At 37.4% G+C, this 111,594-nt stretch overlaps 1 protein-coding gene across 1 annotated transcript; it reads left to right on the forward strand.

The window, feature by feature from the left end:
- Positions 1 to 17,994: 17,994 nt before the first annotated feature.
- SMAD1 (SMAD family member 1) lies at positions 17,995 to 90,044 on the forward strand. The gene is made up of 7 exons (XM_063107762.1): positions 17,995 to 18,240; positions 49,181 to 49,760; positions 73,584 to 73,841; positions 76,255 to 76,371; positions 79,592 to 79,813; positions 85,484 to 85,740; positions 88,868 to 90,044. Exons 2-7 carry the CDS (start codon positions 49,361 to 49,363, stop codon positions 89,009 to 89,011), a joined length of 1,398 nt encoding a protein of 465 aa, XP_062963832.1. The 5' UTR covers positions 17,995 to 18,240; positions 49,181 to 49,360; the 3' UTR covers positions 89,012 to 90,044.
- The last annotated feature ends 21,550 nt before the right edge of the window (positions 90,045 to 111,594 follow it).

The raw sequence follows: 111,594 nt of genomic DNA on the forward strand, positions 1-111,594 counted from the left end.
AAATTCCACAAACTTCCAAAAAGCAAAACTTGAATTTGCCATGCACCGAGTACTACATTGAATCCACACAAGCAAAGTGATATGTAGGCATTTATTAGGTATTATAAGTAATCTAGAGATGATTTAATTGTCCCTACCAAGGGACAATTGTAATTTGAAACTTTCAATAATAGTGTCAGTGGGCTACTGTGGACACCAGGTTTTAGGAGTTAAAGAATGATACAGATGGGAATGAATAGGCGGCATCAGGACAAAAAGCACTTCACATTAAAGTGCTTAAGAGTGTGTGTGCTCTGGAGCCATAACGCTTGCGTATGAGGCCTGGCTTCACCTCTTGTTGTGTAGTCTTGGGCAAATGACTTAACCTTTAATGGGGCTAACTATAGTACTTGCCACATAATGTTTCATAAGAATTAACTGCGATGCTACATGTAAAGCATTTAAGGTGTCTAGCATATGGCAGGTACTCAATAAATATTAGCTGTTATATTACTATACTATAAGCTATATTTATATTTATTATATTATAAAGTATAAATGTAGTAACCTTGGGCCTCTAATAATTCAATTAATATTTACAGAACACAATGCCTGCACATGTATCAGGGATAAAATAAATGAGATATTATCCTTTTCTTAAAAGCTGATTGGCAAACAAAACATTAAAAGATATATAATGATACAAGTCAGTGTATATGCCACGTTCCAAATATGCGATCCAGAACAAAGAGTTCTGGAGAATGAAGATTAGGAAAATCACTGAGGATGGGAGCAATTAGGAAATTGCAGACATACGATATGAATGGACCTTGGAGAACAGGTCAGGAGAAGAAAAGGAATCCTGGGGGTGGGGGGGAGATGTGATGAGTAGGGACTAGAACCAAAAAAGTGCATGGTCTAGACGCAATGTGGTACGTTGCATTGGATACTGGGATAGCAAAAAGACATTAGTCAGAAAACTGATGTTTAGTTAATAGTAATATACTGATGTTGTTTTCTTAATTTTGACAAATGTGCCATGATCATATAAGATGTTAACATTAGGCGAAACTACGTGAGGAGTATATAGGAACTATCTGTACCATCTTTGCAGCTTTTTTGTAAATCTAAAAATTATTCCAAATTAAAGTTTATCTTTAAAAACGTTCATGGTGAGTTCACAAAATAGTAAGTAAACAAATATAGCTGAATGTCAGAATTTGGTTAGAAAAATAGTGGTAAATTAAGATGGACAAGTGGGTAAGGCCTACATTGTGGAAGACTTTGAAAGCCTGGCCAAAGATTTTGGATCTAATTTTGTAGTTTACATAGTATCGTTGAAACTAAGAGAGCGATGAGGTATTGGAAGGAGAAAGCAGTGGAGCAGAGTCTTTATATGGGTCTCGAATGTCATCATCATTGGTTTGTATTTGTTAAACACCATACTCCCTAAAAAGCAACACGAACAACACACTAACATAGTCCTTGTAATATTTTCCTCAGTTATTAAAATGCTAATGCTCAGTGAAACTACCAGATGATAGAGGGAGAAGCAAACAGTCTAACTCTCCCCCCGTGAACAACCAAGCCCTGAAAAATGATTACTCGGCCTCACTCAATAGCCATAGTCCTAGAAGCAGAACTTTATGAAAGGTAGTGTTGTAATGAGCTTCCACCTGTAAAAGAAAGAACAATGAAGTAGTATCCCTCAAGGGACTGTAAAGACCCTCCAAGTTACAAAAATGTAAGGCAAACAGACAATGCCTGCCTGTGAGAGTTTGTGTGTAGGTGTAGGTTTAGGTGTGTCTGTATGTGTGGAAGATGGGCATGTGCTTGTTGCTTAGCAATATCTGCCCTTCCCCTTTGCATGCAACAGGGAGATTCCCTTTTGGGATGTGCTAAGGTGGTCCAATGGCAGGAAAAGACACTAAGGCAGACCAAATGAGGCTTTATGGGGAAGGCTTGTTCGAGCATGACAGGATGCTGGAGTTGGGTTCTTTTCTAACTTTGGCCCACCTGGCACAGTTCTAAGCATTGGGGGAAAATTACAGAGCATATGAATGTGATCTAAAATAGATGTGGCCTCAGTTCTGGGACAGAACACTGCAGGAATGATGGGAAGATAAGAGCTGAATCAATCGGAGTATCACAGTGACCATAAATGAATGTCCTGGTATCAGAATGTGCAGTGCCCATCTTTAATCACATGTGGCAGAGACCCAAGGCAAGGCATTAGTGGATTGGTCATACTTCCCAGTTTTCTCTCTCTTCCAGGCTTTTTGTAATAGGACTGGTCTTTGAACTGTGTAAGCCCCTGGTGTTCTTACCCAAGTAGAGTCGTTGGGGGAGGCCTTGGGAAATAAGTGGACTTCCTGTCACTAAGGGTGGGTGGGTGCTCAAGCATAAATTGAATAAATAAAAGGAGGTGATCGTGTTTGTATTCCAAGCTACTAAAGTGGATCATTCCAGAATACACTATTGATGTGAATTTCCACAAACTGAGTCATTTCCCTTATGGTCTTTCTTAAAATTTCTTAAATGTATTCCCACAACACCTACAATTCAGTGCACTGTTTATCAGAAGCAGAGCACACAGCCTATGAGAAAAATGGACCCAGAGGATGAAATGAGAGTCTTGCAAAGAGGAAATCTGCATGAGTTAGATTGGTTCTTTATGCTACTTCTTCCTGACACACTAGCATGCCACCTATTTGAAGCCATCTCACAGGATATTTGAAAGCAAGAGTTCTGAGTTGCTTATTGACCTATACCAGGGTTTAGTAGATGCTCAGTAAATATCTACTGAACAACCAGATGAATCTAGTGAGGTAATGGACATGAGAGTATCCAAATAGTACTAGATAGGATTAAAGATTGATGATGGTTAATCTCTATCCATTGAAAACACTACAAGGGAGGAAGAAGTTTTGTGGGAGAAGATTGGAAAGAAGGAACACATTAATACAAATACACTGAAGAGAAAGATTATGTGACGGGGCACTTCAAACTAAGTCCCTTTAAGCTAAATTGAGCCAAAGAACATTTCCTTGCTGATGAATATCCCTACTTAGAGGAAATAGACAACTTCAAAGAAGTGGAAGTAAATCTCAATTTTTCTGGGCTTGATGCAAGATATTCTTACACATTAAAGATGACTGACAAAGGATATGACACCTTAAGACTTATTCCAGATTGCATATTTTTCTCCTTTTGTGGATTAGCTGGTGTTGAGTAATGCATGTCTAAGAAGTATTAGAGAATGTGGGAAGAAAAAGCTTTTGCTGTTCTCTCTATAAGTTTAGGGGTCACACCATCAGGGAGGCTTGAAGTCTAACTAATACTGTGATGTCTAGACCAAGAAGAAATGGGTAGCTCTCCAAGTAAAGAAGGTGGTAAGATATATCTTATCCAAGGATTCTTATGGCTGACCATGCATGGTTTGATTTCCCCAAAGAGTAACCAAAAGGGTCAGGGTAGCCTCTACTTGCAGGGAAAGAGGAATATTTTATATTTGATTTTTAAAAATTGTTGCACTGTCAGAAAACTATGGTCACAGGTTTTCTGGGACTTTGTACCACATTTTCCCCCTTATTTTAACGTTGAGAACAATCTAATAAATCAACTGTATTTTGCTACTTATAGTGTGGAAAGAGTTTTCAAAAGATAGAATTTTGAAAAGGGTCTCTCTGGACTAAAATATTTATACCTAATTCAGAAAAAAATCAGAGACTTTCTGCAAAATCAGGAATTTTAAAGCATAGGAGTTTGAAAGACTGAAAGAGCTACAGATCCTAGAAATCTTGTGTGGAAAAACAAGCACATTTAGAAAATTTACTTATGCAGGAATGGGTTCCCACTACTGTGAAAGTAGAGGTAAAACTTAGCAGGTAATAATATTTTATAATTTATGGGTGTTTCTTTGTTAGTGAAAGGACCATTTAGGTGTCTGAAAAGTGATTTTGCCAAAGAAATAGGCTACTAGTGAAATTGTTTTACACAATTAGCATAACTGACATTAAGAAAATACAGACAGGTAGAATAAAGTCAACTAACTTACAACATGTATTTAGAATACATTTTTGGTTTTATATGTAATACATAAATAATATATTAAGCACTTTACAACATAGATCGAGTCCCAATCATTTGAATTTATTAGAATTTAAATTGACATCAGGAAATTTAATTCATTTACAAATATTTATTGAGCACTTCCGTACTGCCCTCAAACATCTTACAATCTAGTGAGTAGATGACACACACGAAGATAATTCATAAGAATAGGTAAAACTGAGCTCTTACCAAGAGCCAGCACTATACCAATTGCACTATATGTAATTCTCATAAGCTTATGATATAGGAACTATTTATCCATTTTATAGACGAAGAAGTAAAGAATATTAGTTTCTTTTCTTAATTCTAATCTGGCAGCAGAGCCCTTGAAACATTCCTCTGCTTCTATGTGCTAATAAGCACACACTTGGTGTACAAACACACACACATGTTATTATAAAAATGCCAAAGAAGGGCTTTTGACTGGGGTGGAAATAACAATGAGGTAAGTCTTCCTAGAGGAAGTCAGGCCAGAAGTGAGCCCTGAAAGATGAGCAGGCACTAAGTTGATGGTTGAGATGAGACAGGTAGGAGCCACATTGTACACAGGGTCCTGTGTACCTTTCCATGAAACTTGGGCTTTTTCCTGTGTTCAGGGAGAATCTACTAAAAGTTTTTAAGCTGGAAAATAATATTGTCATTTTAGATTGCTCTGATGATTTTTTAGAGCAGTGAATATCAAACGTTAACACATGCTTTGGACTCACTTTGAGGGCTTTTAAAACTTATTTCTGGGCCCCACTCCCTGAGTTTCTCACTCAGTAATTCTGGGATGGGGTCTGAGAATTTGCATTTCTAGCCAGTTTCAGATGCTGCTACTGCTGCTGCTACAGGGACCACATTTTGATAACCACTGTTATGGGGAATGTATCTGAAGGGGGTAAGACTAGAGACCAGTTAGGAGACTATATCAGTAATTTAGGAGAGAGAAAAGGAACATCTAAAATAAAATCTAGATCTAGAATATAAACTGTATGTGAGCAGGAATTTTGTCTGTTTTTTACTTAATTCTATATTTCCAGCACCTAGATTAGTGCCTAGCATGTAGTAGATGGTCAGTAAACAATCACTGAATTAATAAATGAATAAAAAGAAGGAAGGAATAGATTCAAGAGTACTCAGGAGATAAAATTGATACTATCCAATTATGTGGTAGGTAAGATAGAAGACACATCAAGACTGACTTTTGGGTATCTAGCTTAGATGACTATCAGTTATACCTAGATTAGTGGCAGATACTATGAGAAAAATGGCAGGTTTCGGCTGTAGATAAGTTTTGGATATGTTGAGTGTGAAGGTTGTGTGAGATTTCCAATAGAATGAAATCATTAGACAGTGGATATGAGAATCTACAGTTCAGAGAGTAACAGCTCCGGGCCAGAGGTACCAGCTTGGAACCCACTGGCAAATACATAAGTTAGAGCCATGAGATTGCTGAGAGATGCTGAGAGGTAGCTCAAGGGGAGTAGGTAGACTGAGTAGAGCAGTGAGCTAAGAATGAAACACCAAATTTTGTGGGACAATCAAAGGAGGAGCACATGAAAGAGGAAGAGAAGAAATGGTCAGAGGTAGGAGAGAACTGGAGAAGTGTAGTGTCTTGGGAGCCCATGGTTGTTATTTGGTTGTTTTACCTTTTATTACATAAAATTCCAAACATAAAAAAGAGTAGAAAGAATAGTACAATAATTTCCTGTAAAGCTGCCAACTGTGACCGGCTCATGGCCAATCTTATTTTACTTATATCCTCCACACCCCTCTCCTGCCAACTAAATTGTACTATTTTTAAAACAAATAGTAGACATCATATTGTTTCATTAGTGATTATTTCAGCACACCTCTCTAAAAGATAAGAGCTCTTTTGGAAAAAAATCATGAAAATATCATTATCACAACGAAGAAAATTAACAGTTTCATAATATCATCAAAATTACAGTCAATGTTCAAATTTTTCCAGTTGTCTCATAATTTTTTTGGCTTTACAATTTTCTTTTTGGTTGAAGCAGGATCCAAATAAGGTTCATACAATGCAGTAAGTAAGACCTCTCTGAGGTCTCTTAACTTATAGGTTCCCCCCTCCCATGTACTTTTTTTCTTGGCTATTTATTTATTGGAGAAACTGGGTACTGTAGAATTTCCCACATTCTGAATTTCGCTGGTTGCATCCTTATTGTGCCATTTAACATGTTTTTCTTTCTACTATATTTCCTGTGTATTGATAATTTAGGTCTAGAGACTTGACCAATTTAGGTTCCATTTTTGGCAAAAATACTTCATAGGAGGTATTGTGCACTTACTGTTATTTATTTTTTTTGTGACGAGCAGACACTGATGATCATTAGCTAGAGCTATTATTTCATTAGAAATTGTAATATAGTACTATTCTGATTCTATCATTTCTTTTCATTTATTCCTTTTTTATTTAATAATTGTAATACTTACAAAGAGAAACTTTCCCTCATCAACTACTTGATTAGCCTAAAATATAGCTATACAAAAAAGGCAGAATAAATACTTCATCTTTTTTTATTTACCAGTTTTCAATATAATAAGTTGGTTCTCTAGCATCTTCCAAATGTGACCAATGAGGGATGTTTCCAAACTATTATTATAAAGTCATTAATTAAGAGTATATTTGATGTGTTTCCATTCATTGCAGTTATTATTACTGTTGATGCGCAAAATTTTCCATGTGGGGCCTACAGGAGCTGCTTTAAGGTGGTTCAAGTTTTTCTGAAATAACCCCTGTAGCATTTGGCAGCTTTCTTGCTTTCTTGTATGATAAGGTGATCCATGGTCATCTTATACATTTCTTGCTCCAGATCTAGAATCAATTATTGCTCCAAAAATTCAGGTTTATTTTAATAGAGAATGGTATTTAGAGCCCACAATCTGGGTGTGGGAGGTGCTCATTGCTATTGTATTGGTAATTGTTTCTAGGACTTTTCCCTTGAAAGAGCCTGAGAATATGTATTTTTGGACAAAGTATATCATAAGTTTATACTGATATTCTCAATTCAAAATTAAAATTAAAGCATTTTTAGTTAAATTATTTGAATTCATATTTGTATTGTTTGTCTCATGCTGAAAATCCTGGTTTGTAACAATGTTAAAATAACTACTTTTTGCTATATGTTTTTAGAATAATTTCAAATTAAAAATGTCAAATATTATTAATAACAACTTGACTACTAAGTTTTTTTTTTAAGTTATTTTTGTCCTTAGATAATATTCCACTAAAGATTTACAGTTATATTACTGGATTTTTAAAATCATTTGAAATGATTCCTCTTTGTGTCACAGGCTTGATTCACAGTTAGGCTGATTTGTTTCATCTTTATTTTAGTTTTTATTGATTCTTCTTTAAAACTACTTTTGCTTTATAATTAGGTAAAATATATCCATGGTTCAAAGTCAAATCCACAAAACATGGTATATTCAAAGAAATCTAGCTTCCATCATGTTTTCTCGACCTTATTCTCTTCCCCCCCAATGTAACATTTTTTAAAAATTTAGTGTATCCTTCCATTATTATTTTGTTATAAGCAAACATGTATGCATTCTTCCACCTTTTAAAAATAAATGATAAATGATAATATACTATACGTATTTTTCCCCACCTTACGTTTTTCGCTTACCAATATATTCTGGTGATTACTTCCTGTAGCATATACAAAAAAGTCCTAATTCTTTATTACAGCTCTAAAGTACACCATTGTGTTAATTCGACTAGTCTTTTAGGAATGGATAGTTGGGTGTTTCAAGTCCTTGTAAAATTACAAAGTTAAAATTTTTGAGATTGGAAGAATGACTAGCAGTGTTTTGGGAGCCATCACACAGAATAAAAACAGAAAAATATTCATTGGCTTTTGGCAATGTAAAGGTCAATAAAATTTTAACTGGGGATAAATTGTATATTTACAACCTACCCAACAGTACGCAGTGGCCCTGGCATAGCAAAAATAGTTTCAATGACATGGTCTAAATGGAAGTTGGATTATGATGGGTTATAGGGTGAATGTGACTTATGAAAATGAAGACAGCCAGAGTTATAACTATTTTCAGGAAGTGTGGGTGAGAAGAATAAAAGAGAGTGAATATAACTAGAGAAATATTTAGGAACAAGAGGGGTTTTATTTTTGTGGCTCTGTTTTGTGTGTTTATGAATGTTTGTGCGTGTATACTTTTAGAATGTACATTAGAGCATGTTTATTGTTTGCAGGAAGGAGCCAGTAGAGAGAAAGAGTTAAGAGTACGGGAAAAGAAAAGATGTTGCTGGTGGAGAAATTCTGCAATTCTTCATTTTTGAAGAGAAGACTCCTGAGGCTGTTGAAAGCACGGTAGGAAAATATAAATGTGCGACAAGCATCTTTAAGGAAATCTTTTTTTCCTAAAATTTATAGAAAATCAAGGGCACCATGAAAAGGCAACCAACTTTCACTTGCCTAAGCCTAGTCCTCTTGAAGCCCATAGTAAAAGAAGCGTTTATCCTTACTGCCCATCTCTGTCACTAGCCCCTAGTCCAAGCTGCCATCTTCTCTTGTGACCATCACAGTAGCCTCCTAACTGGCCTACCTGCTTTCACTTTAGATACTCCTACAGTTCCCACTTTTCTGCTGTGAAGCCTGGAAAATATAATCCCAATCCTGTCTTTCCCTTGCTTTCAACCATTCAGTGATTTCCTATTGCACTTACAATAAAATCCAAAGTCCTGTGAGGGTTACAAATGTGATCTGTCACTTGTTCAGCTTCCTTCTCATTGTCTACATCTTAGCTCACAGGTCTTCTCAGAGAAAACTTCCCAGGCTGCCCTATCTAAAACAGAACTCTGCCCACCACTGTGATCTGTTGTACTACCCTGTTTTATTGTGCTCACAGCTTAAACTATCACACCTTAACTTCTCTTATGTTCCTCTGTTCATTGTCTCCCCAACTAAAATAGAATTGCCAACCTAAAGTAAAAGCTCCTTGTTCTCTGCAGTCGTTCCAGTGCTTACAACTGTGTCCAGCACACAATAGGAACTCAACAAACATTTGCTGACTGAATTAGTATTGTTCTTGCACTTTTACCAGGAGATTCTGCCATTTACCAGGACCTTCCCATATTTTTACCTATTATTTTCTCTCCTGTAGTTTTACACAAAGCATTCCAATTTTTTTTTTTTTTTTTTTGACTGGTAAGGGGATCGCAACCCTCAGCACGGTGTTGTCTGCACCACGCTCAGCCAGCGAGCGCACTGGCCATCCCTACTTAGGATCTGAACCCGCAGCCTCGGCGCTGTCAGCACCGCACTCTCCCGAGTGAGCCACAGGGCCGGCCCCAAGGCATTCCAATTTAACAGCCATGACTTTTGGGGTCAATACAATTGCAGCAAATTTGGAAAGGACAAAATTTGAGTTTGAGCTCCTTAAAAACAAAATGCAAACCTTAGAGAGTTTTATTTAGGCAAATTGGAGCATCCCTGGGTTAACTGGGAAAAAACCTGATTACCTTTTCTCAAATGTAAAAGTGCAAGCTTAGCCTTTCTTCTGAAAGATGAGATAACTTAAGGTATATGCTGATGCAGAGTGGAAGAATTTCTTAGGAAACCACTTGGCCCTTTTTGATCCACAGTTGCACAAGCAAATTGTAGCCTGTGGCTGTTCCATACGCTAGTGCCTGAGACTTTCTAATTTGGAGTTAAAATACTAGCAAGCCAATTTGGTCACAGATCTAATGCCAAATCGTCCAATTTACTTTATAGATAATAAAGATCATATTTTGACTTCCATCTCTCTGACTTCTAATTTTGGTTCTTATTTGGCTCCATACTTAGGAGAGGAAACAGGTTTTTATTTATTGACCGTCCTCCATAAACCCTCAACAGACAGTGCTCGAATATTTTTAATTCAGTTCCATACCCAGACCTTTTAGATTGATCACTCTTGATCATTGTTTTATTTTCAAATAAGATTCTTCATCATCACTGCTCCAGTTGCATATCATTAATTAAAGTAGGTCATACAAAGCAAGATTTTAAAAGAAACATTTAAGGTACATGTTGCAAGTCTAACAGATACAAGAATTTGTTTCCAGTGCTCATTTCTAAATATCCTAAGTAATATGTTGGAGGCAAAACCCCTTACTTAAGGGGTTCATGTTCACAAGCCATTGAGGCTTACTTCTGTTTCTAGCTCAGCTCCTAAAATTCTTCTCATTGCTTCCTTTTAAACCAAAGGGAAGGCAGTCTTTGTCTCAGTGCTATGTTTTTAAGCACCTACTTGTACTCAAAAGAAAAGAGTAAAAGACCTATCAAGGAAGTCTTCTTGAAGTAAAAAACCATTGACTCTTCCCAACAACCAGGAGGAGACAACATTCCACTTTACTCTTTTTTTAAGAAATAAATTTTGGAAGTATTTTTTATATCTCAGTAAAATTCTACCTTAACTTAGAAAAGTTGATTGTCTTAGCAACAGCTTGGTATCACGATTGCCTCAAATATAAAACTGAAAGGCTTATTTCTGAACATGTCTGAGTTTTATCAGAACAGAATATCTTTAAATAAAATCTTTTAAATGTCTCAAACAGAAATTTACAATAGTTTTACAACATTCCTAACTTACTACCAAAGAAGAAATTTTACATTTTCTAGAAAAAGAAAAAAATCCTATATAAATGGATACTACTAAAATCTTTATGGAATAAAGAGATGGGGATTATTAATACATCAAGTACTTCAAAAAATTACTTGCCTAAGTGTTAATAAGTCTCAACCATAATAGTCAGAAAGAACTGATGAATGTAATACAACAAAATGAAAAGCCTTCTGTAGCAGGGACTCCTAGTTACCCTATCCAATAATCAGTGGCGTGCTGGTAACTGTTTAACAACTGGCTCTTCAAAAAAGGGGACAGGGACTTAATTTGTGACAGTTTGTCAGTTTTTGTGATGTGAATACTCCCACCACGGCCAATTTCAGGCTACCAATGTATTTAACAGCGAGCTTTCAAAAACTTGAAAATTTAACCATCAGCTTTCACAAGCCAGTACAAGCCATTCGGAGCACACAACTGCGTTCATCTTTCACCTTCTTCCTCACTTCCTCATTTTCTTACAATGACAATTTACACAGATTAAAACAAAAAACAACATTTCTAAGCCATCCTTTCAAATAGGAGAGGCCATATGAGAGTTCTCACAATAAGATGTAGACTGATGTTGCAGTAGTGGTGACAACTTGTCAGAGGTGGTGGTGGCAAATGGTGTTTTCCTTAAAGGGACTTCATACTCAGTTTACCCCTTTTGTCCTTACTCTTGTCTTTTTCCCCGTCTGGAATGCAGACACAGTGACTGGAGCTAGAGTAGCTATTTTATAATCAAAGTGAGGGAGAGGCAACAGGAATTGCAGAGACCTTGGCCCTAACACCTTTGCGTTGTCTCACCACTCCCGAAATCCCTATTTCTGGTCTTCTTTTTACAAGAGATGAAATAAACTCCTATCTTGCTTAAGCCACTGTTGTTTAGGTTTCGTGTTAAATGCAGCCAAAGCCAGTCCTTCAGAATGGGAAAACTTGCCGATGGATTCAGGCCTAGTGAAGAGAAATTGCTACTGGAAGCAAAACTGTTGAAGAATTTTTTCTGGAAATCATGTTATTATTAAAACTTTTAAAAACTGACAAATCCACTAATTATTCTGTTGCGGTTGTCTGCCTAAAGTACTCAAACTGGAGGCAGAAATTGCATTCTCAGCATAGCACTATGGACATTCAGTGAAAAGAACATTGTCTACATTTACTGAACACACACAATATGCCAGGTACTATGTTAAGTACTTTAAAGACATCGGCATATTTGCTGTGTGACCTTGGGCAAGTCACTTAACATGTCAGTGCTTGAATTTCCTCATCTATAAAATGGAAATAACATAGTATTTATCTCATAGGAGATATATCTCTTGTTTTAAAGGATAAAATAGTTAATAACATATGTAAGGTGCTCAAAACAATGGCTGGCAAACAGTAAACACAAGTGTTAACTATTAGCATCCTCATTATTTTTACCCCTCACAAACCCTATTCGGTAGGTATTGATATATCCACAGATGAGGATGATAGCATCTACCTCACAGGGAGGTTCTGAGACTATAAGGAGATGATGTTAAACTCTCTCAGGTGTTTAGCATTGTGCTGGGTAAATACTCAGTTAACTCTAGCCATTATGAGTTTGATATATAAATAGCACTTGAATGAGGCTGTTCTGGTGAGATTGGTGCCAAAATATTGCATCTGTAAAGAGAAAGAACTAGCTTTCTGTGGGATAGAAAGCCAGTTATTATTCATTCATCTATAATGTATTTAATGGGGCCTTGCAACATATAATTAATGGGTCAAACTGTAAGTGATATGAGATGCACAATAGATACAAACCAAGTGCAGAGGGCACCATAAGAGGAAGGGGAGCAGAGAAGATCTTTGGGATGAGGCTTTGGGATAGAGAAGAGATAACTCTAGATCAGGAGAACTGGAGTTCGACCTGATCCTACTATTTCTTAGTTTTTGACTTTGGACAAATTACTTAATTTTTCTAGACCTCGTTTTTCTCATTTGTTAAAATGAGAATTTTGAACTCAACAAGCCCATCTATCCCAACTTTTAAAATTATTTTTCTTTATCTGTTTGTTTAATATTTAGGAGATGATGTTGGACTTTAAAGAGTAGGCAGATTTTTAAAATTGGAGATGTCAGGATCATGTACCAAATATCAACAAAGGACATAATATTTAAGGGCTTTGGGGAAATAAAGCAAATTTGCCTGCATTTGTATAAGAGTCTGAAGGAGATGAGAGAGAACGAAGGAGACCAGCAAGAAATATGGGTCAGGGTCATACTTTGAGGGACTTTGGGTCCCAGGCCTTGGAGTTAAAAGTTTATTGAGAGACACTGCTAAACCATTAAGCTTTTCCAAGCAGGAGAATGACATGATCAAACCACTCCCTTAGGATGAATGTCAGCAATTAGAATGACAGACATGAGGGCACCCGAGACATGGAGGGGAGTTGGGGAACCACCCCAGAGGTCTACGCATTAGATCACAGTGATGGGGGGTATGGAAAAGGAAGGACATGAGAGATTTTGAAGATGGACATGGGTATCTTCTGGAAGGAATGAACTGAAGGAAACTTCTCCCTCTGTGATTTAACTGCTGGGGGCAGTAAATGAGACAGTTCAGTAGGTTAGCTCAGGACCATGCCTGGCACAAACTGAACATTTGTTAGGAGAATTGAGGAGCAACTTTTGAGCAACAGATATAGTAGTAATAACAGTTGAATTAATAGAGGTCAGATATGCAAAGAGAAAGCTGTCCGTATATTACATGTCATGACTTCAGTAGCGTCAATATTCACTGTGAGGTTTAGGGGAATAAGAACACGGAAATTCTCTGTGGCAGGAAAATGGATGAGGAAATCATCCTCAAAGGCCTGTGTCTAGATGCCACCAATACTTCCTGACCGCCTTGGAGTGGCGCTACAGAATAATTCTGGCGGAGACTACAGAATGCCCCACAAATTTCAGAAACTGTAGAAATCAATATAAAATTCTACTGTCACCCTAATATTTACCATAAAATTTCCACATGGAACTTGTAGTGTACAGACTGTTATGAAACTCTTGGAAAAAAGGCTTAGAACTTTTTTCAAATCCCTAGAATTTATACTTAGATCTAAAATTCAGACTTGTATGATAGTGAGGGCAATCATGAGAATAATTACTGTGAAGTATGCCCTTCTTTAAAGAAAAATACCAATTGGTACTTGACCACAGCAGTTATAATAGAGATTTATTCCTTCAGCAAATATTTGAGGGTCTACTATGACAGGTCTGTGCAAATTTTGGGCTTGCAGTGGGGAAAAAAAGTAGTTACAGCTCCCACCCGCATGTTACTTATAAGGCCGGTGCGGTCCTACTGGATATTCAGTAACATGCCTAAATATGTTTATAACTATAAACAGCCGTAAATTCTTTGGAGGCAAGGGTGTGATGAGAGAGTAAAAGATTTCAACAACAAAAATCATAATTTACACCTTTTTCCCTCAATAGTAATCATTGAAACATTCCTTTTTAATATGAAGTCCACACCAGTGGTCCTCGGTGGGCCCATTCCAGGGAAACTGATTCTCTTAAATTCATTGAGGGAGCTGATACACAAATAATTACATTTATTCTATTGAGTAGAACTACCTCTTAAAATAGGTTTTTGGGTTCATGTTTTGCATATATAAAATTTGCAGCCAATTTTAAGAGCTCACTTTATTGTAAATTAGTAGCTTTTTTTTTCAGTGATTAAATAGAATAATTAACTTGCTTTTACTTCCTTGATATCTCCTTTTCTCTGAGGATCTTGTCCTCCTCCTACCTCAGCCATCTACTTCCTCTGGTCACACCCCTAGATCTTGGCATTACCCAAAACTCTCCCAGCTTCATAATTCCAATTTCAAGAATCCCATTCTCAGACTGTTCCCCAGCTTTTGGGAGAGGCTTCCAGCTGCAGCAATTTGTGGATTTTCAATCCATTGATCCTATCGTCTTTCCAAAATCTCACACTCCTGTGTATCCCTACCTCGCTCCTTATCACAGTCCCTTCACATCTGCTGCTCTCTAACACTCTTTCCATCACACCCACCTGCGAAATCCCCACCCTTGTTAAATCTAGCTCTATCCCTTTAGGCTGACTGAGGATGAAGAAAATTCCACAGCCATGCTGACTGGTCTTGCTTTAAATTCCTAACCACCAACCTGAAATGGGCACTTAATAGTGCTGCCTGGCAATCCTACCATATTTCTGTAATTCATTCATTCTCAAACTCTCTCAAAGATGACTATTTTATATTGCTCCTTCCTCTTGTAATCTGCAGTGTGTCTTCCATCCTGCCATTCTCAAGAAGCTGGGTCCTTGTCTACTTCACTGAGATGAGAGCAGTGAGACAAGACTGACCCTGTGTTCCCACCTCTAGAGCCACCAGCCTGTGTACATCTGGGCCACCATACCCTGCCTTCCCTCGTCGCTAGCCTCTCCTTACTTCCACTTCTTTGATGCCCCTGGCTCTTTTGTTAATGGGTGAAGTAGACTCAGCTTCTAGGTCTTTGCATTTGTTCTTTCCTTTGCTTGGTAGGTTGGCAACTCATTCCTCAGAGTGCATGCCACATTTCTCCTCTTCCTTCAGGACTTCTTGTCCATGAGGTTTTCCCTGCCCCTATTGAAACAGCAACCTCCCCCATTCCCAAACCCCCTCTCCTGCTTTTCCCATCACTTGTACCACCACCTAACATATTTGTGTATTTATGATCAGTCTCCCTCAATGAGGGTATGTATCTTTATCAGTTTTGTTTGCCACTGTATCCCCTGCAACTAGAACAGTGCTTCATTCATTCAACAGGGTTTAATGAGCTCCTATTAGTTGCTGGCACTGCTTTAGGCACTGAGACTATAACAATAAACACAATGGATGAAAAATCCTGCTAGATGGGCTAAGAACAGCAGTTAGGTAGTCATAAGCGAAACATCCACAGCCAAACAGAGAAAGAGGATATAAAATGTGTGTGTGTGAGGGTTTGGGGAGGGTGAAATTATAGATGGTGACCATGGTAGGCCTCACTGAGATGGGGACATGTGAATGAAGACTTGAGGGAGATGAAGGAGTGAGTCCTGTGGACATCTGCGGGATGGGCTTTCCAAGGAGGGAACAGCTAGTGCACAGATACTGAGGTAGGAGTGTACCCAGATTATTCCAGAAGAGTGAAGAGGTGAGGGTGACTTGAGGACGTCAGCAAGAGGGAGAGTAAGAGACCAGGTCAGAGTAGTAAAGGAGGGTGGGGGGGAAAGATCTGTAGGGTCTTATACACATTGTGAGGACTTTTATTCTGAGTGAAATGGGAGCCAAGGAAGGATTTTTAAAATTTTAGTATAATGATATTAATACATATGCATACTCAGGTGTTTACATCTGTCCCAATAATGTCCTTTAATAAAGAATATTCAAATTTTATTACCATTTGAAGAAATAACTTGCAAAAAGGGCAAAATCAAATTTCATAGCACGCTACTTGGACTGCGCTGAGAAGGGCTATCTATGGGTTTAGAAAAATTAGCAGCTTTATAATGTCTTTTCTAGCTCTCCCTCCCACCCCCCATTCAATCAAGGATCTCACACTGCATTTTGTTGTCAAGACTTTTTTTTAAAAAGACGGCTTTATTGAGATAAAATTCACAACCCATATAATTCACCCATTTAAAGTATACAATTGGCTTTTAGTATATCCACAGGGCTGTGACAACCCATCACCGGAAACTAATTTTAGAACAGTTTCATTACCCCATAATCTTTAGTTATCACCCTCCAAGCTCCTCATTCCCCCAACCTTAGGCAACCACCATCTACTTTCTGTCTCTACAGGTTTGCATACTCTGGACATTTCATATAAATGGAAGCATACAACATGTGGTCTTTTGTGTTTACCTTCTTTCATTCAGCATAATGCTTTCAAGGTTTATCCATGTGGCATGTATCAGTACTTCAATCCTTTTTATGGCTTAATAGTGTTTTCTTGTATGGCTATACCTCATTCTATTTATCAAAGGAGGGTTTTGAGCAGGGGAGTGACCTGATCTGAGTGGCATTTAACAGGGCTCACTCAGGCGGTTGTTCCAAAGAGCAGAGAATGATCAACTATGTCAAATGCTACTTTTAGGGAAAACAGGATGAGGTCCAAGAATTGACCAATAAGTGCTCAAATAGTTTAACAAAGAAAAGAATTTAATTAGCAGAAATATTCTGATATGTAATTTATAAGTGGCATTTTATGAGTTTTATGGGATTTGTTGAATTTACTTTGAATAATTAAACATGGAATGTAGATATAATAAATAATTAATAAGAATTAAAAATGGAATGCCAGACATGTAAATGTACAGAAACAATTTTAGTGAACCATTCATTTATGTTAGTCTTTGATATTTTCTTTATATAGCTGGTAAAGATTCTTTTAGTTCATGTGAAATTTATTCCTCAGAATAATTATTCTTCTCTAAACATAACTCAGCATTATAGTAATTACCCAAGATTTCGTGCCAGCTTCCAGGGAGTTGGCCTAGAGAAAAGCTGACTCTTACAAGATGATAGTTCCAATGTCTATACAGATCAGGTAGGTAAGAACTAGGTTTGTTTTATGTTTGGGGGGTTGGTGTTATCTAAAAGATTGTAGAAATTGGACCAAAAACTTGAAGTTCTAAAGAGATATTTCCTTACGGTACGTGTCATTATTTGGTGCAACACGGTTATTTACTCGAATCACTGGATCTCAAATTGGCACAAAACGCCTGTCTTTACTCAGGGTTTGGTATAAGTGCATGTAATAGTTAACTAGGCTATCCAGTTCTGGATACCTGCAATTTCTGGAGCCTGCAAAAATCATTGGGGAGTGAATTAGGGGCAATGAAAACCAGACATAAAAAGGTGAGTCTCGGAAGATGCTTGTCAAAAATGCACTCGTTTACAGGACGTTTATAGGACGATTCGGTGGGTGCAGAGGACGTGTTACTGAACGTGTCAGAAGATAAACACGGAACATCGAACTTCGCTTGCAGATAATGCACCAGGTCCTCTCCATTGGGACTAAAGAAGGCAAGGCTGGGCAAACCAGGACGCCGCCGCGTTGTTTTTTCCTCCTCGGAATAAACGGGGCGTGGGGCTGAGGGCGGGGGGAGGTGTCTCGGGCCGCTCCCCGCGCGGTCCTCAGGCCGGGCTGTGCTGCGCTCGCGCCGGCCGGGCCGGAATTTGGAGAGGATCCCTGGTCGCGCGGCGGCCGCGGCGGCGGCGCGCGGGTGCGCGTGTGAGCGGGCGGGCGGGCGGGCGAGTGCGCCGGGTATTGGCAGCCGAGGAGTGGAGGCTGGGCAGCTCCGACTCCCTGACGCCAGCGAGACCAGATCAATCCAGGCTCCGGGAGCGGACGGGCGGGCGGAGGAAGGAGAGGCCGAGCGGCTCAGCGCGGGCCGAAGCGCGGGGAGGGACCCTGCGAGAGGAGCGGGCGCAGCTCCCGGCCGGCCGGACCGAGGCCGCGGGACCCCGGTCGCCCGGCCACTCGTGCGCCCGCGCGGACGGGCGCGCCGCCAACCCGGTAAAACGAAACAGACCCGAACCCAACTTTCCCTCTGCTGTGTCCGCGCCCTCCCCCCGGCGCCCTGAACGTTCCAGCGCCGCCGCCGCGGTCGTGCGGGGCCGGCGGCCTGGAGGGGGCTCTTTCCCGCGTGAGGCGGACCGTCCCCCACCCCACCCCCCACCACCATGATGGCGCCTCCCGGCCGCTGTGAGGAGCGAACCTGCCACCTCGTCTTTCCCTCGCGCCGAGCGGACCCGGCTGGACTTGGCCGGTGCTCCCCTCGCGTCTTTGTTGGGTGTGTGGTGGGGAAGCCGCGTTCTTCCGCCCCCGAGCCTCGCCCCTGGGCCTGCCCGTAGCGGGACTAACCCGGCAGCCCTGTCCCTCCGCCGCTCCCCGTTTCTCTTTCCTTCTCTGCACTCAGGCCGAGGCTGCTGGCCCGCGGGCCCATTGTGTCCCGCGCTGGCCGGGGCGACCCTTGCGGGGGTTTGAGGACGGCCGCAGGCGCTGCCCTTGACGAGCCCGACGGAGCGGGTCTCGCAGGAGGGGCACACCCGGTGTCCTGGACCCCTCCGTGTCCCACAAGGGTTCCTCTTTCTGCCCCAACGAGCCTCTTTGGGGTCGAGGTCAAGGAAAGTTCGCACCGAGATTCCCTCTAATTTATTCACTGGTTTGGCGGCGGCGCGTTTTGGTGTTTTTTGTTTGTTTCTCTTCCGCCTACACCCCCTGCGTCTCCGAGTGTCGCCTCATTCCTTTCCCTTTACCGGATTCGATTGCCTCAGTGCTGGTGGATTCGTGAGTTCGCGGTGGAACAACTGTCCTTTTACTCTGCGCCCTGTCTTTGTTGGCGTTTCTCGGGGTGGTTTCTGTGGAAGGTGGTGGGGTGGTGGTGGGTGTGAGAGAGAGACGTGGGCTTGTTTTTCGAGTCGCTGCATATATATGCAGGCTTAAAGGGAGAGTGCTTCCTTGTTAGACTTCGGGAAGGGAGGAGGAACAGATGCCTGCCAGATCTCACAACTACAGTAGCTGCGGCTTTTGTTTATTTTGAGGCGCATGCGATTTTTAAATACACTGTGCAAGATAACCAGTAACGGCGCTTTCCTTCTGAAAATTGAGGCCCGACTCAGAACCGTCTCCAGAGGAAGCATCGCTTTCGTGAGTGCTGTGACATTCGGCCTTTTTCTTTCCCCTCCTGTTCTCCTCTTTCCATTGTATCTGAAGTTTCAAAGTATGTGAAATGATCTCTTATGTCTTCCTGCTGCTGAAACTCTCAGCGGCTCATTCAGAGAACACCCTTATTTCAGGACATCTCTCTCTAATCTCCTGTCGTGGATAACACGCACACACACCTTAGTAACACAATAGGAACACTGATCCCTGTCCATGTTCATTTTTCATCTTGTTTAGAATGACCGCTTTAAATTGTATTGGAGGTAGGTGAAGTGTATTGGAGCTACTATTTTTTAAAAAGTGAGGCAGAAGCAACGTTCACTACCCCAGCAGTTTCAATTGGTGTACATATTTTTGCATCAGTTACTCTGATGTAGGTGCTAGGCCTAAATATGCTGGACCGATTAAAGTGTTTGTCGTCCTCCCCACTCCCTCTTTCCCATTTGCAGTCATTTGATATTTCTGTGCAGGTAGTGTACCATTTCTGTAATACTGCAATTCTTAGGAATCTGTAACTAGGGTCGTGAGGTGATTTTCTGGAGGTGAGTGGTGCCAGAGCTTCTAGAGTATCCAAGCAGGATCTGGTTTCTTCTGAGGGTAGAGATTTGTCCTTGGTTTAGTTTTGACCCCTACAACCATAGGTATGTAACCAGACATATTTTTCCTTTTGCGGTAGTTATCCTTAAGTTTTATACCCTTGAAGAACTGATGACCTTTGCATTTTAAAGAAATGACAGTTTTTAGGCAATTAAAAATGTTAACCTCTTACATCTCTCAGAATTTAAATAACTTTTTTCCTCCTAAGTTTATTAAAGCATTAAGAGGAAGCCTCATTTTCCCATCTACATTTATTAGTTAAAAACTAAATTTCAGTTTATAATTTTGATTTCTAGCAATTCTGGGTTAGAGATAAAATTTAATAACCTGGTAGATTGGAAGAAGAATAAATTTGAGTGTAATTAGACTAGCATATTTAAGCTGCAGTAGCCTACATATTCAAAGCCAAGTTGTGTGTGTATAAAAGATCTCATTTGTGTAGCCTTACAAGGCTAATGGAGGCATCATTGAAGCTTTATAAATAATGTAAGTTGTGTATAATGTAGAGTCTCCAGAGACAGCAGAGAAAGCATCATTACCAGCCTTTTCAACCTGCCTGAGATCTTAAATTGATTTACAGCACTGAACTGGTGCAAAATGATACATCAGAATGACATGGGGTCAGCCTGTAAAAGTCTATGATGTCAGCCTATTAGTTCAGTCATCATAATTAAACCATATTACAGGGGCAGCTAAACAGGAGCCTGGCGTTATACTTCAGATATGGGTGGTACATGAATTTTGTTTATAGTGGAAAGGCTGAGATGGCCAAGATCGCTAGTGTTTCTGAAAGAGGGGAAAGGCTAACAGAACCATGAACTTTGTGGGGGGTGGAGGGGGAGTTGACGATAAGTGCAGAGTTGTTCAGTCTGCATTGTATAGGTATCTTTCCATTTGATGGTAGAGAAACAGGTGCTTTGGGGGTGCTGTAAGGACCTTTGCAGCTCTCATCCATGTACTGAATCATGCTTCATGTGAGCTTGAATTTAACTTGGCCTTAGGGACCTTCTAAAATATCCTGAGGACCACACACTTCTTATCTCTGATCCTTTTATTAGCATGAGTTTGCACTGTATTGATATATCAGCTGACATGTTATTTCTTTAACTAGTCATAGTTATCAGGCCTCCACTGAAAACAAAGATATTTGAATGGAACTTATGAACAGTTCAAAGAAGATCCTAGTTTTTTGCTTAAATTTCTGACGATTTTTATTCAGTTTATGGATCATCTAGGGCTGTGCTGTCCAGTAAGGTAGCCATAGCCACATGCGGTTATTTAAGATAAAATTAAATAAAAATAAAAATTCATTTTCACAGCACTAGCCACATTTGAGGTGCTCAAAAGCCACCTGTGGCTAAGTGGCTACCGTATTGATAGTGTGTATATAGAATAGTTCTGTCATCACAGAAGGTTCTATTAGACAGTGCTGCCCCAGCACTCTTTTACTACCTTCCTCTCCTCACTTGTTACCTCTAGTAATGAGTTTGTGGGGTCAAAGAAAGATATATATCAACTAATTTTACTACTAGTTAGCTCTTCTTGTTAAATAAAAACAGTTTGAAAGTGACAGTTGAAGCTACTAGGTAAGATGCGGTTGACTTTTCTGTAGATCTTATTATTAGTGTCATGGGTCCTAATTTGATTTAGAGCATTGGATAGGAGAAATAATTGTAGCTGTTTTTTTCTGAGTTTTTACTATGTGCCAGGCATTATTTATAATACTCATAGCTCATTTAAGCCTTGAAACATACCTAAGTACTGTTACCAATTTTACAGGTGAAGTAACTAAGGCCAGACTGATTGAGTGTCTTGCTTTAGGGTTCATAACTACTGAGTGATTATGACTTACAATCTTAACTGGGATATGAATAAGGCAGTCTGACTCGAGAGTCTCATTCTTAACTATATTTTTTGGGTTTTTGTCTAGAATACCCAAATAGTCATTGTTGTGCTGTGCTTTACTGTGTCAGTATAGACATGACTTTGCTTTTGTTTTTTAGGCCTTTAGACAAATTTGTTCTCTATTGTGTTTTCCTGGGCTTTCTTCTTCTGTTGTCCTATTGTGTCTAAAAAAGGAAAAATAGTGTTAATAGTTATTTAAGCAGCACATAATTATTTGAAAAATAAATCTGACATAAAAGTAATGCATTTCAAGGCCAAATTAGTTTTATCTCTCCCTTATTTCTGCCACTTTTCTCTTGAGTTTTCTTATATAATCACAAGCCGATGGTACTGATGAGGAAAGTTCTAGCAGTTAAATTTATCTATCTTATCAAAATTAGTCTGTCTTTCCTGAACTGTTAAACACTGCACCTTGAGATAAGACTAGTTTATTGCAAATTCCTTAGGGTTTTTTTTTTTAAAGATTTACTTTTGTGTAATGTCTTATGGCTCAGTTCTTAACTTTTTTTTTTTGGTCAGTTCTTAACTGTTTAAGAATTTGATGAAACTGTGTATCCTCTGTTTTCCCCCTTACTCCGGTCCTCCTATCCAAAAATGTTCATATGCCCTGGTGAGTTTGTGTGTATACTCAAGTACCCAAATTGCATGGTTTTTCTTGTGAAGTACATCCATGGGACTGTCTTGCCAAGTGCTTTTATAAACACTAACATTTGTAATTTCCTTTATACAGAATAGAGATATTTAGTGTTAAAAGTTGCTTTAAAGATTTTCTAACCCAGTCGGTTCATATCAAGATGAGCAACCTGAGGCCCACAGAAAATAACTCACTTGTCTGAAGTTATCCATCTACTGTTCGGAAGAAGGAAAGCCAAGCACCTGGATCCCTCTTAGTGTTATTTAGTGTCCATTTGTTTGTGTTTTCCTACCATTCTATGTTCCTGAGGCTTTGGTCTCAGCATATCCAGTGTAATTTGGGGAGTGGAGGAAAGAAGAATTTTGGGGCATGATACTGATTTTTTATACTTAACCTTGAGCTATGTAGGAATCAAGTCTGACAACTGTAGAGAGATGTTTGTTTTCTACAGATTAAAATTGATTTTTTTTTCATTCTAGAGATGGAAAAGAAAAGCCCTATTCATAATCAGTGCTCCTTGTCAGAAAATGGGAGATCCAAGATTGTACAAAATGCAAATTAAATCAGGGAGTCCTGACATACAGAGAAAGACATGAGTCTCCTCTTTTGACTCTCAATGACAAATTACGTCTCTAACCAAAAGCTAAAGTTTGGGCTATTTACGGAAGGAACTAGGGGATAGTAGGGAGAGAGTTGGAAAGGTCTGAGGAGAAAACAAGATACTTTAAATATAAAAAGGTGAAGAAAATCAGGATTAAGAATAAAATAACTTTGAGGTTAATGAAATGTTATGGTACTTCTATGTGTGGTTTTACTTTTTGGTACTGAGATGGAAGGGCATGCTTTGATAACAAACAGGGGCATCTCCTCTTTGCCTCAAACTGAAATCTGTTGACCCTGTATATTCTTTTCTGCTGTTATCTGGTAGTACAGATATTCAGTCTAATCTGATGATCTATCATCTGATTTGCAGCAAAAATGCCTAAAGTATTTTTAACACATACTTTGTTATAGCTTTCTTTAAAAAGAAAAAAAGGCAAAACTAGAAAACTAAGTAGCATGAATGTAATTACTTAAAGTCTGAATTAAAATACTCATTTTGGTGTGCATTATTAAGATGCTGCTGGTTTTAAAGATGCACAGCTAGTCCGATAGGCAGAAAAGTAACATTTACAACTGTTGCTGGCTGACTTGCAGAAATGAGCAGGCCCTCTAGAACATTCATTTTCATAAGGGAAGCTATCTTTCAGTCAGGAAAAGCCAAAACTTTCTTAAACAGTTCAACTGCAGTGACTGCATCACAGTTTTAGGAAGGTATTGGGAACTGTAGTGTTTGAACAGTTTAGCATCTTTTTAATTTTTATTAATAAGCTAAAATCAGAACATAGAGAAGATACCCTCTTGAAAATAAAGTATCAAACCCTCTAAGGTTTAAAAAGTCCTTATGTGGTGATACTAGTCCTTACCTAGTGTTTGGAAAGGATCTTTATTCTCTATAAGAACCCAGGTCTATGGCGTGGTGAATTGGTTTCTTAACTAATTTTTTTCTAGACAACAAACCTAAGAAAGAACACTTGTATATGCACAACCATTATGCATCTATTTGCTTTTGAGCTCAGGGTGTAAATGAATATTCACCATGTCATATTTGGGAAGGGGAGGATAATGAGATTCATGAGGGTACTTTAAAAAGTTCATGGAAAAATAGAATTAAAAGGTAATACATACTTTTCCATGAACTTTTTGAAGAATCCTTGTATCTATTCATTTGAAAATATATTTTTTTAACATAATTTTTAATGTTTATTTTTAGTTCCCCCTTAATTTTAGGGTTGTTGTACTATAGATTTTTTTTTTCCTACAATCTTAGATTGTTAGGGTATAGTTACTGGAACCATTTGTTCATTTTCCTCCCCTTGTCTATCTTTTGTGGGTTTTTTTTGTGATGTGCTTATGAAAAGTGGAAGTATTTCAGACCTTTATAAGCTTTTCTCACACACACAGGAAAAGAAAAGGGGGAACTAATTATCTTTCAACTATTATAAATTAGACATTAAATTATTATTCACTTAGCTAAATGGAAAATCTTTTGTTCGACGCAAAAGAAAACTTATCTTTTTAGTGGAGGAGGGATATTAAATGCCCTTATTTGATAATTTTGGTGTAGTATTGTAATAAGTATGTGCTTCATTTATTCCATAACTTTAGTTCTAAGAGTCTCAATAATTAGTGAGAAGACAAACAAATGAAAAGTTAAATGCAACAACATTGTAAGAGTTGTTACAAGGTAGTATGAGTAGTTTATATATATAACTCACGTGAGGACCACAGTGATATGGAAGGACATGTGGGTTTGCATTGGTAGAAGGGAAAGAGACTTTCTAGGCAGAGCAGTGGCATAGGGAACTTGGGAGATAAGCATGAGTGTTGAGTATCTCTAGAACAGCACTGTCCAATAGAATTTCTGCAGTGATGGAAATGTTCTGTATCTGTGCTGCCTAGTGCAATAGCCATAGCCACAAGTGGTTATCCAGCACTTAAAATGTGACTAGGGCAACTGAGGAACTGCATTTTTTATTTGAATTAATTTATTTCAATCATCACATGTGGCTATCATATTAAACAGCACAGATTTAGAGGCGAGTGAGCAGCAATGCCTGACCTCAGTGGGTATTTCTGATGGAGACCAGTATGATGGGGTGGAGGACATGTTTAGAAAGGTTAAGTTGGAGTGAGAATCTGAGGACCTTAGAGTGCCAGAATAAGGAGCATTGGGAAGTTAGTATTTGAACATGCAGTTTGATTTGGAGAGGGTGATGGTAAATCTCTGTTACCACGAAGACCTGGTGATTATAAAGAGAGAAATGTCCCAGATTATCCTTGAGTTTCTGACCTCAGAGACTGGAAAATTAATAAAGCCATTACTTAAGAACAGGGAAGAACTGGTTGTAGAAGGAAGAAGGATTGTGCAGGTGGTGCGTTAGAACTGACATGTTGAATTTAAGGTGCGGTATCTAAGTAGAAGTATTCTGTAGGCTAGTTGGAGATATATAACTAAAGTTTAGGGAGAGCTTAGAACTTTACAAATAGACTTGGCAGTCATCTGCTGGGTATTCTAAGGGAACCGTGAGGAGAGAAACAGTCCTGGTGGGTTGAGTCTTCTATTGTAGGCACAATTAGGAATTAGTAGAAGGAAAGGCATATTTGAAGTAGACAAAAGAAGGAACTGGAAGAAAGGTGTGGAATCAGAGGAGTGGTGAAACAAGCATGCCATGGGAAGAGAGATTCCAGACATAGGTTTGGAGGAGGAAATGTATGATTCAGGGTGAGGGAGAAAAAGGTGGATAACCAAGTGAATGCAGTTGCAGAAAAAGATTAAGTTGTTAAGAAATGAGAAATAGATTCTTATCTTCTCTCAAGTGACTTGTTTTTGAAAATAGATGAAACCTCTTCATATTTGAAAGTTGAGGGAAAGAAGTTAATGGACAGAAAGCAGTCAAAGATGAAGGAGTTAGTGATCTGGAGTACAGGTGACAAAATATTGACAGTGGTAAGGGGGAAGAGTTGTCTACGAAAGAAACAGAATGGATCTGAGTTAGAGAGGGACACACATGGTGGAGCTCATGCCAGCTTGTGTTGTTTCCCAGCATTGTTGGAGGCAAGTCCCTTTATTGGGGTGGTGAGGTAGGGGAATCAGCAAATGTAAGGGAGGTTTAAGAATACTGGAGAAGTTTTGAAAGAAGCACTGTAGGTAGTCTGCTAGGGAATCTATGGAGAACAGTAGACTAGGTAACTGTTATTACATTCTAGTAGGACTTTGTGGCCTGATAGGCCTAGGAATAGCAAATGGGTTCAGAGATGAGGCTCTGGAGTCAGATTACCGGGGTTTAAGTCAAAGCCCCAACACTTATTTGCTTTATAATCTTGGAAAGCTACCATTAACTTTTGTACCTCCCTCATCTGAAAAATAGAGATAATAGTGTTAGCTTCAGGATTGCTACAAAGATGAAATGAGTTATACTTCCATATTTCATCTAATTAAGATGCTACTAATTGTAAGACATTATTTCATGTACTATTGAGGGGAAAAAAAACTGTCAAACATGACATACCGTTCATTGTAAGAATTCCTGGTTTCAGAGGTGTTAAAATGGGAGGGAAGGGTACAGCTATAGTAAGTGAAGTACAAGATACATAAAAGATTTAGCATAGGACCAGCACATAATAAGCATTCAGAAAATGTTAACTGTTTATAAAAATCAATGTTTTTTAGAGACTAGAATGTTAATGAGGGCAGTATTGAGTCCAGTCTAGATAAGGGAGTCACAGGTTATAAGTAATCTAATGACTAAATGAATTGAAAAGAATTAAGCAATGGGAATGCTGGTAATGAAATTGTGAAATATCAAGTTTGGGAATTTGTAGATAGAGCATTTCCTTGACAATTCTAGATAAAGGTTTTTAAGAACAGTGTAGTAGTTGAACTAAGAGAACAATCCCTTTAATGATTTAAAGAAGTTACTTAAATTGCCCAAAGCTTTTAAAAATAAGTTTTCTGAATTTATCTATGGCTTTTCTTATAGCATTCATTAGTGTTAAACAAAACCTTTTTTTTTTTTTCATTAAAGCAATACATGCTTAGGGCCAGCCCGTGGCTCACTTGGGAGAGTGGGGTGCTGACAACACCAAGTCAAGGGTTAAGATCCCCTTACCGATCATCTTTTTAAAAAAAGAAAAAAGCAATACGTGCTCAGTGCAGAAAGATTCTGACATGAATTCTTATCATTGTGTTAGAAGGAAAGGGGGAGATGGGTTTATGCCATTTCATGGGAGGGGGTATTAACAGCCAGCTACAGTGTGCCCTTCTAAATGTGCCTCCAAAAGCAGAAACCATAATGGAAAATTTTTATAGACTTGACAGCATTTATACGACCAAACCAACACAACCTGAAAGACAGATAACAGATTTGTAACAAGTTATTGTTCTTTGTAAGAAATTTTTTAAATCAATAGGAAACACCACCCCAATAGAAAAAAAAAAAAATGGTAAAGGATATGAACAAGCAATTTGGAACAAATGAAATACAAACTGCTAATAAACATAAAATGTTCTGCTGTGTCCTGGATTAGACTCTTCACTGGAATGAGGAATGCTGCCATCTTCTCCTTTACTTTATTGTGTTACTGTTTGTGGATCAGGAGGTATCAGTCTCGGAAGACGGCTTTTCTCGTTGAAAGAAAGGAAGCCAAAATTTCCTAGCTACCTAAGAGAATCTGTAGTACAAGATATATAAATATAAGCTGGAATTGTAAAAGCCAGGCCTTCTGCATTCTATTTCCTTGCTATTACCCTATTACCCTCCGTGACATGATTTTGGGCTAGGAGTCTCCTTATTAGAACGGGAGGTATTCCTAGCTTTTTAGGGGCTATCAGTTATATGCAGTTTCTCAATCAACTGGCATAATTGATGAACCTTAAAGACACCAGTGCTTCCTAGAGCATGTTGAAATAGATCTCTTTCTGTCCCACCTGAGTATTAGATTTTATAGTGGCATTTACTCATTCATGTGAGACACAGTGATGGTCTTGGAATATGGGTTTGATTATTGTAATGGACTAGTTTATGAGGTAGCAAAATAAAGTGAGAGAAGTTTCCGCATGTAGTAAAACTTCTTATAAAATTTTCTAAAAAAGAAAAAGTTTAGGCATCAGCATTTCATTTTCCAGATTTTCTCTTAAGTATAGTAGTTAGTGGTCATCGGTTTTAAAAGGCTTTTCATATGCTGTCTCTAAGGGAATAAGTCTGCTGGTTATTAGTAAGCTCCTTACCTAACTGAATTATATTCATTCTTACCTCAGCATTAAGTGGGTTCTTACCTAGCTACTAGACAGAATCAGAATTTGTTTGCATCTTGTGTCACCATTGTCTTTCTTTTAAATGATCTGTAAATATTTAAAAGTTGGGGGGAAAAGCCTTTTAAATCTCACCCACAGGATCACCACTTGGCCTGCCACCATCCCCTCCCCATCCTGAAGTCCTTTCTGAGTGGTGAGTGACTGGGAGTTGGGGCCCCGAAGTGGTAGGCATTGGTCAGACCTGTCATTCAAACTCGAAGCCAAGTTAGAGGCTTAGGGAGGATGAATGCCAGGAAAATTGTTCTTAATTTTATCAAATACAGTAGCTTTTCATGAAAGGGAATAACAATGATGCAGTGAATGTTGCTGTAGAAATGTTACAGCTGATTGTATATAGCTTGCTATCTCATCTATTATAGCTTCCTGTTTTGCTTTTTGCCCATTGCTGGCTTTGCAGTCCAGCATAATTAATAATTACCTCTTTATTTTCCTTGTGTTCATGTTCATGTGTGCAGGACTTCTGTTTAGTTAATTCAAGCTTGAGGGAATGTTTGGTTTTAAATGTTTTTCTATTAACTGTGGACAAAATTAACTTGATTATCCTTCAAGTGTATATATAGCATTTATTTGCATTTAAACACTGAAGAGTTTCATAAAATTGTGTGGGCTATGTTCTGTATTCCAGGAAAGCCTCCTTTAAAAAGGATGCATCCTCACTGTGGGGTTCTCCTTTTTATTAAGCCAATATTAACTAATTCAGCAAGTATTTCATGCATTCCTACTGTGTATCCAGCACTGGGCTGTGTTTTGGGAGAAATAGAGAAATGTGTAACAATGTCTTGAAGAAGCAATCTAATTGGCAAGAGGAGATTACAATAATATGGAAAGTTAAATAACAAACCATTGTTATTAATGTTACATAGTCTTAGTTTGAAGGTATTTCCGTCATAGTTCGGATAATCTTTCAAAATCAAGGGATTGGGCAAGAAGTCTGATGCAGCTGGTAGAGCTTTCAAATCCTGCCCACTTCTACCTTAGTTCATTCTATCAGCAAGCTTGTAAGTGTCCGTATTTATAGTTTTACTTACATTCATAGCGTATCTCTTAACAGCTTGGGATAAAGTTGGGATAAGGGATCATAAATGTAGGTCTTGCACTGAGGATTTTGTAACTTTGTGGAACAATACAAACCTGCTTGTCTAGTCTAGTGTCTGTTTGTAATACCTTTTATTACAGTTATCTTATTAACTCTTTAGACTGAGTTCCTTGAGGGTATGGACAGTGTCTTTATGATCTTTTTGTTAGCACAGTGATTCTCACTTTGTTTCCACACCAGGATCACATGAACAGCCACCACCACAAAAATGCTTGGGCCTGTCCTTAGGGGATCCTATTTAAGGGTTATGGTGGGGAGCTTTTAAAAAAGTACCAAGGGTTACAAGTAGATAGGAAGAATAGATTCTGGTGTTCTAGGCTGACTAGAGCTAACAGTATTATATTGTATATTTCTAAATAGATAGAAAAGAAGATATTGATTGTAATCACCACAAAGAAAAGATAAATGTTTTAAGTGGTGGATAGGCTATCTATCCTAAATGAATCATTATATAATATATGCATGTATTGAAACAACACACTGTATCCCACAAATAGGTACAGTTAAAAATAAATTTAAAATTTTTAAAAAGTACCAAGGGAAGTCTAATGTACAACAATATTAAGAACTGTTGGCCTGACACATAGTAGGTAATTTGATGAGTGAATTTTTTCATTTTGATGTTTTTAAAAACATGTCAGGAAATACAATACAGTGTAAGTTCATTGTGGGTATGAATCATGTCTTTTACACTTAGTGTCACTTGGCACTTTTAATGCCTCTGCTCAAACACACCATTTAAATTCTGAGGATTGACTGTTGTCTCCCCCTTTCTTTCTTTGAGGAGAAAAGAGGGGGTGTGTATGTTTGACATCTTTCCCTTTTCCCTTCTTGAAGGAATGAGCAATTCTTTCAGTCCTAGAGTCTACAAGTGGAGCTCAGAAAAGCTGTTGATGTCTTGTTGAATTATAGCTTATAATTTCTTATTCTTATTCTTAATTTTGTCATTGCTGCCCTGATAAAACTCTTGGTTTTTCCGTGTTCTAGGAAAGTGGGAAGAGATCAAGAAGAAAAGCAATAAGAAAAACAATAAATTGGAAAGGAAAGGGAAGGAGATGGAGGGATTAAGATAAAACCACAAGCTAATCCTTGCTTGTTGGTCCTTCTGCTTCATGCATCAGACAAAGGAGGAGGTTATTTAGGAGAAGCTGGGTGGTAGAGGGGTTGCCTTGGCAAGTTCCTTAACTTTTCAGTACCTCAGTTTTGTAATCTCTAAAATAGTATTTCCTTATAAGATTGTTTTAAGGATCTAGAGAGTTAATGAGTATAAAGTGCTCAGAACAGTGCTTGGTGATTTGTGGTGAGGATGTTGATGATAATGGCATGAGGGTGATTTTTGAGTCTTTCTGAACACTTGCTCTGTATTGAAAATTGATGGAGACTGTGGAAGAACTCTTACCCATAGAACCAACTGCATGACATTCTCTCTTTGAAACTGGTGGTGATGGTGATGAAAGTTTATTCAGTCCTCAAAATGGGATGTTTCACGGGTTCTTTAAAAGTCTGTCTCTTGCCTATATTCTGAATGCCAGGAGAAAGGGTAATTTATATGATAAAATGCTTGTCTTCTTAAGTTTTTATGATATAATAAAACCATTCACTTACAGATATAACCATCATTCACTTACACTGTCATTCACTTACAGATTTTCCACAGCAAGTTTTGAATCTTGAATAGGCATTTCTTTAGAATTTACTATGTTCTCAGGGTATAGAAGAGCTTTATTATTAGTCTAAGCAGAATGTATATACTTAAGTCTTTCCTGTTAAATTATAATACATTCCAGAAGCAATAATTATTATTATGGCTGTTTTGGATTATCCATTCCATTGTTCATACTCATTGATCTGACTGGTTGATAGTCAATTGAACCATTTGGGTTTCCATTGCAAGGTAAGTAACACAAAGCTCAAGATATGTGGGAGATGTAGTTGTAGCAAAGAAAATGGCACAGATTGTTAGCCACGCTTACTGCATGTAGTTTCCTCCTTGGATAAACAGCCTGAACATGTTGTCCTATAACTTTTAGCACAATCTACCTTATAATATGGTTCTCATCTTTCCCCCACATGCTTTAAAACTGTAGGGTTGGTGGTGGTGGGAACTGTATCATACTCATTTCCTTTCTACCACATCTTTAATGGGTGGAAAGGCCTTAAAGTATTTGTTCAATACTGAATTAATGAGGATTAAAGCTCTTTTAATAGTTGAACATGTAAAGGAGGAGGACATGGGTTCTGAATCCTTCTAAGAGTTTGGGTTTTTCCATTCTGATTGGTAAACAAGTCACCGTAGGGAAGTTAGTGGTTAGGACTGGACTGAACAGAGGAAGTAAAGATCTAGATTTACGGTACAGGTCTCACCTAATTCTGTAGGCGATACTTGCTTATATGTAAAGCACTTGTATTTCTCTAAAACCAGTGAAAAATTTTGCATTTGCTGCTTTTAGTTCTCAGGTGGAGGGAACGCTTACATTCTGGAAGAGGGCTACTGCATCAAGTGAGTGTTTGTAAATCCAGTCCAGTTTTTGGCAGATTGAAAACAGGATGTCATTGGTTGTCATGTGGAGGAGAGTTAAATCTGGCTGATCTCAGTGGTTATATAAACTTTGGTTTTCAGAAATTATTCTTCCAAATAACAGATTTATATTCTGGAAAAAGGACAGTACCAAATTGCCTTTGAAAATATTTGCATAATATAGAAGTTTTTGGTAAGAAATTCATGCATTGAAAAATTTAGTGGATATTTGAATTGTTAATGGAAAGGGCACTAGGAGACTAGAATGGGAAGGGAAATTACTTTTTTGTTATAATATGCCATTTTGTGAAATTGAATTTTTTGATCATGTAGCTGAATTGCTTAATAGAAGAGTACATTCCCATCTATATCATATTCACCAGGTATCAGGTTATATATTATAACCCTGTATACAGGAATGCATTTCTCTGAAAATTCCAATTCAGTGGTATTCCATTCTGTGCAGATATACTTTCACTTATTTTTTCCTTTATAAAAAGATAAATTTTGCCACCTCTTGGTTATATTGCTGTCTTCTGGAGCCAAGCAGAATAAATCTCTTACCTACTTTCAGTTTTTGTTTATTTTTGTTCGTGGGGTTTAAATTTGAAAATAGTAATTGATTAAAAGTAAAAGTGGTTGGCTCTCCTGTACTCCCCTGCTCCCAGCTCACTCCTAAAAGTAATCACTTGCTCAGTTTTGTTTAGTCAGCCGTTCGTGTTTGTGGGTTCCACTCTTGTGAATTTAAGCAGTCGCAGGTTGAAAATATTCAGAAAATGATTCTATCTGGACTGAACGTGTAAAGACTTTTTTCCTTGTTATTATTCCCTAAACAATACAGCAGAACTATTTACATAGCATTTACATTGTATTAGGTATTATATGTAATCTAGAGGTGATTTAAAGTATACAGGAGGATGTGCATAGGTTATATCAGGGACTTGAGCATCTGTGGATTTAGGTGTATCCCTGGGAGGTCCTGGAACCAACTCACCACAGATACTAAAAGATGAATGTATTTCTCTCCAGGCCTTTAAAAATGTACATGTATATATGTAGACAATTTTTGTTTGCATTTGTGTTTTTAAAAAGAGATCATACTATAGATATTTTTCTGCTACTTCTCTTAACTGAACAATTATGACATGTTTTTTCCCCCATAGTAGTACATGAAAGTTTGTGCTTTTTTTTTTTTTTTTAAGTTACATCATAGTCTAATGTACCTACTTTATTTATTCATTCCATTATTGTTACACATCTGGGTTATCTAGAACATGAGTATTCTTGAACATAGATATTTGTATATGCTTTTCTGTAGACACTGCTTCCGTTGTAGCTCTCTCAAGTTGTGGCTATTTTCTCTCATAACCCTCATACCTCTTCATTGCCATTTCCAGACTATTCTTCTACCATTCTTCTACCTCTGTAAAAACACCCCAGATTTGAATATCTACACTCACTACCCTTCCTTGTAACTCGTTTACTGCCCCACTGCTCATCGTTTACTTAGTTCCCACAAGATTTTAGCTCAGTTCTTGGACTACTTCTCCAATGACCTTGTCCTTGACCCCACTTCAAGTACTCGTCTCATAGTCCTCATAATATGGCATTTCATACTCCTGAAAAAATTTTCCAACTTTAAGGATAATTATTTTCTTTATTTATATAAGCAATAAAGTGTTATTTGTTCATGGCCGTACCTTCAGAATATATGCAGAATCTCACTACTTCTGCCAAGCTGGTCCAAATCTTTATCGTCTTGTACCTTAACAATTGCCATAGCTTCCTAACTGGCCTCCTTAGTACTCCCACTTCTATCCTTGCATTTTTTCAGTACGTCCTCAACCCAGCAAGCCGTAATAATCCTGTGAAATTGCAAGTTAGATGGTGGTTCTCCTCTGCCCACATCTCCCAGTGGTTCCCATCTCAATTTGGTGCACAAGCTACAAAGTCCCTTCAGGTATGCCCCACATGTCTGCCCCCCGCCATCACCTCTCTGGCCTTATCTCCTGTTACTCTCCCCTCACTTCTGCCATTCCAGCCACATTGGATTCCTTGCTGTTCCTTGAACATCTCGGGCACATTCTTGCCAAATGGCCTGTGCTTGCTCTTCTCTCTGCTTGGAATGTGCTTCCCCAGATATCCCTTTTTAGGGTGCTATTCAGATATCACGTTCTCAATGACTGTTTCCTTGACCACCAGAATGTAGGCACCCATGAAGCCATGGACTTTGAAAAACTGTTTTTGTCTCTTTTTCAGTAGTGTGTTCTCAGTGCTTAGAATAGTAGGTGTTTAGAATAGTAGGCACATAGTAGGTGTTTGTTGAATAAATTGAATGACTGTAAAGTTAGAACTTCATTACACAGACAAAAACTAGACAGTAAATTTTATTTTTTTATATTCAAAGTATTAAAATTAGCTTTATTTGTGAAACTGCTCTGTTCATAAAATACTTTGTTTTTTAGCACGTTATAATTTTCAAATCAGTCTTACATGTTCATATTTAATCTTTATAACAAACAAGTGGAGTAGTTGGTGGTATCAAAATTTTATGGAAAAGCAAACTGAGACTCAGAAGTTTTGTTCAGGGCCAGCCCTGTGGCTCACTTGGGAGAGTACGGCGCTGGTAGCGCCGAGGCCGCGGGTTCGGATCCTATATAGGGATGGCCAGTGTGCTCACTGGCTGAGCATGGTGCGGACCACACTGTGCCGAGGGTTGCAATCCCTGTACCGGTCCAAAAAAAAAAAAAGTTTTCTTCTAAGTGGAGAGGTGCAATTAAAACCTTTTCAAGTTAAGGACTCTTGTTTTCTAATTTAGAAACTGTTTTTAAGTGACAAAAAAAATTTTAGGAGTTTTCTTTGAAAGCCTGGAGAATGTGCCCTGATTGCTCATTCTGGATTTAGTCTGCCTTTTGTTTCCATTTTGAAACAAAACATAAAATAAATGGTTAACTTTAAAATTCCTGACAATGACAGATCAACAAGTTTTATTTCTCTCACCTGTGGAGGAAGTGGCCTCCACCCAGTTTTACTGAATTAGGAGGGAAGTGATTTTTTCAAGTGATAAAAAGAAATAAAATTCCATGCTCTTCCCAGAGGAGGAGTTCAACAATTGGGAGAGTGGCGTGAGACCATATGCTGGTTTGTAAAAGGATATAACTTGTAAAGATGTTTCCTTTGATGCCTGTGATGAATATGGATGTGTTTCCCTTCTAGAGGGTCCTGATTAAATTATGCAATTAAGAGCTGAACTGAAGGATCTAAATATAGGGAGAGGGTACAGCCTGTCCTGCTTTGTGTATGTCAGCTCACCCCTACAGATGTGCATGTTTGTTGTCATAAACAGCACCTGTGAGATCAGTAGGGGCAGAGAAATATGTTCCAAAAAATGAAGTACAGCAGGATTTTAAAAAGGCGGGGGAGGGGGGGTAGTATTTTCCTTCTGTAGTCATTCTGTTTTCATCTGTGAATTTGCTGTTTAAATTACTTATTTTTAAAAATTTGATTAATGAACTTTAGTATCAGTCAGTACTGGTTTAAAATGCAGGTCTACTACTTACTAGAATATGGTCTTGAGAAAGTTACTTAACCTCTGAGCCTAGAGTTAATTAGTAAAATTGAGATAATGATGAATGCCTTAAAGTATTGCTGTGAGGAGTCAATGCAATAGTATTTGTAGAAACAACCAGTATAGTGCTTACATAAAGTAGTAGCTCAATTAAACACTTTCTTTTATTTGTTAATGATGAATCATTCATAATTGGCCACTTATGGAAATTTACCACATTTAGCATTCTTTGCAATTTATAAAACTGCTGTTCTAGTATAACAGTGACTCAAAGAGGATAATTTTTTTCTAAGAGGCAACTACTATAGACATTTTCCTTGGGATTTTAAAATGCCTCTGGTCTTCAGTCTTTCCTGTGTTTGAGGAGCGAACTCTTGCAGGCCAAATGAATCTGTACAATGCTTGAGTTGACGTGAATACAGATGGACTTTATCAGGGTGAGGTAATGAGGACCTGGATATCTTGAAAAGCTACTATGTCCTGAAGGATATTTTTCCATTACTAGCTTGAATTTGAGAATGGGAATTCAGTGGGATTAAGGAATGTTGTACAACTTTTAGGGGAAATGGCAAGGAGAGGTATAAAAGCCAAGTTTGTTTGAAGTTGGTCACAGCAAGAAAACTTTTAAGTGTCATCAGTCTACTTAAACTAAACAAGTAATCATCTAATGAGACAAAACAGAACTGACACCTGCTTTTCTGTAGGGAAACTCTATGACTAAGAAAAATTATTGAGGTGCCCTGTAAGCTGCCTAGATGGGAAGATTTGTATATGCAGAGCAGAACCAGAAAAAGTTCTTCTCTTAAAAGAAGAATTTAAAGAGTTTTCTAATACAGTGAAGATATATTGAATAGCATACTTGGCACACCTAAATTTGTAAAATAGTTATATCCTTAGAGAGTCATGTAATTGTGACATCCATAAATTCCTTGCTTCCTTTTCATCAAGGGGATGCTACTTTTGAAATCATTTAGCTGAAATGTTTCAGCTTGCAGTGAACTTACAAGTGGTATGTAGTAAGCTGGAATTCAAAGTTTATTCCTTTTCTTTTTGATTCCTAAGATTCCCCGTCTGAGAGACCACATTGCAGCTCTTGCTAGCATATCACTTGTCACACCTGAGAGACTGCATGACTGTTAGTGCTTGTGCTTTAAAGGCAGTTGTTACCTGCATTATTGCATTACTATAAATAGGTTTTCAAGAGCTTCTTTCCCACCTCCACCCCCAACTTCTCCATATTTGGAAAATCAATCACTAGAAAAAAACTTTTTTTTAATGAAAAAATAGCATCCTAGCTATTCTGTATCATTTGGAAGGTTGGGATGTTTGGAAGTAACCAACAGAAGGCTGAATAGTAAGAGGCTCAGTAAGGTGAAATATGACTTCTGGGTGTTTGTGATAATAGAACTTTTCCTGTTGCTGTGAACTAAGACCTGCAGAGTTCTGTGATCTCCATGGATCTTCATATGGCTTTCTTTTATAGGATATTTTGTTTAAATACATTTTTTTTCTGAGGACTGAATTGAAGTAGAGTTCATTTTAGCCTAACTTTCTAGCAATGAAGTAACTCCTTCACAAAGTACGTTATTATCTATAAAAGAAATGGAGACGGGTTTTATCCATCTTCGTTTTTCTTTTTGTTCCAGGATTTTTAAAAATTATTATTTTGGTTAATGGTAAGTTTTATTTAGCTATCTTTGACCCATTTGAGATTGGGAATTGATGAAAGTTGAGGGGCTGCTGTTTTAAAACAGGAAAAAGGAATGCAAAGGCATCTCACCTGTTTCCTCCTACAATACAAATATCTCAAAACCAAATTAGTTCCTAACAGGAGTAACTGGGGGAAAGAAGCATTTGAGCAGATTATTTGTTGAAACCAAGTCACAAAGCATTACTACTTTAGGGTATTTTCTGAGATTGAAATAGCTAGATCCATCTCTGTTTTTATATTCATTGTAATGGCATTGAACTTGTGTAGCAAACTTTAAACTTGTCTTTTTCCTGTCTACCTTAAGAGTAGATAAAGATTTGTCATTTTCCTTAAGGAACTGCACAGTAATTTTTCATACTTTTTATTAGGAACTGTTTACTGTTGATACTACTTACAGTTACATTCTACCTGTTCCAGAGTACTGTCTCCACTTGTCTTCATGACTTATTTTTATGGGTACTATCCATTGGCTTGTTTCTCCATCTGGAAATGTGAGTGTATGCCAGTTTCTGCTTCAGCCTTCCTGCTGGGCCAGACTCATGTAGGTTGTCTGTTGTTCCACTTTTAAGTAATAGGTGTTTTAGCTTTATCAAAAGTTTGCAAGCTCCCAATTCTTCTGGACATCTAATTAATTCAATAACCTGATTTTATTTAGGCCTAATGATTTTGATTATTGATTTTCCTCTCATTTTGTGAATTCTCCATCTTACTCTTACCAACAAAGCTCATTGCAGTTCTTGACTTAATTATGGATTGCTCTTTATGTTTTAAAATATTTACTGGCATTAAATCTGAGATTTTTTTTTTTTTTTTGGCAGTCTTTGTCTTTTTAAGCATTTTTAACTCTAACCTGTAGTGTCTAGTCTTCTACAAGTCTATGGTTTTTGTGAATGTCAGGAATTTTTTAGGGTGTCTTTGTTTTAGCCTCCTTGAGAATCATGATCTGTTTTTACAGTTCTGCCTTTGTTATGAGTATATGGTTGACTTGATTATTTAAGTGAAAACAAGCAGGTTAAAAAACAGTAGTCCATTTTGGAGTAATGAAAGTAACATTACAGGTCCCCTGGCGTGTTCTCCTTTGACCTTTTTTGATGTTTAATTTAGCTAAGCATTTCAGAGGAGGCAGGAATTTGTCTCATCAGGACTTGAGTCCTATCATTGGATGTTAGGGTAGATGACACATACCTTTCCATAGAACTAATTAATACTGCTAGTGATAACTTTATACAGTGTCTCTCTGAGGTATTTTACATCTCCGTGGCATCTAGTGAGATATAGTGAAATGCTTTTATATATTAAAAATACTGAACTACAAAATTCATACAACTGGCTTGTGATCACTCTGAAGCCCCATTGTAGATCTGTTCTGGGAACTTATCTTACTTTTCTTGTGTATTCACAAGATCAATCCATCTGTATAAGAAGAAAGCTAGTGGTATAAGTCTGGAAATATGCACACAGTTGGTTTATTTCGTTACTTGGAAATACTTGTTTGCAAAATAAGTGAGTCCAACAAAATTTTTATAAAGTTGTCTTTTCTTAATAACTTATGAACAGTTTCAAACAGTTTCAGAGTTAATCAATACCCTGTGCTTTTAGTTCCTTAATTCTTTTGATCTTTATGCCATGATTTTTTATCATTAGTTAGGACAGAGTAGTGAACCAAAGACAAGAAGTGAAAATAAAAATGCATTGCTTGTTTCATTAACAGTAGACCATTTATCTTCTGTCAGTTGCCTTTTTTAATGTACTAAGAGTCTTTGATTTTTTTTTTTTTCCCACCCAGTCACTTTTTGGAACCTATGTATTATGTTTATTTTATTGAATAGTTCATTATTCCCTCAGTATTTAATGGGATCATTTATTTTGTCTAGTCCACTGAATTCCATGCCAGTGCAAGAATTGTAAATAAGCCTCTACTCTGAAGCTGATAAAGGGTGATTGGATCTTATTTGTCTCGTCCCCTCATCTTTTATTAATGGTACTTGGTTTTTTACACTTGGCAGCTTTTCCTCCTTTTTTTCTTTTTTTAAAATCGTATCTTCAGATACAAATTAGAATAATTTACTTTTAAAACTGTAGGGATCTGGGATCTGTAAGGTATTGAATGGCGGAGTATATTTTATTGATATTCACATAGTTGGATAATTACATGTTTCTTTACTAGATGAGGCCAAGATGAAGAAAAATGCCCATTGTTATACAGTTGGCTAATTAGGTTTCCTTTAAATATAAAGCAAGTTACACAGCAATTAAGAGTATTTTAAATTTTTTTCACTTTTTTCCTTTTAACATTAAGGAATACCACAAAAGTTACAAAACTAAATAGCCATGTCAGGAGGAGTATTGTGAGTGTATTTTCCTTATTTGGCTTGGGGCAGTACTGGTAGAAATCCTTTTCATGGGTGAGATTCCATAAGAAAAGTTTGTGAGTTTAGAATCCCATTTTAAACTACATGTTTATTACTTCCAAAACTAGATCATACCATAAGTCCAACGTGACTGCTAAGTAGAGTATGTGTGTGGCTTTGAGCTCATGAAGCAATTTTTGCTCTTTTGTAATTAGCAAATATTTGCAGAGAAAGTCTTTTTAAAAAAATTTGAAAGTTATAATGTTTTATTAAAGAATGTTTGAAAAGTTTAGAAAAGTAGGAGAGACAGACATTACTAATCTTCCAAACTTACCCATTGTTAATATTTTGGTATATTTACACAGTTGTCCATGCTAAATATACCATTTTATATTCTGCTTAAAGATTTTTCTAAGTTATTATGCAGTTTTTATAAACATAATTTTTTTTTTTTTAAAGGTGACTGGTAAGGGGATCTTAACCCTTGACTTGGTGTTGTCAGCACCACGCTCATGCAGTGAGCTAACTGGCTGTCCCTTATGCGGGATCCAAACCCGTGGCCTTGGTGTTATCAGCAAGACACTCTCCCAAGGGAGCCACAGGCCGGCCCCTATAAACATAATTTTTAAGGGCTATGTAATATTCCATTGAGTAGATGTATACAGTCTACTTAACGATTTTCCAATTGTTAGATGTTTCTCTTTTGTCTTTTCTATTATAAATAATACTGTGATGAAAATCTTTGTGCAAAATTTTTTTTCCCTTCCAGGTCACAGTATTTTCCTAGAGTAAATTTCTGAAGTGTAAGTTACTGGAACAAAGATCTTAGTATTTTTAAGGCTGTTGGGGGTTCTTTACTAGACAAATACTTCTTTTTCGTCCGTGTGAAATGTTTGTATTTGAACAAGAGGAAAGGAAATCTCTGTTTGCTGACTCATGTTTTTATTTTGCACTTTAAACAAATAAGGCTACTTGGCTTTTGACATAAACTAGAACAGGAAGTACAAAAAGGGGCAGAAAAAAAGTTGTCTTGCCAAGGCCATAATATCATGAAGTAATTGAGATCCTTATGTGAGGTAGGTTACTTGTTTGACTTGTATATAAAAAAAATGCTTAACTCAAGTAGGCAAAAATTAGTCATCAGTCTGCATTTTGTTTCATCTGTACATGTTTATATGTAAAGATTTGTGATCTTTTAATTTTTGTGAGTGACATCAGGACATTGACTTTTGCAGTGTTTGGAGGTGGTAGGTTTTTAAATTCTATTTTTTGCTCCCTGTAGGGAGAGGTCTTCCCGTATTGAGGATATAACCTTAGCTGTCTTTATAAAACAGATCTAATCACGTGGATACTCTGATTTAAAACCTTCCTTGTCCACAGGATAAGATGTATCACAGGCCCTTCACAATCTTGCCCCTGTCCCTCTTATCAGCCTGTATCATCTCCAGTCATATTAAACCCTAGTATTTTTATTATGTGTCTGTTAGAACTAGCAATTTAGAAAAGTAGTTTAAAAATTCAGGCTCTAGAGCCAGGCAAATTGGGTTCAAATCCTGGCTTTGCCACATAACAGCTATGTAAGTAACTTTGGACAAGACATTTAAATTTTCTATATTTTGCTTTTCTTACCTGTAAAATGAAGACAATGATAGTATTTTCAGAGGGTTTGTGGCTAAGATTAGTTAATAGATGTAAGGTGCTTAGAACAGTGTCTGTCATGTAATGAGCACTCAAATGTTAGCTCTATTGTTTTGCAAATGCTGTTCTTCCTTTAAGGCCTGTCCGATATTTCCTCTATGGAAAAACTTCCTGCAATCCCTGGAATTAATCTCTCCTTTTCAGCTTTTATATATTATTGTTTTTCTTAGTCCTATAGCTATAGCACAATACCATAGACCAGGGGACTTAAACAACAGAAACAGTCTGGAGGCTGGGAAATCCAAGATCAAGGCACAGGCAGAGTAGGTGTTTCGTAAGGGCCCACTTTTTCCTAGATGACCTCTTCTTACTGTAACCTCATGGTGTAAGGCAGGAGAAATCTCTCTGGGGTCTCTTTTGTAATCCCATTATAAAATTATGTCCTCAGGAACTTAATCACCTCTCAAAGGCCTCACCTCCTAATACCATCACCTTTGGGGTTAGGATTTCAACATATGAATTTTGTGGGGACACAAACATTCAGACCATAGCACTGTTTATACTTGTTTTATCACTTTTATCACTGTTTTATAGTTAGTAAATGGTGGGCAAATGCGCAATACATGAGTTTCCTCCTCTTCTTTACCTGTGCCCATGGTCTACCTTGGTATAATCACAGCATTCCTTCTGGCTGAGGCCCTGGATATGGCCTGGTAAGACAGCTCAGCACAGTCCTTTACAATTAGCATGCAGGTTAGTCCTTTGCTTTATGGGAGTTAGTTGTTTGCACACTGGCCCTTCCATGGGATTGTGAGCTCTCCTTTAGGATATTAGACATCTCTGCCTCTATGTCTTCTGTGACTAGCACAAGTGCCAGACACTTTGCAAGCACTCACTATAGCTTTGATGAATGAATGTCACTTTGAATAATTAAGACAAAGGTCTGAAATGGTGGTTCTTATAAACATCACCACTTCCCTCCCCGGCAACCCATTCACTTTATATTACAAACTCATTAGTGTTTGAAATAGCCAGTGGTTTTGATGTAAACTTACCAATTCTGTTTAAAAATCACTGGTTAAAATATTAAAAAGGACTTTTTGGAGAAGAAGAAAGACGTATAAAATAAGAAGAAATATATTCCCTCTGTGAATTGTTACTAGAGGCCCATTAAGAAGTTGTCTTTCTTGTTTTGTAAACCTTTAGTAAAAAAGTAAATTATCATATCAGTAGGTACACTCTGACCAAGTGTGACTTTAATAGTAGCATAGTTTTTTTTTCTCTTTTCTGCTAGGTGAAAATAATACCACCTTCAAAAGAACTAGTAAATGTGTGTGAAACTCTAAAAAAGAAAACAAGTCCCTGTAGCCTACTTAATAAAGTTGAAGTGCCACATTTGGCCTCCTAAGTTCTTCATGAGCTAAAAATTCGTTAAACATTCATTGAGAATCTGCTATGTGCTAGGTAATGTGCTGGGCTGCAAAGATAGGAAAATAGTAAGACATAGTCCCTCAAATGATTTTCCTGTAGTGAGGAAGACAGATAGATGTGTAGATTATTACAGTGTGGCTGTACACATTCACAATTTGCTGTGACAGCTGTTCATAATATTTTTAATTTCTGAGGATCAGTAATGATTTCCCCTGTTTTATTCCAGTTATTGGTAATTTGGGTCTTTTTTATTGATCAGTTTTGCTACGGGTTTATTCAATTCTATTAGTATTTTCAAAGAGCCAACTTTGATTTTATAGTATACTTTAAAAAATTTTTTTCTGTTGTCATTTCCTTCTACATTTTTTAGGTTTAATTTACTGTTCCATTTTTTTTTTTTTAACTTTTTTTGGTGGTACATACATGGAACATTAGTTTTCAGCTTTTTTCTTTTCTAATATATGCACTTAAGACTATAAATTTCCCTCTTAAGTATTGCTAAGTCATATCCTACAATTTTTACTTTGTCATATTTTTATAATCTTTCAGATAAAAATAGTTTCTATTCCCACTGTGATTTCTTTCTTGAAATAAATAATAAAAATAAATAAAGTGTGGTTATTTTTAATAACAATATTCTTGTTGACTTCTTAAACTAAAATCAAAGGATATATTCTATATGATTATACTGCTTTGCCACATGTTGAGATTTGCTTTGTGGCTCGTTATGTGGTAAATATTCCATGAGTATTTGAAAGTACTATGTGTTCTACAGTTGTTGGGTGCAGTGATCTATATACATGAATTGGACCAAGTTTTTAAACATGTTACTCTTTCATATCAATTTTTGTTTACCTGTTTTATCAGTTACTATGTTAATCTCTCACTAGGATTGTGGGTTTGTCTGTTTGTTATTTTAATTGTGCCAGTTTTTGCTTTATGTATTTGCGATTATTATTACTTGAAAATTTGAGATTGTGATATCTACGTGGTGGATCAGTTCTTTTAACATTTTGAAAGCCCTCCCTCCCCCGCTTTTTAAAATCTCTGGTAATGCTTCTTAAAGTCTATTTTATTTGAATGGATAGCTGTGCAGCTTTTTGGTAGAATATGCATCTTTTTCCATCTTTTTGCTTTCAGTTTTCCTGTGTCTTTATATTTAATGTGTCTCTTGTAAGTACAATATAGATAAGTGGTTTCCCCCCACCCCCACCTCCATCTTTTAGTTGTCATATTTTAGTCTGTTTATATTTAAGTAATTGCTGATACATTGGGGATTAGATTTAAATCTTATTTTCTGTTTGTCTCATCTATTATTTGCTCCCTTTTTCTCCTTATGTTCTTCAGGTTAATTAGATTTAAGAAATAATTTCATATTTTTTATCGCCTCTATTAGGTTGTTACAGTTCATTATGGCATGAATTCATGATTTATACCCATAATAAGTTAGTGCTTTATTACCATGGCCTGGATAGTATAAGGATCTTCGTTTACCCTTTTTTGCCTTTTTTTTTTTTTTTTGCTATTGTCATGCATTTTAATTCTACATATATTTTAAACACAAGACAGTCCTATTATTGTTTTATAAAATCAGTATCACCTGGACTTGCTAGACTTGCCCTTATTTACCCTTCAAACACTCTTCATTCTTTCCTGCAGTTCCTTTCTTCTCTCTGGAATCTTTTTCCTTCTCCCTACAGAATTCCTGTTATTATGTCTTCTAGTGCCAGTCTGCTGGAAGCCATTTCTGTCAGATTTTTCTTGTTGGAAAGCATCTTTGTTTCACAATTATTTTTGAATGATTTTTTCCCTCTAAATGTATAATTCTAAGTTACCAGCTATTTATTTACATTCTGCCTGCTAAAGATGTCATTTTATTGTCTTCTTGTTTCCATTGTTTCTGTTGAAGTGTCATTTGTCAACCTTATTGTACTTCTTTGAAAGTAATGTCTTTTTAAAGATTTTTATCTTAGGTTTTCAGCAATTTTACTGTGATATGACACATTTAAACTTGTAGGTTTCTTTGTATTTATCCTTCTTTGGACTTGTAGGGCTTCATGAATCTATAGCTGGATGTCTGTTGTCAGTTTTAGGAAAATTTGCAGCCTGAGTCTAAAAATATTGATTCTGTCAGTCTCTCATCTTCCTTTGGGTCTCCAGCTCCATAGTGCTAGTCCTTTTCACCATATCCATTATGTCTCTTCAGTTCTTTTCCTTCTTTTTCTTTTTTTCTCTCTCACTTTACTTCAGTCTGGATATTTTTTTTTAGTTATCTGTCTTTTAGCTCACTAATTCTTTATTCTACTGTAACTAATTTGCTGTTAAGGCCATCTACTTAAAGTCTTTATTAGTTCTCATCTTCTGTTTCCTTGATATATTAATTACTAATCATTAATATTTTAAAGTCTGTATCTGGTAACTCCATTATCTGGATCACCTATTTGGTCTGTTTCTAATCTGTTCTGTTCCTGTCTTTTGGTATGCCTGGTAATTTTGTGTTGATTACTATACATTGTGAGTGAACAGTTGTGGAGTCTGGGATGTTATCTTCCTCTACAGAGGATTTATTTTCCTTCTGGCAAGCTGTTAGAGAGCAATACTCATCACCATGATTCAGTCTTGGATTAAGATAAGGGTAAAGAAGAAGAGGAAGCCCATGTACTGTGCATTTGCACACCAATTTTTTTGCCCTTTTACTGGGGGATACCCCTTCAGGAGGCTCACCTGAAAGCCTAGAGGGCTCCTTCTTCTTGGCAGGCCCTCAGCTCTAGTTTTTTTGTTTTATTTTTTCTCCTCAGCACTGTGAGACTGCTGGAAACTCTGCTTAGCCTTTTAGTCTCTTAGTTGCCACTTTCTGCTTGGCTACTAGATCTCTTGCTGCTTATACCATAGGCATTGGCAAATGCCTTGAGAGGAAAAGCAGTGAAGAATGTTCAGCTCACTTCATTGCCTTTCCTGTCTCTCCATGATCTTGGCCCCTCAAGTCCTGAGTACCTTGGTTGCTCTTTGATGTCTTTAAAAAGCTGGGCTTTTGCTTATTTATTTGTTGGTTGGTTGGTTGGTTTGGGAGGAGGTTGGTATGATACATGGCTCCATCTTAGCCAGTGTTCGTGCAAAATTAACCTCTAACCTTTCCCACCTTTTGTGTTTTCATCTGATGAAGAGTAAATAGAAGGTTTAAATGACAAAATGTGACCAAAAAATTTGGTACAGTATGTGTTCATGTGCTTCATCCTTTCATGTCAGTGAAAAGCAAATATTTAGAAGCAGGTAATAAATGTCCTACCTTGTCTTATAGCCTATAGACACAGGCTTATTTATTGAAAAAATATTACCCTAATGTATTTTCTTATTCCCTGTTGTTTTCAGTTTCTGTTGATTGAGGTGTGTTTTGAAATATATTTTTAGAGGTTATAAATGATCTAAATATAAAACATTACAATATCTGTTAAGAACTTGGACATTTTTGCCCTAAGGTATCTGTTGCTTCTATCCCAGAACTTATATAAACAGTGACATACCACTTTTTAAACTGTCTCAGTTTATTCATCTATAAAATGACAGTGATGGTATTATCTAACTCAAAGGATTGTTAAAAGAATTAAATGCTGTGTATTAGTGTGCTTTGGCTGCCATAATAAAATACCATATACTGGGTGACTTAAACAACAGAAATTTATTTTCTCAGAGTTGTGGAGGCTGGAAAGTCCAAGGTCAGGGTTCTGGACAATTCAGTTTCTGGTGAGGGCTCTCTTCCTAGTTTGCAGATGGCTGCCTTCTTGCTGTGCCCTCACATAGCATTTCCTCAGTTTGTGCACGAGTGGAGATGGAGGTGGGGAAGAGAGCTTTCTCATCCTCTTATAAGACCACTAGTCCTTTCAGATTAGGGTCCCACTCTTATGTCCTCATTTAACTTTAATTACTTCCTTAGAGGCTCCATATCCAGATATAGTCATACTGCAGTCTAGGGCTTTAACATACTAAATTTAGGGGAACATAGTGTAGTCCATAGCATACTGTAATACATAAAGCACTTAAAATAGTACCTGGCACACAGTTATTACTTAATAAATTGTGGTTGTGTGGTTGTATTAGTCTCTGTGGCTTATGACAAAATACACAGAACTGGGTGTTTTATAAAGAAAACAAAATGTATTGCTTACAGTTTCTGAGGCTGGGAAGCCCAGAGCCCAAGGAACACATCTGGTGCTGGCAACAGTGACCCAAGGGTCTCACACTGCAAAATGGTGAAAGCAGAGAAAGCAAGATAGTTCCTCATGCACACTCCTTTTAAAGCCCTCAGAACCACACCCCTGACTGCCATTATTAATCCATTCACTATGGCATGGTCCTACAATCCAATCACCTCTTGAAGACCACACCTTTCAATTACCATAACAGGATTTCTGACTGTCTTAATACTGTCACAGTGGGAGTCAAGTTTTGGGGGGACAGTCAATCCCAGGCATTCCACCCCTGGCTCCCCAGCACTCATGTCTTTTTCACATACAATTACATTCATTCCATCCCCGAAGTCTTAATTTGTTTCAACTCAAAAGTCCAAAGTTCTAAGTCCCATCTGTGAATTTAAAACAAGTTATCTACTACCAAGGTACAATGATGGGACAAACGTAGGGTACATATTCCCATTCAAAATGGGAGAAATAGGCCAAAAGAAAGGGGTAAAAGGTCCCAAACAAGTCAAAACCCAGAAGGGCAGGCAATAAATCTCAAAGCTGGCGAATCATGTACCTTGACTCCATGTTCAATGTCCTCTGCATGCTGGTGTGGGGATTGGGTCCCCAAGTCCTCAGCATCTCCACTCCTATGGCTTTAATGATCTTAGGCCATGCTTCAGCTCTCACAAGGTGGCGTAGCATGCTGGTAGCTCCACAATTTTGGTGTATCCATGGCAGTCCTGCTCTCATGGCTCCACTAGGCATGGTGCTGATGAGGTTTGTCTGCTGCAACTCCAACCCCAACCCCACATTTCCTCTTGGCATTGCTCTAGCAAAGGCTCTATATGGTGAATCTGCCCCTGTGACAGATCTCTTCTTGGGCCCCCAGGCTTTTCCATACATCCTTTGAAATCGGGGTGGAGGTTCCCAAGCCTGCCCAACTCTGGCATTCTGTGAGCCTGCAAACTTAACACCACATGGACTCCACTGAGGCTTCTGGCTTGTATCTTTCAAAGCTGCAGGTCTAGCCAACTTAGCCAAGGCTGGAGCAGCAGGGGTGCAGGAAGCAGCATCTTGAGGTGTCCCTGGGCAGCAAGCCCATGGAGGGTTCCTCAGGCCTGTTTCCCAAGACCATTTTGCCTCCCTAGGCTGTTGGGCCTAAAATGGAAGGCTTTTGCAATGTCTTCAGGGCCTTTTTCCCCTTCTCTTGATAATCCCTTTCTTTTGTACTAATCTTCTTAGCATCACTGCATTTTTCTTGTGAAAGTGCTCTGCTTCTCTACCACATAGCCAGGCTTCAAATTTTCCAAATCTTTACACTCTGCTTCCCTTTTAAATTCTGGCTTTATGTCATACCTTTGCCACCATAACTCAGTATAGGCTATTACAAGTAGCCATGCAGCTTTCTGAACGGTTTGCTGCTTAGAAATTTCTTCTGCCAAATACTCTGGTTCACAACTCCTAAGTTCCAACTTCCACAAAGTCCAACGGCATAGATACAACGCAGCCACATTCCTTGCCAGTTCACAGCAAGGATGATCTTTGCCTCAGTTTGCAATAAACTCCTTATTTCTATCTGAGACCTCCTTAGAATGGTCTTTACGGTCCATATTTCTATCAGCACTCTGTTTACCACCATGTAATCAGTCTCTAAGACATTCCAGACTTTCCCTTATCTTTCTGTCATCTTCTGAGTCCTCCAAACTCCTCCAACCTTTGCCTAACACCCAGTTCCAAAGCCACTTCCACATTTTCAAGTTATTTGTTATAAGCAACACCCCACTTCTCTGGTCCCAGTTTTCTGTATTAGTCCATTTCTGTTGCTTATAACAAAATACATAGAACTGGGTAATTTGGAAGAAAATGAAATTTATTGCTTACAGTTTCTGAGGCTGGGAAGTCCAAAGTCCAGGGAACACATCCTGTGAATGCCTTCCTTGGTGGTGGCTTCAGCTACACAGCATATCACATCGCAAGGTAGCACAAACAGAACAGAGAGATAGCTCCTCATGTACGCTCCTTTTAAAGCCCTCAGAATCACACCCCTGACCACTATTTTTAATCCATTCACTGTGGCATGGTCCTCCAATCTAATCACCTCTTCAAGACCCACCTTTCAAGTATACATAACAGGATTTCCCACCCTCTTAACACTGTCACAGTGGGAGTCAAATTTTGAGGGAACACTCAGTCCAAGACAGTGGTAGAGTTAATTTTAAACATTTTTTTTCTTTTTTTACCCCCTAGGTGCTGAATTTAGATTACTTTTGGAAGCACTAGGAATGGTAATTTCTACTTTTCAGGACCTCAAACTAAGAAACTAGAGAATCCTATGTAAATAAATTGATCTCTCTCCTGCTGTCCTATTGCATTTGGAGACTCCTTTGTTTCACCATATCCAAGGAGTATATAACTAGTTCCGCCATTATGAATGTGACAAGTTTATTTTCCTTCACAAGTCCAGCTGTGAAGAGACTTCTTGGGTGGAAACAGGGTGATGAAGAAGAAAAATGGGCAGAGAAAGCAGTTGATGCATTGGTGAAAAAACTGAAGAAAAAGAAAGGTGCCATGGAGGAATTGGAAAAGGCCTTGAGCTGCCCGGGGCAACCAAGTAACTGTGTCACCATTCCCCGCTCTCTGGATGGCAGGCTGCAAGTTTCCCACCGTAAGGGACTGCCTCATGTCATTTACTGCCGTGTGTGGCGCTGGCCCGATCTTCAGAGTCACCATGAACTAAAACCACTGGAATGCTGTGAGTTTCCTTTTGGTTCCAAGCAGAAGGAGGTCTGCATCAATCCCTACCACTATAAGCGAGTAGAAAGCCCCGGTAAGTGCGTCATTTTATGTTGATGTGCTTTGTATGCCCCCTAGCAGATTCATGTTGTTTAGAACATCACAATAACCCCTTTCTGTGTTTTTAGTTGTAATTTTAAAATATTTGGGGAAATTTTGTGTTTGCGTGTGAGCCCTTGAGTATTGCATATATTATGACAGCTTAGACCTCTCTAGTTAATTTTATTTCTGAGAAGCAGGCTATGAAAATTGTCCTTCAGTACTAATACCTCTAATTTTTAATAAACGGTTTTCTTTCTAAATTTATTTTTTATGTTTCACATTGGTTCTGTGCAAATTCTTTAGACGAATTTAGCTGTGAATTGTGCTACAAGGGAAGAAAATTAGGAAAGGAAAGCACAGTGCTGCTCTCTACGTACTTGAGGAAAGTACCTCATGGGGGCAGTTGCCAGTGACTTGTCTTACTTCGTACTTAAGAACAGCACTTTTTATCATCTCTGATGGAGTTTTGCTCTTACATATTCTCTGTGGAGGATATGAAGTAATTATCTTCTGCTGTTGAATCATTTGACAGTATTACTTTATAAGATATTCCTGGTTTTTACATGTATGACCTTTTTGGGGAGTAAAGGATATATTTTAAAATTTGTGTACTTTTGCCCTCAAGTTGCATCCACATTCTAGACAGCTGGATCAGTTAGAAAGTGATTATATATTCAGGCAAGCATTTAAATATCTTATTGTCCGATTGAGTTCAATTTTGTTGGTGGATTGGCTGTTAATATCTAGTGGTTTACCCAAGAGTCCCCAAACGTTGTGCATTAGTATCGCATGGCTCCCTTCCCAGAAATTCTGATCCTGGGATAGCCTGGTAATCTGTGTTTTTAACAGGTTTTGCTGGTATAGCTATTGGATTGGTATTTGGGAACTACTGGGCTAGATCACATAATAATGTGGTTTTCAAATAAAAGGCATTCTATATTTTTGTGAAATATTTAAGACATACAAGGAGAGCTTAAATAATAGGGGAAAATGTAACAAATATCTTTGTATCCACTACCCAGTTTAAGAAATAAAATGTTACACATAAACTAAAACCCCTGTAATGCCCCTCTGGATTTCCCTTCAGTAACTACTATTCTGAATTTGATGTTTATCATTCTCATGCATGTTTTTATACTGTCATTACATATGTATGAATCCATAACAATATGTAACGTTATTTCGTATATTCTAAAATGTTATGATACTGGAGTTTCCTTCTACAACTTGCTATTTTCATTCAATGTTATGTTTTTGTGATTTCTAGATTATACACTTTAGGATCACCTTGTCAATTCTGTGAAAAAATCTTCTGGGGATTTATTTTAATTTCATTGATTTCATTTGGGGAGGATTGACATAGTTTTTATGCTCTTGAGCATAAAATTATTCAGTTTTCTCCATACAATTCTTGTACATCTTTTCTTAGATTTATTTCTAGATAGCTGGTTTTTATTGTATCTTTTTAAACATTACGTTTTTGTTATAGTTGCTCTTGTCTAGGAGTGCAATTGCTTTTTTTCCACCAACCATGTTGAATTCTCCTTATTAGTTTCAATATAGACATTCTTTATTGCTTGTTATATCAGGTGATGTAAAATTTTTTTTTTCTTTTAAAAAGCTCAACACAGAGATACATGGTCCCCTTTTAGCCAGAAATTGAAATGGAACTAAGAGTTTTGGAGAAAATACTTGTGCGTAAGTAATATGTACAAACAAGATTATCTAGGTGCATGATTTTTTGATCTCCAAAGTAACTTTGAGAGGTACATGAGGAAGATTTTAATCTGACTGCACAAGTGACAGAATAGGCCCCTACTAATTACGTGACCTGTGTGTCAGACAACTAGAAAGTAGAGGTGTTTTGACATGAAAGGTATTCTGAAGCCAAGATTCGCTGTTTAGAAAACACTATGGACATGTCTTTTCTTTCTCCCCTCCCCTCAACTCTGCACCAATCTTCTAGCACTTCATCTCCTACTGCAGTGGGACCTCCTGACTGGTCACCCCCTTCAGTCCATTCCTATACTACAGAAAGTGATGTTCTAAGATGCAGATATGATATTGTTCTCTTCCTGCTTCCTATTGCTTTTGGGAAATCTTGTACAGAGCTCTGTCTTGTATAGAGGTCCTTGCCTACCTTTCCAGTGTCCTTCCCTACTCTTCCTTGCTTTGTGCGCTTGACTTTATGGAAACACTCAGTGCACTTTTCCTCTACTTGTCTTTTCTCCTCCATCTTTGCCTAGCTCTAATTTATTCTCCAGGTCTAAGCTTAGTGGACGTCAGTTTCATCGGGAAGCCTTTTCTTTGATACCTCCTTTTCCACCCCCAAGGTAGGTTATATCTGTGTTGCCCATAGCAACCTGAATTTCTTCGTACTGTTCTTCTCGCTGATAATTATTGTTCTGTTGGCCTTCTCTGCAGTGTAATGAATAAAGCTCCATGAGGGCAGGGACCACATGTGTTATTAACATCTCTAGTTTCAGCAGCTAGTGCATTTTAATAAACTTTGGCCATTAAGTGAAAACGCTGTTTTTAATTTATCTGTATAGTCATTTGTCCATTTTTTTAAAGATGAGTTCTCAGTTTGTCCATACCCTTTGACCATCATCTTTCTTGGATGATTTCATTGCTGTTACTAAGATCTCTGATACAAGATGAAATGTTAAAACCAGTACTCATATGATTTTGTTACTCTTAACAACTTACGTGTTCTAATAAATGGTTTGATAGGGCTAAAATAGGCATTTTAATACTCCACAAATGTTGTTTCAGCCTCCCTTTTACCTAAGAATCTTGTGAGCCATGCAAATAACAGTTCTAGAAAACTTTGAGGCTGAGGCTAAGATCTGTGTAATTCAAACATATCAGGATTAGACTTATATTTTTCATATTGTGGTGTGTTTGATGTGAGAATTGGAAGAAGTGGACTTTTTCCAGAGACCACTGTGAAGCAATTCCTGTACCTTATGAGGAGAAGCCCCACTAAATCAAAGTGCAAAGGGCCCTCATATTCCCAGAAGTGAATAGGTATTTTCTCTATATAAAGCTCCTTGGAGCACACCTGGGTATTGTTTCTATGAAATACAAAAAAGGGGATCTGGAATTCTAAACTGCACATACATAGCTCAACACTGGATTATTTTGAACTGTGCCACTATTTTACCTCAAATGAAGTATTTCGAAGAGCCATTTAGCAGTTTAAGCATAACTTGGTGTTTTCTACTGAAGTCCCATCAACTCAAGGAAAAACTGAACAAAAATTGAGAGTATCTAGGTTTAGAGTAGTGGTTTTCCAAGTGTGGTTCCCAGATCAAGTGTGGAGCTTGTTAGAAATGCAAAATTATTTTAGTTGACAAATAATAATTATATATATTTATGGGGTACAATGTAATGTTTTGATACATTGTGGAATGGTCAAATCAGGCTAATTAACATATCCACTATCGCCCATACCTATTTCTTTGTGGTGAGAACATTTAAAATTCATTCTTTTAGCAGTTTTGAAATACACAATACATTATTGTTAGCTATAGTCCCCATACTGTGCAGTAGATCACCAGAACTGTTCCTCCAGTCTAAATGAAACTTTGTGCCCTTTGACCAACACCCCACCTCTCCCCACCTCTGGTAACCACTGTTCTACTCACTACTTCTGTAAGTTTGGCATTCCACGTGTAAGTAAGACCTTGTGATACAATAATCCCCACTTACCTATGGGGGATATGTTCTAAGACCTCCAGTAGGTGCCTGAAACCACAGATAGAGTAACGAACCCTATATGTCCTATGTTTTTTCCTATACATACATGTCTATGATAAAGGTTAATCTATAAATTAGGCACAGTAAGAAATTTACAACAATAATAAAATAGAACAGTTATAACAATATACTCTAAAACTTATGTGAATGTAGTCTCTCTCTCAAAATACCATATTGTACTATACTTACCTTCTTGTGATATGAGATGATAAAATGCCTACGTGATGAGATGAAGCAAGGTGAATGACATAGGCATTGTGGCATATTGTCTGGCTACTGTTGACTTTCTTTATTCCTGAATCTGTGTAACCATCCCTTACTTAGAATGAATGGCTTGGTGTCAGTCATTTCCTTGCTGGAGTTTTTGTATAGGCTCAATGCTTCCTGGCACAGCACATTTTCGTCAGTTGGAACGTTTCTGTTCATGTCTTCTCTCCACAAATTTAATGCCTTTTCCATCTTAACTAAGGTGAGGCTAGTTATAACCTTCACTGAGGCTGTAACTTTTGCAGCTTGAGGTGCAACAGCAAAACAAGCACAAATTTCTTTTTCCTTCTTTACGATTTCATGGATAGAATATTTGTTCTTACCAAAGATCTTAGCAACCTCAGCAAATGATTTTTTTTCTGTCCTTATTAAGGCATGAACTTTCACCTTTTCACCTAAGGGTGTTTCCTTTATGCCTTCTCTTTGGCATATTTAAGTTGCCAACATTACTGCTCTTGCACTTTGGGGTCATTATGAAGTAAAAAGTGACTTGAACACAAGCACTGTGATACCGCGACATGATAACCCAGACGGCTACTAAGTGATTAATGGGTGCGGAGCGTATATAGAGTGGACACGCTGTACAGTCATATCTCAGGCAGAATGGAGTGGGATGGTATGAGATTTCATCTGCTACTCAGAATGGCATGCAATTTAAAACCTATGAATTGTTTATTTCTGGAGTATTCTGTTTAATATTTTCAGACCATGGTTGACTGAAGGTAAAAAACAAGGGAATGGGAAATGGGGGACTTCAGTATTTGTCTTTCTGTGCCTGGCTTGTTTAATGTGGCATAATGTCCTCTAGATTCATCCATGTTGTCGACAATGACAGAATTTTCTTATTTTTTTAAGGCTGAATGTTATTCCATTTGAAAAAAAATAATGCTCAATATCACTAATCAGCAAGGAAATACAAATTAAAACCACAATGAGGTATCACCTCATGCCTGTTAGAATGGTAGTTATCAAAAAGATGAAAGATAAATGTTGGTGAGGATGTGGAGAAAAGAGAACCTTTATACACTGTTGGTGGGAATGTACATAGTATAGCCAATTTGGAAAACAATACAGAAGTTCCCCCTAAAACTAAAAATAGAGCTAACGTATGATCCTGCAATCCCACTACTGGGTATATATCCAAAGTACTTGAAATCAGTATGTTGAAGAGATATCTGCACTCCCACATTCACTGCATCGTTGTTCCCAATAGCCAAGATATGGAATCAACCTAAGTGCCCATCAATGGATGAATGGATAGAAATGCAAATTTTTAAACCCTTCCACAGACCTACTGAAACAAACTCTCAGGATGGGGCCAGCAATCTGTGTTTTAACAAGCTCTTCAGGTGATTCTGATGTATGCTAAAGTTTGAGAACCACTGGTTTAAAGTTTCCAGGCAAGTCATCAAATCCAGTTGTCTAGGAGAAGTTCTCAATTTATTGGAAAGAGATACTAATAAATTTTTTAAATCATTCAGCATTTTGAATTTTGCATGTTCTGATACAGGTATTTTAATTGACTTGCTTTTTCCAGAATTTTCCTTCTGTGATATTCATTAATGAATTAGCACTCTGATAAGATGTGATAAGGTGTCTTTAATTCGGTGGAGAAGTTGGGGAGAAAGCCATGCTTTGTCATTTAACTCAGTGCAAGTTTTGTAATTGTTCTTTTGGATATCTTTTGATATCTCTTTGACCAAAAATAATTTTATTGATTCAAGTAATAGTAATTTATTCTATGCCATTTTGTGTTTTAAATAAGATCATAAAAATAGTGGGACAAAAATGAAACTTAGAGAAACACTTTGCAGCAACTTGTATTTATTATAGTTAACAATGGCAAAGAGTTTGTGAGGGGAAGAAATTTCATTTTGTTGAAAGGTACTACTTTGCCCATTACTGAAAAAATACATCTTTGGGAAAGTAGAAAATGTTAGGGATTTCTTTTTCTGCAAATGTGTGGACACTAACAGGAAAGAGAAAGATCGTAGAGCCTCTGAAGACTATGACCCTGCTAATGATGTAACACGTGGACTGTTTACTTGGACTTTTACTACCCTTCAGGATCAAGGCTACTTATTAGTGGTTGAATTAAATGTAGGTTTTCTTTTTCATTACCAAAGTAAATGCTAACAGTGGTTAAGTAAGTCATCTAACTGTGGTATTGAGAAGACCATTCAGCTGCTATCTGCTGCTATTAAAATGTCTTACTAGAGACTTCCTGCCATTTGGCCTTTTTTTTGTTTTTCCACATGGTTCTTGAAAATTATCTTCTGCACTTTGAACTTAACTTGAAAGGCCTTATTAAACCTGAACTTGAAATTCTGAGATCTCAATTTTGATCTTTACAGTAACACCCTGGAGTTAGCTTCCAGGTGCTCTCATTTTCAGCATAATGGCTGCCAGCTGTTGTAGATTAAAATACACCTAAAATCCTCTTCACCTGTTGATTGAATGCGAGTTTTGACTCTGGCTGCCTCAGTCACCATGTAATTCATGGCTTGGTAAATTTTGCCTTGAAGAAAAAGTCTTAATTATTGAAATAGAGAACAGATTGTTTGTTGCCAGGGGTTAAGGAGGGGATGGGGACAGGAGGGGAGCGGGGCTGGCCATAAAAGGACAAACTGAGGGATCCTTGGAGCGATGGCAGTTTTTATATCTTGACATCATCAACATCAGTATTCTGACTGTGATGTAAAGGTAAGTAGGATTTCTCTGTTCTTACAGAGAACTGCTTGTGAATCTGCAATTATCTAAATTTTAAAAATGGTATTCCATGAATAAGCAGCTGTAAAGCTACACAACTATGCCAGTTGTTGGGTTAGGGCCATAACTATGCTAATTGTATGGCTGAAGCAATTGTCGGACTAGCCAGTTGTATTGTGAAAGCAATTCATAACTAAAGTCAGCATGTTTCATTATTTTAGTTATATTAAGTTTCCATTTGTATTGTCAAGGCTAGGGCTCACACCCTTCAAACCTATTGTACAGACTGGAGCACAAACCCCTCACATGCAGGTCAACACTAGGTTATTGGGAAAAATCCAGTGGCAGCCTCTCGGGGCATTCTGGGGGCACTGGCATCAACAGCCTTCAGTGGGGGCGGGGGACCCTGTGGATCAGAGCCACTTGTCCTTTATACTTAAGTCCATAACCCAGGACACCTGGGTTCACATGTGCGTCTACATCAGACAACCAGGGAACACCTGGGCACGTGCATATTTATATCAAATGCTCAGCAAGATTCTGAACATCTGAGGGGCCCTGACTATTTTCCTATATTTTCCCAACAGCAGCTAATTCAGCTCACGACTCAGTCCCACTAGTGCTTTTCCTTAAGACAGCCATTGTACTCTAGCATGCAGCAAAGTTGCTCTTTTTGGCTTCTCATTTGCGTATATCTCAATTTTCTCACACAAAATACTAACTAAGATGAGTAAAATTAATATTTTTAAAAGAAAAATGAGTCTTTAAAAAATGTTAGCTTCACCATATTGTACTTATATGAACTAGTGATAACAAGTTTTTTTTGGTTTTTTTGACCGGTAAGGGGATCGCAACCCTTGGCATGGTTATCTGCACCACGCTCAGCCAGTGAGTGCACCAGCCATCCCCATATAGGATCTGAACCCGTGGCCTCAGCGCTACCAGTCCCGCACTCTCCCGAGTGAGCCACGGGGCCGGCCCATAACAAAAACTTCTAATTGGAGTTTTTTTTTTAAAATCTTACAGTAGGGGGAAATGTATTGACTATTCCTTCAAGTTTATCTGAGTGGTGATATTTGGGGGTCTAATAATTGAGTCTGTAAACCAGGTAAAGATAGAATCATTATAAGTGTTTGGAAGACAGGATTAATTAGTGACAGTATTAACTGTGAAAATTCAGATAAGGCAGTATGCCCTGTGTTTATGTACATCTAAATTTCTTTTCATTCAGACACTTATAGAACACATACAAATCCTTAGGAACCGCACCTGCCCAGATTACATGCACAGGCATGTAATCACCTGTGTGTGCTAAACTGAACAATTGAGGTGTAGGTAGAGGGTGCAGCTAAGTCATAAACCTGAGAATAGTCACAAAAAACCTCACTTACCTACTGCTAACACATCTGGACATTCCAGATGTTCCACCCTATGTGGTAGTGCAGATATACATTTATATTTCATTGTACAAGGGATTTAAATCCATTTATAGGTAGCAATACAATAAAATAGAAAAATATTACTAATAAAGTAGATCAGGATAAAACAAATTAAAATGAAAGGTTGAGACTAAGGAAAATTAGCACATGTGTTCCATAGGGGTTACTATAATACAAATATACTACTATATATAGTTATAGTTTGTAATTCTAGGCTGGATGTTTTTCTGATCCTTTTCTATGGGGGAGAGATGTATATAACTTTAAGATGAAGCTTTAAAAGTTAGGAAGTACAAACCAAAGCATTTATGCCTGAAGCGTGGTTGGTGGGGAAGAACCATTGAGGCAGTTTGCAGAGACCTCCTGCAGGAGGGATGCCTTGGGGTGAGGAGAATGCCCATGGCCTTGGCAGTTGTTCTTCCCCAGTTCACTCAGGGCTCAGAGATTCTTCAGTCCACATGGCAGTTTTTTTTGAAAAAGCACTAGTCACTACTTGTATTCATGCTTGACACAGCTTGAGTAGACATGGAGTTTAGACATTGAACTTTCTCCAAGATTTTATCACTGTCATCTATAATATTATTAGAAACATATGAAATAATATAGAAATGAGTAGGATTTTATACCCAGGTCTTTTAGTGGATTTCATAGTTTTAAGTCCAGAGTAAAATGTGAAGTTTGTTATTTTTATTTATTTTTTTCTGAGCAAGTGTTCAAGTGCATTATTTGGGACATTTGTTTTGGGTTGTTTATTAACTTATGAACAGATAGTTTCAGCTGTTACTATGTTACTTTTACATAAATTGTAAAAGTACATAAATTACGTCAATTGAAGCAGACATCTAAACAACTACAATGTGATTTGATTGTGGAAGTTTTCTATTGCCAAATCTACTCCTATCTGGAAATTTAAGACAGTAATAGTCTATAGATCATACAAAGTATCTTGCTTATATTTTTGCTTTCCTGATCTTTGTCCTCTACTTCATTATTTTTCTTGTTATTCTATTTTTGCAATATTAGGTGGCAAGAGAAGATATTTTCTCATCTTCTGGATTCATTTAAAGTGCAGCTCTCTTCTACCCAGCGCTGCTAGTTCATAGGGCAGAAAGAACAGCAGCAAGTAGCAGCTGTTTAAAAGCAAAACCCCAAAAAATATGACTTAAGAAAACTGGAATACATTTGTCATAATAAATCAAAGTTGTGTGTACACTAATTGCAGTCATGTGAAAATATTTTAAATTAAAAGAAAAAACCTGGCTAATAATCCAAGATCAGCTTTAGTTGATAATAATTGAGACCTTGTGAGGTGTGCTTTTTGGCTTATTATTCCCATGTGTAGGTCATCCTCAATGATCTCTTGTAGGTTTGTGTGGTTGGGGTGGGCGTGGGGGGGCAGTTACAGATGATTTGACCCTTGTTAGAAGTGCCCTATGACCTTTCTGGACACTCGCAAAAGGAAGAGAAAGAGAAGAGACAATTGGCTTATGTAAGTAATGATCTCAGACTGATTGATTTTCTTGGTTTTACTTTCAGCCTACTTGGTACTAGATATCAATAAGGTTCAGAGAAAAGACTGGAGATTTTTTTTCCTCCAAATGTATATCCCATCGCCTTGCCCTTTTCCACTTCAAAATGCAAATATTCTCTTGAAAGACTACATACAAATCATGATTTAGCCAAATCATCAAACCTCTGTCCTGATATTTGGAAAAATGAGATTTGTTTGGGGGAGAAAATAGGCAAAAAGGGGATATTTATTTTAAGGAGCAGATCTGGGGTGTTTGGAGTAACTGTAGAATGGATACCATGAGCATTGTGTTAAATATCTAAGAGGCCTTTAAGAAGAGTAGAACTGAAAAACCCAAATTTTGTCAGTTTGCAGACTTGGCTGGGGATTGGTGTAGTTGCTAGATAGTGGTGTTAGGACTAGTTTGAAAGGCTGCAGACTTCTGTTTCCCCTGGGTTTTGTCTGATCTGGCCAGAATTATCTCAGCAGCTCTTCCCCATCTATGGGAGGTGGGGAGATAAATACTTAACTTGCTGTTTACCCGTTCCACTTTCCTAATTGTCATTGCCCTCAACAGGATTTCTCTGTCCTGTGACCTTTAGCATTGAAGCCTGACCGTAATACTCGGTTGCAGGTCTGCTCTTCATAAAGCTGCTACAAGCCACATGAGTTGTGTTAACCAGGAGTAACGTAACTTCTTTGATGAAAGATCTACAGTCTGCAAATACTATGATTTAAATAAAAAGATTTAGGTCAACAAAGGACTATTTAGCGATTTTTCCCTCTTGTTTTTTAAATCCAAATTTTTATGCTCTGGAATCTTAGCAGACCTTACAGGTGGAAGGTCGGGTTTATATTCTACTGTACCACTGACTCAGTTCTAAAATAGCTCTCCAAGAGATACTACTGTTCTTAGTTCTTCACTCATTCACCTGGAAGAAGCCATTTCTTGTCTAAGTTATGGTCTGGCTTATGTAGTCACACATCACCTTTACTTGACTACCTGCTTGCCTGTCTGGAATCTTCAGTCAAAATAAGGCAGAAAAAGTATGATTTTATAAGGGGTATTTGGGCAGCTTTTTGTAAGCTAAAAGTGAACACACATACTTGCATGATAAAAGTGAGACTGCCTTGTATGATTTTTCCTTTGTGTTTCTCTGTAATTTCCTATCAATTATGTGTAGCTGGCTAGCTTTGTAACAGATTCAGAAGGGTTTTTTCTGATGGTATCTCTTTTAACATTGGAAAGGTTTACATAGGGTATGGTAAAATACGGGACAGATGTTTAAGTAAGATAGTTAAGTTAGAAAACAGTTGTGGATAAATCCTTTTGAAACATATAACCTACAGTTTCTAAACAGGGGAAAAAGCCCAGCTGATTTCAAAATGAATTGTTTAAAAGAAAATTAATGGAAGCACATCATGTCACAGGGACGCAGGGACCAGCTTGAAGGAGTTGCCCCTGGCCAAATCTGAGACAGATTGATCAACAAAATAATTAAGGACAGAAATGAATTAAACCATTGGGGGAAAACAGGAATCTAGGAACCCATGTTTACTGTAAGTAGATTGGAGAGAAAGGAGAGGCTCTTGCTCATAGCAGAATGCCACCTGCCAACTGGTAAGTGTCTAGTGGAGTTTTTAAAGAAAATTCAGGACAAATAAGGCCATTTAAAGGAGATATTTATTTTCCTTTAGTAGTACAGTTAAAATATGGTGGGGGAGCTCCTGGGGTTGGAAGGCACTAAATTTTGGTACTCGATAACTTTGACCTTGGGTCAGTCACTTGAGCTTGTGTTTGCTAACCCGTGAAATAGGGGAGTGTCTATATCTACTTCCCAGGGTTGTGAGGATTAAATAATGCATGTGAAAAGGCTTTTATGCACTAATGTGTTCTTGCAACATAATACGGCTGAAACAGTGATACAAGGAACATAACTTGTGTGTACATCTGAGAATAAAAAGGAAATTTGTAATGTAAGCAAGATTTCACTAAACAGAACTAACAGTAATTGTTATAATAAAAATAGCAGCAAAAGCTAAAGAGCTACTTTTTATGCTTACTATGTGCTAGACACTGTGCTTATGACTTCACCTGTATTCTCATTTAATACTGACCGCTACGGTAGATTCCAACAGGGCTACTGAGATACGTAAAGTTTAAGTTTCACATGACTTGTAAATAGAGAGCAAGGATACAAATTAAAGTCTAACTCTAAAATTCACATTGCTAACGACTGCCACTATACAGCTTCCTCAAAATGGTTTCCCACTCTTTAATCAGTTTTCTCTAACAAAGGAGTGGGGGTGGGACGGTGGGGGAGAGACATTCAAAATTTTTAGTATTAGAGCATGTGATCTGAAATGTGTATGTACACCAGCTGAATGAATTTTGGATTGATAATGGTAAATTGGGAGAGTCCACACCTGTGCTTCAGGTGTTTCTGGAGGCATTGTTTTTATTTCCTGTTGGTCAGTAATCTTCATTAGATAACAAATGTCTCAGTTTCATGGAATATATTTAACCGAATCAAATTTGAACTAAGAATGAGCTTAATATAATTAATTCTGCTGCAATTACAAATTGAGTAAAGCAGCCTGGTGTGACACCTGGGGACAGTACTTACATATCAATAGAGTCTGATGGATGATTGGGCACACCAGAGTCAACTGCTTTATGTGTAATGGTGACTATACCTCACTGAGTGCTTACCATAGCCCACAACTTTGTTAAAACTAACCTCTGCAGCACTGTGAGAAACACCATAGCACAGTGGTTAAGAGCTTTTAGATTCTGGAACTAGGCTGCTTAGGTTTGAATCCTGCCTCCACTGGTTACTGGTTATATATTCTTAGGCAAATTAATCTCTTTATACCTTAGCTTCCACTTTTATAAAGTGAAGGTAATGATAATGCCTCGGATCAGAGTTAGGATTAAATGAGTTAACATTTGGTACAGTACTTGGCATGTATATAAATTAATAAAAGCACTATATAAATAAAAATCAGAGGTACTGTTATTCCCATTTTACTAATAAGAGAGGTTTTAAGAGTAAATTGCCCCTGTTAATTGGCTAGTAAATAATTGAAAAAAGTTTTCACTTTTGGAAGTATAAATTTAAAACCTACCTCTGACTGTTAGATTTCATGTGTGCTTTACAAAGGATTTTTCTTTTCTCCTGAGATTTTTAGCTTACGCCCTGAAATTTTTTTTCAACCTCTAACAACTTTTGAAGTCTCTAATAGCATAGCATCTTCCTTCTTTGGAAGTTAAGCAAATAAATACTTGGCAAAAGAAAGGAAACTGGGGTAAGGATGGGAAGAGCAGAGAGAGAGGGAGCTGGCGTTTGAGAGCCTGCTGTGTGCCGCCACTCTTGATCCTCGCAGTGCTGTTGGCAGCTTGTTTTCTTATCCCCACGTGGAAACTGAGGTGAGAACTTAGGCTGCCTAAATTCATACAGCCAGGACCCTGGGCTGTCTTGATTCAAAGCCAGTACTTTTTCTGTGACACCATGCTGCTTGTTCAAAAAACTGGACACTGAATTTTCCTGTCAGCTTAGTGTAAGGTCATGCCGACTTTTTCCATATCATTCTAATTTAAATCTATATATGACCTAAGAATCGGGACCAATACTGTACAGAGTTCTAGAGGTGAATGGGATGATGTTAAATACAAAGTTTATTTAAGACGAAAAAATTGAAGTTCAAGTTCCATAGTTAGAGACATAGATAAGGCAAGAAACCTAGTGCTGTGTTGCCAGTTCATGCAGTAGTAACCCCTCATCTTCCCTCCCCTAGGCCGTATTCACCAGCCCATGTATGGTCCGGTGAGGTGAAGCCAAATCAGCGATGAAATGTTGCAGATGCTACTATGAAAGGCTACAGTGGGCACAAAGGAAAGAGGAATTCACTTATACTGGGTAGTGGGCAGAAAGACCGGAAAAGGTTCCATAAAAGAGATGACATTGTAACTGAGACTTGGAAATATGCCTAAGTGAGCAAAGGTGCGGAAGTGTAAAACTAGCAGATGGAAACTACAAAAAGCTAGGGATAGCTGGGTGAAGAATATAGTGAGAGGACAGTTCCCCCAAATGATAGGTTGGGGCAGGAATTTAGACTAGGACATGGAGTCTTAGCAGATGTACTATGGGTGCATAGTCTCACAGATGAGATATATTTCAAGGAAGTCATCTGTAATATATAAAAAGAAAATCACTGGCCAGCATTATCTGGAAGATTGGTGTAGTGCTACATGATTATGCCAGTTGTCGAGCTACGGCTAATGTCGGAATCCTGCTGACGACTCCAATTCTGCTCTTTTACCTGCCTGTAATCCTGCCGACTGGGCCAATTGTTGAGCTAGGGCTGGGTCTGGAGCTCACAGACCCCTCAAGCCCGTTCACAGACTGGTCACAAACCCTTCACACGCCAGGCTGGGTCCCCAGACCCCTCACATGCCAGGCTGGGTTACCAGACCCCTCACAGGCAGGTCTATGAGCTAGGTAACCGACAAACAGGTCCTTGGAAGCCATAGGTTGGAAAGTATGGCTGCGCGGAGCGGCGTCCGCCCGGGGCAGTCACCAGCCAAAAACCAGGGTGTGAGGCGAGGGAAGCCTGATTAAATTATTCTATTTTCCCAGCAGTTGGGTACTCAGAAGGTAGATTTTTAAGTAAATTTATTTTTAACTAAATTTAATGCTTTTTTTTTTTTTTAAGCTTGAGGATACTGTTATTCAATACAATTTACTTCTCTACTTACGTTCAAATTGTGTTCACATATTTGTCTTCTATTAGTATATTTATACTTGTAATCAATATATTCCTAGAAAGTAAATACTACTGTGTTGCTACCTTTAGGCAAAACTATTTTATCTTTTATCAGCACCGCACTCTCCCGAGTGAGCCACAGGCCGGCCCCCTATTTTATCTTTTAAAAAGACGTTCCCCAAAAAAACTAAGAGGGAGAGAAAGAGAATTTAAAAAATAACTTCTACAATTTCTTTCCAGTTTTATAGTACTCAGTAGTGTCATCTGGCAGTTATGAGCAGAACTTAATTCAAATCCTGGCCCTCAATTTAGCAGTTGTATGACCTTGGATGTGTTACTGAGCCTGCTTCCTCATCTGTAAATGGAGATGGCTGTTGTGAGGATTCAGTGATAGAAACTCCGTGTGGGCAGGGACAGAAATCTGTCCTATTCTAATCTGCAGTGCCCTGCATGATGGAGGTGTATACAGTACACAGTGAGCTTTATCTAATATTTCAAACCCACCCTACCATCACCTCACCACCAATCAGCAAACAAAAAGGTAAAGTGCCACCACTCAGAGATTTGGCTCTTGTCACTGAAATTTAACCTTGATTAGGGTTCTGAGAATCATTTCTTTAAAGTTTCCATGACACAGCTTGAGGTAAGGACTTTTATTTCATAAATGCATTTACTATTAAATTTTAAGTGGTCTTACCTTCTCCACCACTTTCTACTTGAAATGTTTCCATTTAGAAGGTCACAGAGCACACACAATATCTAAGGACATCTGTCTAGTATAGATATTATATGGGGCACAGCTGCTTTGGCTGCTTGCCCTCCCCTTTTCAATGAGAATAACTGCAGCTGGACTGACTCCTGGGCTGTTCTTCGATGAGCCCTCAGTCGCCTTTCTGTTCTTAGGTGACTTCACTGAAATGTCCTGAGACTCAACTGAGATGCCATCTGGGACTGAGCTTTGGACACAAAAGCTCCAGACGTACCTAAAGTAGCATTCTCATTGGTGAGACAACTTGCAGAATTTAGAGTGGAAAGGCCCCTTGGAGAACATGTCCCTTGCTCTTTTGTGTGAGAAAATTGAGACCCTGGGAAGTTAAGTGATTGGCTCAAAGTCACAAAGACAGTTATCATAGTCAGAACTAGAACTCAGATGTCTTATCTAAATGTCTTCTCCAACCCTTGGGAACTAGAAAGCACTTACATACCCCCAGGTTGCAAGTAGCTTGTTTGCTATTGTGTCTGTGTGGACAGACATAAGCAAGGGTCTGGTAACTTCTTATCAGAACTCTTTTGTGGGTTTAAAGAAAAAAGTTGCTTTTTCACAAATATTTTGTGGGTCACAACCCAATGGGGATTTGTCAGACTTAGTAGACTACCACTGACAATTTAGTGATAGAATTTTAAGCAGTACTTGAAAATCTTGAAAAAGTGCTCAAATCTAGAGTGTACAGGAATGCTTTCTGGAGCTTAGCTCCTCTTTCCAATTATAGCTGTTCTTTTTTATTTCTTTTCCTTGTGCCTTGACAGCACAGAAGAGCTGAGTCTGATAGCAGAATCACGAATATCTCCCTAAACTTGCTTCCTGAAACCAAAATATCTCCTAAAACTTTAACTTGGTTTCCCTGTTGACTAGAAAAGGGATTTTATTTTTTCACTGATAGTTTAAAAAGCAGAGGTGCATCCCTGAGAAAAGGCTGAAGATTTTTTCCTCCTTGAGAGGTCAGGAAAAGAAGGGAAGATAGTTTCTTCCCTTAAAAGACATAAAGCAATTAAAGATTTCCAAGAGGGTGGAGGAAGGAGTGGTGAAATCACTTTTTTCAGAATATACCTGAAGGGTGGAGTGCGGAAACCAGGTCAGAGTTTTACCATGTTAGAGAGCCTAGAATATAGGAATGACACACAGTCTGATTTTTAAATGACTCAGATCAAAAGGAAATGTGTGTGTACAAAGAAAGGTGCTTTAACATTGAGCTCCTGTTTCAGAGGATATTCGTATAATTCAAGTTAACCAGCCCTTAAAGGGAAGCCCCCAAACTTGGGTCATTCTTTGAAGTTGCTAAGTGGGAACTTAGTGCACCAAGGAAAATGGTTCCCCAAGACAGTCCATCCTCCATATTTCTGTTTTCCATAAAATAGAAATAGCCTGCAACACAGGCTAGAAACAGTAAGAGGAAGACGTTCTTTAACCTCTCTCTTCCTGTTTCTGACCTGTGTCAGGTCTAGAGTTTGCAAATCCTAATTCTTTAGGTTGGTTAATCTCTCCCCTGAGAAATGAGAATTGCACATAGAAAGTGTGCTTAAACATGGATAACTAGTCTGGATGTTTCTTCTTTCCTTTTCCCCCAATAGAAAACAGATAATTATTCCTTACCTGAAATATTGCTGAAATAAAAGGAACAAGCATAAGGGATGGGGAGGTGGGGAGACATCTGGGAGAGAGCAACAGCCTTGTCCTTTAGGATTTCACACAGGGAAGAGGTGCCTGGGCTCTGTTATTTTAGAGTAATGCATGTGTGTAGACTTAGCCTATCTAGCTTCCACGGGTCTTTTCTCTTCCACATTAATACTTCTTTCTGGAGCTGGCAGCTGTTCCAGACCTGTCACTTTCCTTTCCTGAATTTAATTAGTCATTGCCTATAGTTAGGATGACCATATAATTTATTGTCCAAGCCAGGACACTTTTGACATTGACAAGGGTTGCCTATTACTAATCATATCAGGTAACAAATTGGGACTGTCCCAGGCAAGCCAAAACATACACCCTACTTATAAAGGCTTCAGACTACACAAATCAGATTTTGATAGTGATTCATTTATCATGCATTGCCAGGGAGCTAGGTACTTCTCATACCTGAACTTACTAGACCGAAGTTTTCTCTTTTTAAATGAAGTGACCTTTAATATGTCCAGAAACACTCTGGAATTTATTCTACTTACCCATGCCTTTGACTACATAGAATATAATTTAACATTGTTGGAGACTGAAGTGGTAGAACACCATGGTTGAGAGTCCCCATTGCCTTCATTTGAATCCTGGCTCTTGATGCTTTCTATGTGACCACAGGTGAGTAAGTTACCCCTCTGAGAGCTCTTATCTTTAGAGTGGTGTAATGTGCTCAGCATGGTTTGGGCTGATAGTAGATATCTGTGGTGGTAGTGATGTTAATGTGGACTTTGTGAAATATGGTCATGACCTAAAAATCAATTTGTGTCTTTTTCTACACAAATGACCTTAGTTCTGGAGTCTAGTTTTATATCTTATCTGTCTCCTTCCTTGCTGTTACCAGTCATTTTTTACTGTAATTTTCTGAGAAATTAATAACATTGTTAGAATTGTATGTGACACCGAGTAAACAGGAAATCCACACATTCTAACTAGGGTATGATCACCCACCCCAGCCCTGTGTGCCATACTGGGTACTCATAGCCCTAAACACCTCTACCAGTAAAAATGAAAGAATAAAAATGAATTTTAAATTCTCATTCAGAAAGTTAGGAAAGGAACATCCAAGTAAACCAAAGAAAGTACAAGGAATGAGATAATAAAAGCAAAAAAAAAAAAAATGAGGTAGAGAGTAGAAAAACAGATCAACAAATCCAAATCTTGTTTTTTTTAGGGGGGGGAGACCAAAACTAGATAATATAATCAATTTTAAAAAGGCAGCAGAAAGCACAAATATAAAAAAATAAGAAACAAGAGGGGATCAGCTATTTATGTAGAAGGAAAAAATTAATTATTACATTGCATACCTTTATGCAAATTCATATGAAAACTTAGGTGAAGTTTAGATAATCTTCTAGAAAAAGTATAATTTACCAAAATTAGCCTTAGTAGAGATAGAAAGTGTAAACAAATTTATTTACATTGAAGGAATAGAGAAAGTTAACAAGGAATTAGTTCACGGGAAAGCACCAAACCCAGATGGTTTTACAGAGGGAGTCAACCATACATTGAGAGACTATCTAGAAAGATGAATTGTTTCACAGCATACAAACATTTATGAAGCAAGTATAACATTAACACCAAAACCTGATAAAGATAGCATACACACACAAAGAAACTTAGAACAGTATCACTTATGAATATTGATGTGGAAATCCTAAATAAATTACTGGTGATCAGATTCAAACACTCCATTAAGAAAATAGTACATCGTGACCAAGCAGGTTTTATGCCAGGAATGCAAGAATAATTTGCCATATTAATAAGCCCAAGAAGAAAAATCATAATAGTATCACCAGAAATGCTGAAAAGGCCTCTGACAAAAATTCAACACTGATTCCTAATAAAAACACTTAACTATAGGAATAGACAGATACTTTTCCTCAACATAATAGAAATGCTAGAGGCATTCCCATCAAGGACAAGAATAAGTCAAGGAAGTTTGCCTTCTCCACTACTTTTTAACATTATATTGTCACTGTTAACTAAATGCAATTAGACAAGAGAAGATAACTGGAAGAGAAAAAGTACAATTGTATCCGTTTGGTGACATGATCATACGTTTGGAGAACTCTATAAAGAAAAAATGATGAAAATAACTCAGACAACAAAATATCAGGCAGGTTGTAAGATATAAAAGTAACCTGAAAATATCAATATCTTTCATATATATAAATAATTACCAGTTAGAAAATATATTGGAGGAGAAACCCCATTTAGAATAGCAACAGAAAAGATACTTAGTAAATTTAGCAAGAAATATGTGATGTTATGGACTGAGTTGTGTGCCCCCCAAAACTTCATGTTGAAGTCCTAACCCCAAGTACCACAGAATATGACTGGTTTTGGAGATAGGGCCTTTAAAGAGGTAATTAAGTTAAAATGAGGCCATTAGGTCGGCTCTGATGCAATCTTACTGGTGTTCTTATAAGAAAATGGGATTAGGACAGGCAGAAAGACACCAGGAAAAAAGGCCATGTCAGCACATGCCGAAGAGGCTTGTACATATGCAAACCAGGAAGAGAGGTCTCAAGAGAAACCAACCTGCCACCACCTTGATTTTGGACTTCTAGCCTTCATAACAGTGAGAAAATAAATTTCTGTTTTTTAAACCACCACTGTGTGACATTTTGTTATGGCAGCTCTAGCATATGGATAAGTAGCTATAGGACATAAAAATACAAGAGCAGACTTGAACAGACCTTCTAGTTCTTGAATAGGGCATTTCAACAGTATCAAGATATTAATCTTTACTAAGTTAATTTATGAATATAATGTGATCCTAGTAAAAGTACTAATAATCCTTTTTTTCTGAAAGTAGACAATGTGATAACATGCTTATTTTTCCATATGACTTTAGTTAAAAAACTGAAAAGAAAGAACTGAGAAAGGCTAGTTTTATCAGATATTAAAACTTCTATAAAGCTGCTGTAATTAAAACAGAGTGGTACTGGGGTACAGACTAGAATAGAATGAAGTGGAATGGAATGAAATGTCAAGAATAGACGAAATTTATATGGAACGTTATGAAAAAAGTGGTATCTCCAATCACTGAGACAAAGATGGGCTTTTTCATAAATGGTGTTGGGATAACTGGCTAAACATTTGGAAAAAGATTAAATTAAACCCATTCCTCATTCTATAAATAAAATTAAATTCCAAATGGATCAGAGATCTAAATAAATTATGGAACTTTATATGCATTAGAAGAATGCATGGATGAATTCCTCCTTATAATCCGGGCATAGGAGAAGGCTTTCTATGATTCAGCCCATGTACAATAAAAGAAAATATTGATAAATTTGACTACCAAAAAGTTAAAAACTTCTGCACATAAGCAAGTCAAAAGACAAATGACGGGGTGTGGTAAAATATCTGCAACATATAGGCTAATATCTCTAGTATATTTTTTTAACGAAGGCCAAAAATGGGCAAAAGGCATAAGCAGACAATTCACAAAAAAGATAATAAAACACCTTCTGAAATACATGAAAAGAAGATCAACTTTTGCCATAAGAAAAATGTAAATTAAAATTTCACCAAAATTTCTCACCCACCAGATTGTCAAAAAAACCAAAAGCTTGACACAGTCTGTTCTGGAGGCTGTGGGGAAAAGGTACTCAGACGTTGCTGGTGGCAATGCAAAATGGTACAACCACTATGAAGAGGTACTTGACACTAGCAAAATTACGTATGCATTCACCCAGCATTTCCACATTTAGGAATTTACCTTGAATATACACCTGGTGACAGTCCTAGAGTATATATGCACAGTCACTGTAGTGTTATATGCAATGGGAAAATATTGTAAACTACCTAACTGCCCAGACTATAGTTATTAGCTGTGAAAACAAATGAAGATCTCCATGCACTAATTTGAAGCTATTTCTAGGATATAGTTGAAAAAGCCAAGAGCAAGAGGGTATACATAGTACTAAAAATGAAATAAGAAAGCATATATTTATCTGCCTTTTTATTTTTTCCAAGAAGAAACACAGGATAAACCAGAAAAAAAATGAAGTTGCATACCCTGTAAGGAGGTTAGAGTGGGGGGACTGAGTAGAAGGGAGAGGGATGGAGTGTATTGTTTTGACTTTTAGATTCCTGGTAACATTCTTTGCATTACAAAAGAAAAATCAAAGATTGGCGAGGGGAACTCCTAAACTAAATGTAAACAAGTGCATCCAAATGAAGAAACTTACTGAAAGGGAAAAAATTGAATAAAATAACAACACTGAAGGGGGAGGGAATGAATCCATGTAAATTTTGAATGAATCTGAATGAATCCAAGTACTTTGACTATATGCCCCAAATTTTGAAGATAACAAACCCCAAACTTGTCTTAGTAGGCTTGTTTTATAAGATGGTATGAATAGAGCAATTCTGAAATTTTTTCAAGTGTACTGTAGGATTAAGCAAACTTATTGAACATATTGATGTTGGTGGCCAAGGTTCTCACTGTTGAAGGAAGGAGATACAGATATGAAATAAGGGAAGGTGAGTAAAATCCCTGTGGAGTTGGATTGGAGAGAATAATATAAACATACTGTTTCTAACACATACATATATGGGCCTAGAATCAGTGTGACTCCGGTAGACATATGGAGCACAGCTAGAGCCCAGATTTTGGTTTCTAAATACCATTCCTTACTAAAAACTATGAGTTCCAGGGCTGGGGAGAGGAAGATAAGAGATAAGTCTGGGACGTCTTGTTCCAGAAATCAAGAAATGCTCAAAACTGGAAGCATGTTAAAAAGGCATAGGAACCAGCTTGAATGGGCTCCCAATGGCCAAATCTGAGACAACATGAACATCAAAATAGATAAGGACAGTAATAGATTATAGCCTATTGACTAAGAACCCATATTGATGATTGATCATTATATTTAGGCACAAAGATAAATGCAAGAGAAAGGAAACCTCTTTCTTATATTAGAATTCTGACTAATAAGGAATGATGAAGTTAAAGAAAAAATGATTTTGCAACCATTGTAGCAAAAATTGATTGAAGCAAAAATGGTTGCTAAATACTCATAGGGGATCAAGTTTGAGGAACAGAATATTTATATAGTCTGAAGGTATCTTCCTACTAATTATTACTTACAAAAGGAAAAATAATAACTACACAGTGGAGAACTTGGACAACACCTTAACCAAGTGATTGAAATTGACATCACCAGTAAGGCAAACAGACATTGCGTGCTTCAGGAGTATACTCCATGAAGGGCATAATATCACTTATGTAGTAGCACTACCAAAAGTCTCTGCGTTTAATCATGGGGAAATATCAAGGAAACCCAAATTAAGAGTCTATAAAATAATTGTCCTGTATTCAGAAATGTCAATAGCATGAAAGGGGGAAAAAAAGGCTGAGGAACTATTTCAGATTACAGGAGATTGAAGAAATATGAAAACAAAGTGTAATACGTGTTCCTAGTGGAGATCTGTATCAGGAAATTGCAACATAGGACATTGTTGGGACAACTGACAAAGTTGGAACATGATTTTATATTAGATAAAATCATTGTATTAACAGATTTCCCAAGTTTGGTAACTGTAAAGTGTATATGAGAGTACTTCAAGAGTTTGTGGAAAATAGAATTAAAAGATAATATGAATCTTTCCATGAACTTTTTGAAGACCCTTCGTATATAGGCTGGTATTTTTTTTTTTTTAGGAATTAGTCTGAAATATAGGGTAGACATATGATATATGTTACTTGCTCTGAGGTGATTCAGAAAAGGGAGGGAATGGGAAGGGAGGAGAGAGAATGAATAAGCAAATGTGCTAAAATGTTAAAAATTGGTGAATATGTAAAGGACATACAAGCATTTTTTTATACTATTCTTGCAATTTTTCTGTAAGTTTGAAAATATTTCAAAATAAGACAAGTTAAAGAATGTTCATAGAAGTTTTATTATAATTTCCCCAAACTGAAACCAACCCAAATATTCATCAGCAGAAGATAAAATTGTATCATCAAATAAATTGTAGTATATGCACTTAAGATGCTACACACACAACATAGGTTGAAGCTTACAGACCTAATGTTGAACCAAAGACGTCAGCCACAAGACTGTACACAATTTCATTTATATGGAGATCTGTGCATTTTACTATAGATATGTAATATCTCAATACATTTTCCTTTGCTTCTCAACAGGTGCCTACATTTTAGGCTTTTATACCTTGAGTTTTCAATTAGCAAAATTAGCAAAATGTGGGTTGTATGACCCATTTCTTCCTTGGCCTAACAGGTGGTGGTAAGAATTACTGAGAAGTGGGTAAATACATTAAGGTCCTTAGAGAAAAGATGTTTATAAAGTATGACTGCTAGGATAGGACACAACATAAATTCTGTCCCACAAAACAACATATTTTGTGGATTTTCTGTGTTCACTGTATTTACATCCTCAACTTTATTTTACTACACTTCTTTTTGTTTTAAAGTGAGTTAGTGTGTCAATTTAAAACATGTATGTATTCATATCATTTAATAAATATTAACTCAAGTGTAAAATCTTGGCAGGGCTGTATAGTGGAACTGTCAGTGGTGATATGTATTCTTAATTGTGCTTTGGTTTTTAGTGAATGAAAAACTAAGAATGGGGGGGGGGAACTTTAACATTTTTAACCTAAAAGAATGTATTCCTCAGGCAGGCAGTTTGTCAGTGGTACAGATCTCAGGCATATGTCATCAGTGAGTCTTAAAGAGATTGTATTTGTTTCCATATTTGTTCCTGAGTGTAAAATGGCCTTTCATTTGAGCACCAATGGTGGTGCTCTTGAGTTGACAGTACGGCAAGGGTTCAGATAATTTGTTGTCATTTACAGATTCTGTTTCAGCCTTATTGTAGTGTAATTACAGATTTTCATCACTCTCATTTGTCTTTCTTTTTTTTCTTTTCCTTTTTCCAGTTCTTCCTCCAGTGCTAGTTCCAAGACACAGCGAATATAATCCTCAGCACAGCCTCTTAGCTCAGTTTCGTAATTTAGGACAAAATGAGCCTCACATGCCACTCAATGCCACTTTTCCGGATTCTTTCCAGCAACCCAACAGCCACCCGTTTCCTCATTCTCCCAATAGCAGTTACCCAAACTCTCCTGGAAGCAGCAGCAGCACCTACCCACACTCTCCCACCAGCTCAGACCCAGGAAGCCCTTTCCAGATGCCAGGTAGGTTGAAATGTTCCCAGATGTTCTGTGGTTAGATCAGTGCTATCACAGTGTCGCGGAGAAGCTGGGTCACTTGGAATGGAAGATTTTAAACTCTCGTATAAGGCACTGTGCTCTAGTACTCTTAGGGTACAACTTTTGCTGAAAAGAGACCTCATAGCCATGTAAGCAGTGTTGTATTTTGTCATTTACAGGTGCTTGAATAAGCTATATTTTTTCCTCATTTTTAAAAGGGTTTGAGATAGTTGCCTCCTTCAGGGAGTGGCATAATTGTTACAGTCTTTGCTCTTGATAAAAGAAAGAGAAAAATATTGTGTTATACACATTTGATGTTATGAGAAACAAAACCTCGATTAACATGGAAAAACCCCTGTTAGAAATGCAACCTCAGAAAAGATATTTCCTGAGGGATCACACCCCCCTACTTAAAGTCATTTAAATGGTAATGTAATCCCAAGAAACATAGTTTAACAACAAAGGAATTACAACAGAAGTACTGAAAACCATCAGCTTGTTCAATTTAGCAAAGAAAAAAACAGTTATCCTCTTTTTTTAATGTAAGACTGCTGGTGTAGTGGTTATCAAAATAAATGATTAGGACATTATTTTTCAAGTTACAGATTAATAAGCAAGCATCTCAGAAAAATAAAATTAGTGCCAGATTTCTTGCCAATAGACCTCAAGAAGGATACCCTCAACAAAGATACATTTGACATCTCTTAATGTTTTAGGAAGGAAAAATGACTGGGCAGGCACATTGGGTCATTTGAAATGTTTTTAGGTAAATTGGAATTAAACATCAATGCTGGGCCTTCAAAAATTGGAAAGTGGTTCACACCTTATATTGCTTCCTTTTCTTTATGTATTTATGATACCCTTTTATTTTAAGCCTGTTTATTTTGCATTGTTTTGTTTTCAATCCACAGCTGTTTGGGATGAGGGTGGGAGATAGTTTAAAAACCAAACTAATATCATTTAGTGATTTCTTGTCCACTCTACTCCCTCTCAAACCCATTAGATTTGATGGACAGGTTAGTGGTGAGATTAGTTTCAGAAGACTTTTGAGCATGGCAACTCAGGGTGGGCCCAAGAGTGAAAAAAAATGAAGATTGCTTGAGTTTACACTTTGGTTCCTGGATGTCAGGGGTTAAAGCACAGGCCAAGTAGAGGAAAGAAAGTTGCAGGGGACGGGGGAGGTACCAGTGAGAATAGTAGAATTCCACCAGTTATTATCTGGTCCCTCTTGGTGGTGCTGATACCACAGGTTGCCAGTGGAACTTGCACCAGCTCGTTGGCAGAAATTGGATTCTGGCTCAGAGGAGGCTCTTTGTCTTCATTTCTGACTTGAGGTAAAAACAGTCAGCCTCACAGCTGCAGGGAAGAAGTGGAACTAAAAGAAGCTGGAGAAAGGGTTAAAAAGGCATCTAGATTAGGTCTCTGTAGTTTTCTTGTGCTTTGAATCATTGCTTGTTAGCAGCTGGATGGTGGAAGCTATTGGGTTGTGATTCAGCTGGAGGGGTCAGTCTTGGGAATCTCTGAAGGAGCAGTATTAGCTATTTGTGTTTGACAGTTTCCTTGAGTTGTCTTGAGTACTTAACCAAGTATTCATGATGCCCAAGGTTCTGTCATATATGCTAGATGGGCTCATGATAGCCAGGGAGGAACTTGCTTTTGGATCAAAAGGGATTGTTTGTGGGAAATCTATATCCTTTATTTCATATTAAGAAAATACAAGACTTAACATTAGTGTTCTTTGTTTCAAAAATCATAATGTTTGCCTCTTATTTGCCAGCTGGCTGTGTGTTCTTCAGAAGAAACGTGTAAATCCTGAGATAGAAGATAGCTGTGATAAACTGGTTTATTTCCTATCATTCTATTACTTGGGGATTTTAAAACTAGTGACTATTTAAATAAGTAGAGAGAAGATAGTCCTAACATTGCTTAAAGTCATGGAAAATTAACAGTTTAAATCAGTAGGCTGTAATGAAACTTATTTAGTAAATTCTTAAAAGCCTGTAGGTTTAATGCAAGAGACCCTGAGCTCCTTTTTTAAGGAAGTCTCGTGTAGCTTTCAAAGTTTTCCATCACAGTGAAACTATGAAATGCAGAGGTTCACTCAGAATGAATTGTATGAAAGTTTAATTGCTCTTCTGATTGTATTAAGATGTCATGATCCTGACATATAGTGCTTTTCCTCCCATCGAATTTTCATTAAAAATGTATAAGATTATGGGATAGTAATAATTTTGACAAATTGTATATCAAGTCCAGTGACTATAAACATTTCAGTCTTTTGATGGGGAGGTTGAAATGGCAATTTGATCTCTTAAGAATTTCAGCATAGGAGAGAATATATATTTTAAGTATGGATGTTTATTAAGGGTTAAGAAATAATTTTTTTGAAACTTTGTAGCTGATACGCCACCACCTGCTTACCTGCCTCCTGAAGACCCCATGACCCAGGATGGGTCTCAGCCAATGGACACAAATATGATGGCACCTTCACTGCCCTCAGAAATCAACAGAGGAGGTAAAATGAATTGCTACCTATTCCTTTTTTAGAGCTAGATATTACTTTCTCTCACAAATTTTTATTAGTTTTTAAAAAGATACTAATTGAGAAAGATAGAGCACAATGATACGAGAAGCTTGATAGAACTCTTTGGATAACAAATAGGTCTTTTATCTAAAGAACAAACACATAGACTTAACCAATGAAAGCCTGAGTATAATTGTGCAGCCATCTGTTTAGATCTTCAGTATTTAACAAGTTTGAATTGGTGATGAAAAGGTATTTTTAAATGGGTAAAGGAGTATTGAGAAATAGTGAGCATATCAACACTGAAGGAGAGTTTTAACTGATTATTTCCAAAATTGGAAGTTCATATAACTGGGCTTTCCAAAAGATTTCTTTTGTAGTTAGAATAGATATTCATAAAACTATCTGTTTTCTAGTCCTTATCTATGTATAACTGCAACTGGAACAAACTAATAGCATTTGTTTTTTCTTACTTGTTTGTTTCTAATTTTGTTGCCAAAAGAAATTTAGAACCAAGTTTTTCATCTTCTCACCCTGAAAAACTTATCAGCAGAAATGAGAATTTCTTTCCCTGTCTAGCAAAGGATGGGTCTTTGTTTCCAGCTCTGTATTATCCTTGTCAGTGACTGAGAGGAGGATGCCCTCATTCTTCAACCAGAGCGGGCTTAAGTGAACAGCGAACCTGGGTAAATAAGTTTGGTAGAATCCTGAGCATCTATAAGAAGGCATGGCCACCCTGGTGAATAAAATTGTTTCCGAATAACCTCTCATGGAGGAAAGTGCTTCACTGGTGCACCCAACTCATGGAATGGATTGTCCAATTTGTATAAAGTTTGTGATGATTAAAGTTAAAATACATTTTGATTACTAGATATGTCTTACTCCATTCTCAGCACTTTTTAGTTAAAATAGATTTCTCAGACTTTGTCAGAGTTGCTTATTTTTTTAAGTCCTTCCGATTTGATGTCTGTATGATACTGTAATGGTGGCTACATGTCATTATACATTTGTCCAAACTCACAGAATGTACAACACCATGAAGGCAATGTAATATAAGTTATAGACTTTGGGTGACAATGATGTGTCAGTGTGGCTTCATCAGTTGTAACAGATATACCACTCTTGTGGGGGATTTTGATAATGGCGGAGACTATTCATGTGTTGGGGCAGGAGATATGTTGGAAATCTCTGTACCTTCTGTACCCTTTTAATTGGTAGAAGTTTTTTATATCTTTTTTATTGTTTTTGTATTTTATGTTTCCTGATTAGTCCTAGAACATACTCTCAAACATGTAATTATGAGCCAGCAAATAAAGACTGGCTGGGGAAAATAACCTGTCTCACACATCTTTGGAATTTGCATTTGAGGAACAGGGTAGCGGGAGAGAATGGGCATAGCACCACTATACTGTTAGGAGCATGTGGACCCTGTAACTATTGTCATTAGGCCTTAAATGTCTGATTACAGGAAACAGACCTTTAAATAGCTTTTAAATTTTTTCTCATTAGAATGTTTACAGCCAATATTTTCATGAGGAAAGAACTTTTTAAAAAATTTTAAACCTTTGATGGTTTTCCTAGAGCAGAGATCAGCAAACAACAGCCCGCAGATCAATTCAGCCTGCTGCCTGTTTTTGTAAATAAAGCTTTATTGGAAGATAGTTGTGTCATTCACTACAAATTATTTATGACTGCTTTTGTGCTATATGAGCAGAGTTGAATGGTTGTGATAGAGACTGTATAGCCCACAAAATCTTTGTGGCCTTTTATAAAAAAAAAACCTGTCCACCTCAGACCCAGATAAATAGTAATTTGAGCAATCCTGATAACTGATAGAAACCTTCTATTAATGATGTTACAGCCTTCTTTAAGATTTAGCACTTGTTAATCACTAAAATTTTGCTCATTGAAATACTTCAAAAAGTTTGTGGAAAAATAGAATTAAAAGACAATACAAATCTTTCCATGAAGTTTTTGAGTGCCCCTTGTACAGCATATTGACATGGGAGAGTTGCTTAGCAAACAAGGGAAATAATGTATGTTTTCAGCTAACCTACTTAAGTTTATAAGAAACTAAGTATGTCTGGGTATTTTAATGATCATTTTCCTTATTTTCTTAACCAAATTGTAAAATAAAGTGCATCTTATTATTTGTGGAGGTAGATGTTAAGGACACAAAGGAACTCCCTTAGCAGTTATAGACTGTGCTTCTGATGTGACTTTTTCATTTCCTTTTTCTTTTTCTTTTCCTTTTTTAATGATTTTACACCCAGGGCTTCATAAACCTCAGATCATGATATATTGGTATGCTGGAAATATATGGTTTGTGTTCCTGGAATCTCTAAAGCAGTGGTACAAGACTTTTTACTACAGAAGGAACTTATCTTTAAAACCTTTTAGCTGCAAATGTTTAGAAGCATGTTCTATTTGGAGATTTGTTAGTCTTAAGAGATTTGACTTAACAAGCTGCATCCTGTCAGTAAAGTTGGGTAATTTCCATTGTTGGCCCATTCTGGGAATGGAGAGACAAAACACACCTGCTCTGCATGACTTAAAGCAAATATAAGGAAGTTAGCATGAAATCTGGATGAGAGAGATATGATTCATTCTGTAAGAATGGCCAGCTGGCAAGATTTCTTCCTGAGTTTGAGAACTGGTGCAAAACTGTAGCTGTGATAGTTATTGGCAATTTAATATGAAGTAAAGTAATTTCTTATCAATAATTAGAAATTGGTTTTCATTGCTTTGAAAAAACATACGCATGCTAAGGCTTTGCCAAAAGTAATTCCTTTTTTGGCTAGCACCTTTGGCATATTTCCTGTCCTCTCTTGTTCTCTTCCCGCTTGTTTTTTCACTTGTCTCTTGTGTTTCTTTAGATGGTGAGCCAGGGTCTGTGGTAGGGGTGATTTCCATTTCTGCATATTATGGAGCAATTAGCACATTATTAGTATTCAGCAAATGCTGTTGCTGTGCTTTTTAGCTGGTGTTTTGATTATCTGACAGTAATTAGAGAAAATTGTTTTCCAATTAAATACCACACTTAGTAAGAAGTACCTGCTTTAACCATCATAGAAAAACTATGTAAGTTATAATAGCAGTTGCTTCTCCATATCTTCATTCCATGATCCTGAGCCAATTCCACAACATGGTTTCAGTTTTTGAGAGCTCCAGGTGCTAACCTTGGTTGATAACAACCTTTTCTTCCCTACAGATGTTCAGGCAGTTGCTTACGAGGAACCAAAACACTGGTGCTCTATTGTCTACTATGAGCTCAACAATCGTGTGGGTGAAGCGTTCCATGCCTCCTCCACAAGTGTGTTGGTGGATGGTTTCACTGATCCTTCCAACAATAAGAACCGTTTCTGCCTTGGGCTGCTCTCCAATGTTAACCGGAATTCCACTATTGAAAACACTAGGCGGCATATTGGAAAAGGTGAGTTTTCTCGTTAACCTCATTCAAGTGTTTATGTGTTGTGTCCCTGTTCCCCCAGAGTTGACTTGGTCATTCCTGTGGTAAACTAGTTTAGTGAACACCAGGTAATGTTCACTTGCTGCAGTTTGTAAATGTTTTTCCAATTTGTACTTTGTGGAAGTTCTTCGTCAGTGATCTTTGTGGTTCACCAATTCTTATAATATTGATATTAATTAGCCGAAATATAGATTTGCTTTTTGGGGACACTATTCTATCACATGTTTTGCTCCAGAATAAAATGGCTATTAAAAAATGACTTACAACCTAAAATTAAAGCAAACCAAAACAAATAAGCCTAATTGTATTTCAGATGAATACCATAACTGAAAAGAAAGAACTGATAACTTATGATTTTAGTATTTGATTATGTATCCTCAAGCTGGATCATGTGGGGTAGGGTTGGGAAAGGATATTAAATAAATCCTGAATTCTTTTTTTTTTTTTTTTTTAGTAAACTTGATTATTTACTGTAGTGGTATGAGTGAAACAGTTCTGAAACTTTTAGATGTATTATAAGATTAAGCAAATGGTTAATGTGTAGATATCGTTGGGAGGCTGGGTTTCCCCTGAGGAATAAGGGATATGCAAATGTGGAGGAAGGCGAAAACTAAACCCCGTGGAGGTGGATAGAGGATCAGTATGAAATCATGATTTTAATAATAACATATGTATGTGTGTATACTTGTTTATGTTCTTATGTATATGTATGCGTATGTACAAACATCTACACATGCGTATAGTTTCTGATCTGTCTGCTGAAAGGGCCAAGAAGCAAAGATATGCTGTGTTATAACAATAAGCACATCTAGTGCTCAGATCATCACCTCTGACATCATTTCCCACTAAGAGGAACCAGGGCTCTATGGAGAAATGGCTGACTCCAAGGCTGCGGCAGGTGGCACAAGATGAGCCTAGACCATCTTGTTATCACAGAAAGTAAAGAAATGCTTATGACAGTGGTGGGGCATGTCACAGGAGCCAACATGAAGGGACTTCCACCGGCCAACTCTGAGACAGTTCCCAGCACCAAAATAATTAAGTATGATGATTAATTTTAAACCATTGAAAACCAATACTAATTTATAAGTCCAGACGAGTAATAGATAAATGAGTAGGAGGACTGGTTGGTAAATGTAGAGTGAGGGCTAGAGTTGGAAAATCATCATTTTGCAACTATCATAGTAAGGATCAGGCAATAATCATCAATGGATGCTAAATATAAAGAGAATTTTTTTATCACAGTTAAGATATTTGCATGGGCTTAAAATGTCTCCCCTCAAACTGCCTATTAGTTATAAAGGACAGTAAAAAGCAGTAATTATACAATGGAAAAATTACATAATTTGTATTGTAATTATATAATTGATCCCCCATCTTGATGGAGAGATCAAAATTATCACCAGTGAGAGGTAGATGGATATCATATATCTCTAGATGTGCTACTCAAAAAGGCCAAACATCACCTATGCAGAATTTCAGCTGAGAATGCAAATCTGAATCTAATCCTGAGGAAACATAGACAAACCCAAAATGAGGATTGTTCTATTAAAAAGAGTAAGGAGAGAACTTTATTCATCCAAAATATCAGTGTCAAAAGACATAGGTGTGGCCATGTTCCAGATTAATAGGTTAAAGAGCTATGACAGCTATATGCATTACTAGACCCTGGACATGCTCCTGTTCCGGAGAGAAGAAAAAATGCAATTAAGGACATTATTGAGGTCAGCAGGCAAAACCGGGTTGTGAATGGTAGATTGGATAAAAGTATTATATCAATGTTAAATTTACTGGCATTGCTAGCTGTGCTGTGGCTATCTATGTAAGAGACTATTCTTAGGAAGCACATACTAAGTTTTTAGGTGTGAAGGACCATGATGAAATGGTTCAGGAATGAATTATATACATAAAGATATCTGTTTACTCTCTATCTCTATCTAAGACAGTTCTGTGTCAGAATATGTGTGCGCGTGGGTGGTGGGTGGGTGTGTAGACATCGGGGAGGGGAAGGGCACAGATGATAAAGCAAATGGAGTGAATTGTCACAGTAGATGAATCTGGATACTGGTTATGTGGGTGTTCTTTGTATTGTTTTTCTTCAGTTTTCTTTTTCAGACTTTTCTATAACTTTGATATTACTTTCAGAGTAAAAGTTTTTTTTAAAAAATGACCTACTCTGAAATTTAGAATAGTGGATCAGATTAAAAGGTTACTTAATAGGTGCTTGGAAGGTATTTGAGATAAAGTTTAACATTTAATCCTGGGGGGAAAAAAACTCTTAAACCAGGAATTGATAGATGTTCCCTTCATATGATTAAAGAAAAGTTAAAAAAAAAAAAAAAAAAAAAAAAAGCTAAACTACACATTTAATGATGAAATGCTAGAACTTATGTTCATAACATGCATAAATATCTTTCTATGATCTTTAAACACCTGAAATTGTATATAAACACAATTTTGCATGCATTTGAGATGGAAGAATTTTTTTTTTAATTAAATTCCCAAGATGACTATTACTCCAAAGAAGTGAAAAGCCATTGTACTATGGGACATTCCTCTTAAAAAAACTTAGGAAGAAAATAAGAATTCCAGGAATGCTGTTATTTAAAATTGTACCAGATGCCCTGAGTAGTGTGCTTAAATATGGAATTATAAATAATGGAAATAAGCCAAGATTATCATTATTTGCAGATGACATGATTGATTGGTAATATTCTTGGAATAGATCCTTGAAGTGAAATTAGCAGGTTAAAAGCTCTTGCTGTGTTTTGCCAAATTACTTTCCAGAAAGCTTTTATTAATTCACACTCCTGCCAGAAGGATATGTGTGCCTTTGTCCCTTCACCGATGCCAGTATTATGAATGGGAATTGTGTCTTTTCAAATGACATGATTATTTATCTAGAAACCTCCAAAGAATCTATTTTTTAAAAATTACGTAAGTTGTTTCCTTTTATCTGGCAGTAACCAGTTAGAAAGTATAAGACCTGGGGGGGGGGGGATGGGAATCCCATTCTCAATAGCAACATAAGGCCGGCCCGTGGCTCACTCGGTAGAGTGCGGTGCTCAATAGCAACATAAAACATAAATTTCTTGGAAATAATCTGAACTTGCAATATGTGAGAATTATATGAAAACCAAATTTTACTGAGAGAGAAAATTTGAATAAATAAGCTATTTGTGTTCCTTAGAAGGCAGGCTAAATATTGTTGAGAGCATTTTAAGGATATTAATTCTTCCTAATATAATTTATAGTTTAAGACAATTCTTGTCAGTTACAATGTGATGTTTTTGAAAATTGGATAATGTATTCTGAATATTACCTGAAAGGATAAACAAGTGAGACTATTTTTTTAATAGAAGAGTAAAGAAAAATTCTTGGCATTAGGGTAAATAAAACATTTTAAAATTAGAACTAAGAGTGTAAACAAAACAGTAGAATAAATTAAATTCAGACTATACTGCATATAAAAATTTAATGTATGTTAAGTGAAGCATAAAATCAGTAGTCTTCTAATGGTCCTGCAATAACAAGGTTAGCTTTTGGGTGGGGCTAGGGGCAGAAACCCTGACCTCATACCATATACACAAATAGGTTAATGAGTTGAATATTTTTAAAAACACAGACAGTTAAAAAGCTAAAATAAAACATTTGATTACAGAGGTAGAAATTTTCTAAGCATAAAAAACAAGATTACAAGAGATTTGACTAAAAGGTTTCAAACATCTGTAGGTTAAAAATATATCGTGAACAAAATTAAAAGACAGGGAAACGAATAAGAAATTATTTATGTCCTTTCTATATGCATAGCTCATAAAATAAAATTAGAGACCTCATGGGAAAAATAGGCAAGAAATATGTGAATTCACAAGAGAAACAGATGACCAATAAACTACGAGAGCATATCCAGCCTCAAATGCAAATTAAAACAATTACATTATTTTTCAGCTATAAATTAAGCTCAGATTCAATACTGGCACAGGTAAAACAAGAAAGGCGCTCATATACTGCTGGTGAGGGTGTAAATTACAAGCATTCTGAAAGTCATTTGGCAAAGTGAATCAAGAACCTTCGATCCAATGATTTAACTTCCAGAAATATCTTCTAAGGATATTATCAAAAATTGTCCAGAGATATTTATCATGGCATTGTTATAACAGCAGAAAATTAGCATCAACTCAAGGGTCCACTAAGGGGAGAATTGTTAAATAAATTGTTATATCCATACACTCATACAGATATTTTAAATATTCACAAAGAAACTTTAATGGTACCCAAAACTGAATACAGTGTGTCAGACTATTAATAATTATTGCTCAATATTTTCTGCTTTACTTTATATTTTCGTATACTTTCTAAGTTTTCTAAAATGAAAATTTATATTTATTTATTTATTTATATAATTTATATAATGAAAATTTTTATAATCGGGATAAAACTAAATCAGTCTCTCTCTTTCAAATTGTTTTCTCTACATCAGGCCAAAAAAATGGCTTCTTCTCTGGCAGCTCTTTGTTATAGATGTCTTAACCATTGTGTGTACATATAAACAACACATTATATTTTGTATGAGACAATAGATTTAGCATTGATTAAGCCATGCCAGAGTTACCTGCAAAGTGGATCATTTAAAGCCACATTAGGATGTGACCCTTGTTTGGTGGGTGGCCTGTGTAAAATAGTCTTCCTAAATGATGTGGAACTTTTTCAGAATGGAGGTTTTTTTCCCCTTTCCTTTTTTTACAGGCTTGGTAGAATCAATTTCCTACACTCTTGGCACTCTAAGTCTCACAGGAAGAAGTTTGGAGCAGGTGGTAGTTTGAGATCCAATTTCACACCATATGAATTATTTTTCTAGTTTTATTTATTTATTTTGCTGGACCTAGCATCTTTCAGCTCTCAACAATACTTCTTCCACCTGTGGTTTTCTAGTTCCTCTTCTTCTCTTTTTTTTTTTTAAAGATGACCGGTAAGGGGATCTTAACCCTTGACTTGGCGTTGTCAGCACCACGCTCACCCAGTGAGCAACCAGCCATCCCTATATGGGATCCGAACCTGTGGCCTTGGTGTTATCAGCACCGCACTCTCCCAAGTGAGCCACGGGCCGGTCCTTGTTCTCTTGATCGTCCCTTTCTCCACCCTAAGTTTACCAAACAACTTATCTGCAAAATAAATGGAAGAGAACTTATACGTTGAATACATGTAGGATCCCATAATAAAATCCAGGTTTTATTATACTATATTTTTAAAGTGGGAATACACTTTCAACCCATGGCCAAATAGGGTATTAAATACTTAACAAAATGAAATTGCTACACTTTGTTATATTATTTCCTAGAAACCTCCTGGATATGCTTGTTGACATGTGGACATGGTACTGAGGGTACCTTGAAAAGGTTGTAGAAAAATAGAATTAAAATATAATATGAATCTTTCCATGAACTTTTTGAAGTACCCTGTTAAACTAGTACAGTTAACTAAGATTTTATCAGTTGTGCAGGACTTAGAGAATATCTACATAACTAGCCAAAATTTAAATCTGTGTAAATTTACATTTATATATTGAATCTGTACAGGTGCCTTTCAGCTATAAAAAATGGTAATAACTAAATGATATGTGTTGTCATCCTACAGGAGTTCATCTTTATTATGTTGGAGGGGAAGTATATGCTGAATGCCTTAGTGACAGTAGCATCTTTGTGCAAAGTCGGAACTGCAACTACCATCATGGATTTCATCCCACTACTGTATGCAAGATTCCTAGTGGGTGTAGTTTGAAAATTTTTAACAACCAAGAATTTGCTCAGTTACTGGCACAATCTGTGAACCATGGTTTTGAAACAGTCTATGAACTTACGAAAATGTGTACTATACGCATGAGCTTTGTGAAGGTAAGTGAGCTGTGATTCCTCTCATTGGGGTTTAACACACATTTGTTGTACTTTCTCGCAGTATATAAATCTGTGTCCACATTAGTGGACTTATTATCTAGGTATTTTTAAACTTTAACAAGAATGTCAGTTATTAGAATATCGTTGGAACATAAGAGTGCTTGTGTTAAATGTCAATAGCAGGCTTTAATAAGCTTTGCCTTAAATAGCACTATTTTAGCTACTGTAATACCATTAGAATATGTAATGTTACATATTTAACATGTAATTTAAATATATGGTTGTCTTATGAGATTAATTGAATAAACACATCTTCCTTTTCATTCTTTGCTTTTGGTACTTTGGTAATGCTTGTTGCTTTTGTTTCAACTATAAGCAAGTTATCTTTTTGTAAGAATAAAAGCTTATCACACTGGTAATTATTTGGAGTCAGGTTTTTTTTTAGTGGTTCCAGTAAATCTCATGATTTTCTTATTCAAAAGTTTTAGGCCCTTGCCCAAAGATAAATAGATGTTTAGCTGTAAGATGGTATTGTAAGGTTTGAGGAAGAAAGTTAAAAATGTTGCTCATGATGATTGATCTCTTTGCTGCCTCAACTTCTGCCTCTGAGAAATAAAAAATCTTTAAATGTCACTGAAATGTTAAAAAACATGTAAATATCTCATTAGATTTCATGAGTAAGTGACTTATTCTATTTACTTATTCGGGGACTTAATTGTCCCTGAATTCTCAAAGATAAATTCTCATCCTCTTTTACTTTGAGGAACACAACTAATTATATATTTGGGTGAGGCAATCACCTTTTATGTTCTCTCTTCAGAAGCTTGCCTACTTGTTAAACCTGTTTTGTAATGTATTTATTACTGAGGATAATTTTGGAACCTTTCTTTGTTAATCATCCTTTAGATCAAAGATATCTTTTCCTGAATATCATTTTTTGCCTACTTCTTTGTATCATCCTAGCATATTTTTAGGGTGCTCTTTTAGTGTTTATTCTTTCAAAATATAATTGAACAGTTCTTTGTAGCTGAGTCTGGTACCTCTTCAGTATTAAAGGAAGGGTTTTTTTTACCCTTTAATAAGGTTGACCTATATGTTGTGTACATGCGAGACTACAAAGTCCTATTTCATTCATTATTAACATTCACTGTTTAATTTTTGACTTAGCATTTTGGCTCAAATGCGTTTTAAAATAAGGACAGTGACTTGCTGGAAGTGGTTTTTTAAGTTTTTATTGGTATGGAGGAAGAATAGCTCTTTAAGAGTCAAGAGATTCAGTTTCCAGTTTTGTCTGTCATTTTGACTGTGATTAAGGCACAGGGATTCTTCTCTGGTCCTCATGTTCATCATCTTTAAAATGGGGGTGGGGGTGAGAATGGTGTTGGGAACTGAGGCAGTTATTACTAGGGTCCCTCAGTGAGTCTGTTCTTACTCAAGGACGACTCTAGAAGAATTTATGACTAATGTTCCAATTAGCTTTCTCCTCAAACTCCTTTCATATTGACTACCCAATCAATTTTAATTATTTTACTTTTACACAATTTTAGTAATTTCTTTTTACACATGTAAAAACGATCTTTAGTAAAAAGTATAATGCAAAGCTGTGCCTTTAAAATTTAATAAATTTCATTCATTCAGCAAATATTTTAGCACTGTTTCAGAGATGTAATTCAAAGATGAAAAAGCACCTAAAGTCTCTAGCTGCAAGATGCTTATGATCTAGTATACATTTAAATATAATATAATGTGATAAGCACTAGAATGGAGGTTTATACAAGATATAATCGACAGAGATGGGGTGCAAGAATTTGGAGTTGAAGATAAATAACCTTATTAAAAACTCCTGCTGACATGATAAAGGGCAACTGCTTACCATGTATTAGCAACAAAAAAATTGCACAGTTTTTATAGCATTGCTCTTTACTGTCATAAGGACTGCATACTTTACCCTCTCCCACTCAGCATCTTAGAGAAATGACGTAGAACATTTTACTATTATTGATAGCCAATCTTGTGCTATTTTTAAGATGATCATTTTGGGCTGTTAATAGAAAACATATATTTTGTCAATAATTTGCACTTTAAACTCTCCTATATCTGAAAAATCTAAGTCAATTTGCCTGAGTGTTTATAGAGCTTCTGCTTTGTGCCAATCACTGTGCTAGATATTGGAGGTCAAAGATAAATTCCTGCCTTCAAAGAACTTACTATTTAATGGAGGAAACATGCACATAAACCTCTATAAATGAAATTTAGCAGTTTGTTGATATATGTACAAATGCATGGGTGTACATACATATATACAGTTGTTCATATATCTCTTGAATTCTGATATGCAGATGTATTTTTTGAAACTACTGGAGTAGGTAGGTAGTAAAGATAACAGAACCCAACCTTCTCTGATATTCCTCACGAACAAGGCTTAATCAGAACACTCATGGCAATGAGTTTCTGCTCCTTGCAGTAGCAAAATTACTTTTCTCTTTTTTGTAGTGACTTTCTTCTGTGGAACTTGAGTGTCTTAATTTAGTAATTCTGAAGATGTCTGTTAAGCTACCTTCTTTTATGAATGAATGATGGAATCTGTCGATTCAAGGCAGTGGCTAGGTGTTGATGATAGCTTTTTGGATACTTAAATGTTCTCCTGCCAGTTTTGCTTAGAGATTGAACAATCAAGAGATCTGTGTTGATAGGAGGACCTTCGGTGGCTGAATAGGGAAGAAACAGAATATCAATCTGTCTTACATAACTTTTTCCTTATTTTCTTGATGATAAAATAAGAATTTAATAATGGCTGTTACATTACTGTCAGTAATGTAATGAGCAATGAAAATGAAAGTTTAAAAGTGTCTTTATTAAAACAACTTTATAATTTATTTTGAAACTTTCATTTCCTAAGGCCAGTAATTCTTAATCTGGAGTCCATGGATGGACTTTTGGGAGCTAACACCCATCCCCTGAATTTGACTGCCATTTAAATTATGTGTGCATTTGTGTACATGTGCAATTTTCTCGTGGAAAAAGTCCCTAGTTTTAATCAGAGTCTCTAATTATGTGAACTCTTTTTACTTACTAAGTTTAGCCATTGAGTTAAACAAGTTAAGTGACCTCCAATGTTTTTTTCTAGGGCTGGGGAGCAGAATACCACCGCCAGGATGTTACTAGCACCCCCTGCTGGATTGAGATCCATCTGCATGGCCCCCTCCAGTGGCTGGATAAAGTTCTTACTCAGATGGGTTCACCTCATAATCCTATTTCATCTGTGTCTTAAACGTCCTTAGGCTTCTGCCTCTTGAAAACTATTGAGCCTTGCATGTACTTGAAGGATGGATGTCAAACATGACTGAGAACTGACAAAGGAGCCTTGATAATACTTGACCTCTGTGACCAACTGTTGGATTCAGAAAAAAAAAAAAAAAAAAAATTGGTAACATACTGTTCATATCAAGAACCTGTTTAGTTTACGTTGTAACATTCTACCAAAAAATCAACTAAAAAGCAGACTTTTTAGCAGGACTTTGTGTATAGTTAAAAGAGAGATGGCCAAGCCAGGGACAAATAATCAAGATTCTTTTGTGTTTGGCACTTTAAGGTCATCATTTGGCAAAAGTTTAGCATTAATACTTAGTCTTTCTGAAGTGTGTTTTTTATCAGGTTTAGAGCCCATGTTAAGTCTTCTTTTAATGGGTTTTCACAATATTTTAAAACTGTTTAGTAATGGTTTTTGTTTGTTTTTTAAGAAAAGGTTAATCTTGATGATATACATAGTAATCTTTCTAAAACTGTCTGCTGACCATACTGCTGTCAGAATAATGTTAGGCATATGCTCTTTGCTAAATATGTATGTACAAAATATTTGGAAGTTAAGAATTGATTAGACTAGTGAACTTAGGAGTAATTCAGGGGGGTGGGGGAGAGGGAAATGACAACGGCAAATGTAGAAAATACTGTAAAAATTCAGTTTGCTTTAAAGAACAAACTGATGTCTGAATTTTGCTGTGTTTCAGTTTTAGAGATTTTATCCTACTTTTTTTTTTTTTTTTTTTTTTGGCATTCTTCTATCCTATCCTCTCCGAAAAAGCAGTTATGCAGCTGGTTAATTCATATAACTGTGAGAGCAAATGAATAATTTCTGCTTTTCTGAAACTGACTGCCTATATGTTTCAATACCAATTGTATGGAGTGCTTGAATTTAATAAACAGTTTTTATGGAGTTTACAGAAATAGGCTTTAATTTTCAAATGAATTGTTTGCCAAACCTAGTAACTCTGTTAAATATTTGGAGGATTTAAAGAACATCCCTGTTTAAATCCATTTCAAACTTTTTAAATTTTTTTGTACTATGTTTGGTTTTATTCTTCTTCTGTTAATCTTTTGTATTCACTTATGCTCTCGTACATTGAGTACTTTTATTCCAAAACTAGTGGGTTTTCTCTACTGGAAATTTTAAATAAACCTGTCATTATTGCTTACTTTGATTAAAAATTTGTCCTTTCTATTCTTCACATATTAGATTTTATGACAAATAAGATTTGCTACTCTTTTGAGAGTTTTTTCTTAAATATTCTCTGCCAAACCAAACAAACTGAATTACTAATACAGAGACAGGGCGACTGAATCGTGGAGAGAGCAGTCACTTCGAATCAGAAAAGAAAGGACAGGTAGAACTTGAAAAATTAAGAGAAAACTAGCAAAATATGAATTTTTTAAGGTGAGGAATTACAGCAGCAACAATTCCTGGTAGATACCACTCAGTCAACCAGAAGTATGAATTTCTAAACTCCAGATGACGATGTGAGGGTGACTGAGAGGATGTGAGAAAGGGGAGGGTGGGAACAGACTGCAACAAGACAGCATGATGACTTTTGCAGTGTTTGGGACTGGAGTGATCCCAACCCCCAACCCCAAAAGCAAAGATTATCCATGAGGAACACAGATTGGAGGATAGAGTCTTTCCTGGCCAAACAGATGCCATTCCTTCACCTTTACATTCTTATATAGCTTTCCTGGAGTGTGTTTACCAGCCCTGAAAGTTAAGGACTCTTCCTCACCCCCCTTTTTAAACCTAGTTTAAAAGAAAAGAATGCCTACCTTACTTTTTTCCCCCAACAATACATTTACTCCCCAAACTATGACCAAGCAAAAATTTCTACTGCTGCTTGTCTGCAAAAATATTGTACAAGCAGAGAAAGCCCTGGCAAAAGACCCATGTTATAACACAAGTTCATATACATCTCTGACACTGAAGGTGTAGTGGAATTAGGACAAGGGAACAGCAGAGCCAAGTAGTGAAGAAACAAAATTCAGACCATCAAGAATCCAGAAGAACATGGGTCTGAAAAGGAAGACCAATGGGAAAGAAAACCAGGGAGAATCATCCATTGATTGATCATGGGACCAAAAAGATGCCGTGTGGAAGGCGAAGGGCTGCTTCTCGCTAGTGCTTGGCAGAGGCACATATTGGACCAGAGCTCGGGAGTTCTTGTAGATATTAATCGTTTATGTCTTTTGGTGATTATATCTGAGGTTTTGGAAGGATTTCTGAAGACTTCCTGTCTCAGTTCACAGCGGTTGTGATACTGTTAAATAAAGTAGGAACTCAAGAAAGAGGAAACAGGCCGGGGGGAGGAGAAAGTGAGGCTGCTGAAGCACACCAGGTGGGAACTCCTAGGCTCCTGAGAGCGTCTCTTCCTTCTTCCTCATATCTCAGGTCGCGGACTGGTTGCTTCCCAGATATTTCCGTGTCAACAGTGATATCCAACATAAGTGCACTCCCGGCAAGCAGAATGAATGGAAGGCAGTGAGAAGGTCACAGAGAAAGGAATATGGTGACAGGGGTATGACATCTTTTCATCTCACTCGGCAGCTCCAGGATGGGGGAAAGACCCTCATCTTCCCAAAGCACACCTGACATCTAGCAGCAGGTGAAAGAACAGAGACTCTCTGAACAGCTGGTTGCGCATTGCCAGCTGTAGGGACTGTGGGCATGGGACATTTGGTATTTCCTGGACTGATATGATACCAGCTGAGTCGTTTACAAGGTAGCTATTTCTTAAAAGAATATGCTTCATTTATTGCCTGCATTTTCTTATTCTAGCAGGACTTATTAAAAATAATTTGCCAGGGCCTTGCAAATGTACCAGAGTCAGATTCCATTCCTATGAGGTTGAGGTTTCACCCAACATAGAAGATGGGCTATTGGCCACAGTGTTAATTGGTTTCTTTGTTACGTATACATTTTTTTTTCCCTTGGAAGAATTGGGACTGTACAAATTGTAGGCAGTTTACTGAAAAGTCTATTTTTTATTGAGTCTGGTAACCATGTACCAGGTATAGTTTTACCATTCTTAAGTGGTTTTTAAGGCAGCAATCCCCAAAGAGGATGCTGTCGAGAAACTGCAGGCCTGCAGTGTCCAAGCACTGGAACTGAAAAACCCTACCCTGCCTGCCAAATGCCAGTAGCAGCCCTCCCTTGCCAGTCATGATGATAATAAAAAATACTCCCATAAAATTCCGAGCACTTCTTAGGAATGAGAACCATGGCAGGGCTTTAGGAGCCACAGGAAGGAGTTTGGATTTTATTCTAAGTGCCATGGGTACCCACTGAAAGATTTTATTCTGTAAAGTAACATAAACTGATACACATTTTTATGACTGCCCTGGATGCCATGTGGGGAATTGATTGTAGCAGGGGCAAGAGACCCACGGTGGCAGGGAGACCAGCCAGAAGTATGAGAGTAGTCTAGGCAAGAGATGACCAGCCTTAGGCTAGGGTGGAAGGAGTAGAGATGCAAAGATAGGCCTAGGATGATTTGAGGGTAGAGGCAACAGGATTTATTGATGGCAATGATGTGGGATAAGAAGAGATTTTTGGCTTTAGCAGCTGGGTCAATGATGGTGGGATTGACCAAGAAAGGGAAGAGCACATAGGTGGTGGCATGATAATCATGAGGTCAGTTTTACCACGTTAAGTCTGAGATGACGCCAGGTGGAGATGTCACATTAGATGTATGAATACCCTGGCTGGAGACACATCTGGGAGTCAATGGTGCATAGAAGGCATCCAAAGCCACAGGACTGGAGCCTAGAGGTCAACTCGGGAGAGTGGGTGGATGGAAAAGAGAAGGCAGCCAGGACAGAGACTTGGGGACCTCCAACACTATTAAATGAGACACTCAATTATTCCACTAGAAGAAACTGAAGTTTTTACATTAGTTTTAATGGGACTATTTAACGATCGATGACACCAGTTTTGGCTTAGGAACAAAAATTTTGGAATTAATTATACCCATTTATCAAAGCATGAGAATGTACTTCTTTATGAATTTCAAATCATTTCCCAATGCATAGCATATGGATATGATAATATTATCATGCAAAAGGAGTAATTAATGTTTGGATTAAGGGCAGGCTGCATAATGGAGGTCTTGGGCTCATGTTCTAATGAAATTTATAGATGAAGTCCATTAATCAATATTTATTGGTCACCTATGGAGTAGGCACTGAGATTTTCCAGTTTAAAAATCACTTTCATATTTCCTGGGGAATTTGATAGATTCCATTTTCTAAATTGAAAAAAAATTTAACAACTTTATTGACGTATAACTTTCATTCCATACAACTTCAACATTTTTGAATTTGAAGGGGGTTACAGTGAACTTTCAAATAGACATATATAAATCAAAAAAATCAGCTCTCTAGCTTAACCAAATGTAATAATAGCAACTACTGTTTATTGGACACCAACTCAGGTGACAGGTAGGAAACGTAGTCCTTAATCATTCCTAATCTTCACTATATCCCTGAAGAGTATGTCTCCCATTTTACAGAGAGAAAATCCAACCTCAAAGGATCTGGAAAACATCCCAGAAATCACCCAGAGAGGGAGGACAGGAGCCCGGATTTGGATGCAGGTCTCTCTGGCTCAAAGCCTTTTCTCTCCCTTAATTCTCCATTCCCAATCTCCTGAAAGACAGAAGCTGGACTGTGGAATATATATATATAGAACCCCACACCCATTTTAAAGATAGATTAATGTCACAACTCATTAGTATTGGAGTCTTGCTAGTTGGAACTTTAAAGCATTTTATGTCATATGGGGATTAGCTTCAAAGAAATGTCTTGGTGGTGTTACATTTAATGCCTTATGCTTAAGTAGAATTACAAATCCTATAAATCGGCTTATCTCCTTCCTCTTAAAAGGACCTATGCTAATTTAAGTTTCTAAATATATTTAGGCGAGTGTGGGGGTGGGGTAGGAAAATTTGTGGGGACATGCGTTAATGGATTTTACTAGATACCAGTGAGTTATTAATACATGGTGACTGGTAATGGTGGAATCTGCTGTGTACTTAGGCAGACACCCAGGGCAAAGTGGCTGCCAGTTCACCCAATTATGAATCACACACTTCCAGAAGGAGAATGTCCTGACCAGAGGAGACAAAATTATGCTACCAAAATAAATCCTTGCCTACAAAGGGGTAAACAGGAATTGGGGATGTGAAACTACACAGAAAGAGAACAGCCAAAGTTGTGGTGAAGGCATGTGGAGTCAGCCCTTCCGGATTCGTTCTGTATCGGTGGATTCAACCAACCGTGAATCAAAAATATTTGAAAAAAATTGCATGTGAACTGAATATGTACAGCCTTTTTTCCTCATCATTATTCCCTACACTATACAGTATAAAAACTACTTACACAGCATTTACTCTGTATTAGGTATTATAAAGAAATCTAGAGATGATTTATATGGGAGGATATGCATGGGTAATATGCAAACATCGCATCCTTTTATATCAGTGACTTAATAAGCATTTGCGGATTTTGGTATCTGTGGAAGGTCCTGGAACCAATCCCCCCCACCCCCACCCCACCAGATACTAAGCAACAACTGAACTAGCTATGAATTCCCTGTGGGGTGAAAGGATTACTGGCATATCCTATGAGCAGTTGAGGTGGAATGTGGGTGACAGTAAACTGAAGATTAGCTTGGATCCTTTGGGATCAGCAACTCTCTGAGGCTGATGGTGGGAGTCGTGGGTATGAGATCAGGCGTGGCATCTATTCAAGGTAGATAGCTCAGGTTTGAACCAGGAGTAAAGAAATTATTTTAATATTAGAAATCACAAGGGTGAGGGACATCCTAACAAGCAGCTAGTCTATAAATTAGGGGTGGCATAGGGAGTGATGTAAATGAAAATCAATATTTATAAGTAGCCTGGAAGCAAAATTATTTAGGAAATAGGATAAAACTTGCAATCTATTCACATCACCTTTAGCCAAGATCCACACATGGGACTCCTGTTGGAAGCATCAAAGGAAAACTGACAAGGTCTGTTCTATTAAAGTTAGCTACGCTATGCACTGGGCACTGCTTTTTCTTTTTTCTCTATCATAATGCTTAACAGTTATGGGGATTTTAAAAATTCTTACTGGGTTTCAAATTATCTACCATATCCCAGGGATACTGAGAACCCCTCCACCTCCACGTACTGAGCACTCACTAGGCCTGTGAGCACTCTAGGTCATTGTCACCACTGCAGCCAAGCCACTATTAAGCGCTTACTGTGTGGCTCTGCACCAAGTATCCAATGTGCATCACACCACTACAGCCTCACAACAACCTAAGAGACAGTGACAGTTATTTTTCCATTTTACAGATAATGAGACTGAAGCTCAGACTGAAGTTCAGATGCCTGAGATGACTGACACAGCCAGAAAGTGGTGGAGGTGGCATTAAAAACCAAGTCCCATTCTTAACCATCACATCTGCAACGTGATTATAAGTCCATGGAGGGAAATGAGGTGTAGGTGACTCTTCTCCAGTCTCTTTCTGGCCCAAGACCAAGGGAAAGATGAAAATGTTCTCTCTCATTCTCACAGGGTGTCTAGTCCTAAGGAGTAACAAGCAGCTCTAATGTAATTTCTTTCTTTCTTTTTTTTTTCCTTTTTAAAACTTAGTCTCTGTTTAGGGATAAAGAGCATCATGTTACTTGATTTATTAGCTTTTTGGATCAATGAGGGAATTTACACATTGTCAGCTTTTTAACAAAGTATTTCTTAGAGAAGTGGCTCCCAAGCTTTTAAATATAATAGGCCCCTGCCTTTCAATGATCATGCTACATTTAGGCTGAATGGATTATGGCCTTTCAATTGCTAACACTGAGCTTCCAGGTCTGTTGAAGAGGTTTTCAGTTCCCATGCTTGGAAGCTGCAGGCCTGAGGTTCCCCTACAGCACCCTCTTTGGGGACCACTGCCTTAAAAACCACTTAAGAATGGTAAAACTACAATTTGTGCAGTCCCAATTCTCTCAGAAAAAAAAATGTATAAGTAACAAACCAGTTAAGACTGCGGCCAACAGCCCACCTTCTGTGTTGGGTGAAACATAGGAATGAAATCTGAATCTGGTACATTTGCAAGGCCCTGGCAAATTATTTTTTTAATAAGTCTTGCTAGTATAAGAAAATGCAGGCATTATATGAAGCATATTCTTTTAAGAAATAGCTACTGTTGTAAATGACTCAGCTGGTATCATATCAGTCCAGGAAATACCAAATGTCCCATGCCCACAGTTCCTACAGCTGGCAATGCGCAACCAGCTGTTCAGAGAGTCTCTGTTCTTTCACCTGCTGCTAGATGTCAGGTGTGCTTTGGGAAGATGAGGGTCTTTCCCCCATCCTGGAGCTGCCGAGTGAGATGAAAAGATGTCATACCCCTGTCACCATATTCCTCTCTCTGTGACCTTCTCACTGCCTTCCATTCATTCTGCTTGCCGGGCGTGCACTTATGCTGGATATCACTGTTGACACGGAAATATCTGGGAAGCAACCAGTCCGCGACCTGAAATATGAGGAAGAAGGAAGAGACGCTCTCAGGAGCCTAGGAGTTCCCACCTGGTGTGCTTCAGCAGCCTCACTTTCTCCTCCCCCCTCACCTGTGGGCTGGTTCTTCACTCCGCCTGTTGATCATTATCTGAGCCTGGACCTTTACTTGATATTATAAATTACATGCAACTTACATGGAATTTTCCGGGAATGCAACTACTGTGTCAATGTTGAAAAGAATGTACTTTGGTGTGTTCCAAACTTTATCTAGAAATGGTTACCATTTTAGAAAAACCCCTCACTCTTAGTGAAGCCAGTGGCCATAGCTGAGTCACTATTGTAACATACTTCACATGCACAGTGATGCTATCTAAACGGGCAATCATCTGATTGCACCTTATGCCTTCTAGTGGAGTCATGCTTGATGTTGTACATGTGGAAATACAAAGTGCTTTACTATAAATTGCTTTTTTTAATTATTCATTTAATAAAAATTAATCGTCAATTAATAATACAAGTTCAGGCTTATGAGCAAAATTTGGGACTAATTATACCCACCCATTGAGGGATGAGGGCACTTCTATACGAAGCACAGATTATTTCCCAACGCATTGATTATGGTTTCATAACACCCTTATGACAAAATAAACAGTAATTAATGCAGGCCACATAAGAGAGGCCTTACTCTCTTATCCTCAAGAGAAAAATTGCATATGAGGTCTATCAATTTATTGGCTGTCTACAAACTATGGGCTAGAATTTCAGTTTTAATATTACTTTTATGATTCCTAGGGGAATTATATGGCTTTTGTCCTAATGTTCTTTAATTTAAAAATAGTTAAGGTGAAATTAACATATCATCTAGGAATTTCATTTTAGGGCAGCGAGAGGGTTACCTCAAAATATTTTTTTTTAAGAAGGCAGTGGGTCCGATAGGTTTGAGAGCCACTGTCCTGCATGCTCTGGCTGCTGCTTACCTCTCCCACCTTGCTTCATCCTACCCCCGCCCAAATCCTCCAACACACCAAGTTCCTTCCCACTTGAACGCCTTTGCGCCAGCTACTCCTCCCCTCTTTCTACAGAGCTCCTCCCGATTGTTCACATGGATGGCTCCTTCCTGAGTATGACATCCTTGGGTCCTTGCTCAGCAGCTAGCAGTAGTGGCCCCGAGACACTCTCCATCACATCACCTACTTGAATTCTCTTTAGCACTTGTCACCCCCGATTAAGAACCTTTTCTGTCTTACACAACAGTGTATCCTCCATGCCTCGAACATTGCCTGGCATATGGTAGGTGCCCAGTATGTGTTTGTGGAATTGAAGCATGAATAAGGTGAGGTAAGGTAAAGCATCCTGGTGGTAATATACACACACACACACACACACACACACACACACTATTCATAGTTCTATAATACAGAATTGTCTTTCCATCCCTTCTGCCATGTGATCACATAGCATTCCTCTGCTCTGAAGGAGGCAGCAACAAGGCATGATCTTGGAAGCAGAGAGACGGGGCCCTCACCAGACACCAAATCTGCCAGAACCTTATCTTGGACTTCCCAGCCTCCAGAACTGTGAGCAATAAATTTTTGTTCTTTATAAATTACCAAATCTTGGGTATTTTGTTATAGCAGTACAAATGGACTAAGGCATACATTATCAAATAGAAGATTAAAACATTTGAACCAACCTGTGGTATCTATGGCACCCAGGCTCACCACTGTAGAAACAGCAAATTCATGCTGACTGAAAGTTGCATTCATAACATATTTGCAAGCTCTTTTTTTCCCAGTTAGGTTTTCTTAGATAAAACATATATGCAGGTACAAATGTGGGATAGAAAAGCTTATACAAGTGATACCTTCTTCAAACTGGAGTTAAAAACAAGGCCTAATGGATGGACATGAGGTCAGATGCCTCCCAGGAAACCTTGATTACCAATAAGCAAAAAATGTTTGTCAGCATCAAAAATTGGCATGTGAGCACAGGTCTCAGGTGAGTGGAAATTTTTGTCAAGAGAACATTCAAAGACAGATGTGTGTAAAGAGTGTTCATTACTGGCCTCTAGCCTCCCCATCTCCAACCCATCCTCCATGCCATCTTTCTACACTACATCTACTCTGATGAGAATCCTTCAGCAAGTACTTTATCACCATATATGACACGTATAATGAGAAGACCAATAAAATGCCTCCTACCTGCAGGGCATGTGGGATCCCTCATAGTCTGGCCCCTCCTGTCTCCTCCTAGACACCCCCCCACAGGCCTAAGTGCTATTCACACTGGAAAACTTGTCATCCTTACCCATGCTGTCCAACAACCGCTCGCTCTTACACAGCCGTCTGTCTGAGAGGCCCTTCTCCTGCTGCCTGGAAAATTCTAACTCATCCTTGAAGAAACCTCTGACGCATGGCCTTTTCCGGTGGCCTCCTCGCTGCCCTCTATGGTGCTCCCATAGCATAGCGCTCTCGACATACACCATTTCAAGCAATGAACACTCAGTGTAATTTCCAGTCAACATTCAATTCAGTAAGACTTTATCGAGGATATTTGTGACCATAATGCTATAAAGGGGTTTCCAAAAGAGTGGGGAACTTGGCCCAGCCTGGCTCACACTGAAGCTGAGGTGGCCCAGCATCAGGCGTAAAAGGACAGACAGAGCTTGAGGCATCAGGCAGGTCATGTGGCCCACAGGCCCTGGGATGGTCCCCATGTGGCATTGGGGTATGCAACCCTGAAACTGCATGTAAAATGTTCTGTGTATGTACCAAGGTGTATTTTCCTTGAAAGGGTGGGGATGGATGGGTCCATAGCTTTCATTAAATTCTCAAAAGTATCTGTGACCTATGAAGGGTAAAGATCTAGATCAATACCCACCCCTTTCCCCTCTATGAAGAAAACTAAGGCCTGAGCATTTAGGTGACTTGTCCCAGGCCTCACAGCACCTTAGTGTGCTATCTGTGTCTAGAACCTGGTCTCCAGGAATCTTTCCACTTCTCAGTCATGTTGTCATCCCTTCAGGGAAGCCTGATTCCTCTGACAGTTTTGTGGGAAAGACTTCATAAATTAATGGCAGTATTCTATTTGTCCTGAGTTAAATACAGTATCAAAGGGTAACACTTTAAGACTGGGAGTAAATAATAGGCTTATAATATTTGATCTCTGTTTTACACCAGATTGTAAAACTATACTATAGTACTGTCATTGTCCCCCCCGCCCCACAATTTGGAGACACCTTTAAAGTCCTTTTAAATTTGTACCACAGGTCAGAATGCAATTTTTATAATAAAATTACTGAGCTGTGTTTGAGCTTTTAGAATTGCAGTTTCATAGGCTCTTAGTTTCTAAATAGTGATGACTTGCTTTATTTATACATAAGCCAAGTTATTTACCTCATTTAAAGGGACTATGCATTTTAATATTTGGTTTTCTCTGTAGGAAAAGAGAATGGGAAGCTCCCTGGGAAAGTATTAACTCTATTTTATGCTCTTGGAAAGAAAAGTGTCACTGCCTTTTGGTTTAGAAGAGGGAAAAAGAGGTTGTGCATTTCTGTTTCTCATGGAATTCATCCCTCTTAGAGCTACTGCCTTGATGCAGTTGCTGATGGAAGTGACAAGAACTGTCTATCATTGTGTATCCATTTTCTTGGCTTTTAAATAATACTAAAGGAGAACAGAAAGATCTTTCCAGGTTGCACAACTGCTTACAGCTTGGTATTATGGCTGAAAAAGTGTCACTCAGAGAGCTCAAATGGAGAAAGGGAGAAAGAAAAAGCTCCCAATTGCAGAGGAGCTCAATAAAATATATCATCATTGTGAAACAGCCAGCTGTGTGAGAAAATAAAACTTGTCCTCCTTCTCTTTATATTTATTTATTATATATAAATATAAATAATATATAGGAATCCCTAAAAAAATATATATATAATATAAAATATATAAAAATATATATATTTTAGGAATTCCTATATATGTATTTATATATTTATAAAAAATATTTTATATATTTATATATTTATAAATATACATATTTTATAAATATATATATAAAAATATAGGAATTTCTAAAAAACAGAAAGTAGGGGGGAGAAAGGCCAAAAGGAAAACGATAGGAATATTATCCAAATAAGGTAAAAGAAAGTATTAGCATTACAGCTATGTTCATAGGAGGGACAAATGCATATAAATTGCAAATGCAGAAGAGACACAGTGGAGCAGGAGGGGTGACCCTGAAAGAGCCATGAAAGCTCAGGCCAGGAGCAAAACAAAACAAGAAAAGACAAAAAAAAAGAGTAGGGTTAAAAGGAAGAAGAAAGAAGAGGAAGAAGACGACGACGATACGAAGAAGAGAAAAGACTGCGAGAACCAGCTACCAGCTGTCCACACCTCCAGTTACACCCCTTTCCCTGAGGTACCCACCTCTCCTTTTCAGCCTCCACTCCTCCTGCAGTTGCTGACCTGCTGGTTTACAAGCTCCTCCTGGATGCTTATTCTGCTAGCCTCTAATCATTCATTCAGGTGTGCAAGCATTTATTCAGCAAATGTTCATTGGGAATGGCTCTGGCAAGAGTCAAGATTTCATCTAGCCTCGGAGCAGGGCTGCCAGGAAATTGCAAAGAGGAAGTAAAACCTGGGACATTTCTGACAATAGACTTAATCACCTGCAGGGTGCAGTTACACTCAAATAGAATTGGGGTCACTGGCAAAATGGTCCCTTTTCCCCAGGTTCCCTCACCTCGCAGTCAAGCTAATGTTTCGTTTTGCTTATTGTGGGTGTGAATGGGCAAGAAGCAGACAGTGATTGGAGATACGCCCTCTCATTTTGTTTGGGGGCAGTTATTCTATGTTATAATCACATTATATATTGACTAGTACTTTGGCATTCCTCCTCAGTCACCAGGCCGGCTGTGTGTGTTTCCGTGCTGAACTGCCACGTTGGCCCCCAAACACAAATCTTGGGGGGCTTCATTTCAGACGTAGGCAGTGGAAGACTGGGTGGTAATCTGCACTCCCATTGTAATAGTATGATTAATTACTACAGTGCTCTCTTCCTACTTTCATCTTTTACATATCCCACATGACTCTGTTTTTGTCTGGAATGTTTTATTTCTTTTACAAATACAATTGTTTAAATTTTTTATAAAGGTAACATGCATTTGATTTATTAACAATCAAGCAGTACAGAAAGACTTAAAATTGCAAAGCAGCAAAGCTCTCCCCTTTCTTAATTTTGCTACCCCGAGGCAACCATTGCTAACACTCGTTTTTCTTTTGGTTGCCACCTCCACCGCTCTAAATAAGAGGATTCTTCTACTATTTTCTGACTTATTGACTCTAGACCTTATTTATTGATTTCCTGTGTGATAGAGAATTTAGCTAACTTTAATGGCTCCCACACACACTTCCCGCCTCCTCCTAGTGTAGTACTTTATGACTCTCATTTTCCTCACTGGCCTTCTTAACGTCTACAAACCTTCAATCTCGATTCCTTGTTCCAGCAACTGTACACAGCTTCTCACGGCTGCCCACTCTCTGACATACGTGTTTATACCTGGCCTGCAACTCCTCCTCCCAAACACGTCACCTGAACCTCCTATTTGTATAATGTCGAGGTTGATGGCATTTACGCTGTGGTTCCTTAAATGTAGTAGAGTGTTCTGTGATTTGCCCACAGGTTGATTCTAAATGTTCCAAGCCAATAAACAGCATTTACATTGTCATAACTGTAAATAGTGTCCATCCGTAGCCAAGTGGTGAGCTCTGATTATCCTTCCTCCTCTACAATTTCAGTATCACAGCTGAGCCCCTCAGTGGAAAATGTTTCAAGTTCACATGGATTCTCCTTTTGTGTGTTGTACCATGTAATCAAAACAACATTTTAACTTTAGTTTGCTTTGTATTTGGACCATGACATTCTGATGATAGATTTTTTTTTTCTTGTAGTTTCTGATTTTTTTTTTCTTTCGTTTGCATGTGATGATATTTTTGATATGTCACCTTAGCTAGACTGGAGTTCTTATTTATTTAAACACTAATCTAGGTGTTGCTGTGAAGGGATTTTGAAAATGTAAAGTCACTAATCACCCGATTCTAAGTAAGGGAGATTAAATGGGTATGCCTGACTTAATTCATTGGAAGACCGTAAAAGCGGGGTTGAAGTTTTCCTAAGAGAAGAAATTCCACCTGGGACAACAACTTCAGCCTGTGCCCATGGTTTCAAGCCGGCCATGATCATCTCTTCCTTACACAGCCAGCCCCCTCAATCTCACAGGCCAGTTCCTTTTTATCAATCTACCATCTATCAATCTTCTAACATCTCCTGCTGGTTCTGCTTTGCTCCATGAACCTTGACTGATACACTGCCCTTTGGTTCCTTTATCAAATCTTCAAGTTTTACCCATATCTTCATCATACTATTTTGCCTACCAAATCCCTTTTTTTCTGGAGCCGTCCTTCCTGGAGCTGTCTCCCTCTTCCTCCAATCTAATAGGTTGCTCTCTAGACCTGAATAGCTTCTTTCTCAGGACTTCCCTTCACTGCTCTCTTAGGTTTCCTGGATTCCATATTATCCTCTGTTGGTGTGCTTCCTCTTTTTGTTGGAGTTCAGCTAAAAGTTATTTCCTAAAAAGAAAAAAAATGAAGGTGGAAACAAATGTTCTACCTCTTGATGGATAGTCTGAGCACTCCAGCTTGAGTATTCCAGGTTGCAAATAATTTCCCTCTAAGAACTTTGAAGGCACTCATAGAGTTTTTCCTTGTTATCTAGGATTGCTACAGAGAAACTAATACCAGTCTGATTATTAATCTTTTTTATTGGCCTGTTCTGTTTTCTGCCACTGAAAGCTTTTAGGATCTCTATCTTTGACATGCTGAAATTCACAGGGATAGTTCTAGTTGTGGGTCTTTTCTTCACCAGTGTTGCCAGGCACATCCTAATTCCTAGAATCCGGAATATGTTTACCTTACATGGCAAAAAGGGACTTAGCAAATGTGACTAAGTTAAAGATCTTGAGATGAAGAGATCATCCAGATGGGCCCACTGGAATCTCAAGGGTCTTTGTAAATGAAAAGGGGAGGCAGGAGAGTAAGAGCCAGAGAAGGGGATGTGGTAACAGGAGCAGAGTTGAGACAGAAAGTGATTTGAAAATGTTGAAATGGGAAGACCTAATCAGAATTATTGGTCATCAGGATTGGCAAAATTGTTCAGGACCTCTGTCTGATAATTCTCAATATATGGTTCAAACATGTATCCAGAAAGTATGGCCTGATTTCTTTTTCAGCAGTAAGTCAGGCACCAGGATAAAAAACATTGTACTTAATACCTGCAATGTCCTCTGTGTCAACCTGAAATAAGTGGAATCCTGCTTTGATTTCCTTTGACTCTGGAAAGTTTCTCTACGTTTGGGAACAGCATTTGGACTCATTTCTTTTTATTTATCTTATTTTGGGGGGATATGATGTATAAATATGTCCCATATTGTTACTGATTTCTCTGATGAATGAAAAAATGAAGTGTTAAAATCAAACTTGTTAAGATATTTACACCAGTATGATCTTCTTAAGAAATCATGATTGCCACATTTAAAAAGATAAAAGTTACACTCTGACATGATAGACTGAGGCTACTAAAAAGTAGAATATGTCACTGAAATATGCCACATGAAAAATCTTTTTTTAAAAAATTATTATTAGCATTGGTGGTGTCATGAAGAAATGCTTCTGTCTCATCCTTGGTTTCAGAAACTTGTGTAAACACTTACCTCAATAAACAGTTTACTTCTGTGTGGAAAAGGAGGCTTATATTTGCTGCCAATTTCTTCACAAAGCATGCTTAAGAGAGAAACATTTGGTAGCCACAGTTTGAATGGATTAACTACTTTCACCAACTATTTCGTGGGAATAAAGCAATGAGTAAAGGGACAGCAATTTCTATCCCAGTAAGTGAATACCCCTTGAACACATTACTGGTGCTGTCAGTGTCTTTCTAGCTTACATCATGGCTCACAGAATAATTGCTAACTACATGAAAAGTCTCTGCTGGCACGGGACTGAAGCAATAAACTAGCCAACAAGTCACTGAGCACTTCACTTGCATATATTTCTGCACATTTCTGCCAGGCACTGATTGATACCCTGCACACCTTTGATTCTTCCCAAGTGCAAGCTAATATCTGCTAGCACGCACTCCTGATAAACATTGCTCTTTTATGCAGTGTATCATTAATATTATACGAAGTACAACAGTCCACTTGGATTACAATATTCTCAGTAGCTAATTAAAGTTTCTTTCTGAGTTTGGTAATTGTCATTAACCTTATAGCTGGTTTTCTAAACTTCTTAATGATAGTATGACTTCTATATTTGTGTTTTTAGTGAAGAACTTTGAATAATATTTCTTTAGTTTTGGTCTATTCTCTACCTTTAAACAACAAAATTTATCAATTTCATATTAGAACCCATTATTTTGTGCATGTTCAGGAAAAACTCATTTGGTTTATCAGAAAGGTCACAGTACTTTGAAAGCAATGCAAAAGCTTCTGTGGCTTCTTGCCATTCTTTAACGAAGTTTTGTAACAGACAATGCAATAGAAACTAGAGGCAAATTGATTGCTGGTCTGATAAAATCCAATTTTCACATATTCATCAAGATTCACTTGTTCTAGCAAATACAGCTTCACATCTGATATTTGCATTGGATTCCCTGTTCACTGTTAACATTTACAGTGTTGTTCTATTTACATTATAATTTTCATCACTATTTTACACTTTACTTAACTACTTTTAAGTAGCTGATTTTTTCCGGTGAACTGGCTATCACAACACACAATAAAAAAATGTAAAACCAGCAGATGTGATTAGCATTTAAATATATAAAATTCAATAGCCAAGGCAAAGTGCACTGTTAATTATAAGCTGAGATGAATAACTTTTAGGAATACAGTTACTGTTATGTGACTAGATTTCTATAAAAATATAATAAATTAATCTTAACTTTCAAATTTACAGAATGAACATGAACTAAATTGTTTCCTTGCCTTTTCCTCCTATTGCTAACCTGGGGGACTCCAGTGATCCATAGTCCACCTGTGATTAGCATTTTCCCATAGCTTGTGATTTCAGGCTGTCAGGATGGCTGCCTGCCTCCAAAATGGCTCATCATTCAAAGTTCCCACATTATTATTTTTTCCTCCTGTGGTTGCAAGACAGATCTGGATCATAAAACTCAAGGAAATTTTTATTAATATCATGGAGCCCACAGCATAAAAGTAGGCTATAGATACAGGTTATATATAAAACATAGTCCCTGCCTTCCCAGAGCATATGATTCAGACCTTAAATAAATAAACACAAATAAACTGCAAACTACTAATTGCAGTAAGTGCTGAAGGAAAAGAAAGATAAGAGAGAATAATAAAGTGTGAGGGGGATGTATATTTTAAATCGGAGGGCCAAAGGCAAGTGCTGTGTGAGCTATTTCCTTTGAGCTCCTTCAAGGGGGAATACTCAATGGGTATTTAGTATATGTTGTTTTCCTAGTAACAGTGGTGTAGTATAGGAATACCTGGAGGCAACATTCATTTGTTCTTTTATTCAATTGCCTTTTCTTCTTCTTTTTTTTTTTTTTTTCCGGTGCTTATTACTATGTTACATGCACTGTTATAGACTCGGGGGGTAGTGGTGAATGAGGCGAGATTTCTGATCTCATGTAGCTTTTGTTCTAGAGATGAGATATTCCTCCTCAGAATATGAAAAGAGAAAAATATAACTAAACTCTGGAGTAAACTATTAAAGCTTATGAAGATCACCATGGGGATAAAGACATGGGGATACACCCTTGCCCAACAAGACTTGACTGTGACCTAAATGAATGTTTACTCATATATAAAAAAGGTGTATATCAATCAGAACTGGTGATCAGCAATGTAGAAAACAAACCCTAAAGTGGAGCTGGTGTATCGGGTATTATAGATTGATGACACTAGCCATCAATATCATCTTACTCTTCTTCTGATTAAAAACAGAAATTTGCCTGTAGAGAGAATCACTGACAAGTATATGCTATTGGCATCTGATCATATACATCAGTCTCCATGAGTATGCTTAACATGAGTCTTTTTCTGAGAGATTAGAAATCAAGTCGTGAGCCAGCTAGGCCAGAAGCTAACTGGATAGAGTGTGGTGCAGTCATCCCCATGAAGTGGCCCTAGTGCCCATGTCGGGGTGGCCAGCAGACTTTCTCCATGAGACAATTGGCTTTAAGGTAAGTTCTTTTTCAAATCATCAATTTGAATCAATAAATAATAATGAGATATTTTGGAGACACTTTATCAGCTATCCCTAGGAAGAAAATAATGGTTTAGGGTATCAGATAGGAAGTGGTTATTTTAAGGCTTATAATAAGCCATTTTCCAAAAAGTGGCCAATATTCTTAAGAACTGTCACAGCAGACTAGAAAATGTAGGAGCAATTGAACTCCCAACTTTTGATCCTTTTATAAGTGCAGTTGCCTGTACTATCAATAGGAAGACAGGCTAACACTGCCAATGGGGTTCTTTTAATGAAATAAACAGACATTTCTCATTTATTCTGACAAGCTGAAATAATGCATAAGATCAAAAAAGAAACATTCAGCAGTTCAGTCTTGTCTCCCTTTCTTGTGAAGTTAAAAAGAAACAAAATAAGCATATTTGAATACGGTATAAAGAGGACTAAGAATATTTATCACAGACAGTTGAATATTAGTCATCTGAGACCAAAGCTACTCTTTCCAAGTTCAGCAAAAATACACAATGAATTTGATAAATATTGAATTAAGCTTCAGGGCAACTACTCATACTTTTATATAATCTTCTTAAAAATTTTTCTTTCTTTCTACTTTGAAATTAGAATCTGTAACCAAATATGATTTAAAAAATATATTGTATTGCTTCCCATCTCAGTTTAGGGAAGAGCTTTTGCTTGCTTTTATAACATACCCTTTAGCAATTTTTCTCCTGAATGAGAGGAGAGAAAGCTCGAACATTTCCAGAGAAATGTAGCAAATAAATAAATGAATAAATAAGCTGTTTGTAAAATGATGTGGTCATGTCGGACATATTTCGCATACAATATATTACTGCCAAGACAATGGCATTAAAAACATTACATTAGATTATGGTAGTTGTTTTGGAAATTTGTAGTATTCATTTTATAGAGCTTTGTGTAAAATAAAGAATATTTGAGCAGCTGAAAACATTGATCAGTTTTTCAAAGTTTTGACTGCACATTAGGATCACGAGGGGGGTAGAGAAGTTTGCTTTAAAACATATTGATGCCCAGATCCCACTCCTGAGATTCTAGATCCCTAGTTGATTATAATCTGTGGTCAAGGTTAAGAACCACTTTCCTAAAATAATAATTGTGGTAATGTTACCATCAAAGTCTAGAAATTCAAAATGTATTTAGGTTTAGATTAGGTTGCCAGATAAAGCAGAGGATGCCTAGTTAAACAACAGTTTCAGATAAACAACAAATACATTTTTAGTATAAATATGTCCCAAATATTGCAACCTGGCAACCCTAACTTAGGTTCTATTTTCTGCTTAAAAATTCTTTGGAATAAAGTCGTTTACCTACTACTGGAGCTCAATAGAAACAAACATTTCCAGGCTGGCTGGTTAGGTCAGTTGGTTAGAACACCAACGTCAAGGTTTCAGATCCCCTTACCAGCCAGCTGCCAAAACAAAAGGAAACAAAGACTTCTATGACTTACAACAAAGTGGGTAAAGGTGTTAGACATCCTTCAGTCCTGGGGTCCCAAATCAGTTCACCTTCCTTGTTATACTTTCACAGTTTTTCTCTGGTTGTGTCATGCGTTATAGCTGTCCTAAGCACAGAGGGACAGGGAGAAACAAAACTATGTTGTCATGTTGAGACCATTAAAGATATTTAATATATATATGTTTTTTAAATTTTAACTTCTCAATATACATTGTAGTTGATTTTCATGTCCCTTTACCTGTTCCTTTCTCCCCCATCCCTCTCTCCCCTCCCCCTGCCACTACACCGTATCTGTTCACTTGTCTTAACAAGTTCAAGGAATTGTTGTGTTCTTCTCCCACTACCTTTTATTAAATACTCAATGTCTGCTCGTATTCATTTATACATTTAGCCTTTCTTTTGCCCTTTATTTCCTTTTGAATATCAGGCCCTCCCTTTCAAATCACTTTTCTTCAGTTCAAATTACATCTTTTATCACTCCTTTTGGGGATTTTGGCTGGTGGTAACCTCTCTTCATTTTGTGTCTGAAAACGTCTATACTCGGGCCGGCCCTGTGGCGCACTCGGGAACCCGTGGCGGGTTCGGATCCTATGAGCGCGGTGCGGACGACACCAAGCCAAGGGTTGCGATCCCCTTACTGGTCACAAAAAGGACAAAAAAAAAAAAGTCTATACTTTATCCCCATTCTTGAAAAACAATTTTATTGGACATAGGATTTCAGATTGGCAGTTTTTTTTTTCTTTTAACACATTAAAGATATTTCACTACCTCCTGGCTTCCATTGTTTGCTGTCAGTCTGAGTCTCCTTTGGAAATAACCAGTCTTTTTTTTTTCCTCTGACTTTTAAAAAATCTTCTTAAGTCCTTGCTTTTCTGCTGTTACAGTATGTGCACAGGTGTATATTTATTTCGGTGCCTTTCATTGGTTCTAGAAAATTCTCAGCTATTATCTCTGTCCCACATCTGCCTTTCTCCTCTTCAACTGGAACTCTTATTAGATGTATGACAGATCTTCTTACTCTAAGCTCCATATTACATAAACTCTTATATTTTTTTCCTCTTTGTATCTATGCATCCCGAATAATTTCTTCCTACCCATCTTCAAATGCATTAATTCTCTTTTCAACTGTTTCTTATGTTTTTGAATCTATCCATAAGTTTTGTTATTTTCATGTTTTCAATTTCTAAATATTGTTTAGTTTTCTTACAAATATGCTAGTTTATTTTTTATAATTTCCCATTCCCTGAAGATATTTTAAGTTTGTTTTTCATTTGTAAAAGCATAGTAATTTTATTACCCATAACTGAAATATTCCAGTATAAACTAATTGTAGATTTGGTTCCGCCATTTGTTGTTTCTGCCAGTTCTTGTTCATGGTGACTTGTGTCCTGTGGTGCTTGATTACTTTTGAGGATGAGCTGCTTTTTGTTTTCTCTTAGAAAATCGTTTCTGAGGATTCTCAGAGGCCTAAAGTCAAGATGGGTTTGCCTCTGCCTGGTGAATAAAACCACTATCAGTTCATTAACACCTTAAATTCATAGCTTAAAGTTTTACTGACCACTTTTGTGTTGTAAATATGATGTGCAAGCTCCTGACACGTTCACATGGGTACAACTTTCAGGAACGGTTTTTATTTCCCACTCCTGCTCTGCTTAGAGCTAAGGCAACTTTCCTTGCAAAAATGTAGCAGGTTCACTTCTGGTTTATCCTTATCTGAGGGAATATCCCTTTGGTATCTCGGCTTTATGGGAGATGGGTCTTTTTAGACCTTTACCTTGGGTGGAAGACCCTGCATTTTGATTTTTGGTGTCCAAGCTCTACAAGGCCACTAAAGCCAAAGTTGGCCTGGATTAGCAAATGCTCTTAGGGCAAAAGCAGTTTAGTGCTCTGCTAACATTTCTGGGGTTGCTTCTTTATTTAGATTTTGTCCTGGAAATTTCTTACTATCCATTATATCTTTATTGTTTAAAGAATTTGTGCTAACCATCATTTGTTCTTTCCTCCAGTTGGGAGGGTTGATCTGAATAATCTAGCCTGCCATACTACTGGAAATGGAAGTCTTCTTTTATAATTAAAGAAAATTATTTCCAAATGTTTCTATCTCATTTCTCATTTCTAATGTATTAAGTTATTAGTGTGTTTCCTAATTAAAATTTTCCAGGGCATTTTTGTATTATTTGTCCTCTAAACTACTCTTAGTCCACTCATAACTCTAATGGCTTTAATTTCATATTTCATTAATTTTTGCTATCTTTCTTACTTCTTTTCTCACAATTTTTTTTTGTTGTTGTTGTTCTCTTTCTATTTGAGTTAAATGCTTAGTTTATTTAGGCTTTCTTTTTAAATAATAAAAATGTTTAAATAATGGATTTGTTTTTGAGTTCATCTTTGCATGCATCCCATTGGTTTTATTACTTTATATTCTCCTTTCCTAAAGGATCAATCACTGTAGTTTTGATTTCCTTTTTGTCCTAAGATACTTGGGATAATTTTCCCTCTAAATTTCCAAATGCTTCCTTTTCCCCCCTTGTTTTCTTTTTAATTTTGATTACAGTTTATTATTTTTAGAAAATATGGTCTGTGAAGTTTTCAATTTTTAAAACATTCACTGAGTTTGTACTAGCCTAATGTATGATCAATTTTAGTACATATTGTATAGATCCTTGTCAAAAAGAAACAATCATATTCAGGGCCTACCATTCAAGATATACATAAACATAGGTAGGTAGGTAGATATTAATCCTTTAAATTACAGTCTAATGAAGTTTGTTTTGTTTTGTTTTTGCCTACTTGATTTGTCAGGTCATTAATTCAAATGACACAGATATAAAATCAGAATCTTTCTTAGAAGTAACATATGTAAGCATATTCTTTTCTAAATTTCAAGATATTTTCCTTAACATTACCTTAAAATACTCAATATTTTCACTAACTAATGATACTTGAAAGAGCAAAGCATGTGGTTAGTATCTGTCACAAGATTATTTTCTCTGTCAAATTTTTATCCCAACACCGAATACATATCAACTGTGCCAGAATGGTCTTTCTGTGCCTTCTCTCTCCAATAAGCAACATGATGAGTGTGTGAGGTTTTTTTATGCTTTGGCCTGTCACTTGCGTCAATTTTTTCCTAGCAACCATGTACTTAGAAAAAATGGACAAGAATGTGATCTCTAAATAGGATTATGGAAAGTCTCTCTCTCTCTCTCTCTTAACTTCTTCCTTAACATTATATCAATAAGACTTATTTTATTTTTTATAAGAGTAC

This window comes from Cynocephalus volans, chromosome 9 (assembly GCF_027409185.1).
Source record: "Cynocephalus volans isolate mCynVol1 chromosome 9, mCynVol1.pri, whole genome shotgun sequence".
NCBI classification, from domain to species: domain Eukaryota; kingdom Metazoa; phylum Chordata; class Mammalia; order Dermoptera; family Cynocephalidae; genus Cynocephalus; species Cynocephalus volans.

Bases quoted from the DNA above. Each gene is read 5' to 3' on its own strand.
- SMAD1 (XM_063107762.1), top strand. From the start codon at position 49,361: ATGAATGTGACAAGTTTATTTTCCTTCACAAGTCCAGCTGTGAAGAGA. The intron at 73,842-76,254 runs GTAGGTTGAAAT...GAAACTTTGTAG, and splicing joins AAGCCCTTTCCAGATGCCAG to CTGATACGCCACCACCTGCT. The intron at 79,814-85,483 runs GTGAGTTTTCTC...GTCATCCTACAG, and splicing joins TAGGCGGCATATTGGAAAAG to GAGTTCATCTTTATTATGTT.